This window comes from Paramisgurnus dabryanus, chromosome 9, assembly GCF_030506205.2.
Source record: "Paramisgurnus dabryanus chromosome 9, PD_genome_1.1, whole genome shotgun sequence".
NCBI classification, from domain to species: Eukaryota; Metazoa; Chordata; class Actinopteri; order Cypriniformes; family Cobitidae; genus Paramisgurnus; species Paramisgurnus dabryanus.
Genome location: NC_133345.1, coordinates 9,313,857 through 9,458,035, shown reverse-complemented (window position 1 = coordinate 9,458,035; position 144,179 = coordinate 9,313,857). Strand labels below are relative to the sequence as shown.

General features: G+C 38.0%; 5 protein-coding genes across 6 annotated transcripts in view; 2 read left to right on the top strand and 3 right to left on the bottom strand.

Annotated features, from left to right (window-relative positions):
* Positions 1 to 34,388, top strand: part of LOC135773382 (latent-transforming growth factor beta-binding protein 4-like) — a 52,924-nt gene extending 18,536 nt beyond the window's left edge. The window contains exons 3-36 of one of the 2 annotated variants that reach the window (XM_065282930.2): positions 4,220 to 4,494; positions 5,235 to 5,337; positions 8,401 to 8,469; positions 12,107 to 12,229; positions 16,870 to 17,034; positions 17,483 to 17,761; positions 17,844 to 17,951; positions 18,511 to 18,639; positions 18,905 to 19,030; positions 19,426 to 19,545; positions 20,463 to 20,582; positions 21,676 to 21,795; positions 22,026 to 22,145; positions 22,244 to 22,363; positions 22,459 to 22,578; positions 22,942 to 23,061; positions 23,208 to 23,327; positions 24,858 to 24,977; positions 25,070 to 25,189; positions 26,503 to 26,628; positions 26,886 to 27,011; positions 28,171 to 28,293; positions 29,241 to 29,372; positions 29,443 to 29,568; positions 29,799 to 29,942; positions 30,672 to 30,926; positions 31,012 to 31,083; positions 31,178 to 31,306; positions 31,521 to 31,664; positions 31,765 to 31,917; positions 31,998 to 32,277; positions 32,431 to 32,684; positions 32,771 to 32,920; positions 33,590 to 34,388. In XM_065282930.2, coding sequence (XP_065139002.1) covers positions 4,220 to 4,494; positions 5,235 to 5,337; positions 8,401 to 8,469; positions 12,107 to 12,229; positions 16,870 to 17,034; positions 17,483 to 17,761; positions 17,844 to 17,951; positions 18,511 to 18,639; positions 18,905 to 19,030; positions 19,426 to 19,545; positions 20,463 to 20,582; positions 21,676 to 21,795; positions 22,026 to 22,145; positions 22,244 to 22,363; positions 22,459 to 22,578; positions 22,942 to 23,061; positions 23,208 to 23,327; positions 24,858 to 24,977; positions 25,070 to 25,189; positions 26,503 to 26,628; positions 26,886 to 27,011; positions 28,171 to 28,293; positions 29,241 to 29,372; positions 29,443 to 29,568; positions 29,799 to 29,942; positions 30,672 to 30,926; positions 31,012 to 31,083; positions 31,178 to 31,306; positions 31,521 to 31,664; positions 31,765 to 31,917; positions 31,998 to 32,277; positions 32,431 to 32,684; positions 32,771 to 32,920; positions 33,590 to 33,726 — 4,928 coding nt within the window. In that variant the 3' untranslated portion in view covers positions 33,727 to 34,388. The remainder of the gene's footprint in view (positions 1 to 4,219; positions 4,495 to 5,234; positions 5,338 to 8,400; positions 8,470 to 12,106; positions 12,230 to 16,869; positions 17,035 to 17,482; positions 17,762 to 17,843; positions 17,952 to 18,510; positions 18,640 to 18,904; positions 19,031 to 19,425; positions 19,546 to 20,462; positions 20,583 to 21,675; positions 21,796 to 22,025; positions 22,146 to 22,243; positions 22,364 to 22,458; positions 22,579 to 22,941; positions 23,062 to 23,207; positions 23,328 to 24,857; positions 24,978 to 25,069; positions 25,190 to 26,502; positions 26,629 to 26,885; positions 27,012 to 28,170; positions 28,294 to 29,240; positions 29,373 to 29,442; positions 29,569 to 29,798; positions 29,943 to 30,671; positions 30,927 to 31,011; positions 31,084 to 31,177; positions 31,307 to 31,520; positions 31,665 to 31,764; positions 31,918 to 31,997; positions 32,278 to 32,430; positions 32,685 to 32,770; positions 32,921 to 33,589) is intronic. The other variant, XM_065282931.2, reaches the window with a different exon arrangement.
* A 4,463-nt stretch (positions 34,389 to 38,851) lies between these two features.
* esrrd (estrogen-related receptor delta) lies at positions 38,852 to 54,100 on the top strand. The gene is made up of 7 exons (XM_065282929.2): positions 38,852 to 39,031; positions 40,415 to 40,773; positions 42,351 to 42,467; positions 48,961 to 49,071; positions 49,287 to 49,448; positions 49,555 to 49,824; positions 52,640 to 54,100. The coding sequence occupies exons 1-7, from the start codon at positions 38,976 to 38,978 to the stop codon at positions 52,882 to 52,884; spliced, it is 1,320 nt and encodes a 439-aa protein (XP_065139001.1). The 5' UTR covers positions 38,852 to 38,975; the 3' UTR covers positions 52,885 to 54,100.
* Positions 54,101 to 54,572: 472 nt separating this feature from the next.
* shkbp1 (SH3KBP1 binding protein 1) lies at positions 54,573 to 66,950 on the bottom strand. The gene is made up of 18 exons (XM_065282928.2): positions 66,767 to 66,950; positions 66,397 to 66,450; positions 66,212 to 66,257; positions 66,038 to 66,111; positions 65,882 to 65,940; positions 65,689 to 65,769; positions 64,831 to 64,998; positions 64,340 to 64,430; positions 64,061 to 64,251; positions 63,599 to 63,714; positions 63,353 to 63,440; positions 58,992 to 59,108; positions 58,672 to 58,842; positions 58,041 to 58,196; positions 57,363 to 57,459; positions 57,101 to 57,285; positions 56,788 to 56,914; positions 54,573 to 56,677 (listed from the first exon to the last, which is right to left on the bottom strand). Exons 1-18 carry the CDS (start codon positions 66,811 to 66,813, stop codon positions 56,056 to 56,058), a joined length of 2,490 nt encoding a protein of 829 aa, XP_065139000.1. The 5' UTR covers positions 66,814 to 66,950; the 3' UTR covers positions 54,573 to 56,055.
* Positions 66,951 to 67,389: 439 nt separating this feature from the next.
* On the bottom strand, positions 67,390 to 74,037 carry LOC135773973 (uncharacterized). The gene is made up of 4 exons (XM_065283905.2): positions 73,864 to 74,037; positions 72,596 to 73,201; positions 68,360 to 68,593; positions 67,390 to 68,263 (listed from the first exon to the last, which is right to left on the bottom strand). Exons 1-4 carry the CDS (start codon positions 73,907 to 73,909, stop codon positions 67,473 to 67,475), a joined length of 1,677 nt encoding a protein of 558 aa, XP_065139977.1. The 5' UTR covers positions 73,910 to 74,037; the 3' UTR covers positions 67,390 to 67,472.
* A 3,037-nt stretch (positions 74,038 to 77,074) lies between these two features.
* Positions 77,075 to 131,691, bottom strand: ppp1r37 (protein phosphatase 1, regulatory subunit 37). Its single transcript, XM_065282927.2, has 13 exons — positions 129,978 to 131,691; positions 106,997 to 107,094; positions 99,801 to 99,846; positions 96,876 to 96,976; positions 92,130 to 92,249; positions 91,877 to 92,027; positions 87,372 to 87,527; positions 87,126 to 87,238; positions 84,089 to 84,230; positions 83,794 to 83,960; positions 82,235 to 83,642; positions 79,805 to 79,906; positions 77,075 to 78,868 (listed from the first exon to the last, which is right to left on the bottom strand). The coding sequence occupies exons 1-12, from the start codon at positions 130,702 to 130,704 to the stop codon at positions 79,818 to 79,820; spliced, it is 3,318 nt and encodes a 1,105-aa protein (XP_065138999.1). The 5' UTR covers positions 130,705 to 131,691; the 3' UTR covers positions 77,075 to 78,868; positions 79,805 to 79,817.
* Positions 131,692 to 144,179: the final 12,488 nt, after the last annotated feature.

The window sequence follows — 144,179 nt, the reverse complement described above, 5'->3', positions numbered from 1 at the left end:
GATTTCAGTTTCTCTAGCCACAATTAGGCCTGATTACTGCCACACCTGTTCGCAATCAAAAAAATTACTTAAATAAGACCTGCCTGACAAAATGAAGCAGACCAAAACATCCTCAAAAGCTACACATCATGCTAAGTCGTGAACACACCCAGAGCAGTGGGCAGCTATCCCAGCTAGGGTAAGGTGCCTCGCAACCCGCCGGCTGTGAGACTCGAAACCGGCAACTCTCGTGTTACAAGCCTGATTCTCTAACCACTATGCTACAACTGCCCCAACAAATGAGAAAACAAATAAGATTTGTCAATCTGGAAAAGGTTATTAAGCCATTTCTAAAGCTTTGGGACTCCAGCAAACCAGAGTAAGAGCCATTATACACAAATGGCGAAAACATGGACCAGTGGAGAACCTTCCAAGTTGCCTGCCGACCAAAATTACCCCAAGAGCGTAGCGATGACTCATGCAAGAGGTCACTAAAAACCCACAACAAATCTAAAGAACGGCAGGCCTCACTTGCCTTAGTTAGGTCAATGTTCAGGACTTCACCATAAGAAAGAGACTGGGCAAAAATGGTCTTCATTGCAGAGTTCCAAGACAAAAACGATGGTGAGCAAAAAGAACATAAAGGCTTGTCTCAAGTTTTGCCAGAAAACATCTTGATGATCCCCAAGACTTTTAGAGAAATACTCTGTGAACTGACAAGACAAAAGTTGAACGTTTTGAAGGTCCCATTACGTCTGGTGTAAAAGTAACACATCATTTCAGAAAAAGAACAACTCACCAACAGTCAAATATGGTGGTGGTAGTGATGATCTGGGGCTGTTTTGCTGCTTCAGGACCTGGAAGACTTGCTTTGATCAATGAAACCATGAATTCTGCTGTCTACCAGACAATGTCTGGCAATCTGTTTGTGACCTTAGGCTGAAACAAACTTGGGTTCTGCAGCAGGACAATGATCAAAAACACACCAGCAAGTCCACCTCTGAATGGCTGAAGAAAAACAAAGTGACGACTTTGGATTAGCTATGTCAAAGGCCATGTGGACTTTCGGTCTCGTGGCCTTAAATTGTGCATTCTCGCTTAGTCTACGAGTCTGTAGGGTGTCACATCTGTCATTTTTACGCTTTGAAGTGTGCTCATCAGCGCCTCCTTTGCCCCCTTGACCAACCCAGAAGTCCTTGCGAAAGGGCAATCAGACCAATCAGACGACGGAAGGGAGGAGTTCACACCGAAGGGCAACTTCTCTTCCTATTTCCGGTGTGATGCTCGAGTCTGTCCCAAAATACGACTCCGGTGCTCCCATGTGGACTCGCATCAAGGGTCCCTAAAGTCTGGACTACGTGATGTCATCAAAGTGTTGGCTCTGAGGACCACCACAAGTCCGGAGCGTTAGTTTTCTCTTCATGATAAAAACCTTCATTTAAAAACTGAATGTTGTGTTCACTTGTGTTATCTTTCACTAATATCTAAATTTGTTTCGTAATCTGAAACATTAAAGTGTAACAAATATGCAAAAAACAGAAGAAATCTGGAGGGTTTTAAACTTTTTCACACCAGTGTAAGAAAATATTGAACAGTACGAACCCTTGTTGTTTTTTTTTTTTTTTTTTTAATAAACCTATTCCGGGTTGTTTCAACCAGAGATGGGGACTCGAGTTTGAGACTCGGACTCGAGTGCGACTTAAGTCGCACACACAGTGACTTCAGACTCGACTTGAGACTCATCCTCAAAGACTCGACTCGGACTCGAGTCGCGCGACTTGTGAACAATGTTTATTTTTAGGAAACGTCTGATGAGCTCGCTGTCATACCCCTCCCTCCGTTACATACAACCTGCACACGGCGTAACACGTGACGTATCTTGCAATTGTTTAAATGGTTAAACAATTTAACCGCAAAAAGGCGCTCAAGTGAGCAGATTTCTGTACGCACATGCGGTTAAGTGTGTCCGGTCCAGCTCCAGTCAGGTCCAGAGTGGAAAAACAACGTTACTAACGTTTTTATGTAAAGCGACTACTGCATCTTCTTCCTGATGCGCTGTTTGGAATTCGCCTCTAAAAATAATAATAATAATATTTAATTTGTACAATAAAGACAGTGTTATTATCCATTTAATTTAATTTCTGTACCTGATGCTAATTTTAGACCTTACTTAATGTGCAACTTTGTTCTTTTTTATAAATGTTTATAATTGTTTTATTTGTTATTAGAGTTTTATTTGTTACAACGAGACTTGAGACTTGACTTGGACTCGAGCCCAGAGACTTCAGACTTGACTTGGATTCGAGCTCAAAGACTTCAGACTTGACTTGGACTCGAGCTCAGAGACTTGTGAGCATCTCTGGTTGCAACACATGTTTGGGTACATTAACAACAACAAAGCATGGGTTTATGTAAAACCCAACGGTTGTTCAATATTTACCCAACCATTGGTTAAACCACCACCCCTCCAAAAAAAACATCAACCATATAGTATCATCATCATCCATTGGTGTGGTTGCTATTTTAATAGTTCCTGTTTTTTAGTGTGAACAAGCCTCCTGTGATGAAAACAATGATCTGAAGTGTTTCAGCTTTCTAGCTTTAACCTTGTTAGACAAAATACTACTTTGGCATTTTGTTTCACTATTATTTTTTGACTAGATCTTGGTTCTCATGCTCTTAGAGGTCAGTGCCATTCAGGACCACTTATTCTGCAAGCATTAACTTGGATCAGGGATTTAAGACTGTCTACACTGTTGTGTAACAATCCGATTCTCAAACTGAACCTGATGTTTCTGGAGAGATGTTCTGCTCAAGATAAGCCCCATACTGTCTGTATTTCATATCTATCCCTGCATTATAAGAAAGTACTATATGTCTTTAGTGCACAAATATTCATATAGTCTTTCAAATCATCTGCAGTTCTTCTTAAATAACATGCAAGAGGGGAAGGCGACATCATTGTGTTTTACTGTCTGTTTGGCAAGGAGAGGGTTATCCTGGAGGAAAATTGAAAAAGCTTTTTGCCAAGTTTAATCTGTGAGAGGCGGGAGGTGGCAGTGACTCACGGCTCGAACATGTTTTAGGAGAATAAGTGCTCTGTTTTCCGAGATCGTACTGCGTCTCTCCCTGTGCTCTTCTCTTTCATTGTTATTTCTGGAGCATCAGTTTATGTGAAAGACAGTAAATGCATTAAAAGAATTAGGACTTTCTTTTGCTCTTTCTCAAGGGGCGTGATTGGCAAATAGGGTGGGCTGTAAATTCCTGAACTTGGGTGCATTGTGTGTTTCACAGATAGTGTTATGATATGACCCGTGACAGCTGGCCTAGAAACAATGACGGAGGGGTCCGAATATTTCTGTGAGTAATGGTTATACAGGCCTTATTCAATGTTTACAGGCTTGTTCATGGGAAGCCGAGGGTTAGGATGTGTTGTTGTTTTTTTCCCGGGGCTTGATTTTTATTGCAACTAACAGATTCAGTTTTTTTTCCTTTTGGTATATGTGGGTCACAGTTAATGGACTTGGAAACTTCCCATGTCTTCATCATTTATTTTTGCTCGTTTCTAAGCACCACTGATATATTGATTTTATTGTTTTACTTCTGTTGTCAGATTTTCAACCTTAAGTTACTGCTTATGTTAACTCTTTCACCGCCAGCGTTTAAAAAACATTGCAAGTCAATGGCAGCATATTTTATGATTTTATTATTTAGTTTAATGCCTTCCACAATATATCCTTCGTTAAATAAAACATACAATATATCAAATGAAAGAACAGACCCTTTGCTTTAAAAAAAAATCCTACCTTTATTTGTTAATAGAGATCAGATTCAGAGCGATCCTCAAAACATACACAGAGTTCTTACTGTTTGCCCTAAGGGTTTGCTTCCGGGTTTTATAAGTTGGGTAAGAGTGCCACCTGGTGGATAATAACAGAAATAAGGATTGCCGGAAAAACTTGTCATTGGCAGGGAAAGAGTTAATACAGTTCTATAGTATACATACTGCATGAAGTTTATGAAAAGTGTATACAGGCTGTTCAAAAACTATCCTAAATATATTTTATTATTATGTGTGATTTCACAAACTGATCCTAATTTTCACCTACGACAAAAGACCTAAGGTTGATCATATTTAGATGCCAATCGAACAATATTGTTCAAAGTATGTGTTTGCATTAGCAATAATCTGAGAATATGCTGACAGTCAAAAGTTTGTTTTAATCTCTCTGTCCTTCAGGTTCTCCCATGGTGAAGGTAAGAGTTCAGCACCCTCCAGAGGCCAGTGTAAAAATCCACCAGGTACTAAAGGTGGGTTACGGCCCCACCGTGCACGAACAATCCGAAACGGTCACTTGGTCTTCAGGGCTGTCAGGCGCTCGCACGCGACACCTACCAGGAGAGAGAGCGGAGGCCCCGCCCCCACGGATACAAGCCCAGACCATACGCGGAGATTCAGTCTACACCGAGTCATCTGGTTTCAAATACTGCTTCAGAGAAGTTCGCAATGGACAGGTTAGATGAAAACTCTCCGGTTCAAAACTATGTTCTCTGTGTTCATTATTTACATATCTTTCATTTTAGCAATGGAAGATTGCCAAGATTGAAACAAAGCCAAGCACTCTCAAGCACTCTCTAAGCTTGGACTATAATAAATTGAGGTCGACTTGTCTGTGACTCTATGTGATATAATATTTTCAAATTACTCTCTTAAAACTTATTAAATCATGTGGCACGGTGGCTCAGTGGTAGCACTGTTGCTTCACAACAAAAAGGTCCCTGGTTCGAGCTCCAGCTAGGTCAGATGGACTTTCTTTGTGGAGTTTGCATGTTTACTCCGGAGTTTACGTAGGTTTACTTTAGGTAATCCGGTTTCGAATTTGATCTCCCACAGGCCATGCAGGTTAGGTAAATTGGAAATGCCAGATTGCCCCTTCTCCATCCGGTGTATGGATTAACTTGTTAATGGATTAACCAGTTCTTGCCATTAATATAGCCATAGATCCTGGAATGGCGTGAATAATAAAGAAACAAAACATAACTTATTATATCACTTTTTAATAGGTGCTGTGCATTTTTATCACAAAAATACATTCATATATGCATTTGATATACTAACCCCATGCATATTGATGAATAGTTGATATGTGAGTGGCCATATGTGAAAATGCTCATGGGTGTGATGTCATAAAATAGTTTAAAAGCAGAAAAAATTAATAATTACAAGTTATTTGTTAATAATTTCCTTCCCACAGTGCAGTTCTCCTTTGCCTGGTCTGCGGAGTCAAGACACATGCTGCAGGGGAGCCGGGAAAGCCTGGGGTATCAACGAGTGTACGCTCTGTCCAACAGGCTTTGGTGAGTCTTGTTTCAGCTGGGTCGAAACCCATGTCCCTGCTGTTGGACTGAAACCCAAATTTCCAACATTAAACACAAGTGTCCCTGTAGCTTTTTTGTGTTAGCAGTGCAAAGGTCATGGGTTAGATTTCTAGGGAACACACATAGTAATGTATACTAGCTTGAATGGACTGTAACGGCGCATTCACACGGGGCGTAAGCGTTGACGCTTCCTATTCACTTTAAATGGGTGAAGTCAAGTGTTGGCGAACTGAATTGTGGATCCGTCGGCGCCGCGTCAGTGCCGTTGCTCGCGGCAGAAGTTGAACATTTCTCAACTTTTCAAGCGGCAACGCATGCGTCAGCCAATCATATCGCCTTATGCAAATAACCTAGGCAGAGCCAGCCAATTACGTTTATGGAAGACCGGAGCTTGTGTTGCGGCCACAGTGGTTGGTTGTTGGCCACTCTTCAGACAAGCCTTCTGTTAAGCGTTAACGCTTACGCCCCGTGTGAATGTACATTAAGGGTGCTTTCACACCTGCCTTATTTAGTTCGGTTGAAGAGGTGGTCTCGGTACGCTTTCAAATGAACTCTAGAGCAGTTCGTTTGTGGTGAGAATGCGATCTGGGATCGAACAGACCTAACTGCAAAAGTACTGCGCATTTTGGACCAGCTGCCGTAGTCAGCTGCGCAGTGCATTTTCGGATTAGGAAGTGTTTGTTGACAGTTTCTATAAGCAATATTAGCACAATGACAGGTCGTGGACATACCTGGAGTTGCGCGGAAGTGCGAGCAAGGCCTCAGAAATTTGGTGTTTTTGCCGTTTGTAGTGCATTAAAATGTTTTCAAGCCGCATCTGCGATTCATTCTGGAAATGAATAGTTTTTATTGTATGCAAATTATGTATAACAACCACAGAGACATAATTACAGCGCACAGACGTCTGTCCATGGTGTCTGCTGTATTTTCCTCCTTTTTGTTTACTTCCGGGGTTCCGTTGGAATTCTGCGCACGTTGATTCTGACCAATCGAGAAGCAGTTTAGGAAATACGTTTAAATACATGTGGCCAATGAGTGATGTGGATCTTATCACATGACAGAATTTTGGTTCGTTTTAACTGGTGCGGACCAGAGCAATCAGTGTGGTGTAAAAAGGAACCAAAACTGGGAAAAAAGTTACAATGTATCATTTTTTGCTTTCGGTCGGGACCAAATGAACCAAACTACAGATGTGAAAACACCCTAAGTCACTTTGGATAAAAGTCTCTGCCAAAGCGTAAATGTAGTGGGATAGTTTACTTCCTTCCGCTGTCAGAAAAAAATGATCAATAAATGGTCCCTAGCTGTCACTGGGCTGGTACCCTTTCACAAAGTACACCTTTGCACCTATTTATACATCATAGGTACATAAATGTATACATATCTGTACCCAAATGGTACTTATTAGGACTTTTATAAAGGATACTGCCCCGTTGACACATTGGAACCATGTTTTGACTATTTTTATGACAGTGTTTCTAGCAGCACAGTTTGTACTTTAAGAACAAAGTGTCAACAAAGCAGTAAATAAAAACAGGTTTGTTCCTTCTGAACTCACAAGCACATGGATATCAGGTCAGCTGACTACACAAACACATGTCTGCCTTCCTTTAAACAAAATAATAAAAGCAGCAGACTCTCTGACTTCATATGATAAAATTAGCTTTGGGGTTCATTGAAAGGCTTTAAGTGTTGTTACTACAGTATGTTATTTAAACAGTCACTGTGTCACCATACACAACTGAACAGTACAGTATATTTAATGCACCTGATTAAGTTTATAAATACTACAACATTTCCTTTCATAGATTTAATATCAAGTGACATCATGTTTTAATTAAACATGGTGATAAAAGATTACATAATCAACAGTTATTTGATAAAACATTACTACAGAAACATGCAGTCTTGGACACAATGGTGCCAACATTTTATGGGGAATGTTGTCACACTGTATCAGGTTTTGCATAAGGGTTTTTAAATTATAGGCTATCTAAAGGCTTTTCATGTTTCCAAAAACACAAAACATTTAATGGATCAACAAAAATGTAAATGTTTATAAATAATGTAACCATTGATTTTAGAAACATAAGCCCATATAAAACACAGGTGGCAGCTTGCCACGACCTGACATTTATGACAAATACTCTTATCTTGACAACATATTTGGTTAAAATGTACTTATTTTTTGTGCTTGAGTGGTTGGCTGTGTTGTATTCATTTGTTTTAATTTAAACAACCAACATGAAAAATGCACTGTTAAAGAAAGCAAACATTTTGGCAACTGGACTTTGGACTCAGAACCCAGGACTGAGACGTTTCTGTTGAAATGTCTTTTGGCCATTTTTGTTGCTTCTTTGTCTTGTTTGCCAAAGGAATATTTTCATAACTGATTGGCGACCCTTTAGGGTTGATAACATTGAGCACATGGTTATATAATAACCCAGTGCCGTAGCATGGCTAATACAACACAATGGTTTGTGTGTGCACCCCGGCCCAGAGCCACAAATATTTAACCTCACAGGGACAAACAGTTATTTTTCCTCTTCGTGAGGCATTGTGGAAACTATGCCCAAGTCGCTGGAAGGCTTTGTTGTGAAAAACAGATTAGTGAACATGTCCTATCTCATAAAGAGAGAAGTCACTCTGGATTAGATGATGAGGTGCAAAGCTTTGTACAGTTAAGTTCAACTGAAGGTTTTGCCCAACAACCAAAAGAATGAGAGAAAGAAATTATAATACATTTTCCTATTTGTAAATCAAAAACAGGTCATTCTGCTGAAGAAACCAGCTTAGTCCAGTCTAGACTAGTACAGGTGGGCTACATGCGGTATAGGTTGAACATAAACATGTTCCTGTAGCTCATTTGGTGTAGCATTGCGTTAGCACATGAAGGTCATGGGTTTGATTTCCAGGGAACATACATACTGATAAAATTGACGGTATATTGATGATAAATCACATGCTTTGGCTTTTCCTCTTCAGAGGAAGGCAGTACACTAATCCAGGTCACTGGAGCTCAATGTGCTAATATCTTTACAGGAAACAGTGTGAATGGACAGGGGAGTTGCCCTAAAGGCTTTGAGAGGGTCAATGGGACGCAATGTGTGGGTAAGGATCTTCTGCACTTTTTCCTGTACTGGATTGATAATAGTACTTATGTTCTTTTTACAGGGGACAATACTACATTCATCTTACATTCATCCAGACAAATGCAAATCTTCAAATTCACTCTACTATAGTTGGTCTTAATTCGTGACTTTCATGAATCTTACATTTGTAATTAAATGTAAGAAATTTTAGTTCATGTTGGCTAACTATTATAATTGATGAAACAGTCAAAACAATGGTCAAAATATGTACCCAGCTGTCCCGGGGACTGTACCATTTTAAAATTGGCACCTACAGAGAGTACATCTTATCAGTTCTTACCTCAGATACCTAAAATACATATTAGTATCTCAAAGACACATGTTAGTATCTTAAAGACCCTGTTCCATTGTTCCTATCCATTGATTCCAAAATGCTGGCTTACTTCTCCTTATATCCAAAAACATACTTCTTCTTTTGTGCCATTGAGTTGAGTTTTGATATAAAACAAAGCTGTTGCGTGAAGTGATGCCTGTGACTTCTAGCATCCTCAGTTCTCGCTCTCCCGCTGATTGACGTGTGGACTTGCTTTTCTGGGAGAAAACCGCTTTTTTGACACTTTGCCTATGTTTAGCATGAGGAAAGTCTTAAACTGTGTTAATAAGTCAGAAATCATGAAATACCGTTGACCCCCCCCAAAGGTGCATGCCAGTATCGGAGATGTACACATTAGTATCTCAAAGATACATATTAGTATCTCAAAGGTATCTCAAAGAGACATATAAGTATCTCAAAGGTACACATTAGTATCTCAAATACATATTGATATATCAAAATTAGTATATCAATGATACATATTAGGTAAACATTTCCTTAATATGTATTATATGTCTCAAAGGTAAACATTGGTGTCTCAAAGATACATATTAGTATCTCAATCTCAAAGATACATATTAGGATCTCAAATATACATATTGATATCTCAAATATGCATATTGATATATCAAAGGTACACGTTATTATCTTAAAGGGGTGGTGAATTTGTCGATTTTATTGTTTTATACTGTTGTCTGATGTCTACTTATGATGTTTGTGTGGTTTTTACATTCAAAAACATCAAAAGCAATAAGTAATACGCTATTTTGTAACATGGATTAGTGGCTCTCTGGAGAAATGGTTCGTTTGAAGGGGCGGGTCGCATTGAAGACCTGGACGTAAACACCCACTGCTATGATTGGACAGCTTCATTCCCCGTCATTACATGTGGGGGAAAGTTTTAAAAACATTAATGTGTAAAAATAGCAGCCGAACACAAATATGTTTGAGCAACAAAAAGATTGTAGCTGCTAAAGATGATACACATAAATGACAATACGTATAGTAAAGTAGAAAGAAAACTTTAAACTCGACGTGACTAAATTACCGTATACAACACAGTAAGCGCGCATCAAAATCTAAACTGCGGCTGATAAATCCTTATCAATAACTTTGTATATTTCTATTGTGCTTGTGAGGTTGCTCTTACATACACGTTACGTTACATACCACAGTTATATGATAAAAAAGCTTTGTTGAGTGTTTGACCTTTCAAACACTAAATTACCATATACAACACAGTATGCGCGAATCAGAATATAAATTGCGGCTGGTAAGTCCTTCTTTATCACTAACTTTGTATATTTCTATCGTTATATTACAGTCGTATTGTTAAGTGTTGTACCTTTATTAATTGTTTAATGTTTTTAGTAAATTAAAACAGTCAAACATACGTGTTTAGACACGGATGTTACAACAGGACATATCAAGCGATCTCTTCTTACAAAGCAATAGTGAAACGCAGTAACTTAAATAAAGTAAAATGTCTTACTTACTGCTGTGTCATTTTTGTCAGATCCAATATTAGTGGTGCTTTTAATCACAGTCGCTCTGCAAATCCAGCATCGACTTGCTTCTTTACAAATGAATCCGCAGTACACAAAGTAAACAAACACTCCCCACGCGAGCTGGAACTTCTTCAAAAACAACCTTTATCCACGCATTCCTAATGTTATTTTCCGAGCCTCCGAATTAAAGTATTCAGCTTCTGTGTTGTTCCCACGCGGTTCTTCCACAACCCAAGACTCAGTTTCCATGGTAACTCTATCACAGGAGTGGGGAACCCTCTGTCCTGCAGATTTTTGTTCCAACCCTAATCAAACACACTTGAATTTCATTTCCAAGTATTCCTGAAGACTTGAATTAGATTTTTCAGGTGTTTAATTAGGGTTGGAACAAAACTCTGCCGGACAATGGCCCTCCAGGACCAGGGTTCCCCACCCCTGCTCTATCATAACAGAATCTACAAACAGAAAATAAAAGTGTATTTAAAAGTCATTTTGGTTACATTTGGCAATCTTTAAAGACATTTTTACTGATTATTGAGACACACGTGTGTCACGCGAAGCTGTGGGCGGGGCTACAAAAGTGGTCGTTGTATTTGGATTCGGGGAGGTCCTTCAATTCTACTTTGACGTCATATTTCTCTGAATTCCACACTCGGCTGTAATACTGGCTTGGTGCCAAAAACTGTTATATTTCAGTAGCATGGACGTTTTTAGTTCTGAAACATGCAGGATGTTCATTTAAATATGATGACCTCTTATATAACAAATTATCAAGTTAAAATGTATTGTTTGATTCACCGCTCCTTTAAAGATACATATTAGTATCATAAAAACACATGTTGGTATGTTAGTACCATGCTAGCTACATATTGGTATACTGTTCTGTACATAGCAGTGCCTAATGGTACATTTTAGGGCTTTTATAAAAGGTACTGCCCCAGTGACAGCTGGGGAACATATTTTTGACCATTTGCCACACATGAAATACTAATAAAGCAGAGTAAATGCATTCTTTTGTTTCTCAGCTAACAAACAAATGCTACCAAAAAGTACCACAGTTGCTATGTGTTATACAGATTTTTGTGTTGGACATGTTATCACTGTACTCTTAAAAACACATGCTTCATGTTATGTACTATGTATATATATTAAAGTGCCATTTTATCACCATCTGAAAGCATCACCACACCATGGTACCACCACAGAATTTTTATTTGGTAAGGACCACTGGAAACCATAAGAGATCAGGAACACTGCTCAGCTATGCTTTAGTTTTGACTAAAGTACCATGAAACATGATATTTTGCAACTCAAGAACAAAAAATATTTAAGTGCATAAAATGAACTCTTTTTATGATCTTTTATGTGAATATCTTTGAAAGGCAATTGTAATACAGAAAGAACTTCCCTGCGAGGAGAATCTTCAGCATTGTTTCTTAATCTACTTCTCAATCTTAGCACCTGACCAGGAGGTTTGATAAACAGACTGTAAAATCAGTTCATCAGCTTATACCTGAAGATGATCCTGTGGATCTCCACATCTATCTCTCCCTTACTTTCTCTCACTCCCACTATTTTTTTGGAAACCATTGTGAAAAACATACTTTCAGTAATTTCTTTATCCTCATTTTCTGTGCCACATACTGTCCAATAAGGAATAGCCTGTTCAAGATGGTCCGACATACACTAGCATACAAACACGCATCAAAATGGACACATGAACACATTGACTGTGTTGTGGGTTTGTGACAGCCGTGTTTCCTCCTCTGGTGTAGATATTAACGAGTGTTTGCAGCCTGGTTTCTGTGAAAATGGGAATTGTGTTAACACCCGAGGGAGCTACAGTTGTGTCTGCAATAATGGCTACTTATTGGACGCCTCTCACGGGATCTGCGTCTGTGAGTATGGAGCTGTCGGATGCCAAGTTGTCGCCGAGAGGACGCTGGTAACCGGAATACGGCAGGGCAGCCATGCCGCACAGCTAATACCTTCAGTTATGCATTGACTTAATATAAATCTGAAACTTTTTTATAGTTGCATGCCAATACACCTGCTGAAAAGACCAGTGTGACATAAGGTTTATGCTTGCTTAGCTGATGTTGACCAGCTAATTTTAGTAAAAAAAAATTTTTAAATCCACAGTAAAAGTCAAGCAAATGATATGAAGGTTTTGGCTGTGTGGTGCTGTAGTTCTGTCTATTCCAGCAGGCATTTCTTGGCACCTGATTCTGCTTCAGAGATGACTGTAAGGTGGAGCTGTCACTTGACCTCTGACCTGAGTCTGTGCATATGCATCTTTGCATCAGGGCCTGGTTTTCCATTTGATTTGGTGCTGCCTTTCTTTGTCTGGTTTTTTTTTTGCATTTGGGAGACTCTGTGATTCTATTTTAATAACATTTTCTTCTTCGTCTGAATGTTGTCAAGCCTCCTTTAGACTCTGAGCGCATGTATATGTGTGTCAGTCAGACTTCAGGTAAGTTTTCTTAATGTGTGTGTAAGATATGTGTAAGTCTTTGCACATTAATGCCGTGATTGCTCAAGCCGATCCGTTTGTCATTTTCAGTGGCTCTGTGGCTGATTATTGTATGCCTGGCTCTACTTTAAACCATGTTTGTGCTTCTAATCCAATTAAAAGTGAAAAAACTGTGGAGAATGATGTATGTGTGATATTAATAACAAAGATATTTAATTCCACAGGACTGTTTTGTTAATTGAATTGAATTAGAATGAATTAAATTCATTAGAGTAGATATAACATACGTAACTTGCCAAACCAGTTAGGGTGTCTCTATTAGTCTGAGCTTAATATCATGAAAAAGTTCAGCAAATAAATATATAAATAAATAAAAATCTGTCATTATTTAATCACTATCAAGACTATCTTAACAAATAGGATTTTTGGCAGAATGTCCGGTGATGTTAATGTGCAAGGGTTGTTTAATTCAAACCATACTCATACTTGTGAGTCGTGAGATAAAAAGTACTGGTTTGTCTTTGACAGCCCTCGTTTACTTAATATATACAATAGCATTTTATGAAGAACAGACCGTTTATCTTCACAGAAAATTTGGACAATTTTAATTTGTGCTTGCGCAATTGGCTTGTGAAGATGCGTCTTACTACATTTGACCTCAGTGATTCTGAACATCATTGATACTTTTTGGAGTAAATAATATGATATGTTTTTAAACGCACTTAAGCTGAGGCCTACTAAAAGAATAAAAAAAAAAATTACGAAATAATTGATGACATTGAATTATTCGAAAATATTTTCAAATCATTCAAAGGACCGGAGTCAATCATTCTGCATATAACACGTTTTGCTAAAACATTGCTCCGGTTGTTATTTAAAGACATTTGACAGGTTAGGTGTGCGTTTATCGAATTTAATGCATACCTGTGAAACATTTCTCAACCAATCAGAATAAAGCATTTAACAATCCCGTTTTAAGTTATAATCTCATGGCCATAAATGTCAGAATCTTTGGATACTACACTGTCAAATTTTTTTTAAAGGGGTCACAGTTGTCCAATAAAGTATATATATATACAGTGGCAAGAAAAAGTATGTGAACCCCTAGGAATAAACTGGTTTTCTGCTTGCCATAACATGTGATCTAATCCTCATCTACTGTAGGTCACAACAATAGACAAACACAATGTGCATAAGGTGACAACACACAAATAATTCTAGTTTCTTGTGTCTTTTTTGAGAACCCCCATTAAACATTCACAGTGCTGGAGGAAAATGTAAGTGAACCCTTGGATTTAACAGCTTGTTGAGCCTCATTTGGCCGTAAATACTTCAAGCAAGCGCTTTCAGTAGTTCTGAATCAGACCTGCGCATCGTTCAGAAGAAATTTTTGCTCATTCCCCTTTACAAAACCTTTAACTCAGACACATTTGTAGGATGTCTGGTGTGAACTGCTCTCTTGAGGTCATTCCACAGGTTCCACATGCTTAAGGTCATTGTCCTGTTGCATCAACTAACTTCTACTGAGCTTCAACTGGCGGACAGCCACCCTGACATTATCCTGGAGGATTTTTTTTAACTTAGTAATTAATTTTACCCTCGATGATGGCAAGTGGTCCAGGCCATGATGCGCCATAACATTTTTCCCAAAAAATTCAACTTTTGTTTCATCAATCCATAAAATATTTTCCCAGTAGCACTGGGGTTTGCCAAGGTGCTCTTTTGCAAACTTCAGGCTCACAGCAATGTTTTTCGGGAGAGCAGCGGCTTCCTCCGTGGTGTACTGTCATAGACTCCGTGCCTGTCCAAAGACTTGCGTATGGTAGACTCAGGAACAGAGCTGTGTGCCCGTTCCAATGATGTCTTCAAGCCTTTAGCTGTTACTCGTGGGTTCTTCTTTACTTCATTGAGTATTCTGCATGGTGTCTTAGGAGTCATCTTGACTGTGCACCCACTTCTAGGAAGGGTAGCTACAGTATTAAACTGTTTCCATTTATAGACAATTTGTCTAAGTGTAGACTGATGGAGGTCTAAACATTTTGAGATTGTTTTGTATCCCTTTTCAGCCTTATGGAGTGCAACATCTCTTGATCAGATATCTTTATTAGAGCATGGTCTTAAGGACAGCAATCTTGAAATGTGTGAGTGTCTCAATATCAATCAAAGTTGCACTAAACCACACATTTAAACTCATTTTATTAATTGGACTCCAGTTTGCCAGCTTCTGACAAAAAAAAGCTTTCAATAAAGTAATTAGTCCATGGGCTCACTTACATTTTCCTCCAGCACTGTGAATGTTTAATGGGTGTTTTCAAAAAAGACACAAGAAACTGGAATTATTTATGTCTTGTGAGCTTATGCACATCGTGTTTGTTTATTGTTGTGACCTAGATGAGGATCAGATAAAATTTTATGGCAAATCACTGTAGAAAACCAGTTCATTCCTAGGGGTTCACATACTTTTTCTTGGCACATACATACTTATATATATATATATATAAGGAATATATATGTGTGTGTGTGTGTGTGTGTGTGTGTGTGTGTGTGTATTTATTTGGTACCTTTGAGGTACTAATATGCACTCTTTCATACAAAGATGCACCTCTGAGATACTAAATGACATCTTTATGTGCAAATGTGTACTTTTTGAAAGGGTACTGCCCCAGTGAAAGATAGGGACCATTTTTCTGACAGTGTATCATGAATGTATGACTCTTGATTATTATTATAAAAAAAGAATGACCCAGCTGTACTCGCAGCACAATTAGAACATAGATATGGGCGTAAGTAATGATGTAATGATGTAAAACACCTGACAATGAGATCATTGGTTTGCAACTGTATAAAGAAGGGCAGTTTTATATAAAATGGTCGGATGATCTCCAGACATCTCAGTTTTTTAGTTGTGAACAATAAAGTTTGATTGGTATATGGAACACTTTTCCCTTAGAGACTTCCAAAAACTTAGACAATAATCACAGAATTCTACTTTAAAACATTTCCTGCCAGCCTTTATTTTTTAAGAAGTTGGCCTTGAGGGTTTTGGTGATTTTTACAAAAGTTTCACAAAATGCCTTCCAGGAAAATGTTCTTCTATAAATATATAAACATACAAATATATCAAACAAAAGAACAGACTCTGCTTTCAAACAAACATAGAAAAAAAACACATTTCAAGCTATCATCCGTTGTTCTCTTTTTATAACTTCTTAAAGGTGCAGTGTGTAATTTTTAAAAGGATCTCTTGACAGAAATGCAAAATAATAATCAAAACTATATTATCAGGGGTGTATAAAGACCTTTCATAATGAATCGTTGTGTGTTTATTACCTTAGAATAAGACGTTTTTATCTACATACACCGAGGGTCCCCTTACATGGAGTCACCATTTTGGGCCACCATGTTTTTACAGAAGCCCTAAACGGACAACACATTTTTTAACTAAGTTGTCCCCGACGTGTTTGTCCGGTGGCGGCTACCGTAGCTTCTCTATGTGTTTCAAAAGCGAGGGATGAGCATTGGACAGAGCTGTTGGTTGCAATTCGCAACCTCACCTCTAGATGCTACTAAAATTTACACACTGCACCTTTAAATATGGGAAGGTTTCTTTAAAAATACCACATTTTGAGCAAAAAGCTGAAATAATTGCATTTTTGTAAAGGAATTTTGTTAGAGATCAGATTGAGAACAAGTATCAAAACATACACGGAGTTTAAAATTTGTAAAATTCGTTTTAGCTTCAGTTTTTTATACAACTGAGTAAGAGCGCCATCTAGTGCATAATAGCAGAATTATAGATTACCGTAAAAACTCGTCAGCAAAGCTTCATTGGCAGGGTAATGTTTTCTATTAATTGACGAGATAATACATTCAAATTATACAAAGGAGCAGATTTAATACTAATCTCTATTAAAACAGCTTTAAAGGAATGTATCTGGAGCTGCATGTATGTTCCCGCATGTTTAGATCTGTGTTGCTTTAAAAAGTACAGTACATATGGTCTGCAATTCAATTTTGTAATCTGTCAGTCATAAGTATTATTCCACACTTATTTTCTCCTCACAGCACAGGTGGTGATATCTGAAGTGAAGGACCAATGTTTCCGAATCGTAAATCAGGCCTCCTGTTCTCTACCCATCTTGAGGAACATCACCAAGCAAATCTGCTGCTGTAGTCGAGTTGGTAAAGCCTGGGGGAAGAAGTGCGAGCTGTGTCCTTACTTCGGCTCAGGTAAGAAACGTTTCGGATTCACAAATCACACAGTATGGACGTTTGTGGAATGCATTTGTCCTTCCTATAAATTCCACTGGAATGAACATCTTTGGTGCAGAGGAAGAGTGGATAAAGATGAATAATAGGACTGAGGACATTATTTAGTACAGAAGAATTTCAAACAGCATGAATTGGTTAAGCACAAATGTTTTAACTGTTCCTCAAGGATGTCTTCCCACCCGCACATCAGCATTATTTCTTTGAAAATATCTGGCGAGATACCAGAAGAGTCAATATTTACCGTGCAATTTGTCTGTCTTCTTTCACATAACACTTGGGTTTCAAAACCAGTTAAGTTTGTTGTGTTGTCCCTGTTGACCGTTCCAGATAACTCAAGGTTTCTGGCACAACAAATGCTGTTTATAGACTTAATTCTCTGATTTTCACTTGAGCATTGTGTCCAAAGATGCTTTTAAAGAGATCTGTCCTGCTGGACCGGGGTACCATTATTCTGCGTCAGCCATCAAGTTTAATCAGAGGCTAGCTGAGATGCTCGATACTGGTGGGCCCCCTCTGGTCTCTGAGAATGGACGCTCATCCGCGCATGAGGTGGGACTCCGACCTGCTGGGCCGGAAAGCACGCAAACCATTAGAGTCAATCAACCTCAACCAAGACCGTTCCAACCTGTAATCCGCCCTGGGAGCGGCGCCACGGCAACCAGCCAGCCAACCAGAGTGATCTCCAGTGAGTGACAGCATTTCTAATCGAAATTCTACAGATGCGCATTTATTTGCGTTAGTTGTGAGTTAAATCTGATTGTTTTCAGCTTTTGTCCGGACCTACACCAGCCGGCCTTCTGTTAACAGACAGCCGATATCTCCAGCAAGACCACTCCCTGTGCCAGTGACGGCCCGCCCACCTCCACCTAGGCAAGGTATGGTGACCATTCTGATGACCTGTCATACTTGAAAGTTATTGCAGAAAAGAAATCTTCGTTCATGTGCCCTTCATACAAACATTTTTGCGACGCGGTGTGACGTAAATGATTTTCACAATTAATCTTTTCTTTTAGTAATGCAGATGTTGAGTATAATGAAGTAAATGTGATTCATACGTTGTTTAAAGGACGTTCTTAATATTTGGCTTTAAGCTGAAAGGTAAAATTACTGGCTATTCAGCTCTAGCAGAAACTCAAACAGAAAAATTTATCCGAACGTTACGGCGACTGGACAAACACAAAGACTCCGTTGTTTAAGAAATTGCCAGCACGCCAGGAAAATTCACCGGTCGGCAGAATGATGCCAATTTTATATCAGCATTTAAAAATGTAAAGCTGGAGAAAGCTTTGTAAATGTTCTCATTTTTACGTGCCTACAAATATACGCTTCAATAAAAACAGTTTGGAGAAGGATGAATAAGCGTCAAGAGCTCAGCATCTGAGATGTTGAACGGATGTTATTTGAAACCGGTTATTGTTGTGTGCTTCCCACCAGACGTACGAGTTTGTGAATCAAGACCTCAGGTGTGTGGACCGGGTACCTGCCATGACCTGCCAGGTGGCAGACATACCTGTTTTTGCAAGCCTGGGTATATATTCAATCCGCAGCAAGCTCGCTGCCAAGGTATGAATCTGTGTTATTGCGTGAGATTAATAGAAATACACAACGGTGTTATTTATATGATTTTAAAAGCAATTTTTATAGCAACCCTTGCAGATTGAAATAACTAGTTAAACTTTCTGAACATGCCTTCCAAATGCAGATCTTAGATGTTTCATCCAAACTAAATTTCCCACTATGTTTACTCTCTTCATGACTCTGCGATATTTGGCATTATTCAAGGATTCCTCTTTGTCTTTCTCCTCTTTCTCTCCACAAACACACACAGATATAAACGAGTGCGTGTTGACAACCAGGCCATGCTCTGCAGGACAGTGTGAGAACACAGAGGGAAGTTTCATCTGTACGTGTCCATCAGGATACCAGACCAACTCACAGAAGACCCAATGCATCGGTCAGACATGCTTGATTTTTCATTTTATTAAGATTATGGTAAATTTGTCTGTATTGAATTTGCTTAGGAAATGTTCTTAAACGATTATGGACTTGTGGTAATGTTACAATGCGAATAATGCTTGTGACCCAGTCTGTTATTCTTAAGTCTTAAGTTATTTTTTCATCAAAATCATCCTACATAATAAAGAATGTTCTGTAAAAAATATAACCTTGATATTTGTAATATTGACTGAGTAAGATCATGTAAAAGATTGAAATCAAACTTTGATGCTAGTGATCTCCCCATTAGATTATGAGACTTTAACCTATATTTTACAGACAGGGTCACAATTATATATTAATTGAGATCAATTGTTATAATTAATAAATTAATAAATATATAAAATGTCACAGATGTTGATGAGTGCCGTCAGGTGCCTAACCCTTGTATTAATGGCCGCTGTGAGAACACACTTGGCAGCTTCAGATGTGTGTGCAGACTTGGATACAAGCTAGAGGGAAATAGCTGTTTAGGTAAGTAATTAATTCCTATAATGGTTACATTTAGATCAGAGTTAGAAAAAAAATATTTTCTAATAAAAACAATTTTTTTTCATTTCAAAAATGTTCTTTATTACAGAGCCCCTAAGGGGACATGGAGCAAAAATTAAATAAAGTTTAGTTTCATGTGCTCACTTGAAACTTTCATGTGCTCACACGAAACATTCATGTGCAGAATTTTTTTTTAAAGTTTAGTTTCGCGTGCTTACATAAACCTATTGAGTGCTCACGTGAACCTATCGCGTGCTCACGTGAACCTACAGTATCACGCGCGCACGTGAAAGTAAAAGTTTCACTTGCAAGCGCAATAATTTCACGTCAGCGCGCAATAGTTTCACGTGACCACGCAAAACAAAACTTTAAAAAAATTCTGCACATGAAGGTTTTGCGTGAGCACATGAAAGTTTCACGTGAGCACATGAAACTAAACTTTAGATTTTTTTACTCCAATGTCACCTTAGGGGCTCGGTACTTTATATAGTGAGACAGGGTTTTTTTTAACTTTTTGTCAACCAAACCCTCTTGACCAAAATTATTTACTTGAAATACACCCTGAGATTTTAAGTAAACATTTTTTTTAATGTAATAGGCTAGCACATTTGTATGTTTAAGTTAAATATATATTGCAAGTAATAAAAAAATCCATTATAATAAAATAATAAATTATATATATATATATATATATATATATATATATAATTTATTATTTTATTATAATGGATTTTTTTTATTACTTGCAAACCCCCTGGAATCCCCATTGGTTTGCGAATCCGAAACCCTGTCTTTAGATGTATTATCAGGACATGACAGTGCACTGCATAACAAGACAGTATATTCAGTTATGTCACCTAAAAGCATACAATTATATGTCGTGTTTTGTTTATTCTTAGACATAGATGAGTGTGTTGATCCTCTTCGCTGTCCTGGTCAGGAATGTTTAAACTCTCAGGGCTCATTCAGATGTGTTTCCTGTAAGCCTGGCTTTGACTTACTCAACGGACAGTGTTCAGGTATGGCACGTCACAGTTGAACAATAATTAAAGAGCATCAATGGTCAGATTGACGATTTTACATTTCCTTTGGTGTATTAGTACATGTTAAAAGTAAACAACACTGTTTTTCAATATTTTACTTTGTTCTTACCTCAACTTAGACAAATTAATACATCCCTATCTTTTTTCTATGCTTTTCAACTTTAAATCTTTGTACAGCGCTTCGCAAATGTGTTAGCATGTAGCACAGACCCATTCATTCCTATGGCTCCAAACAGGCATGAATTTAGAAGCCACCAAACACTTCCATGTTTTCCCTATTTAAAGACTGTTACATGAGTAGTTACATGAGTAAGTATAAAGAAACAAAATAAAACTTTTGTTTGGAGCCATAGGAATGAATGGGGCTAGGCTTAATGCTAACACATTCAAGAAGCGCTGTACAAAAATCAAAAGTGCACGCATTGAAAAAAGACAGGTATGTATGAATTCATCTAAGTTGAGGTAAAAACATAGTAAAATATTGAAAAAAGGTGGTATTTTCCTTTAACAATATGCAGAAGGTACAAACCCCAAAGTAAACGATGACGTGAGTTATCGTCTCCAACGTAAATCTCTTTTCTTGGACTACAACGAACACATGGATTGTAGGCAACAGTTTACTTCCTGGGATTGGTGATGTAGATAAGACCGACATTATCATAATTCCTCCCGCCTGGACTCACAGACTATAAATGAACTCCTGTTAGCATTGCATTGTGAGCAAATCTTTCAAACATGGTAAGGAGCGTCACATTTCCAGCTGACGTCACAGGTATTCAGGACAATCACAACGTACACATTAACTGGCCAATCAGGGAAAGTTTTGTACAAAATCTGTGCGTTTCAGAAAGACAGGGACATCTGGAGCTACAAATATGTGCAGTATATGGAAAAAAATTTTTTTACCATAAGCCACGCAAACACATTGTATTATCAAAAATACATAAAATAACTTGTTTTTTTTTTTTGCAATGACATATGTGCTCTTTAATGAACATTTAATTTATAGTATTGTAGACGTATTTGTTGTGAAGACAGGGTGAAGTAGTAGAGTTTATTTCTGTTTCAGATATTGATGAATGTCGTCGCACCCCGTCCCCCTGCGCAGAAGGCCGTTGTGAGAATACACCAGGCAGCTATAGGTGCTCGTGTCGAATAGGATACAGATTCCAGGGCAACACTTGTGTGGGTAAGAAAACATCAATCATAAAGAGTTTGATTTGGTTAGGACTTAAGCCTATAGTCCCAGACTAAATGCATGTTTGAGCTGTCTTAACTGAAAACAGCTTTCCCTGTCTTATGTTCTCCCTTGGTCTAGGGGTTAGGGAGGATAACAAGGTTTTGGTGAAGAGAGAGACATCTGGCTCTTCGTAAATGTACTAAACCACAATTGTGTGTGTGTGTGGTTTATGTGTACAGATGTAGATGAGTGTCAGGACCCATTGCAGTGTCCCGGTCAGGAGTGTGTGAACTCTCAGGGTTCGTACAAGTGTGTGTCGTGCAGACCTGGATTCGGCCTCATCAACCGAAGGTGCTCAGGTAACAACACCCATATACAAGCTCTCAAACCACCAGAGGATGAAGTTGTGTCCCTATAATACAGAACACTGATAACAGTTCATTATTTATCTGTTTAGATATTGATGAATGTCGTCAGACACCGTCTCCTTGCTCTAACGGTCTGTGTGAGAATACACTTGGCAGTTTCAGGTGTACGTGCAGAACAGGATACAGACAGCAGGGCGGCACCTGCTTAGGTACAGTTAAACTAATAATAAAAATGCAGTGACAAGTTTTGTGATTTGTGTCTCATGAATGTATTTGTTTGTTTGAACATGTACGCCCGTTTCAGATGTGAATGAGTGTGAAGATCCAGCTCAATGTCCTGGTCAGGAGTGTGTGAACTCTCAAGGTTCCTATAGGTGTGTTTCCTGCAGGCCTGGATTTAGTCTTAGAAATGGAGCGTGTGCAGGTATCTAATATTACTCTCAAATTTTAAAGACTGAAAAAATTCACCATTAAGGTGGTATTATGGTATAATAATGTTTATTATTTTAATAATAATTACAATATTTATAATATAATGTAATGTAATGTAATATAATAATATAATAAAAAATATATATAATAATTATTATTTAATTATGAGATTTTGAGCATCAAAGTTTGATTTTAATCATTGATTTCACTTTAATTCCAATCTGAAATTAAGAATTTAATTTTCAATACTGACCTAATACCATACAGATTTTGGCGGTAACTATTTATTTTTTTATTTGTTTATTGCATTTCGGAACCAAACTCTTTAAATGTAGTGTTTAAAAATATATCTCAGATATCGATGAGTGCCGCCAGACTCCTACACTGTGTGTTGACGGACGCTGTGAGAATACTGCAGGAAGCTACAGATGTCTGTGTCAACCTGGCTTCAGACTGGATGGAAACAAATGCAAAGGTATAGCAACCAGTGCATGGCATAACCATCAGTGCTTTTATATTAAGTAACACCTTCTTAAACTCAACATTTTATAAGTTTTGCACTTATAGGTTATATAAAGTAGCCCAGGTCATAAAATAATGAAGTGTCTTTCTCCGCTCCAGATGTGAACGAGTGTGAAAATGTACTACAGTGCCCAGGGAAAGAGTGTGTGAACTCCATCGGCTCCTTCAGTTGCGTGTCCTGCCAGCCGGGCTTCGAGGTTCTTAATGGCCAATGTCAAGGTAGCACTTCGGTTTTTAATAAATATGTGACCCTGGGTGTGAAAACCCAGCTAGAGTCATTTTTTAAGACGTGGGGCCCTATCTTGCACCCAGCGCAATTGACTTTGTCAGTGACGCATGTATCATTTGTATTTTGCACCGGCGCACAGCGGGTTTTTCCCTCCACAGACGCACGTCGGCAAACTAGGGAATGAACTTGCTCTCCCTGGGCGGTTCAGCGCAAAAAAAGAGGCGTGTTCCGGCGCAAACCATCCCTGATGCTATTTTGCAGTTTCAAAAAACAATTGCGCCACTGACCAGAAAAAAAACGTTTAAAGTCAGTGGCGCGTTGCGCGTGGTTTATTATGCTATTTTAAGGGCGCATGCTTGACCATAATGTATAGCGTGCACAACGCGCACACACTTTGCTTATCTAATCTACACAGATGCAACAGTTATTTTTGCAAATCATAAATTGTTACAATAAAAAATATTAATACACGAGATAAGGGAAATCATTGTGGTGAACATTGTGGTGATAGTTTTTATTTATTGTGTGGCTGCGTTAAAAAATTCTCATGCAAATAACGATTAAAATATTTTCATAAGTTTGTTGTGTGGCTGTATTATTTTATGTAATTAATAATTTAAATGTTTTCATAAGAAACCTTAATGTATATGAACTTGATTTGTTAGTGTACTTTGGGGTTGGATCTTGCTTGCGTTTCTTGGGTCCGATTTCAAAGCCCAAAACCCTTTCAGCAGTGAGGGTGGACGCAGCGATGATGCTGGCGTCAGGTCCTGAGGCAGATTCACCTCCCGTTACACGGCGTGCCCAATTTATGCTGGCAAGCTTGGGATTCCCCCGTCTCCTGACATCATTGTAGCGCTTGGCGCAACGTCCTGGGGATGCCAGCTGATGAGACTGAGGCTATTTCCTCTCACGCCTGTTTCACCTACGCTGATTTGGGCGGGTTTCTCTCATCCCCATACAAAACAACTTCTCTGTCTTTGACTGCTCTTACAAGAACGTCGGTCTCCTCGGCTGTGAACCGCTCCTGGCGTGCGCCTGGTAAATCCGTCATAATAATAGCAACCCGCCACGGAACTTGCGCCCTTGCGTTTAAAGGGAATGTTGGATAGCGTTCTGATTGGTTTATTTGACGTTACGCCCAAACCACACCTATGAATAATGAACCTACTTCAGACCAACCCCTTATTGATTTGCGCCCGGCGCAAGAGTTATTTCTCACGCCAGGAAAATAGCAACAGCGCCCAAGATCCGCCCACAAACTCACTTGCGCGTTGCGCTTCGCACTTGCGTTTCAGATCGTTAAAATAGGGCCCATTATGTAAGAACATATAACCTTGATATCTTTAATATTGACTAATGTCACGTCTAAGATTGTAATCAATGTTGAATTATACTTCTCTAATCTCATATTTAGATTATTAGATTATAGCCTGGATTTCACAGACAGGGTTACGTATTTTGCAGTCACTTCACTTTGGCTAACATATGCCTGCTTTATCTCACTTGTCTTTTTTCAGACATAGACGAATGTGTTCGAAATCCCTCACGCTGCACAAACGGCGAGTGTAAAAATACTCCAGGCAGCTACAGATGTATTTGTTCTCTAGGCTTTCAACTAAAGGACGGTACCTGCACTGGTAAGAGAGCATGCTGGGTCATTAGATCATCATGCCATTTCTTCCATCTCATTTATCGGTGTTGACACAAGCTCTACGTGTCTCTTTATTAGACATAGACGAATGTTTGGATCCACTCCAGTGTCCCGGTCAGCAGTGCTTGAATTCTCTGGGCTCGTACCGTTGCGTTCGTTGCAGAGATGGGCATAGCATGCAAAACGGACGCTGTACAGGTTAGTCGAACCCTAAAACCGAAAACACAGACCACAGGCGTTTCCGACATCTGGGTCTATAAAACCACAATGACACTTTAAATCTTTGTAAATAGTTTTTGCGAATGCTTCTTGGAGCAACTCTATATATTGTGGATCTTTCAAATCCTCTTCAAGGTTATTTGAGTATAAACAGCTGCTGCTTTAGAATAAATGATGTACTGGAGAAAGTTGGCTTTGGCAGACCAAAGACATCTAATGTGTCAGTACAGAGCTTCATTCCTCCAGGGAATATCTTTCTTACCTCAATTCGCTCTTCCTTCCGCTGTCTCTGAGATGAGGACAGGGGTGTTTAAGGCAGCATGTGGTCCGCAGATGGCAGAACTCAAATCTCAGCCACATGTTTGAGCACAATTATCTATTTCCACGTAATGTTACTGTTTGAATCACGAGGGCGGTGAGATAAAGCGAAAGAGCAAAGTAAAGGTGGTGGGGTCGGGGGAGTGTGGAAAGGATAGACTCGAAACATCTGTCTGAAAGATCTGTCATCTGTCTCCTTTAAAGATAGCTATACTTATAAACAACCCACTATGGAATCTTCTTAGTGTTGCGATGTCTATTTTGACATTTTAACTCTTTCCGCGCCAGCGTTTAAAAAAAAGTTGCCAGCCAGTGCCAACATTTGTTAATTTTCACAAACGTTTAATGCATTCCAGAAAATGTCCAAAATCTTCTTATTAAAATATTTAAGGGGGGCAGACTTACAAAAAGAAAAGTATTTTATAAATATAGTTCACCCATGGGTTGTTACAAACGTTTAATGCATTCCAGAAAATGTTCTTCTTTAAATATATAAACATACAGTATATCAATTTATACCATGGTTACCACAAACATTGCTCTGGTGCCTATTTTTAAGACATTTGACAAGTTAGGTGTGCGGTTATCTGAAATTAATGCATTCCCACGGAGATTTGCGACAGACCCAGAGATCAGCTGAATGGATTTCAAAACTCTATGGGAGCTGGAAAATTAGCATATTTTCAAAAAAGGTGGAACGTCCCTTTTAAGATAGTAAGACTAAGCCTATATCACTATGGTCAGTCAGATATTTCTGTCTATTTCTGCCTTGTACAGACAACTTTGTACATTATAAGTGCTTCAAAGGCACATTTGTATCAAATATGCATATACATACATGCACTTAAATGGTACATATTAGAACCTTTTAAAAGGGTACCATCCCGGTGACAGCTTTTGTACATAAGGGTCTTCACATTAATACATGCTTAACATTAAAGACTTTAACGTAGCTTGTTTGTTATTCTTTTCAGACATTGATGAATGTGCGAGCGCTCAGATTTGTGGATCACAGAGCTTGTGTGTGAATACAGACGGGTCCTATCGCTGTGACTGTCTGCCAGGATACAGAGCAGCTGGTGCCAGACGCCAATGCAGAGGTCAGCGAGCAGTTAACTTTACATCAGCCCTCATTCAATTTATTATACACAGTTTCAGGAATTTTTCACACTTAAATTTGTTAACCCAGGGTCAAGCCTAACCCAGAGCAAATGATTATAAACATAATAATCTAGTCTTTATGGTCATTAATATTTTTTATGAATATTTTATGAGGTAGGAAGAGAGGACATTTATGAGTGGCTGTTTCATATCAGAAGTCAGTGCGTGATTTAATTCTCCTGTTATTCTCTTTCAGACATTAATGAGTGTCTCGAAGGAGATTTCTGCTTTCCAAGAGGAGAGTGTGTGAACACGGATGGCTCTTATAAGTGCGTTTGCGCGCAAGGCTACAAGACCGGCGTCAACTCGACATCCTGCCAAGGTACACGAGACGTACTGCATATATAATGCAACACAAGGTTATACTGCCATCTATCAGAAAATGTGCAGCATGTGTGTTGCGATTGTCCTCAGATATCTCAGACTATGGATTTGTGGATTTTTCAGTCACAAAGGAGTTGTTTTTATCCTAGAATGCATGAACGAAAAACCTACATGAATGCATAAAGCTGGTCAAAATGACCCATATTGGATTTATAAATAGGTGTCTTATTAATTAAACAATTACTGTAAAAGAACTTATATTAATGCTTATTTTATTCTTCTTCCTCGAATATGCACATTACAAAATATTAAATTTTTTTGTTATTTTTTTAAGTCACAACATAATTCCTTTAGCTTAATTTGTGTTGTTCCATTGTTTTCATAAGTTTTTATTTATTATTTTAAAATGTGGAAAGCAAAATATGAGTTAGTGACCCTACATTTTGAAAAAGTACTTAAAATGTAAGGTTAAAGCAAACCAGGTTAAATTCGACATTAAACTAAATGTGTGATTAATTTCTTAATTTTTCCTATTGTAACATAAATGAATGAAACACACAGATAAATCTTTAAAAACAACACTACACTATTGCATAAAAAATAAGAAAGGTCAATTTTGTCTTCATGGTTACTTTAAAGTGTGAGTTAAAGGTGGGGTGTATGATTTTTGAAAAAAAAACACTTTGGAAAAGGGAGTTGGGCCGTCACACACTTGTAGCCAATCAGCATTAAGGGACATGTCTGCTAAGTTGCCTGGGTTGCATATGTGTGAGGCGGGTCTATCAAAAGAAGGTCCAGATTCTATTGGGGTAGGGGCGTGTTTGTTTAGGTGATTTCAAATGTCCACATTGGCTTTCAGAGATCATGCACCCCGCCTTTAATGATGATAAGTTTCAATTTTTAGTACTAGAAAGGTACAAAAGTTGACACTGGGATGGTACATTTTAAAAATACCAGTATGTACCTCTAAGGTACCCACCTTGTACCTTTTTCTGAGAGTGTAACTTCTTTAAAAAGGTGCTGTTTTCTTACACCTTTGCCAACTATGCAGCAGTTTTAACAGACTAAAATTCTAATAGTAGATTTATGCATGGCTGAATCGTGCAGAATTACTTTTGTTTAGAAAGATGTCATACTTTGCATGCGTGTGTTATTAGATGACGATGAGTGTGCACGAGAGGGAGTTTGCCAGGACGGCCGCTGTATCAATACTGAGGGATCATTCCAGTGCCACTGCCGAACCGGATTCACCACCAACCCCGAGAAAACAGCCTGCCTGGGTACAAACATACATACACATGCAAAATTCAGAAAGGGTTTAGAGTTCAACTGCAATAATTTAACACTTTTCCCGCCATTGACAAATGATCTAGTCAATTAAGAGAAAACGCTTCCCTGCCAATGACGAGTTTTTACGACAATCCATATTTACACTATTATCTGCTAGGTGGCGCTCTTACCCAGTGCTGAAGCATACACTGATTTAAAAACAGTAAAAACTCTGTGTATGTTTTGATCATCGCTCTGAATCTGATCTCTATATAAAGTACTTTACAAAAATGCAATTATATCTAAAATTTGGTATTTTGAAGAAACCTATCTATATTTAAGAGTGATAAAAATAAAACAAATGAACAAAATATTTTTTGAAAGCAGATGGTCTTTTCTTTCATTTGATATATTGTATGTTTATATATTTAAAGAAGAAATCTTTCTGGAAGGCATTCAACTTTTTTTAGAATCATAAAAAGCTGGCGCTGGCTGGCAACTTTTTATAAAAATGTGATTTGTTTTGGGGGGGGGGTTAGCCCAGGGTATTACAAATTGTATTGGAATGACATAAAGAGGAATTTGCAATTTAAGAAACTAAAAAAATTATTCATAGAATAGTCAATGGATGAATTGTATCAGTGCAACACAAATTATGCTCCAAAATATAAATAATTAACTAATTCAATATCATTTGATGGCACCCGACTTCCATATTAGTAAAAGTCAATGGGTGCCGTCGACTGTGTGTTCAACATTATTTACAGTTTCAAAATATCATCTTTTTTCATGTTAAAAATCCATTTCTAACATTAATGATCATCTAACATTTTTTTAAATTTCCTTTATACTGTGTGAAGTCTATAATAACATGTCTGAATCTGATCTGAATTGTTCTTGCAACAATTTAAAAGTCTCACAAAGATAAGTTTGCTTACTCAAGCTGTTTCCCCCACAGATGTGAATGAGTGTTTGGACTCGGTGGGGGCCGTGTGTGGATCCCAGCGCTGTGAGAACACCATTGGCTCTTTCCGCTGTATAACATCCTGTGAGCCTGGATACCACATCACAGCAACAGGAGAGTGTGTGGGTAAGATATAGAGCGCCTAAACAAATGGCACAAAATAAACAAATAAAAAAACGAATTGTTTCTCACGCAGACATCAACGAGTGTGCCAATGAGACGGTGTGTGGAGACCATGCCTTCTGTCGGAATCTGATTGGCACATATCAGTGCCTCTGCGACCAGGGTTATGAGTCTACAGGTGAATCGCAGGCGTGTATTGGTAAGTTATGTGCATAGAGACTCAGTGCTGCCCAACAATTCAATTCACATTTATTTGTACACAATTTTAAATCCATATCAGTCACAAATCAGATTGAAGATAGTTTAGTGTGGTCCAGAGTAGGCATCACCTGTCATCTTTCCACGTACGTGGTCATCTGATGAAGGCAGGACAGGTCCAGGTGGGACTTAGTGCACAGTATTCGTCTAAATGAATGTTTTTTTCTCCAGACATTAATGAGTGTGAGACGATGCAGGGCGTGTGTGGCTCCGCCCGCTGCTGGAATGTGGGAGGATCTTTCACATGCGAATGTGAGAACGAACTGGAGGAGTTTGACCTGCATGCAAGGCAGTGTGTAAACAGAGCGAAGCCAGGTAAATACACATTGTCACACGAACACAAGACTTATCTTAAAGGGAACATTTCACAAGACTTTTTTAAGATGCCAAATAAATCTTTGGTGTCCCCAGAGTGCATATTTGAAGTTTTAGCTCAAAATATCCTATAGATAATTTATTATAACATGTTAACATTGCCACTTTGTGAGCGTGAGTAAAAATGTGCCGTTTTTGGGTGTGTCCTTTAAAATGAGTTGATCTCTGCACTAAATGGCAGTGTTGTGGTTGGATAGTACAGATTAAAGGGCGGTATTAACCCCTTCTGACATCACAAGGGGAGCCACATTTCAATAAACTATTTTTTCACATGCTTGCAGAGAATGGTTTATCAAAACTAAGTTACTGGGTTGATCTTTTTCACATTTTCTAGGTTGATAGAAGCACTGGGGACCCAATTATAGCACTTAAACCTGAAAAAAGGCAAATTTTTATGAATTGTCCCCTTTAAGCAGGAAGATGATCACTGTTCCAGTGCTACCCTCTTGTGTTTAAGAGAAGAAGTTGCTTTGGGTTGTTTTTTTTTATTTTTCCCTTTGTGGTCCGTGTATAACGTTTGTTTTTATTACTAATTTTTATTACCAGAAAAAAAATGTTAAACTTTAGTGCATATATCTAACCGTCACCATCAACTTCAGCCATTTTACCATAACCAATATGTTAAAATGTAAGCAGGTGTTATTGGAGTTTCTGTGTGTGAATTTACAGCAAGTCGTCCAGGACAGCCAGGCGGTGGTTCTTCTACCTCAGCTGGTCATGGATCGGCGGGTTCTTCTGGGTCAGGATCTGCTTCTCTTCCCAAAGCTCGTCCCGGAGAACTGAGAGAGTGTTACTACGGTATCTCAGACTCATACTCGTGTAAGATATTGTCTCAAAACAGCACACAACAGGAGTGCTGCTGTACCGCTGGCCAGGGTTGGGGTCTCCGCTGCCAGTACGACATCTGCCCTGAAGCTGGAACAGGTGAAAAAATATTCAAGCTTTTTAGAGATTTGTCACACCTTATGCCTCTCATAACCTCTAACCATTAATAACTCTTGCCATTTAGCTGAATTCCAGTCTCTGTGTCCCAATGGAAGGGGGTATGTTACTACAGAAACAGGAGCGTTCAACTACAAGGGTAAAACATAATGTTCACACATACTCCGTATGCTCTCATAAATCTGCACAAAATTCTAATTCATTCAAATCTCTGTGTGTTGACCCCTGAACAGATGTGGATGAGTGTAAGCTGTTTGATACAGAGGTGTGTAAAGGTGGCGTGTGTGTCAACAACATTCCTGGCTATGCTTGTTACTGCACCAGTGGATACTACTATGACACAGAGGCGCTGGAATGTATCGGTCAGCATTCAAAACATTCCCAAAACTCATTACTTGACCCTACAATCTGTTAATATGCCAGTCTGCATTATGTGAAATTTGGTAGATGTGATTAAAAAATTGTTACTGTAGTTAAACCATATAAACCATATTATGTCTATATACAGTTATAGTTATTTGTGTGAATGGAGTCTAATATGTGTTTTTCTATTTATTTCTGTGTCTCTTTCTTTAGATAATGATGAATGTCATAGTGAAGATTCGTGTACTGGTGGATTATGTGTAAATACATTGGGATCATTTTACTGTACATGTGAGCCCCCCCTAGTGCTGGATGACACACAGCGCAGCTGCATCAATGCAACTGGTTTAACTGCAGGTATATGAATACACCAAATTAATTTTAGACCCCTACCCTAAAAATTCGTTTTTTATTGCCGATGCACTAATAATTTTTTTTTTAAATGTTACTTGTATAGATGACAGCTTGAATTTCTGTTGGCGCCATGTCACGGCAAGTCTTGTGTGTCAGAGCCCTCTGTTGGGAGTTCAGCTGAGCTTCACCGAGTGTTGTTGTTTGTATGGTGAGGCCTGGGGTATGCAGTGCGCCCTCTGTCCCCGCAGAGATGAAGGTACACACATGATCGGTTCTTTTCTTCTCATGATTCTTTACACTATCGTAATGCTGTTAATGTCTTTTACTCCTGATCAGTGGCCCATGAGGCTTTATGTACTGAGTTTGGTCCACCTCCGTATTCTCCTCGTTATTATGAGCGGTACGGCCCAGAGACTCTTCCCGGGAGAGAAGGATACAGTCCGCCTTACGGCCCCCCTGAGTTTCCCGAAACCTTTCCTGGACGCTCGGATTACAACCCTACTGATTATGGTGACTACGGCACTTATAGGGGAGGGGACAGGAGGTCTGGGCTGAGAAGTAGACCGCCGACTTCATACGGACCCCCAGACCCCCCGTATAGACGCCCAGGTTTAGGGTAAGCATTCATTCTCTTTTGATTAATTCTCTTAGTTACTGTACTCACACCATAAGCCAATCAAATTATTTTTTACTTATATCGATCATAAATGACTTATAACCATAAACTGTAAAAAAAACGTATTGATCACAGAGTGCTATTTATTTCCAGCGGAAGTCACTATTATGGGGAGGACGATTACGAAACCGCCCCTGGCCCTCCCTTCGGAATCCCGGATCCTCGCAGCGAGCGAGGGTTCGAGTCACGACCCCTCCCATCCCGGGCAGACGGGATGCCACTGAGTCTGGCCCCCCTCCCGGAGAATTCCCCGTACGCTGAGAGTGAGGGAGAGGAGACCTGGAGAGCCCCGCCCCCATTCCCAATCCAACCTGACAGACGGGAGGGACCCCGGAGAGCCTATGACCGTGAGTAAAAACACAGAGCACAGTTTTAATGTTTAAGGATGGGATTTTCGTTTCATTGTGATTACTGATATGTAATCGTGTTTTAGGGAGATATGAACCATACGGAAGTCTGAGTTCAGAGGAGTGTGGAATTCTTCAGGGTTGTGAGAATGGCCGCTGTATCCGAGTGGATGAAGGTTACACCTGTGACTGTTACGACGGCTACCATCTCGACATCACCACCATGACATGCATAGGTATGGCTTTAATGTGTTTCTCTCTCCCATCCAGGTATTGTAATAGACTCAAAACAGAGCTGTGAGGGCTTTTTGGCTTTGTTTGCTAGAGATAGGAGCCCTTATCGGTAGCCCGACTGGTAGAGCATAATGCTTACAACGCCATGCGTTCAAATCCCAAGTGACAAAATGAATACAGTAGTTTGGATCAATTTTCATTGTTTTAGATAGAAGCATCTGTGAAGTGAATGCAGTGCAGTACATGGCTTGTCCACTAGGGGGTGCTTTAACAATATTATGACTTAAAGGTGCAGTGTGTAAATTTCAGCAGCATCTAGCACTGAGATTGTAAATTGCCGCCAACGGCTCAGTTCACAGAAACGCATAGAGAAGCTACGGTAGCCCCCACAGGACAAACATGTCATTGTTGGAGACAACTTAGTAAAAAAAGGTTGTCCATTAAGGGTTTCTGTAGATACATGGCGGCACAAAATGGCGACTTCCATGTAAGGGGACCCTCTGTGTATGTGGATAAAAACGTCTCATTCTAGGGTAATAAAAACATAACGGTTCATTATGAAAGGTTCACTGATAATATAGTTTTGTATATTATATTGCATTTCTGTCAAGAATTCCTTCCAAAAGTTACACACTGCACCTTTAAACCATATGCTTATGTGATTTTTGTAGATGTGGATGAGTGTGAGGAAGAAGAAACAACAGACTGTATTAACGGTCGGTGTGTAAACACAGAAGGCTCGTACAGGTGCGTGTGTCTCAGGGGATTCATCATGTCACGAAGACCCAACTACTGCATTCCTGCTTGAACACAAACCCAACAAAACACATTTATCTAAAACTGGACTGTCAATAATCTGTCAGACTAGAGTTTATTATACGGATCGGTAGTAATTGTTTTTTCCAAAGTGAGGTAAAGTGTTTATTACTTTACAATATTTGTGTGTATCAAAAAGCCCAATACTGCAGCTTTATACATTACACACACACATGAAAGACTCAGATACTGTTGTATTCAACATAAAAATGATGTTTTAGAATACCAGTACTATATAAACTAGAAGCGCTTTGAACTAGTTAAATCTATATTGTTTACTTAAATGTCATATTTATGTACACATTTCAATGAAGGCAATTTCACATATACTATGTCAAATGTAAATGTATTTACATGATTTTTACTTTTTTTTTTGTTTTACAACTTTGGTCTTATAAAAGTCTGAGAAAAGAAAATCTCACCATGTTATTATTTGATACTGTAAACATTCTTATTTTCTGCCATTTGTTTCCTTTCGTCTGTTTCAACTAGTCTCGTTGCAAATCTTTTTTTTATGTAACATAAATGCACTGTATTTGTGGAGGAAATGCAGTTGTGTGAGTTTTCATGCAACTACTATTGTACATTTTTTTTAAAGACGTCTTCGATGTTTGTTACAGTGCATATTTGTATGTATGTTTTTGATATCTTCTACTTTGATATCTTCTAAAAAACAACGGAAAAATATATTTGCACACATTCTATTGTATTGCATGTTTGTTCTGTCTTTATTCATTGCAGAGGCGTCATGCACATTTTTGAGCCAAATGGATTTGGATGCATGCAACCTCTAAATCAAAGAAGCGTCCGTTAATCTGTACTTGTGTTTATATCTGTTTAATATGCACTTATTATCAGTTCTGTGCTGCATCCTTTTCACTTTTCAGATTTTTTTAGATAGGGTTTTGATCGTTTTACTATATTCGCAACAGTGCAGTCGCATACGTCAACAGCATCTGAGCGCAGTCGCAGGCTCCTTGCTGCTGCATTTTGCTATCTGCTGAATTAAAAAGCCGTCAGAAACACACACAACATTTTCAGACCCCAGTACGGTAATGTGAGGTTAACCTACGCCGTATAGAAAATGTATGGTTCAAAATGTCTCAAAATTTTAGATTTCTAGATACATCTTGGTACAACGGCAGAGTTTGTGGGGCACGGAGTCACATACATGTAAGGTCAAATGCGTTCCTCTAATCATTTTATATGAACATATTTTTAACGTTTTTAAAGGCGGGGTGTACAATTTTTGACGTCAAGCTTTCTAAAAAATATTCCTCTACTTCCAGGATAATTTTAATTTACAGTTGGATCCAGCAGTGAGGCTTTAAATAGGCAGCCATAATTAAAATCCTGTTTGTTGTCATTCTTAGGCCCTCACTTGCTTTGTGTGAGAAGGTTTGTAACCAGCTTATCTCTGTGCATGGCCCTAATGTTCCTAGTGTTTATATGAATCCAGCTCATATGTCCTTTTATAGGCCAATCCACCTACAGTACAGGCAAGCTGATTTAAAGAGATCACTTCACTCCTAATGTACTTCAGTGGATTGCAGCGGCCAGCGGAATATCAGCTTTCTCTTCATATGTTAACACCCAACAAAATGTAATAGAGAATTCCAGTTTTCTCTATAAACTTTCTCTGATCCTTGTTTGTTGATAGTATATTGATGTGTTTAGTTTAAACACTGCCTGTACTGGGCTGAAGTCAGTGCATTACTCACATGTACACATCTAAAAAGATTTTAATTGGCTGTTAAATAGAGTTTACGAGTGGTTTTGTTGCCAAGTGGTTTATTAGCTATTAGTAAATACATCAATTTACAAACTTTCGTAATTGCTACCTGCAGAAGCATACGGTAACTGATTGCCATTTCGGCTTGTGCTTCTCCATGGGGGAATCTTATAAAGGTTTGGGACTGTTTTATCCCAAAATAATAATTTGCACAAATGCCCCACCCCCCAAATTGAAAACATTTCTGCATTGTAACAATTATTATTCAGTTACTAGATCTTTTTTTAAGTTTGTGTGTCGAGATAGTGAGAGTCAGCAGTTTAACAGATTAACTCTCTCACCGTGACACTGCAGGAAAGCAACACACTGGCACAGTCCACCGCAGTGCCAGTGTGCCTGACCCACTGGCCCTGTTTTAGTAACGTTGGCACACCCTGCATATGCGTGTGTGTGTGTGTGCAAGAGAAACTTAATGTAAATAGAAACAAAGGAAGTGCACGAGTGCAATGCAACTAATACATTTGAAGTGATGTGCCATCATGCGCTCGTTATTCATAGTAACCAATTACGATGTGCGCTTATCCGTACGAAATGTTTGCCAAAACTAATTGTCTCAATTTGTTGCTGAGGATGCTTTACACGGATTAAGGCCTGTGCAGAACGAGACAGGTGTTACTTGGCGGCCTAGACATTAATCCTCTCACCTGCCTGAGACGGATACCAGGCTTGTGCTGGGTCAAAAATGGGTCAATGTTCCATAATACTCCAGAACAGGGTCATCACCTCACTCCCAAAATAGGGTCAACATATCACGGCTGAGTGGAACGCCCCAATTTCGATGAACTGCTCTAATCCTGAATTTTACTTGCTGAAAAGCTGAAAGAGATTATTATAGGAACAATTTATATAATATAAATTTAAGTTTTACAATCAGAATTTAGATTCACAAATTTTCACATATTTTATGTTTGTTTATAACCTGGCTCTTTGGAAAGCTTGATTCTGATTGGCCAGTCGTAACATTCACATTTTTGTTTATAAATTAATAACACACAGTAAACCAGATGCTGCTAATCATTTTGACAGGTACAATTTAAAGAGATAGTTAATTCTCTCATAATTTACTCACAAAAAAATCTATATATACACAACATGAGAGTTTTTGGGTGAACTATGCCTTTAATTTTACACAATTAAATATAAATATGTCTGACGTTATATTTAAAAATGATTAGACCAAATAGTGTGTTTGTGACGTTTGAATGTCTTGTCTTATCTAAAAACCAAAAGTAAACATGTTTTCCTAGTGGAAGGTCTGCATTTGTTTACAATCAATATTTAATGTTCCTACCTTACTTATGGGATAAATAGAAGTGTAATAAGCAGGATAATATAGGCAGCCAGTTGTTATCGCTAAAAAAGCCCCTTCAGTGTAATACATTTTTGCGATAACAACCGGCTACATGTACATTATCCCTTACATATTGTGCCAAAACACAATAAAGACATTAAATATAATTCAGCTGGATAGGAGTTAAATATTCGGTAACACTTTACTTGAAGGGGTGTTCATAAGACTGACATCACACATTTAAAATTGTGACCTGTCATGTGCCATGAACATATAGGAACTTTTATGCACGTTTATGACAACTGTCTTTAGGTGTCATTCTTTCAATTTTTAATGCAAAGATGACTTTGTTTGAGATGTCTTGGTTAGGACAACTTGACATTAACCAATACATCATAACTTGTCATAAAAACTTGACATTACCAAGACAACATAACTGACCAGTGATTCAAATTGAATTTGTCATTTAAATATCATTAAGTTTTAATACTCTGTCATATATAGTTTTATAACAGCATCATGAATATTCTTGACCTCAACTACAGTGGTACAATATAATTTGTCATTAAGTGTTAATACTCAAATTTTTTTAAGAAGTTTTTAAGAAATAAAATCAATCATCCAATAATAATAATAATAATAATAATAATAATTTAAATTGATAAAATTATATTTTATTGCATTTGGAGATTAACCTAAAATTAAATGAAAACAGTAAAGCAGTGGGTTAAGCCATGCACTGTTGGGTCAATATTGCTCCAAAGTTAATTACATTAAATTAAATTAATTAAATGCTTTGTTAGTTTTTTCTTCTATGTCAGAAAATTTCAGAACCCTCTGTGTGAGGAAGAACAAGTTATTTCAGTTGTTATTTTTTTTTATGCACATACATATAGTTAAGTATAATATTTTGACGTGTCTGTTGCATTTTGTTCAGGTATTTAAAATTATTTGACATAGTATTAATGACATTTATGTTAACCCATAAAGCTAGGTAGTTTTGATCATTTTGATAAAGCTTGCTTAGTTTGATAATTATTTTGCTATTTCATGTTTTTGACAAATTTATGACAAGTTATGATAGATTGGTTTATTTAAAGTTGTCATAACTAAGACATTTCAAACAACAATTAAGTGTCATTTGTTCAATTATGTAATTTTTAATGCAAAAATGACATAATTGAACACATTACACTTAATGAATATTGTCATAATCCTTTATGTTCATGACGTGTCATGTCAGTCTTATGAACACCCCGTCAAGTAAAGTGTTACCAAATATTCTCAACTACTTAGCATATGTCTAAACATTTTAACTAAATAGCAAAACAATTGAACTAAATAGTTTTGTAGTAGTCACATTATATACAATTGTACTTAATGAAATTAGCATTTAAATAAAAAAGATATAAAATTACAAATGTGTTCATTGATAATGAATAAAGACATTTCACCTGATTTTTCCACGTTTACTATATGTTTACTATATGTTTGAGTGATGCAGAATTCCTGTTATTCTAGTACTCCAAGTGAACTCCATGAACTCAAGGGTGGACACTATCAACAAGGAAGGCAGCAACAAGGAAATGACAATGATTTTGGTAGTGGTGTGTTGGTGTTCTTAGCCAACTGCAGATACAGAATGTCTTGTATTTATTTACACACAACAAAACACGTAGGGTGGGGCTTTGATCACTGAAGTACAGGCAATGTGTACGGATGAAATGTAGAAGTTTATCATAAATAGATCAATAAAGCATCAACAATGATGCATTCCCAAAGTAATATTTTCATGATTTTTATCTGAATTATAAATGATGCGTATTGTATTATTTTATGAAACCTCACTTTGTTCTTGAATATCACTTGGCCATGATCGAGTGATTTGCAGTCGGCCTGCATGTATTGTTGTTTTTGAGGATTTGACCTGTCAGTTATGAGAACTCATCAATAGGGTTTTAATCAGCATGCATCTGGATTAGACAGCTCGGCCCCGCCCAACCCACTGCATCAGTTAAATAAACCTCAATCTGTGAAGGTCCTGGTTAGTGGGTCAGTACTCTTCCTTCTCTCTCATCTCTGCTGCTCTCTCTCCAACCTATCTTTCATCTTTTGGTCATAAACATTACAAAGTCAAAATCCCAGGGGAAAATACGTTATGGACCTAAAGGAGTTTTGCCTGAGTGAGAACTTCCATTTTCTAAACCAGCATGAGTAAGTTGGCCTTTTACTTTTTTTGTAGCACTTTACAAATGGTTGTATTTTTTAACATTAGTTCATTAGCTAACATGGAAAATATACATTAACAGCATTTATTCATCTTAGTTCATTATAATTGCTGAAATTGAATGATGAACTAATACATTTTAAAATAACAATAAGTTGTAACTCAACATTAGTTAATGCAATATAACTAACATAAACAAGGATTAATATATTGATGATAGTTCATATTAACTTATTAATTCAATGTCACCAAAAGTGTTAACAATGTTTAATATCAATGTACAATTTATTTTTTGTCACACGTTTAAATACTGCACGTCATTTTAAAATATTAATGACACATTAATGACTGATTTTAATTACAGTATTTTTTTTCAGTATTGGTTGGTTTAACCCATGGTGAGGTAAAATATGCACAATCCCAGCTGTTTGTTTAAATTAGCTTTAAAAGTCCATATTTGGCTCAACTATCCATATATTACACAATCATGGGTTAAAACAACCAAGCATTTGCTTTGAGCGTAAAAATCTATGTTAGCTCTTTTTGACAGCTTCTAATCCTAACATCCTGACTATTTGCCATTTTTGCAATGACCAGAGAATGAATGCGTTTTATGTTGCATAACAACATATAATAAAATTGTTCAATAATATGTGAATAATAAAGCCAGATATAATGTGCATGCATCTGCTTAACTTGGGGTCCATTTCAGGGTTGTGCTGTATCATGGATAACTTAGGCCTAAGTGAATGACTTATTCACGATACAGCACTAGCCCCGATTACCTTTTTGCTTTTATAAAACAGTTACCACACAATATAAATATTAAAACACAAAACGCGTATCAATGCAACTTTAATGAAGTAAAATGATCACTTAAAGTTTTCCTTCCGCTGGAAAAAATAGTCCTGCAGACTGTACAGCAACAGAAGGCAGCGTTTTTGCTTACTTGAAAGGCACTTAGGACCCCATATTTAAAAGTTGATCCAGATAAGCAGAAAATTACATTAAATTAACTTACATTGTTTTTATTGCTCCATTCGCCAAGTTTATTCGTTTATTGCTAGAACTAATCGTTTCATAATTTGAGATAACAAACGTCTGTACATTATCCTGGTTATTACACTGGTAGCCTACTTGCTACATGAGACAATAAATAGATATAAAGTATTGATTCAAAATATTTTATTAGCTCATTTGCAACAAACCTGGCATTAGAAAAGAAATAGCGGAGTGATCAGTTTTTGTCACAACTTACCAATCAGAATTAAGATTAAGGAGCTATTAAACGTATACGTCACGTCAGGCTAACCTTTCTGTTAAGCATCATGTATTAACTTTCTCAATGTATAAATGTACCCTCTTCACAGACTTTTGGATCCGTCATCAACCGATGATCCACCGTCCCCCACTGATCCGCCGGTAAAAGCCGATCCGCGAAGCCCGTTGTTCGGTCTGGACAGCAGCAGCCCGACCCCGTTCAGCCCCGGCAGCAGTTCGGACAGCAGCGGTTACAGTCTATTCTCACAGAATCATGTGAACCCGGACTCTCCGGTCAGCTCCAGCTCTGTCGTCTTTAATCCTCTGTCTCTCAGCTGCGACTACATCCCATCACTGAACCCCGGGCCCAAACGTCTCTGTCTGGTGTGCGGAGACTTCGCGTCAGGTTATCACTACGGCGTCGCGTCCTGTGAGGCGTGCAAGGCCTTCTTCAAAAGAACTATTCAAGGTACTAAGCAGCTTCTCAAAGCTAGTATTATGAGTGATATATGTCTGTGATATCTATATTATTGATAATATATGTTATCACTATATGTTTTAGCATATAATATATTAATATATTTATTTAAAAAAACGTATTTTTAAATTCTATATTTATAATTTATATCATAGGTTATATACTTTTATAATATATTTAATTTATATAGGTTATTAAAATTACAATTTTTAATATTTTTAAATGTCTAAAAAATATCATAAAACGTTTCATATAACTTATAGGCAGTCCAGCGTTACACTTGACTCTTTTAAGCATCTTTAAAGTAACTTCCTTCGCCCTGTTAAACTGTAGGCCTACTCTTGATATTTTTATCAAGCTTTTTGAGATCACACCATGAGGTACATTTTAAACAATTATCGAAGTTATCTTATTGTCTGTTTTTCTTAAACTCTAATAATTTACTCCAAGTCATACATTTTAAAAACCTGTTTTTAACGAGAATGCTTCCACGGTTCATCCTACATTGCCTTCAGATAAAAAGTTTTTTAAGATCAATAGTGAATATTGTGCTTAATTACTGATCTCTTAAGTGTTGTTTAATGTTAGTTGAGGATTATAGTGAAAATGTGTTAGGTGTTTGAATATACAAATATGTGTGTGTTTGACAGAGACTTCTCTGCATTTTAAATCAGCACTGCTGTTAATGAATGCAGTGATCAATATTGCATCAGTTGAGTAACTGCCTCAGATTGATTTGTGTGTGAATACTCAGTGTGCTGTTTGAATCAAAACACATCAGTTGCACAGACTGATGCCTTTGTCAATACATTTATCTTCTCAATGTTTTAGTTATTCACAGTAGGAAAGTATTTTCACCATTGAAAGTATTTTACATAATGGTAGACATTGTTCAATTTACAACTTAATCAATCAAGCTCAGATATATCACTGTAACAGGTATGTATGTGTGTGTATGTATATATATATATATATAGTGTCATTTTGTCTGATAAATTTGGCTCTTTGTGCAAAGTGGTCTGGGTTCCTGACCGAGGGAACATTTTTATTGGCTTTGGCTTTGGGCAGACAAGGTCTAGGAGTAGGCATGTGTTAACATATCAATATATTGAAGTGTTCAATCACTTAATGCATGTCTAATCCCACAGAGACTTGTCTAGTGTTGTGTTTGAGAGAAATCCATTGATCAAATTGAATTCCAGGATCTGCTTCTCTCTGCATTAAGGGCTGTTGAACAGTGGTCAATATTCTGGCCCCTGGGAAAACACAATATTCGTAATTATTATTATTAAACATGAGGCTGTATAAATCAATACATGAGCTCTGTCTGGCCTCCTATGGATTGATGTGTGAAATCTCAGCTTGTGTGAAGCATGGAACTTGAAGTCTGATTAAATAAAAAATGGCAGATGTATTCAATAGTTTTTTAGTCCTGCATCACTGTCTTCATTATTTCCTGTCTCTCACAGTACCTGTAGGAATTATGAAAAGGGTTTATATTGACTGCTACTACTACGTTTTAATGTGCTGTGTACATTGTCAATAGGTTTTGATTGTTGATGTTTCAGGAAACATTGAGTACAGCTGTCCTGTGGTAAATGATTGTGAGATCACTAAGAGAAGAAGGAAGTCGTGCCAGGCATGTCGATTTCAGAAGTGTTTGCGTGCAGGCATGATGAGAGAGGGTAAGTTTATGATTTACACTGACTGCTTACTTGGGCACCTACACTGTAAAAAGTCTTTGTTGCACTTTTATTTTTTAATTTTTCCAATTCATTTAAACTTTTTTTACAAACAAGGTGTTGGTATAAATTCTAAAAATACAGTTAAAATAACTTAAGCTAATTCAACTTAATTTGTACAATTTATAGCAACTCTTCACTAGTCAAGAAAGTTAAATACAGAAACGTGTTGCAAATACTCACAACACAAACAAATAAAGAAACGCTTTGCAAATATTCACACCACAAACAAATACAGAAAAGCTTTGCAGATACTCACAACACAAACAAATACAGAAACGCGTTGCAAATACTCAAAAACACAAACAAATACAGAAAAGCTTTGCAGATACTCACAACACAAACAAATACAGAAACGCGTTGCAAATACTCAAAAACACAAACAAATACAGAAACGCGTTGCAGATACTCACAACATAAACAAATACAGAAATGCGTTGCAAATACTCACAACACAAACAAATACAGAAACGCGTTGCAAATACTCAAAAACACAAACAAATACAGAAACGCGTTGCAGATACTCACAACACATACAAATACAGAAATGCGTCGCAAATACTCACAACACAAACAAATACAGAAACGCGTTGCAGATACTCACAACACAAACAAATACAGAAACGCATTGCAGATACTCACAACACAAACAAATACAGAAACGCGTTGCAAATACTCACAACACAAACAAATACAGAAACGCGTTGCAGATACTCACAACACAAACAAATACAGAAACGCGTTGCAGATACTCACAACACAAACAAATACAGAAACGCGTTGCAGATACTCACAACACAAACAAATACAGAAACGCGTTGCAGATACTCACAACACAAATAAATACAGAAACGCGTTGTAGATACTCACAACACATACAAATACAGAAACGTGTTGCAAATACTCACAAACAAATACAGAAATGCGTTGCAGATACTCACAACACAAACAAATACAGAAATGTTTTGCAAATACTCACAACACAAACAAATACAGAAACGCGTTGCAGATACTCACAACACATACAAATACAGAAACGTGCTGCAAATTCTCACAACACAAACAGATACAGAAACGTGTTGCAGATACTCACAACACATACAAATACAGAAACACGTTGCAAATACTCACAAACAAATACAGAAAAGCTTGCAGATACTCACAACACATACAAATACAGAAACGAGTTGCAGATACTCACAACACATACAAATACAGAAACGCATTGCAAATACTCACAAACAAATACAGAAACACGGTGCAAATACTCACAACACAAACAAATACAGAAACGTGCTGCAAATACTCACAACACAAACAAATACAGAAACGTGTTGCAGATACTCACAACACATACATTTACATTTAGTCATTTAGCAGACGCTTTTGTCCAAAGCGACTTACAAGTGAGGTAAACAATAGAAGCAATTATGGCAACATAAGACAGCAATACATAAGTGCACTGGAAATAGTCTCATCAAGTCCAACACAATATACATAGCCAAGGGTATGTTAGTAGTTTTTTTTTTTTTTTTTTTTTTTAGATAAAGAGGAAGGTAGATAGAGAAAGAGATAAAGAGAAGGGTAACTAAATAAAGATAGTAAATCTGTAATTAGGAAGTTAGGTAATGGTGGAAGAGATGGGTTTTTAGCCGAGTCTTAAAGACAGCTACAGTGTCAGCTGATCGTGTCACGACCGGCAGATCATTCCACAGTTGTGGGACAGTTCCTGAGAAGGTACGCGTTAGTGTTTTCTTCCCTTTTTGAGATGGTACCACAAGTCGTCGCTCGGTGGCAGAGCGCAGTGATCGAGAGGGTACATAAGGCTCTATAAGCAAGCGAAGGTAAAGGGGTGCTGACCCAGTGGTGGTTTTAAAGGCCAGGAGCAGAGCCTTAAATTTGATGCGGGCTGCTATAGGAAGCCAGTGTAACTTGACAAAGAGAGGAGTGACGTGCGCCCTCTTTGGCTCATTGAAGACCACTCTTGCCGCTGCGTTCTGAATCATCTGTAAGGGTTTGGTCGTGCAGGCTGGAAGTCCTGCCAGTAGCGCATTGCAGTAGTCCAGCCTGGACAGGACAAGAGCTTGGACCAGGACCTGCGTAGCATGCTCATCTAGGAAAGGTCTAATTTTCCTAATATTGTAGAGGATGAATCTACAAGAGCGAGCGGTGCTGGCAACATGCTCCGTGAAGCTAAGCCGATCATCAATGACCACTCCCAGGTTTTTGGCCGTCTTGGAAGGCGTGATGGTCGAGGAACCTAGCTGAATGGAAAAGTTGTGCTGAATCTTTGGTTCGGATGATATGACAAGCAGTTCTGTCTTTGCAAGGTTAAGCTGGAGATGGTGATCCTTCATCCAGAGTGAGATGTCCCTCAGGCATGCCGAGATGCGGGCAGAAACCGTAGGATCATCAGGGTGGAACGACAAGTGGAGTTGAGTGTCGTCTGCATAGCAGTGGTAGGAAAGGCCATGTTTCCGAATGACAGAGCCCAGGGATGTCATGTATATCGAAAAGAGCAGCGGTCCAAGCACAGAGCCTTGAGGGACCCCGGTATCTAGACGTTGGGGTTCGGAGACGTCACCTCTCCAGGATACCCGAAATGACCTATCTGAGAGGTACGACTTGAACCATAAAAGCGCTGTGTCAGTGACACCCATAGACATGAGAGTCGACAGGAGGATGCGGTGATTGACGGTGTCAAAAGCTGCAGATAGATCCAGTAAGATCAGCACAGATGATTTGGAGGCTGCCCTTGCCTGCCTTAGGGCCTCAATGACTGATAGCAGCGCAGTCTCAGTGGAGTGACCACTTTTGAATCCAGACTGATTGCTATCCAGGAGGTTATTTTGTGTGAAGAAAGTGGAGAGCTGGTTGAACACAATGCGTTCAAGAGTCTTGGAAATGAAGGGAAGAAGAGAAACGGGTCTGTAGTTCTCTAGCATAGCAGGATTGAGAGTGGGTTTCTTCAGCAACGGGGTTATCCGGGCCTCTTTAAATGCTACAGGGAAGGTGCCAGTGGAAAGGGATGAATTGATAATGTGAGTGAGAGCAGGGATAACAGACGGAGAGATGGCCTGGAGGAGATGGGTGGGTATGGGATCTAGCGGGCAGGTAGTCGGATGATTAGAAGCCAAGACCTTGGAAACATCTGCTTCGGATAGGAGAGAGAAGGAGGGAAGGGAGCATGTCTCAGGGATTTGAGAATGCGCAAGAAGCGGCGGCTCGGAGAACTGACTGCTAATAGTTTTCGTTTTCTTCACAAAGAAGGAAGCAAAATCATCAGCCGTTAGGTCGGATGAAGGTGGAGGGGCAGGGGGACAAAGAAGGGTAGAGAAGGTCTTGAAGAGAGTGTGAGAGTCAGGTGAGTTGTTAATCTTTGAATGGTAGTATAGGGTCTTTGCAGAGGAGACATCCTTGGAGAAGGAGGCAAGAAGAGACTGATAGAGGCAGAGATCAGAAGGATCATTTGATCTGCGCCACTTCCTCTCTGTAGCCCTGAGTGTGGAGCGATGCTCACGGAGAACCTCAGTTAGCCAAGGAGCAGAAGGTGTGACCCGGGCCGGTCCAGATGTCAGAGGGCATAATGTGTCTAAGCAGGATGTAAGAGTGGAACAAAGTGTGTCAGTGGCATTGTCAGTATCTAACAGAGAGAGTTGGCTGGGAGCGGGCAGCGTGGAAACAATCGCAGAGGATAAGCGGGAGGGAGAGAGCGTTTCTGTGGACTCCTGTTGATAACTGCTTCACCAGAACTGCAATACAGAAACGCGTTGCAAATACTCACAAACAAATACAGAAAAGCATTGCAGATACTCACAACACATACAAATACAGAAACGAGTTGCAAATACTCACAAACAAATACAGAAAAACGTTGCAGATACTCACAAACAAATACAGAAAAGCATTGCAGATACTCACAACTAGGGTTGGGAATCGTTAGAAATTTTCCGGTTCCGATTCCGGTTCCAGTTCTGCCTAACGATTCCGGTTCTGATTCCGGTTCCATATAATAAAAAAGAATGCACAATACTTAAACAATTCAATTTGTGTTTATTAATTACTGATAAAATATTTTAAATGTAAAATGATTAATATTTTCACTTTTTCAGTCACAAGGCCTATTTCATTTATTCCTGTTGTAGTCCTCGTAAGATCCTACCTGTTAAAGGTAGGGTAACAGATTTGATCCTGAAACATTTTTAGTTATGCTGGTTAAAAGTCTCCTCGCATCCTGATAGCAATCACTGTGTTAAGTTGTTTAAATGTATTTGTAAAAATTTATGTCATCTGTGAAAGGCGTAGGACCAAAAAATGTTCAACAAATCATAGATTTCGGTCCGAACGGACGTTTCCTTTTATGTCCCTCATCCGTAAGCGTAATTTGAATTCCCACCGCGCATCGAGTCCACGCAGATACCATACGTCATCGGCGCGTTCACGTCCGCTCTGTCTGTAAACAGCAAGAACACCAAACTTTTCTGCTGAATTGACAACCTACACAGGAGCAAGAAAACTAAATGCATCTTTTATAACAACAACAGCAAAAACTTCCTGGATCAGCAAGAGCAAAAATCCAAATTAACATCTGTAACTTTACTGCTTTACCACGAGATGAAAACAGCTGCAGGAGGCAAAGGGTCTGAATGGCTCGTTGCACTGTTTATTTTGGTAAGGTAGGTACGCGATATGTTTGTATTGAGATGGATTCAGATATTATACTTTGATGAAACGTTGTGTTGCTTATGAAATTTGTGTTCGTTTACGGATTAGCATAACGATATAGTTACTACGTCTACACAACCGGACGTGTGCTTAAACTAATTCTGATGTAAACCAGTTGTTTTTGTTGGTTATTTTGGAAGTGTTATTCACTTTGTTTTCTCACTGGTGAATGAGACATGAGACGTGATCGTCTGATCTGTGCGTGTTCATGTGTTTGGAAAGAGGCGTGACTTTGGAGAGCGATTTGACTTGAGGGTGGGATCGGGATTTCATTGCTAGGCGGCTACCGTTAGCATTTTTCAAAATGTGTTACCCTACCTTTAAAGTGAACATGTTAGCAGCAGTAGTTCTCAAACATATGATTTGAGATTTATATGCTGGAGCTAGTATTTTGTCATATATCCTGAAAAGGCTGCTGTACAAGTAATAATTTTTGTATGTGCATGCGTATAGGCTTATATATAATGCATACATATATTTTGAAATATAAAAATGTAAATGAGGATCAGATATACGTTTCTTAACAAACATGCGTGTTCATATGCGCTGACTTCTTTTCGCCGGAGGCTGCTCGTCACAACATCAAGCAATGCTTAGGTTACTTAGCAACGACAGACGCTTTGGAGCGTCCACGCGCTTTGGAGAAAAGTAGCGCGATCACGTTTTCCGCGTGGTTTTAGATGCGAAATGTGAAGCAATTAAGCATAATGTGCATGGCCATTTCGGTGGGTTGTTCAGCCGTGCAAGGCACCATCCAGCTTGTTGGGAGCATCTGGGGTTACACATGGTAAGGTGGAGCCGGGGATTGAACCACCACTTAACCACTGCTGCCCCTAGTGGTTCAGCTTAGCTATAACCGTCGGTCTCACGGTTATATAATAACCATCACACCCTTATTCACAACATACAAATACAAAAATGCGTTGCAAATACTTTGCAAATATTAAAATTTAAATTAAAAATTTAAGTGCAACACTTTTTTACAGTGTGTCCTTATACACTTTTAATATATTTTTTACCAATTTAATCTTTTTATCCGTTACAAAAAGTTTACTATAGTGGAATATACATATAGGAATTATCATAATATAATTGTTTAAAGGGGACATTTCCGAAGAGTTTTTTAAGATGTAAAAAAAAGTGGGTGTCCCCAGAGTATATACAGTATGTGAAGTTCTAACTCAAAATACCATATAGATCATTTATTATAGCATGTTGAAATTACCAGTTTGTAGGCATGAGAAAAATTGTGCTGATTTTTTTATGTGTCCTTTTAAATTCAAATGAGCTGAATTTAAATGGGAGTGCCGTGGTTGGATAGTGCAGATTAAGGGGTGGTATTATCCCCTTCTGACATCACAAGGGTAGCCAGATTTCAATGACCTATTTTTTTCACATTCTTGAAGAGAATTGTTTACCAAAACTGAGTTACTGAGTTGTTCTTTTACACATTTTCTTGTTTGATAGAAGCACTGGGGACCCAATAGCACTTAAACGTGGAAAAAGTCTTTGGAAAAACCCTTTAAATGACAACATAGTACTGAGCTGATATTAAATCCCAGTTTTTTAACATGGTTTAGTCTTTTGGAACCCAACAGTAAACTTATCTTTATATCTTCTAAAAGTCTTAAAGTCTGATGATCATGAACATACAGTAAGTACATGTTTGTTCTCTAAAGTAAACACTACATTTTATTAACCTGGTGTTTAGGTGTACGAATGGACCGTGTGAGGGGCGGCAGACAGAAGTATAAGTGCCGGCTGGATTCAGACAACTCTGTCTTCACCAGAACACATTACACACATCCAGGAAAATCAGTCAGTAAGTCTGAAAAAACTATTACAGAGTTACATTCATTTTGATTAATTAGTAACATATGTTCAGCACCAAAGAAAAAACCCAAAAATGAAAAACTGTCATTGAAGGATTATGTTGGGTTTGGGATTTAACCTGCTTAAGGATTTAACATCATAATCAATAAAAGTCTCCATAAGCTGTGCATTGTTTCCAACATCTAAACAGCTTTTGTTTTCCAGGAAACAAAGTCATCGCACAGCTCCTAGTTTCTGAACCAGCTCCACTGCGAGCTACCCCGGACCCCTCGGCCCCTGACAGTGACCTTAAAACACTGCTGACCTTATGTGACCTATTAAACAGGGAACTACTGGTAATGATAGGCTGGGCAAAACACATACCAGGTAAACACAATACAAGTTTTGGAATAAACTAGAAAGGAAACAATCAGTTCATTAAAATAGTCATTTCAAGTTTTGAAATATACTTATCCTGTATTATGTTATCTAGGATTCACGGCTCTGTCATTGGTGGATCAGATGGCCCTGCTTCAGAGTGGCTGGATGGAGACTCTAATGCTGGGTGTCGTGTGGAGATCTCAGGGCCTGACAGATGAACTGCAGTTTGCAGAGAACATGCGACTCAACGAGAGCCAGAGCAGCACCATGGGACTGCATGATCTCTACACGGCACTGCGACATCTCACCTCCAAATATCAACAGATGGGCTTAAACCAAGAGGAGATGGTCACTCTCAAAGCCATGTCTCTTGCCAACTCAGGTGTGTTTATACTATATATAGACCAATTTCGAGTAGACGTCACAGTTACATCACTGCAAGCTGCGCGCAGTGGAAATGAATTAGACATGAATGAAACGAGCAAGATAACTCAGTAGAAAATGTCCTGTTGTGCTGTTAAGTGTCAGAATAGGAATGCCAAAAAAGATGGCTTTCATTTTTATAGAATACTATCATCGAAGACACCATTTGAAGATAAGTGTAGGTGTTTATGTTTGCAATAAGCCCTTAAACGGACAGACTGGAGCGATTAAATCATCTGGAAATCTATTAATAATTGGAATAGAAAATAAGTAGAGAAGATTTCCGGTGTTCTGTTGAAGTCTGTTCCCTCTATGTGTTTCTTATAGCATTTTTATCATGTTATGTTTATAATTTATTTAGAATAACTGTTTTTTTTATACTGAAAAAGAAATAATATCACAAATTTTTATATTTCATATTTTTTTCGTTTTCTATTATTTCTTTTTATTTCTTTATATCTTAGCTTATGTCTTCTTCATGTTTGTTCTAAAATTATTATGTTTACTAACTTAATAAATATATAAATATAGCCCACACACACACACACAAAGTAAAGTTTTATTTACATATAAACGGGCCTTTTTAATTATAGTGTAAACATAATACTTTTATAATAGTTTTAGAACAAACACATAGGCTATAAATCAGGTTCGTCATTTCAAAATATGTGTTCTGCGCTTTGATAGATTGTGTGTGCATCTCGTGTCATGCCAAAATAAGTGCCTGCTGCCTTGAACTTGAAAAGAGACGTTCATGTTTGCCAGATACTCGCATAATCTCATGCATAATCAGAGTTTACTGTTAAGGGAGTGTCTTGCGTGTATTTAGGGAACATGAGCGTCTTTTTTATAAACGGTTTTGACGCGTCTGCAGCAGGAACTTATTTTGACAAAACACAGGATCTCTCCACACGCAGGACACATATTTTGGAAAAGGGAATCACACACGTGACAATCCGAACACTTATTTTGAATTAGCGCATCCTCGGAAGAGCAGTCACGAGCCGCCACTGCTATAAATATAAGGAAGAATTAGTAGAAGACACAAAAATTATGAAATATTTAATAAACGTTATTATATAGAATACATAATAGTATTGCTTTATATGTACTTTAGGGATTCAGACTGTAAAAATAATTGATTTAGCAAAAAAGAGCAATACATATACATTACATACATGCATATCAGTAGCCAAGCCATTTAAACTTTTTATCTATCTAAAAAATAAACGTAACGTGATTAAAACGCTATAAGAAACATTGCACTAAAGGAAAACATTGCTTTGGGCTTTGACAGAACACCAGATTCATAACAATCACGATTTAATGCTGAAACACTTCTCACCGCTACTGCGGAGATATCACTTTCGCAACCAGTTTGGCTCCGCCCACAAAAAACGTCATCTCTGTTTGCAAATACGAAAGTGGTCTATATATTATACAACATAAGGCCGATATACAGTACTAATATTGGTTGTTAGTATAAAGTATTTATTAGGGCTGGGCAAAAAAATCTATTTTTCGATTAATCTTTTTTTTATAAATTATAAATAAATAATTTTTTCCTGCTATTTTCAAATGGTTATATTTTTATTTATTATTTGGTACTCTGGGTTTCCATTCAAAAGTGATTTTTTTCAAAATTCACAAAAAAAGAAAAAACAAACAAATGCGAATTTGGTGCGTTTTTTCATCAAGTTGTTCCATATATGGTAACGGCAACGTCAGCGGAAACAGCTAGACGTTCAGTCCTGTAGGTTTGATGTTTGTTGCATTACATATAACATTCGTATGTCAGAATATTTTTGACCGATGTGCTTCCATCTCCCATTATTTGCTCTTTTACTCAGTCAAAAATCACCTCAAGCAAGGGTAAAAAGTTTTTCTTTCTTTTTTTATTCGAAATGTGGTGTTTCCATCACTCGTTTTTGTTGTGATATTTCAAAATGCACATAAAATCATGGTAAAATGGCTACTGTTTCAGTTGTAGTTCATGCAAATGTTTTCTTATCGGATAAGAAATGTATCGGACTCAATTATTTTTTTATTTTTTTGTCCGACTCAATTATGCGCATACGTTTTATTTTTTTGCATTTTTAGAATTTATGCACATCTTGACATTCTCATCCAGCTTTTTTTTCTATGCGCATCTCGAAAATGTACATAAAAATAGTTGGGTGTATACATAGCTATGGATCAAGATTTTACAGGCGATTACAATACATTATTTTCTGTAAAAGTCTTATATAGCCGTAAATCAGGATTTCCTGTTGTCCAAATTATTCAGCGTCAGTTCAACACCTCATTTATTCTTTATTATTTTTTTATTATCAATATTTTCAGTGAAACTGTGCTGTGTTTAAAATGTCTCTCTGAGACTCAAATTCATTTTTAGTACTCATTTAAGTTGCAGTCTCATTGACCAAGAAAAAAACAATCAATATGGATAAAGCAGTGCTGAGCTCAGATCAATAAATCTATCGAGTGCTGGCTCCCTAAAAAATAAAACCATTAGTGTCGTCTCTCGGCTTGCATCTGACCACAGGGCATTTTGGAGAACAATGTGGAGAACAAGAACACTGCAAAATGATATATAAAAATCATCAGGGGTCCTTCCTGTTAACTGAGCATAACCAAATACAAAAGATGTCCTTGGCTAGTCCATCACGCATCAAAGGTTGGACAATGTGGTTTAAAGTTAACACAAAAAAGGAGATTTAACACTCAATCGGACACAAGAGCCCAGTTTGACCTTGACTCTCATTTTCTTTCAGATGCAGAGAACGTAGAGAGCGCAGATGCCTTACAGAGTTTTCAGGATGCTCTTCACGAAGCCCTCCAGGACTACGAGAGCAGCCAGAGACCCTCCGAGCCTCATCGTGCCGGGAGATTGCTCATGACCCTGCCCCTGTTACGGCAGACCGCTCACAGAGCCGTGCGCTGCTTCTGTCGGCTGCACACTGAAGGCCATGTTCCAATGCACAAACTCTTTCTGGAGATGCTGGATGCCAAGATCTAAGCTAGATCGGTTTAGAAGGAAGGCACTGCTTGATAAAAGCCAAGGATTAAAAGCCCAGAGATTTTATTATAGAGAGGCTAAACCTTCACAGTCAAGAGTTTGTCCTCGAACATGTCGCATACATGGAGACTACATGGAGTGATTTTTCAAACATGCATCAGTATGTGTTAGAGCGACTGTATGGAGAGCTTAGGCAGCTAAACTTGCACTTGAAGACGAGAGGGTCCTGTTAGTTCATCAAAAATGAAACCTCTGTCAATTATTAGTTACCAAACATCATGTTTTTAAACCCCTTTTAGAAACCCTTGTACAAGGAACACAAATGTTGAGCGTTAGTGGCTGACACAGTCACCATTCACTTATTATTTAAATAAAAGTCGTATAATTCTTCTAATCACATTTTTTTTCTAAAAGCACAATATGAAAATGAAAATAGATGACAACAGACAACTCTTGGCCGGATTATAAAAAATGTTTTGCGGACCAGGGGCCTCATTTATAAAATGCTACATTTAATCTTACGATCATTTATCAAAAATGCAAACGTGTGATTCATAAACTGAACGTATGAGCAGAAAACACGGGTACCCCTTTCTTTCAGATGTGAAATCTATAAATTGCAAATGATCTTGAACTTGTGCGCAGCTGAGTTTCAGATCTCCGCCTTTAAATGATTCCTAATTAATGTCATAGACATATAAGCGAGTGCTTGTCAATGTTTAAACCCTTTTTGAGCAGCAAGGCTTATATTTCAAAAACCTGCGGCAATCAGACAAGCAAAAGCGCCAAGCACATTTCCACGTCAAAGACAGTTTTTATAAATATGGACTTTGTTGTGGATTTTTGAGTACGCACACTTTATGATCCAATCTGTGTGTATGCACGCTTTAGAAATGAGGCCCACAGTCGTGTGCTGCCTATTTTTTGTGAACTGTACCTTTAATTTCATTCTCAGTCTTTTACTATTTATTTGATTTGTATGAACTTCAAGGAGATTATCATTTGATATGGTGTTGGCAATAAAGTAGATGCATTGTTTTTTATGATTTTGAAATATCAACAATTTTTGTATTCATTATAATTTGTCTAATTTGTAATCTAGATCAGTGGTTCTCAAACTTTTTGGTGTGCCCCCCCCTTGTGTGAGATGCATCCATTTCCCAAAGGAAAGTCATTACATAAAACGTCTCAAACTTAAGATGAGGTTTAAAGCAACACCAAAGAGTTTTTTTTTACCTTAAAATAACATTTCCAAAAAAGTTTCAGTGGTTCATCCACTCAAAACAGGATGAATGGCACTTTCACATTCGCTTTGCAGCCCTCTATCGTCCAAAACCGCACTAAATAAGTTTCCAACCGTCGGGTCGCGGTCCTGTAGTTTGAGTGAAAACTACAAAATCTTGCTTTACGGCAGACCTACAATCCAATCAGAGCCAGCTTTGCTGCAGTATTTACGACAGTGCTAATGAACAATTACGCGTCTAACCTGTAGGGGGAGCAAAGAGCAATAACTCTTTAGTGTTGCTTTAATTGCATAGATTAGAATTTATGAGACATTCAAGTATTTATAAAATGTCATAAAACTGGGGCCACCCTGGCACTCACCCCAGTTCAAGAATCACTGATCTAGAGTAAGGAATTTGTAAAAAAAAAGCATTTTTTATGTGATGGCAAAGCTTTATTTTTGCAAAAATGCAGCGGAAGTCAAAAGTTCAGTACACAATAATACTGTAAACACAATGCCTGTAGTGTGTTTTCATGCTAAAGTATGAAGTAACATGCCTTTCTATTTATTGTCTAATTTATTAAAAAATACTATCCATCTACAGCTGTTTATACGAAAATAAATTATTTTTGGAATTTTGAAGAGTTCATTTTTTTAAAGAGTTATGAGCAAACAAACTTATAATACAAAGATGTTTTATTGTGTTGTGGAAGAACTCAACTTCAGTTCAATCAAATGAAGATTCATGATTCTTTAGCAACACCTAACAATTCCTCTTTGGGGTGAAAATCAATATATACCATGCCAATAGCTGGCATCTATACCACATCTGTAATCATAAATGACAATGTATTCAATGGAAAGCACAAATTTAAACATCAAAAGCAGCTGTACATTAACAGCAACGTTTCAAGCTCATAATATAAAAATAGTCGTGTGAACCGATACACTGAATGGTAGACATCCCAATACAAGATCATGTGGTTTAAGATTTTATATACAAATGCTTATAGGGGCTGTTCCCCGGACAGGGTTTATCCTAGTTCCAGACTAAAATGCATGTTTGAGCTGCCTTAATTTTCAAACATCTTGCAATGACATATCTGAAAATATATCAGTGCCATTGTTTTGTCTAAAAAAAATCAGTATTGTTTTTTGTAAAAAACTGCTTAAAGATCAGTGGTCTCCAACATGGTGCCCATGGGCACCAGGTTGCCCGCATGGCGTCTGTGAGTTGCCTGCCAAAGCACATACTATTAGTAGCCTCAATTTGAATATTTTTTATTAATATCAATTTTTTTTATTAAATATTATTTATATTAGATTGGCTACTTTTATTTTAAACAATGATAAAACATATCAACAAGTAAAATAAAATAAAATCAGCAAGTAAAACAAAAAAGTATATAAAAAGTAGCCCTCCAGATTGTTTTATCCATTGTGGTAGCCCTTGCTCACAAAAAGGTTGGAGACCCCTGCTATAAACCCTGTCCGGAAATCCACCTCATAATGTAATTCATGTTTTTAGTATACATTAGTGGCCCCTGTTTACGGTTTCAATGGCACACCAGCAGCACTGTCTGCATTACCCACAACAACCCACTCCAGTCAGGTTTAATGTAAACTGCTGATAGTCTTTCATGTCTTGCAGACATTGTGTGGAATTTTTGTTGACTCTCTATACACATTTTCCAGTGATGTCTGTAACAGAGCTTCTCATTGAGGTCAATGAGTCCACTGTAAGCGTCTCATGTTCAGCACCCTTTGTTTAACAGCAGTTTTGGATACAAATTATAATTTATCCTATTTAATTATTACAGTTTGTTAGTCTTTTCCTCTTTTTTTAAGTCTTATGGAATGTAGATATATCATTTACATGCAATGTCTCTTAATAAGGCACTCAGACAAGAGGAAGACAAAGTTTTTACAATTTAGTCTTTTTTTTATCAGAAGCTAGTTTCATTCATATGAGGTTTAGGGCTGGTGGAAGGTGGAGAGGCGGGGCTTTCACGTCCATGGCCGGTCCCGTTCTCATTCGCCGTGGCCTCAATGGTTGGAGATGTGGCGGGTCGTCTCGGAGACACGGGGGTTTGTGATCTCGATGGACTGAGTGGGGAAGGGGTGGGGCTTGGTGTGCCAGGAGCAGGTCTTCTCATGGACGATGCTGATGATGACGTTGGAGTTGACGAGCAGGCCGCTGGCAGGGCGGGGAATGAAGACTGCATCCTAAGGCCCAGTCGTGCTTCAAGTTCACTGCATACCGCTAAACTCCGCCTCCCAGGATCAAGGCCGCCCATATCGGAGCACTTGGCTCTTTCTTGACAGCGCTCCACAAAGCTTCCTCTTCGGATAGCTCCGAGGTCTTTTTCCCGCTCCAACGGGGCCCGGTTTGAATGGGGGCTGTTGTTACTGGCGAGAGAGGACTGGCTGAGGCCGAGGTGGGACGGTAGGTCACGTGGTTTGCTGAGGGGTACTAAAGGGGTGTGGCGAGGCAGACTGCCATTAAGAGGAATAGGACCCCGGAAACAAGCGCCAGCTCGGCCATTCTCACTCGACTGGGACTGTAGACTGAGGACATGAAAAAGAATGGAAATAAGCATTCAGTGCCATCTACTGGTGATAAAGCCAAACTATTTATTTAAAAGAAGAAGCATTAATTATTATCTCCCTTGCTGTACCTGCAGGTAGAGTTGCGAGAGGAATGTGTGAGAGAGACCGCCGGACTCATGTCTGGGGTTCGAGTCAGTGCAAGATCACATTGGTCCAACAATTCCAAAAGCTCTTCTTCAGTCGGACCACCGAGAGCTATAATACAAGCACAAATAAAAATGATCAATCTGATCCAACAAACTGGATACTGTACTATGCAAGACACTGGATTTCCTTTGGCTCAACTAGCACTGGCTATTTTGATTTTCAGCAAATGCATGTACTGGTATTGTGTAAAACCTTGAACTTAAGGGTCTACCAAGCGTCTTTCTCTTCATTTACCTTTAATATCAACTTTTCCTGCGATCTCCATTGCCGTTGTGAGGTCCCACATCTGAATGCTGCCGTTACCATGACCACTGAAGAGGTACCGGCGGGGTCTGGAACCAATGCGGCTGGATCCTTCACATTCATGAACCACGAATGCCGTGATGGAGGTCCCATCCACCGAGCGCACCTCACAAACCCTGCAGAAAAATTGGACGGTTAAAACACAGAGCTGCAATGTAGTACATCAATACTCGGATGTTTATATTAAACTGACCTTTTCCCATTGGAGGAGAGCCTCACATAGAGTTTATCGGTGTCAGGAACCACACGTTGGATAAATACTTGCTGCTCGTCTCTTTCCCCATACGGACCTGAGCACGCAAACAACACTCATTTGACCACAGGATTGGGAAAGTCCAGTTAAATGGGATTTCATCCCATATGTGACCCTTGGACCACAAAACCAGTCCCAAGTCACACGGGTTTATGTGTGAAAACTTTGTATAAGCATCTCTTGCATTATTGCCTCCTCAATATATGACAAATCACTTTATTGTTTCCTTATCTTTGTATAAAAGCGTCTGCCAAATGCCTAAATGTAAATGTTGCAATAGCCAACAATACATTGTATGGATTGAAATTATAATTTTTTTAAGGCAAAAATCATTTGGATATTAAGCAAATGTTCCATGAACATATTTTGTAAATTTCCTACCATAAAAATATAAAAAAAAATTATTTATTATGAGCAATATGTGCAAATAATTTGATTTTTGCATGCTCAGATTCCAAATTTTTAAATAGTTGTACCTCGGCCAAATATTGTCCTATCCTAACCATCAATAAAATGTATAAATAATGATAAAAAAATATGACACATATGTCACATATGAAAAGCTGTATACTTCAATCTGCAGCAAACTGTAAACCGTTTGCTCTCTTTGGTTCTCACCTATTTCTGTTCCTGCAGCACAGCCTCCATGGCCATCAATATCGTCCAATGACAGGATCTTAAAGGAAGTAAGGGGGGTGGAGCCAGGCTGGGTGGAAATCATGCCTCGGAAACGCGTCACCGTCCATGTGCGGACATGATTGTTGTCAGCACAAACTGCACAAAAGAAGATGTAGTTTGAGTTTTCAGGTAGACTTCATTACAAAACAATTTTATAAATGAAATGTTTTAAGGAGCGTTCTATTACTTAAAAATGTTAAAATATAACAATGAGTAAGCAGGGGTGGGCGATAAATTGCCTGCGATTCTCATGCGTATTTCATTAGTTAAGCCAGTTTCGTGATAAGTAGTAAATCGGCATCACCTGCTTTCAGATGGAGCGCCATTTACTACACAGAGCCGTATTTTACAGAGATGCTCGGCAAAATCACATACATTATCGGTGACGATTTGTCCACTGTCTTCTTCTCAGTGAAATACGGCTCTGTGTAGTATATGCCACTTCATTTAAAAACAGGTGATAGTGATTTACTACTAATCACAAAACCGGCATTACTGATGAGATGCGCATGAGAATCGTCCAATCCTATGAGTAAGTGACTTTTGAACGGTAGTTATCTCTCTCACTTACCAGAGATGAGATGCTTCTCAGACAGCATGATCTTAGTAACCGGGCTCCGGTGTACAGAGAACGTCTGGAAGAGTTGTGGACCAGATCCCACGGTCTCTGGATGCTGAACTATAACACGTACAGTGCCTGAACTGGTACCATACGCTATCTCAATCCAGTTCCCACTATCACCTAACAAACACATAAGCACATGAGTATGTTAGGTCAAAAAACTGCTAGTGATCAAGTCCTAATATAGGGGCTGTACCTGCAATATTACACTAGTCTGACTGTTTGTGTGTGTGATAAAGAATGTGTTATATGGTAGGCTGTGGACGTACTTGTTTTGGGTGTCAAGTAGACGCTTAAAGCGGTAATAGCATCTTCACTGGGATCTCGATACAGTTCAGTCACCAACAAATCATTATCCTTCATCCGCAAAGGAAACTTCTGGACATCTGGACAGATACAAGAAAAAACTTTACATAAAGAAAATTTTGTGAAAAAATTACCTTGATATTTTTAATATTGACGGAGATATGCTGCATATACACCAAATGTGAAGCATCACGTTCCTCGCTTTAGATTACTTGTGAGATTTAAAGGTGCATTTAGAAGGATCTTTGACAGAAATGCAATATAATATACATAACTATATTATCAGTGGTGTATGAAGACCTTACATAATGAACTGTATTGTTTTTATTACCTTAAAATAAGCTGTTTTTATCTACATACACCGTGGGTCCCCCCTTACATGGAAGTCACCGTCATCTTTCTAAGCTAAACAGACAACGTTTTTTATAGAGCGCACTTCGTCCCTACGTTGGCCCTGTCTCAAATATCACACTCCGGACTTGTGGACTTCCTCAGGGTCCACACTTTGATGACATCATGTAGTGCAGACCTTTTTTTTTATTTATTTTTTTAGATTTTTTGGTCAACAAAAAAATTTCCATTTGCATCATTTTGCACATGAAAACATAAAAACGTATAAGTACATACATACAATTATGCATATACACATTCAAAAGCATTCAAAAAGAAAGAAAAAAAAAGAATATTAATACAAAAAATAAAAATAAAAAATTCCATTACACTTTTATTGACCAAAAGGTGTAGGCTGAAGCAAAAGCTTATTAAGCCCACCCTTAACTCCATACAAGCAGCAGTAATTTTTATTATTTAATATGGCGAAATAAAATATTTTCAGTATATATTTAGAAGTACATGCATTATCATTATTATTGTTATTATTTTCACTATTAATTTTATCATCGCTATTCAATATATCTTTTCAATACCAATCCTTTATAAAGTATTTTAAATTGTATTAATGACCTGGCCTTTTTTAACTCATCCGGGAAGCTATTCCAAAGCAGAACACCTTTATTTGATGGACAGTTTCTTCTTAAATTTGTTCTACAATATGGTATATTAAACATATAAGCCCCTCTTAGATCATAAATACTGTCTCTCAAGCTAAACATAGCTTGCAAGGACTGAGGGAGAGTATGTTGTCTTGCCTTATATACAAGTTTAGCTGTATACAAATCTACCAAATCATAGAATTTTAATGTTTTTAACTGAATAAACAAAGGATTCGTTGGAGAATTATATGAAGAATGTGTAATTATTCTGATAACCTTTTTTTGTAGTAGAAAAACTGGAGTAGTTCTAACTTTATAAGTATTCCCCCAGATTTCTATTCCATATGTTAAATATGGAGTGATGAGAGAACTGGGGCCGTATTCACAAAGCATTTTATCTTATCACTAAGAGTACTCCTAAATCGCACTAAAAGATTTTAGCTAGGAGTTTTCTCTTAAAAGTTATTCACAACGCCTTTCAGACCTACTTTTAGTAAGGAAAAATGATAACTCCTAAACTAAGAGTGAGTCTTCGTTGCTACGGATGACGTCAATTCTCATGCACGAGCTGCCTCGCAATGACCACGGTGATTGGTTGTTAGATGACAGGGCTGTCATGCGGAACATAACACAGACGCACCAAATCATGGAATTACAATATCGAAATATGTCTGTGTCCTATACAAAATAATAATAATAGTAATGCCATCGAAATGCATATATAAAAGAAAAGTCGTGAATTAAATTAAATTAAATTAAATCAAGGTAGCCTAATACAAATGAAAACCGCCAATTGCCTAATAATAAAACGACATTGCATTAACACTTGCTTGATTAATGTACATCCTAGCCTAAATAGACTACTTAAAGCAAGGAAATGTTGCCCATATTAAAGAAGCCTGCCTAATGTAATAAATAAATGATGGTGGAACTCGCCAAAAATGAAAAAGAAAGCCCAAATGGATGCAGGATCAGTTACTGCTGCTGTCCAAGTTTGTGCTGGAAAAAAGAAACGTAATAAAAGGGAAATTCGGCACTGAGATATCAAGCAAAACTAAGCGTGAGACATGCGAGAAAGTGATGCGCGGGTCAATGTACAAAACAACTGGCACCCGACCATCGATTTCAACTAACCCGCCCGCAACTCGGACCGCAAAAAATAAAAAATAAATAGTGTACCCGACCCGCTCCCTGGCCAGCATTTTTTTAAGTAGTAATTGTTTAATAGTTAATTGCCATCTTTATTTCAAACGACCCGACCGAACGCGACCCGAATATCATAAAAAATATTTTTGGATGACTCGTGACCGCGGGTGCCGCATGCATCCGCTCATTTCGGATCAACCCGCGCATTACTGATGGGAGAGGATTTGTTGCAGATCAATGCAACATTCCCACTTATGTCGCGGACCCCGGACGAATGTGAGAGGCGGTGGTATATGCATTACAATCGCAGTAGAGGGTTGAGATTGCAGCCTTTAAACAGACTAGCATGGCAACAGGTATGCCTATAATATTAAATTTTTAATTTCATTATTGTTTCATGTAATTCTAAAAAACTTCCTGCTTGTCATGAATGTAATGAACTATGAAACAAATGTCATAAACAATATGCTTACATTAAAGTGTGCTTTTAAGTGTTATGTGCAATGCGTTTGAGTTGGTGAAACTGTCCATGTTAAGGAGGATCAGCACCTAAGGCATTTTAAGATCCTTTGTGAATAGGTCTTAGTGAGTTAGGAGTCCTCTCGACTTCTTTTAAGCTGTCCCAGACTTAGGTGCTACTTTTAGAGCTAAAATGCTTCGTGAATTACTTTTAGTAAAAAAAATTAGGAGTCCTAAAGTTAGGAGTGACACGCCCATTATTTTTAGGAGTTGCTCCTAAATTCGCCAGTTAGGAGCTACTTTTAGCCTTAAAATTCTTTGTGAATACGGCCCCTGTACAATATATATAATGCACTTTTATTCAAAATGTATTGCAATTTATATAAAATTGCAATTATTTTTGATATTTTCTGTTGAACATTTTGTATATGGTATGTCCATGCCATTTTATGATCAATAATCACTCCTAAAAACTTAATGTAATTAACTCTTTCTAACAAATGATTGTCAATTTTAATATTAATATCATTTTCTATCAATTTATTATGAAATACCATAAATTTTGTTTTAGATAAATTCAAAGATAATTTATTTAAGTCAAACCAACTCTTTAATTCTTTATTTTAGGACTCGAGCGTTAGGACGAAAATAGGAAGAGAAGTTTCCCATCCATCATCTGATTGCTCTTTCGCGAAAAATTTTGGGTTGGAAAAGTGTGTGGAGCCTGCAGCAAGCCAGGCTTCGCCGAAGACTGAATCAAGAGTGTAAAGAGGCCGCTGATGAGCACACTTCGGAACATAAAAATGACAGATGGGACTCGTAGACTAAGCAAGCATGCACAATTTAAGGCCACGAGACAAAGTCCACATGAAGTGCGCCATTTGGGACAGGGTTGTTGACTCAGAAGACGACATGTTTGTCCTGTGGCGGCTAACCAAATGCATTTTGAAATTGAGGTGGTGAGCTGTTGGTTGCAATTCGCAATTTCACCACTACGCAACCTTTTAAGGGGACATTTCACAAAACTTTCTTAAGAATCATAGTCAAATATATCTTTGGTGTCCCAAATATAGCACTTAAACATTGAAAAAGTCAGACTTTGTATGATATGTCCCCCTTTAACTACGTGTTATGCGAATTTTCCACTTGAGTTGAATATTTTTAACTTGCGCGGAAGACGCGCTTAAAGCACGTACAATCTACACTAGGGATGCACCGATACCACTTTTTTGGAATACGAGTACAAGTACAAGTACTTGCATTTCAGTACTTGTCGATACCGATACCGAGTACTTAATAAAAAAAACTTGATTTAAAATTACAAGTAACAGCTTTAGTCATATAATTTAACAAAAAAACAAAGGACTAGTTTTCCAGTTTGTTGTAAACTCTGCCTCTTTGGACAACACAAAAGGGCATTAACCCCTTACACGCCACTCAAACATAGACATTTCTCAGACCGTGGTATCGATTGCAGGTATCGGGGGACTTTTAACGAGTACGAGTACTTTAGAAAATGATGTATCGAGGCCGATACCCGATACCAGTATCGGTATCGGTGCATCCCTAATCTACACTCAATGAAAAAACTATGAAATGGTGTTTGGTATGTACGCAGCATAAAGACATTAATTAATAAAAAACTAACTTTGATGCTCCAAATCTCATAATTTGATTATGAGACTTTTATCTTGATTTATACAGAAAGGGTCACATATGACATTTACCTATGTAGTAAATAGATCCATTGTTACAGCCCAAAATGAGGAATGAGCCAGCTGTGTCATAACTGTTGATGGGAACCACGTCCTGGTTCTGCATGAAGACAGATTAGGAGGACACATTAGGAAATAAAAACTGCTCACTTCATTACAACATCAATTGCATTTAGATGTGACATTAAATGCGCTTCATCCGGACATTAACAAATACAGGAAATGTTGAGATCACACAGCAATTGAGCTTGACATTACCTGCCAGTGTTTAGTAACAGCGTTCCACACTCCCACTTTACCCGTGTGACTGGTGGCAATGAGCTGATTTCCTACGAAGAATAAAGCCTCCACCGGCACGTTCAGACTGAACACACCTGCACAAACAGATTCTTATCAATGAAGAACAAACCTTTATTAAAGCTGATTTTCCTATCTGGTGTGAACTACATTTGTAATAAGGCTGCATACCGATTAATCGCAACTAATCGTTTGAAGAATAAAAGTTTTTGTTTACATCATATGTGTGTGCACTGTGTATAATCATTGTGTATGTGTGTATTTATATATACATAATTATTATACACAGTACACACACACATGATGTAAACAAAAACTTTTATTCTGCAAACGATTAGTTGTGATTAATTGTTATGCAGCACTAGTTTGTAAACTGTAAAAAATGTAAACAGATTTTAAAAGATGTAAACCAAGAATTCCTACCGATTTCATTGCCATTTCCATCAGAACAGATAGCCCATAATATTATCTCTGTGCCGGATGCCACAGCCACCATCTTATCATTGTCCCCAAGTGAACCGCCCATGACTTTAGCGTTAAGTGCAACCCTGTCGATCACCCAGTCCAACCGTGGGCTCGTAAAGACCTGCTGCCATCCAGTAGACTCCTTAACCCTGAAAACAGAACAATGGTCTTACAATGTAAATAAAAAAACACCCCGTATGTACATCAAAAACATTGCTATCAGTACAGGATACCTACCTGTAACAGACGACAAATTGAGTGTAGGCCACAGCTATCCAGTTATGATGACCGCATATGATTCGGACCATGCCTGGATCAGAGACTGGACCTGAGAACAGAAATCACGCCATTCAAGAAATAATTCAGAACAGCTAAATAACTATATAACATTCAAATAATCAGCACTTTACAGTTCATAAAATCATCATACATAATGCAAAGAACATTCAGAAAAAATATAACCTTGATATCTGAGTAAGATCATGTCAAAAATTTTATTAAATGTGAAATCAATGACTCAAATCAAACTAAGATGCCCCTAATCTCACAATTAGATTATGAGACTTTAGCCTGGATTTCATAGATAGGGTAACCACAAGGTAGTACAGAAACCAAACAGCAAATACGAAGTAAACGGTGTAAAAAATAAACAAATAATAATACTCATAAATTAAGAAAAACAAAACACAGAGCAACTAAACGTTTTAAAAATGATGCAGAATCTTGACCTGGCACTCGCTCCTCCACAACAGCTCTGCCCAATATGCCAGCATTGCCCAGGTTAGGTGGCATCGTGTTACTTCTCCTCACAGGTGCTCTCTCTACAGGCCCTGCACGCCCACCAGGAAACTGTGAACCTGCAACACTATGCCTGTTTCTGCGCTTCACTGGATAAACTGTAGCACACATACACAAACATATATAAAGCATTATGACTATATTCTATGTAGCTTATTTTAGGGATGCACCGAATGGTCTGCAAACTCATTTTTGGTTTTTGGATGAACAAGCCAAGAGACTGAAATCTGGAAAATGCAGGAAAAATGTTGGTTAAAGCATTTCGAAGTGTCCGAGAAAGACGCGAAAACATATGGCACTACAAGTTTCATTTATCATTTAAATAAAGACATCCTGAACACCATGCAACGTTTGAGAAGGACACAGCGGCGGCGATCCAGCGTATATTTGTCTGCTGAATGCACAAGCACGGAGAATGAAAGACTTTAGCTCTTCATCTCATGTCATAGTTGAGAAGAGAAATGAAGAAGAACATCAGCAGTATGTAATAAAAACTTCCTAGAACCAGTCTAGAACTCCTACAATGACAAACATGCATATATTAAACAAAAAATAAAACCTTTATAAACTTTTCTTAAACTGCTTTTTTCTCTGTCATGCTCCTGTTGCCATCTTTCTCTCCCATTGGTCGTGCAAAAAAATATTTGGATGTTTAGTATTTTGCTGAGTGAGTGTTTAGTTTTATTTGGCTACGGCCAAAAATGTCCTTTCTGTGCATCCCAACTTCTTTTAGGAAACCGCTATTTCTTTTCTTTGATTAAATGCTGTAAAACCCCTGTGGTGTTTACCTGGTGGTGGCAGGTAGCCATTGAAGAGGACGTTCCCACAAGAGGAGCGATCCAACTCATCACACAATTGCAGCTTTCTCACTGGAAATAAAGAAATGTAATAAAATACCAAACACGACATGTGATACATTATTTAATTATAATTATCAGGCAATATAAATGTGGCCTAAATCCAGATCACTTTTGGCTTTACCTAGTGGAGTGATCCCATAAAACTCTGCCTCGTGCATTAACAGATTAACATCTATGGACCTGGAATAAAAACAATGTCATGCCATTTAAAACTAACATTGAATAGGAATTAAACTCGTTTTGTTTAAAAAAAATAAAAAGCAATGTTGGGCTTTACCTTGGGTGAAGCTCTTTAGTGCGGAGAAAATTCAGGATCGTAGCAAAAAGAGATGGATCCCTGTCTATGAAAATCTGAAAGAAAGAAATATTGCAATAGGATTACTTTTAAAAAAAATATTAGAGTATTTTTATCAAGGGTGGATATCCGGTCAGAGTAAAAATGAAACCTTACCGCCCCAGTCTCATCCTTTAATGTCGATATACGCCCACTTAACAAACTAGACAAAAGATAAATACACCTTTAGTTAGCTATTCATACAGACATTTCAGTCAAAACATGATGTAAAGTTACAGTAAAAGCTAAACTGGGTCTGATTCTTGGATACTGAAACATACATATATAGTAACGTTACAAACCTTGAGAAAAATGAGTCAGGAACCCATGTCAGGGTCTGTCTGGAGGTACTGAACCTGTTTAAAAATAGATCAGCATTGCGTCACAGATACCGACCTTACACAAAACATTTACAATAATCAATCTTAACTTTTGTACTTTTGTAGTTTCTATCATTTCAGATTAGGGCCTTACTGCTTGTATAGGTATGCAGATGTTTATAATGCCTGCTGGTGGTACTTACAATAGACTAAATAAAAAGATTAACCGTTAGTTTAGTCAATTGGACTATATAAAAACTACCGTCAAGTTTCTAATGTTAAGTATAATGAAATGTTTATCTTTATAAAGTTTGTCATTTAACAGGATATGAAGCTGATTTAATAAACAAACCTTTTTCCCCCGACGTTCAGATGAATGATGTCCCCAATCCTCGCCATGATACAACATTCATGTAATTTCGGAAAATTAAGAACGTGTTACTATAAACTGCATATTAAAAAAAAGAGTTTATAGTTCTGGACGTTCTCACTAAACAGGAGAACAGCGGAAGCTGTGGAGAAATGTGAATGACGGAAGTGCGACATTTAGTTTTTCAAAATAAAAGTCTCGAACAAAATCAAACAACATTCGTAAATCGTCATCTAAATTTTTCCCTTTTTTGGTCAAAATATATTTGTGACATAATTAACTATTAAATAACTGATTGATTATGTTTTAATAGTAAAAGTATTTCGTTTATAAAAACTTTACTTTTTGTTTTACTGTGAATGTCAAAATAAAAGCTTTTAAAGCATCATATGCTTAAAGCCAACTTGATGGTGATTAAAGATCATAAATATATGATTTAAGATATGGTGATGAAGTCAGATAAATGTACCAAATGTACCTAAATGGTATATTAGAACTTTTTTAAGACACAGATTTTGTACCGTTTTTCCTTCTTCCTTTTAAACCTCTTAGTCACAAAATGTATTTGTTGTTGATATCACTGCACCCTGTACAATATTTATAGATATAATTATCTGTTAGTTCACAAATTAACTAGGCTTAAACAAACGTTATCATTTTAATTATTTTTATTTAGTTCAATGTTCATTCACAGGTATGTGTTCTCAATAATCACATCATCTCCAGTATTGCTAACACTAGAGGGAGCTGGAGAGCAGAAACTCTCTTCCTGTGGACAGACAACCCTCAGGTCCTTCTTGAAGGAGGTGACACTGTCGTGTTGGCATGATTTCTCTACCCGAGATGAGCAGCAAAGCTTCTCTGCACACTCCTGCCCACAGCGCAAACTGCAGCCTGAGTCAACTATTGGTCCAGCCTCATCACTATTCACTACATCATCATCACTCATGTCTGAAAGTAGAAATTCAGGCTGCACGGTGCAATGGTTTATACCGAAAGTGCTCAGCACCCTTGTGATCTTGAGCATAAGATCTGAACACCCTGCTTCATTCAGCCATTTGGGGCAGTGGACATGCACAGATGCCACCACAAACGTGTCCGAAAGCTGCCACACATGCAACTCGTGTACCGACAGTACACCTGGCACACCAGCAAGGGAATCTCTCACTTCATTAATGCAAACGTGCAGCGGGGTTGCCTGTAGCACCAGCAGCCCATAGCGATGGAGCTTGGGAAGGGCAGTAGCTAACAAAACAAGCACAACCAGTATGGAAAAGCTTGTGTCAAAATAGACCAGAGGATGACAGTCTGAATGAGGACGATGGCAGTGTGGTTTGATGAGCAGGAGAACTAGACCATTAACCAAAATGAGGGCTGGACCCAGAAGGTTCTGGATCACATTGATGAGGTGTCTTCTGAACCTGGATCCTGCAGGAGTATGCTGGGATGTATGGTGAGCTCCCTGTTCATGTGGAGGCACTTTTGGTAAAAAAAAAAAGAAAATGCATCATTATTTATTTAAGAGGATGGCGAATATATATTGTACATAATATAATATGTGAAGAAGCTTCTTACTGCAGGAATGCTCCTCTGAAAGTTGTTCGGTTGGCTGAAGAACTTCCTGGGAACTTTCACACATATTGGATTTGGAGATCTGAGCATGACCGAGCTCAGGAAGGGGTTTGGTAATGTTGTGGTTTTGTAATTCAGAGCATGTAGAAGAGCAGTCATGAGAGCTTTGATCTGGATCTAGAACGCTGGGTGCTTCAGGATTGCAGAACATCAGTGCATCATTCTGGAGAGCGGTCTCTAAAACACAATAATCTTTAGAAAGGATTTCAAATACATAATATAACATAGATACATTAAAGAGAAGACATTTTAATTAAAGTCAAATTAAAAACGTATTTTTTGGAATATTGTGGTTTTTCATAATCTTTAAAGGCGGGGTGCATGATCTCTGAAAGGCAATGTTGACATTTGAAATCACCTAAACAAACATGCCCCTACCAAATAGAATCTGGACCTTCATTTGATAGACCCGCCCCACAAATACGCAACCCAGGCAATAGACCTTTCTCACAACTTCAGTATTTATGACCGGAAATACGCAATCGTCGCGGAAATCTACTTCCTCCGCAGTCAAGGCAATGTAAAAAGCCGTATCTGTTCCATCAATTCCCTGTTGATGGTGAAGTTATACAGAAGTGGATTCAGGCTATCTGGCGAGACTTATAATGTGTCGTTTTAGTTAACAGTTCAGTAACAGACTCGCTCTCTAATTACCTAGAAATTTATGGACAAATTCTTCATGGAAAAAGTTTTCCTCCATTAGTCGTGTCACATCAGCAAATGTAATATTTGGCAAATCCGTTAACGAAGTTTTGTAGACTATTTGATCCATTTTAAACTTGCCCGGGTTTATGTTTTTCTAGTGTGTTGACGCTTGACAGGAACTCCGCTTACACGACGATTACGTATTTCCGGTTACTGTGAGAAAGGTCTATGATGTTGGTAAGTAGACATGCCCTTACTGCTAATTGGCTACAAGTTTTATTTTTGGGTAGTCAGCCCAACTCCCTTTTCCAAAGGTTTTTTTTTTTTTTCAAAAAATCACGCATCTTGCCTTTAATCAGAAACGCAAATCTCCTCCTCAAAATGACCTCTCTTTACTTATGGTCACGAGGAATGGCAGGAGGGCGGTTCCTAGTGACAAATTGCAGCAAATAGCAACATGCTCAACAGTTTCACTCAAATATACGTAACGACAGAGAAAATAAGACACTCGCTACTTCTGTTTCATAGTGACTTTAAATAAAATTGCCTGTTGCCTGCACTTTTTGCTCACCAGTCACTGTGGCTAGTGGTTTTCTGAAGTTACTGGCCACTCAATATTTTTGCTGGCCACAATTTTGCTGTTGCAAAATTCTGTTTTATGATTACATTTGTGCCAAAATGTATACTTGAGCCAAAATGTTATTCTTAGCTCTGATAAAGTAATCTGATAAAGAAAATCATCTTATTGCATGTAATAAAAGTGGTGAACATAAAACATTTTAAGCTATTGTTTAATAGTTATTTAATAATCATGTAATACTAGATATCAAAACCAAAGTGCAGAAGGTGAAAAAGGCTGGTGTTTGGAGTACAACATTAGGCCTTTCTCTCATCTTTTAAAGGTGCTATGTGTAGATTTTTAGCGGCATCTAGTGGTGAGATTCTGAATTGCAACCAACAGCTCAAGTCGAAAGTATACTAGGGACGGCCGCGTAACGTCATTTTCGTCATCAGGAGGGTCTGCGGTCGGCCACACGGACCGTCCGCGTGCAGCCCAAAATTTGAGGCCGTGCGGACAGTGCGCGTACAGTCCCCGTACAACAGCGCATACGCGTGAAAATATTTAGACAGGACCCTCCACTACAAACATTTATACAAAGGAAATAGACAGCATTTGCACACACACTATAGATTTTTCTATTTTAACTTTTAATTCTTCCAAGCACAGAAAGCTGTGGAGCATGTTTGTTACCATAATGTTTGATTCCTGTTCTTTGTTGTCTTGTTGTTTGTTCTAAACTGTGTTTGCAATGGTGGATCGGTTACTTTTCTTCACCTATCCTTATGTTTTAATGTACAAATCAGTGCTGCCCTGACGGCCTGGTAGAGTAATAATTTGAATAAGAAATCATTTGTATTGCATATAGTGTCGAACGCGGGCATCCGCGTGTAGCCGCGGGGAGTATACTTGGAAAGCTGCGCGGACGAGTGCGCCTGTGAGCCGGACGCGGAAAAAAGGTATACCCCTGCCTTAAGTCCACAGCTCAAACCTCTCTTGCAAAATGGATAGTGAAGCTACGGTAGCTGCCACAGGACAAACACGGCATCGTCTGAGCAGGGGTGCTGTAAAGGGGGGGGGGGTAAACAATGACAATTCTCAGGGCCCACGGGTAAGAGGGGGCCCAGAGAAGCCCCCAAAATTTTGGTGCTAAAAAATATTTAATAGTAAAAATTATTAACTTTAAATTATTCTATTTGCTGTTTCCTGGTATCAAAAAAATGTATTTGTTTAGGAAACACAAACGTCCGTGGGCCCCTTGCCCCCCTCTCAATTATCATAAAATGGTTCAGTCCGCCCAAATTGTATAATCCAGGGAACACAGCTTGACTTCACTTATAGCGTCGGCAGAATATCAACTTGACTGACAAGGAAGTGAAAATGCCTCAAAAATCTGGAAGTCAAAAATGGAAAGAGAAAAAATAAGAAGTGAAAGAGGCAAAGGGTCGACATTATGTTACCCAATTTGCCTGCAAAAAAATCTTGAACATTTTTCTTAAACACTAAATTCAAGAAAAATTTGCTTACCCCATTGGCAGATTTTTTTTGCTTGTTTTATGCACAAAATCTTTTAAATGTAATATTTTTGGTCTAAAAACTAGACCTATTTTTTTGGGTCGTTTTGCCCAAGAAATACCATAAAAGCGCATGGTTTTATGTAAATTAATATGAAAAAAGTCTCAGCTGTGTTGGGGGCCCTGTCAAGATTCTTTTCATGGGGCCCAAAATCCTTAGCAGCACCCCTGCGTTTGAGACAACATAGTGGCACATGCGCCCTGTAGTAGGCCTACATTTTGTCCATTTATGCCGAGTTCAGACTGCACGATTTTAGCCCTGATTTTGACTCACCGACAGGTTTTGAGAAATGCCCGAAATCACAAGCAAATCGGTGCTTGTTTACGTGAGTGATAATCAAACAGTGTAAACTATTAACTCATTCCCTGTCAGCCATTTTCACAAACGTTTCACAAAATGCCTTCCAGGAAAATGTTCTTCTAAAAATATATAAACATTCAAATATATCAAATGAAAGAACAGACCCTCTGCTTGTAAACAAACAATAAACAAACAAACAAAACAGGAAAAAATGTTTCATCGTATCTATATTAAATATTTTTCTTTTGAAATACAATTTTTTTTAGCAAAAAGCTAAAATAATTGCATTTTTGTAAAGGAATTTTGTTAGAGATCAGATTCCAAACGATTATCAAAACATACACAGAGTTTAAAATTAGTAAATAACATTTTGGCTTCAGTTTTTTCATAAATGGGTAAGTGCAGTATTGCAGATTAACATAAAAATTCATCAGGAACACGTTTTTTTATGCAAATGTTTTCTCATAATTAATGAAATATCTTGTCAATGGCGGGGAAAGAGTTAAAGATGCAATCTGAGAGAATCGCAAACGAGTCGCAGACACCCGTAAGATATTTGCTAGATATGTGGACCTGTCGGTGATTCAAAATCATGGCGTGTGAAAGTGTTCTGACTGAAAATAACATCGGAGATGACCTGAGAGGGCAGCTGGAAGTTCGTAGAGGAGTCTCCCCAACCATTTCCTCCATCATAATCTTCTTTTTTTTTTGCAAATTCTTCATGCAATTTGTATGGCAAGCTTCTTTCGAGCTTTTATTATTTTTGCGGACCGGGACGAAGTTTTCGGCGATTCTTCTTATGGTAAAGTCATGCAGTGTGAAACCCCCTGTCGCAGATCCATCGTGCAGTGCCAACACAGCAGCGACTGAACGCTACCCCAGATAGTCATGCACGAAAAGGCTACTGTGCAAAAAGGCGTCTTCCATTTAAGGGGACCCGTGATGTATGTAAATAAAAACAGCTAATATTAAGGTATTAAAAATAATACAGTTCATTTTGTAAGGTATTCATACACCACTGATAATATAGTTATGTATGTTATATTGCTTTTCTGTCAAGAGATCCTTCTAATAGCTACACAATGCACCTTTAAACATACCTGTGCTTTCTGATGTTGAATGAAGGTCTGGTTGTATCCTCTCATCATCAGCTTCATTCATCTCTCTCCTTCTCCATCTCCAGGTCAACATTAGTGTATTAAATAACAGACTAGTTGCCCCAACCACAATGGACAAGAGTGGATGCTGAATGGATTCTGGCTGCACAAGGCGGGTGAGAATCTCCAAACTAACAGAGATGCACTGCGATGCCAACAGCAGAGCTGAGACCAGAATACCAAAAGGTTTAAGACGCATCCGGCTGTATGGTTCCCCATGAGGGAGAGTCCTGGGTTTTCCAAGTGGCCCTGATGCTGGCTCAGATGAGCCAAGGGTTGTAGTGGAGATGGGCAAATGGGATTTATGTGGTTCTGACAAACAGGTGGAGGAAAGGTGGGGGTTAGCGATTAAGTTTGTAGGATGATGCTTTGACGCACATAGAACCATATTTATAAAAACATAGAGCGTGTGGAAGCTGTCCACCGCAATGAGGAGGGACCCGCAGATTTGGCCGACCACAATCTCACAAACCATGAAGGAAAAAGTCAAGACCAGCGTGCATTTGTGAGCAGAGCCCCTCAGAAAAGCAGATATTTTCGTCATCGCACCTGTAAATCACAAATGCAATAAATAAAGTTTAAGATTGTTGAATTTAAAGCAAATCTCATTATGTAATGGTTGTGTAAAAACTCATTGTAGATGGGTTGGCTGCAAGCGAAACCGAAAACAAAAGGAGTCGAGCTGAATACTAAGATTTAAAGATGTTGCTCCGTTGCCATGACCTCTATAAGGACTTCAGTGCATTCAGACTGTAAAAAAAGACTCTTATTTGGACACGCACCAAGGGGGAAACTAAAGCACAAAGTGAAAGTATGAAATTGCTGCAATATAGCTTTAAATATGCGCTTATAGCTTGGCTATGAGACAGCAATGCTTTTTAATGTGGCTCGGGCATCTCCATATATTAAAAGGGATTTATTTATACAATGCGCCTTTGACATGACATGCATGCTAGAAAAATTCCCTGCGATAAACATAACTGTATTTAAATTATAGTTGAGAAGTATTTGCTTATATATGAGCATATGAATAAAAGAATGACATTTCTATATTAATATTATTGATCTGTTTGCATATTAATTATATTACGTTTTTTTTCACTTATATTTTAATGGTTAAATAAATGTGATGTATAATACAATAAAACTAGGCATTACATTACTCAAACTCATGAATAAATCAAGCAAATCTGTGTTTGTAAAATATTTACCTGTTTCAATCGGAATGTCCCAAGTGGTACAGAATTCCTGTTGCATGGGATGCTGCTCTGAAGTTCACAAAATGAGTGCAGCAGGTTTAAAGAAACCCAAGACCACCGGAGACAGCTTCTCTTTAATCACTATCATGTGAGATAACTCTCTCCTGTCCCATTCACATAGACGGAGCAGAGTTTACGAGCTGGAATGAGTCTCATAGAAAAAAATAAAAGCCTACGAAAAGAATTCACATGGAGGGCTGTGGGCTCTTTAACTCTCTCCTTGCCAAAGGTTATATCTTCAGACAGATCTGGCAGAGAACAGTGGGTCAAAAACTAACAAGTCAGATTGAATCTGACAAGTGAATGGGCACTAAATCAACAAACAGGCCACAATCAGCAAACCACGAGCGCAGTGCAAAATGATGCATACAGCATGGACCCAACTGTTAAAGGGATAGTTCACTTAAAAATGAAAATTGTGTCATGATTTACTCACCTTCAAGTTGTTAGAGACCTGAATACAATTCTTTGTTCTGCTGAACACAGACGATATTTTGTAACCAAACCGTATCAGGTGCTCCAGTTTTCTGCTCAATTACAAATATCTTCCTTTCTTTTCAGCAGAGCAAAAATGTTTACAGGCCTTTAATAACTTGAGAGTGAGTAAATGATAACAGAATGTTCATTTTTGGGTAAACTATCCTTTAAACTGTGGGGTGCAGATTTGGGTAGATCATCTTGGGTAGGAATTTGTTCTGAAACAGTTTAGTGTTTGTTTTGCTGATTTACTGTATCTCAAATAATCCAGATGTAATGTTGCTAGTCTAAAGGTCTAACCAGTTTGATCATGAGGTAGTTGTCGGGTCAGGTTGATCAGTAATTGTGAAGAAAAAGTCTAGAAGTTGTTAATGTACAATTTGTAGTAAAGATCCAGTATGTTGTTTAGTTTCTATAGGACTATTAAATATTCTTTACACCTCTTGATTTAGTCCTGATAAACCCTTCAAAACCTTTTCATGTGTAATGTTTGCAGTAAGTGGATATCAGGATACTGAATATCCCTGCAATAAGAGCTGTGGAGTGCACTGCACAGGTTTGCTTCATATATTTGGTCCTGTGGTCATGTGAAAAAATGTTGACTGGGGATTACATGGAAATTCCTTTAACGTAGGTTTCAAGCATTATTGGTCAAATACCTCTAAAATCCTTTTATTAAAGTAACTTTCCACAAATACAGCATACGACTGCATTATACGTTTAAATAGAGTCAATAAAATCAAATAAAAAGGATATTAAAAAACATGGGGCGGTTTCCCAGACAGGGATTAGACTAAAATGTAAAAGCTGTCCAAACTTAAAACAACTGGCACTGACATTTCTTCAAATACATCAGTGCCCTTTGTTTTGCCTCAAAATGCATGCCAGTAGTTTTTAGAAAGGCATGTTTGTTAAAGGGGACATCTCACAAGACTTTTTTAAGATGTCAAATAAATCTTTGGTGTCCCCAGAATACGTATGAAAAGTTTTAGCTCAAAATACCATATAGATAATTTATTATAGCATGTTAAAATTGACACTTTGTAGATGTGAGCAAAAAAAAGGTTTCCTTTTAAATGCAAATTAGCTAATCTCTGCACTAAATGGCAGTGTCATGGTTGGATAGTGCAGATTAAGGGGTGGTATTAGCCCCTTCTGACATCACAAGTGGAGCCCAATTTCAATTACCTATTTTTGCAAATGCTTGTAGAGAATGGTTTACCATAACTAAGTTACTGGGTTTATCTTTTTCACATTTTCTAGGTTGATAGAAGCATGATATGTCCCCTTTAAAAGTATTTATATCCTTCTGCCACGATGTTTGGTTTCCGCCATTGGGCCAACGGATGAATATATATTTTATTTTTCCCCTTACAGCTTAAGCTAACCCCTGTCCGGGAAACAGGTAACATTTTTTACCTTGAAACAAACCAACAGACAATAACATACATTCACCACAATTGAATATATATCATGGTTTAAGTCTCTCCTGTGTTTACGCATGTCCTCTGCATCCACCAGAACCTTGCTAATCTCAAACATATTACAGTCCTGGGGAAGGGCTGTTTAAAGCATGTCAGGGTGTGTAAGCATACCAGACCACCTGAAGTGACTTTCTTTTATAAACTATAAACCCAAAATCACAGAAAACCAAAGTACAGATGATAATCTTTTCAGCAGGTAGCTGATCTCTTAAATATTGGAAAGTTCATTGCATCTTACTGTTGCTTTCATTTATTTTTGAATGTTTGAATTCATACTTAAACAGCATGATTGACCATTATTAATGTATTTATTTTCAATGTACACATTTTTGCCATGATTATATGAGGAGTTCAGATAAAAAAACCCTCTTAACGCATCAGACGCTTTCTTGTAAATAAGAATTGTTTTATCAGGCTCTCGTGTTTAGGTTTTAGAAATGTCACTTTAATGGCAATGAAAAGGTAATTGAAATGCCTTATTTTCACAAATGTTACTTTAGTCATTTGATTGTTATTTAACAAGTTTGAGTGTCTTTCCCTGCAAAACCCTCTAAGTGCATACAAGCTTTTTTGGCAAAAAAAATCAACTCCTTTGAACAAGACACAGTAAACAGTTGCAAAATCACGAAAGATGCAACTAGAAAATATTAGCAATTGATGAAAGTCAATGAAAAAATAAACAAACGGAAGCACACATTAGGGGGCGCCGTGACCACATTTAGGTTGTTTTCAGGTGCAAGTACTCAAAAGGGACACAAGTTTGAATGTGATCCACGATCGTTTAGAACGCCGTCATTCATCCAATTTACATTTCGTGCACTTAAAGAGGACTTAAAGCTTAAAAATTTAGTTTCTACAAAAAAACTGTATTTCTGAATGGCCTGAGGCCAAAACTAAGCGGATTTGAAACAAAGGTCTTTGATGAATGCATAATACATGCTGAGAGCATTCGGTGAATATCATCATCTATTTTTGACAGAGGTGGCTTTAGCGGCATTTGCCTCTCAGCTCTTCATGTGTACACTTCCATTTACAAAAATATAAATGTAAAAAACCTGCACATGTTAAGAGAAATACACATCAAAAGATGTTTTAAAGCTAACTTTGAAGATTACTTCTTTACATTTTTTGAAACTTCATCCTAAAATTATGGGTAAATTCTATAATATATATTTTTTAGAAACACTTGCCACACATTTTTTGTCATTACATGCATTTATTTGAGAGGGAAAAAGCCATACACATCTCTTTGTGTTTACCAGTACATTTTGATTAATTTAACAGGTAATTTTAAAAATGACTAAAAATAAAGCATTACAAACATTGGGTTGGGGGCAGCGCAGAAGTGTTGATTTTTAGGTTAAAGACAATCTGAATCTAGAGGCAAAGCTTCTCTGGAGTTCGATGAAGCCTGGCAGACAGTACATCTCTCCTCAAAGTCAAGAGTCAACATCAACCAGACGTTAAAGAGAGATAGAAACCAAAAACAGCACCAGTCACAGACCTGGAAATGGTGTTTACTGTTTTATTCATCCCAGGCCAGTCCTTCCTTGATTTCACAACCCATTTGTTCGTCCTAGAATCACTTATTAATCTTTTGCTGGTGGCTCAGTCCTTCTCTCGAGGTAAAGTTTAGTCTGTAGTGTCCCCAGCGGCAGTAGCTTCAAACAACATTAGTGTTTTCTTCATCAAGTGTCGTGGTCCAGCACACTCCTACTGCCATATTGTACAGAGCAGCCACAGGCCTCCGAGCTTTGACCCCCAAACACACTCTTGATTTACATTATATACTCTCCCCAAAGCTCCAGACCCATTTATATAAATCAACAGAGCCCCGATCCTTCCCCAAAACTCCCAGCAATCAAAATAAGAAAAATTAAACTTAATAATTGCTCTTTATAGAATCTGAAAATATACACCAACGGGACAAAACCCACAAAACAGCTTTAAAAAAAGACGCAAAACACAAAAAGGGGAAAAGAAATAAATCACTAATAGATGTGATGCTTTAAAATAAATACAAACGGATTGAGCAAAGCAGCCAGAAGAAAGAGCATTAAAGGCCAAAGTGTCATGTGTTGTGTTTTGAAATGAGTATGTAAAGTGACAGAAGGGTTACCAATGGAAGACAGAATGAGTCTTTGTATTTGAATATATGTGCATGTGCGAGACAGAGTTCTGTGTAGACCTATCGTGCTTATTTCTTCACCAGATGATTTTTTTTATCACAAAGTCAATCGCCCGGATCATTCAGAGGATTCACTAGAGATCAACAAATATCCAGCAAAGCAGATGTCAGTCGTTTCGACTTTCAGATATTCACGCAGGGTTCAAATGTTTTACAGGCTTTAGAAGTGCTGGCTCATGGAGGGAACCTGAAGAGATCAGAGAGTGGGTGCCTGTTTTTTTGACAGATCAAAGTTTCACCCACTGCTCAAATACGAAGATTCCTGAGCAGGACAACAGCAGCAGGAACAAAAGAAAAGAGGATGTGAAGTCTACACGAGTAATCTTTACCACACTTCTTGCCTACCCAAGATCTGAAAACCAAAACCAAATCCAATGGTCCAGCATTATGAACAAGTCAGTCTTTCTACCGTATTACAACCTCCGGTCCACTTGGGGGCAGCAGTGAGTGATGTGGTCAACAGGGTAACAGGGCGGAAGAGAAGAAAATGAACGGTTGGCGTGCTTTGCTCTGCTTGTGTCTTTGGTAACAGTATGTTTTAATAGAACACATCACCTCTGACTGAACATAGTGATGGAGAAAAGACGACTTATTGACGTCGTTACATAAATGCTTTTTTGACACAGATGACATTTTATCATTTTAATCTGAAGGAGGATGAGTTCAGTGTGTTGTAATGAGCAGACAAAGTCTTGGAAAATGACAATGACGAGATAGAAAGACAAAGAAAACGCGACCCGAGGAATTTGAGCAAACGCCAGGTTGCAACAACAAACAAATCCGTCGGTTTTCGCTGCATGTCTGGACCCTGAAAAGAGACAAAGAGGGTTATTAAAATGAAATTCGTTAAAAAAAAATCTCAAAAAGTACTTAAAGGTGCATTGTGTAACTTTTAGAAGGATCTCTTGACAGAAATGCTATATAATATACATAACTTTATTATTAATGGTGTAAAAGTTGGTGTAATTTTTTTTATTAACTCTTTCCCCGCTATTGACGAGTTAATCTTGTAAATTAAGAGCAACAATTGAATAAAAAAAAAAACATGTGCCTGATGAGTTTTTATGGTAATCTGTAATACGATTATCCACTAGATTGCGCTCTTACCCAATTTATAAAATACTGAAGCAAAAAATTATTTATAAATTTTACACTGATGTTTACAACATATGTTTTGAAGAAATTTTGTTTGAGTCAGATTCAGAAAGATTTTCACAAAAATGCAATTATTTCAGCTTTTTGCTAAAAAAAAAAACCCATATTTAAGAGTTTATAAACAAAGAAAAAATAAAGATAGGATGAAACTTTTTTGTTTGTTTGTTTGAAAGCAGAGGGTCTGTTCTTTCATTTGATATATTTGTATGTTTATATATTTTTAGAAAAAAAAATTCCTGGAAGGTATTTTGTGAAACTTGTGAAAAATCACAAAAAAAAAATGCTGGCGGGGAATGAGTTAACTCAGAATGTTACGTTTTTATCTACATACACCACGCCGCTTGTTTCTACAGTAGCCCTGAAATTAAAAATGGACAAACTGCTTTATAGAGCTTGTTTCATCACTATGTTGTCTCAAACAACAACATGTTTGTCCTGTGGCGGCTACCGTAGCTTCTCTATGTGTTTCGAAAGGGAGGGTGAGCTGTTGACTGAGCTGTAGGTTGCAATTCACAATCTCACCACTAGATGCTTCTAAAAATCTACACAGTGGACCTTTAATTTGCTTAAAAAAACATCAAGCTGTTACCTTTGATACAGTATTAAGGTGCATCTCTGCTGGTTTCTAGACTGGCATCTAGAAGCAGCTCCTCCAAATCTTGCCCACAGCTCAGCTCCGCTGTCACACTCACTAACAAAAAAAAAAACATGACACAATTATTTAACACAAAGCATACCATACTCTACATGTTTTTGCTGCTTTTCCACTACCCTTCAATTGCGCAAATGGAAAAAGCAAATTGAAAATGCGCTTAATGGAAACATGGCAATTTCGCAATAACTTTTTACGCTCGGGTGAGGTGGTTTATCAGGAAATTCAAACCAGGAGTATATTGCAAAACTGCGATGGAATTTTTTTGCATTAAAAGGTCACCTGATGGCATTAAAGTCACATGATCATTCTTTAACTCTTTCCCCGCCATTGACGAGATATCTCGCCAATTAAGAGAAAACGCTTCCCCGCCAACAACGAGATTTTCCGTCTTTCCGCAATACCTCCATTATCCACCAGGTGGCGCCCTTCTGCAACTTTTTAAACCCGGAAGTATTGCCCTATGGCAAGCGGCTAAATGTCCGTGTCTGTTTTAAAGATCGCTCTGAATGGGATCTCTATGAAAAGTCCGTCACAAAAATGGAATTATCTCTGCTTTTTGCTCAAAATGTGGTGTTTTTGCAGAAACCTACCCATATTCAAAAGCTGATTACAAAAGAACCACTGAAGGTAGGATGAAACGTTTTTTTTTTTTTTTTGAAAGCAGAGGGTCTGTTCTTTCATTTGGTATATTGTATGTTTATATATTTAAAGAAGAACATTTTCTGGAAGGCATTAAACTTTGGTGAAAATCATGAAAAACGCTGGCGCTGGCTGGCAACTTTTTTAAAAAACGCTGGCGGTGAAAGAGTTAAATATGGCCCGGTATGTTTGGTTGGAGGACAAGACAAAAGTGATGTGTTTGACTTCATGCGGCATCACAAGAACCGACAAGCGCATGACATCAATGCAGCGAAAGTGATGCGGGAGTCGACTGCTAAGTTTCAAGTCGCTCTCGCTGTATTTTGATGTTGGACACACGTCACTGTAGTTTTTGGAATGACGTGTCGCGAGAGAACAAAATGACGTTTTAGTCGCATAACATCAGTTAATGGAAACATTGTCATGTCGCAATTCTTTTTTGACAATATTTAGAAAACAATACTAAAGTTCGGTGCAAATCTTTAAAGTGACACTTTGTAGTTTTTCAACCTTCATAATATATTTTCAAGACCCTTGTGATGGTAGATCAACTTAAAATAGGTTGAATGACATGTCCACCATAGCCTGACGGGGTCTGTATCGCTTTTACGTATTTTTAAACTTGGGGTTTCGGGGTAGTAACCAGAGCACAAAAAAACCTACAAAAATCTGCTTTACGACATACGTTACTTCCTCCACTTCCTCAAATTCGGACGTGAGACCGCAACTATTTATTTTCCTGATGTGTTTGTAATGGCCAAAGCAGCAACTAAGAAAAAGAAACTAGGGATGCACGATATATCGGGCAACATATCGTTATCGGCCGATAACTGCTTAATTTTAATATTATCGGTTATCGGTCTGATAGCAAAATTTGGCCGATAAATGAAAGCCGATAAATGATGGATCATTTCGGTTTGTTGAACCACTTCACTTGCTCATTGCTGGCCATGTGGAGTTTTGATTGGTGCTTTCTGTGACATAGCACGAAAATGACCCGTGTTGTGGGCTTAAGAAGAGTATGCTAGTCTAGCGCAAAGACAAGATGTCCGCGGTCTGGGAGTTTTTCATTGTGAAATTAATATGAATATTTATTGGCCTATATATGTATATATCGATTATCGCCCCCAAACATAAAGAGTTATCGGTTATCGGTATCGGCCAAAATTTCCATATCGGTGTATCCCTAAAACAAACCCAAGGTTTTGTCAGAGGAGACCAGAAAGAGAGTGAGAGTGACAGATGAAAAGAAGGACGAGGATCAATATTGGGCCAGAGTATGCACGCTGGTGTGAACTAAAGGAGGAGGAGGGGTTCCTGACCGATGCTGACTTGGCCGTCAAACTTTTGGAATAGTAAATAATGTTATATTGCTTGGATATGTAAGTCCTGTCTGGCGCCCGAACACTATTTTTTATTTTTGTGAACGTAAATTTTAGTGGAGGCTACCTGGAGAGTGTAAAGAGAGTCTTATATCACGAGACACTGTGGCGCCGTGGTAACCTCATGGACTTGCGACACAGGCGATCCGAGTGTGATTCCCCTTTAAGGCAATTTTTTAAATATAAACTGTAACCAAGGGACTACAGTTACAACTGGCTTGTAAACGTGAGCTATGCGATGTAAACAAGCCACGTGAACCATAAAAATATATTTTCAACGAAACATGTGCATTACACCGTTAGACCAAATATCACACCGCTGTTAATGCAAACAATAACTCACCGTGCTCCATAATGCAGCTGGCTGGTTTGGGTCCCTCTGGTTCGAGCAGGTGAAAGGCAAATTCTGGTTTGAGCCCATTGGGCAGTGTTGCCCATGCGTTCACAGTGGGAAGTTCCTCTGCCGTGGAGCTCTCGTCAGGAGGCCCCTTTGACTCCACTTGTGTAACACAACCCCCCTGGGGTTGTCCCGAAACGAATGGCTCTATTTGAGAAGGACCTGATTCCTGAATGTGACAGTCGCTGCTTGTTTCCTGTTCCTCCTGCTCAGCACGAGAACATGCGTTTTGGTCCTGCTCATTGGTATTTTGTGTCTCTTGCGATTTTTGCGTCTCTGTGCTTATTGTTAATTGATCTACATGAGACTGATCGACAAAGACTGAGTCTGTTTGACCTTCTAATGGAGGTTGCTCTAATCTGTTAGTTTGAGGTTCCTGTGAGCATCCTAAAACTGAAGCTTCCACCTTGTCAGAACAAATCAGTTCTTTTACATTTTCCTGCTCGTCCACCGCAGGTGAAGGCGTTGACATCTTGTCGTTGCAAGCGAGAGGCTCTGCAATTGTCGTGTTAAGCTCAGACTCGGTCAGTTGTGTCTGTGCCGACTCGGAGTTGACTTCATCTGGCTGAATCTGTGAAGGCAGATTTTCAGAGCCATGTACTTTCTCTGGTGTCAAATTAAGGCCAGCTGGAGAATCTGTTGATTTCTGTTCAGGCGGCTTTAAAGGTGCTGTTGTATCGGTCTGTTTGGGTTTTGCAAATAATTGGTTCATCTCCTGGTTACCTTTAGGCGAAGCAGTGATCTGTTGCTGTTCTGGAGGACTCTCAACTCGTGTTACCATAAATATCTTGTGTCCTCGGCCTGGGCTGGACACGGAGAAGACCCTCCCGGGAGATGATGGGGTACCGGGGGCCACAGTGGCTTCGGTCACGGCAATCCCCGATTTGACAGCTGGAGACGCAGGGGCTGGGGGTGTAGGGGGTGTAGGGGGTATTATCGTACAGGAATATGAAACCATGGGTGAGGCTGGGATCGGTATCGGAGATGTGGTCTGTGCAGAAACTACAGTCTCTTCGGCGACGTCCTCATCCTCGGTGTCCGAGTCGGAGTCGTCCTGCGCTATTGGTTTTTGATCTTCAACCTCCTGCTTCTCAGGTGTCGTCTCATCACTTTCTTTCTCTGATGCCTCTCCCTGACCATCAACGACTGCATTCTCGTCCGGTTCGGCAAAAGTAGGTATTTCCTCATCTTCAACTTCTTGAGCCTGATCCTCTGTGGCGATTTCTGCCATAGAGACGGACAGCCTCATCTTCTGCTCGGTCTCCTCTTTCTCTTTGGCCAAGATGAAGTTTCTCTTGCAGCCATTCTGAATGTCTGCCAGCAGGGCGCGCTGTGTCTCTAGAAAGCTCTTCACCTGTGAGAAAAGTGAGAGAAAAGCACAGAAATTATGTAAAAAGAAATGCTAATGGCTCATAACAAGCTTTGTGCTGTGTCAACACCCATTCAAAGTGTATTAAAAATTATATTAATGCAAAAATTATTTTACTCCCATTTAATCAACTTACCGTTTCTTTCTTGGGTTCCCGGTCCAGGTCGAGTCGGAGCAGAGATGTGTTCACTTTAAAGGCAAGGGAGAGAGCCATGAGGCCTCCAGTCTTGATTTCATTCTCCCTCAGGTCAAGCCGAAGGAGCCGTGGACTCTCGGCGATGAACTCCGCTATAGCGACCGCTCCTGTTTTACATACACACCACATCACTACATGCTAAAACACAATGAAACAAGCCAAACTCTACATATACAACCATGTTAGACTTATAGATGTTTTAATCACATTAACTTTACTCTTATGTTGACCTCACCTTCACAGGACAGTTTGGTGGAGGCCAGGCCAAGTCTCAGGATGGAGCGGTTTCCGATCAGACCGTCTTTGAGTTTGTGCACTCCCTCCGTTCCCACCGCGTTATGTCCCAAGTTCAATGTCTCCAGACTCTGAGTGTACGGCTACAGCAATAAATGAAAACAGATGGATCAGTAAAAATGAAGGGTTAGATAAACAGGAATGTGCTAAACTACGCACAAAAACTTAATGAAATCAATGGTAAATATAAAAAACCTCAATTTCACTTTGCACAAAAAAAGGCCCAACTAAGGATCAAAATGGTGTTTAAAACACAATTTTAAATGAAACAAATGTATAGCTGTAACTTCAAATCTCTTGACGAAATATCATATGACAGCTAGTCATGAGATGATGGCCTATGATGCATGTATCTGCTTTTTGGAGCTTTAACGTGTTGTGTCCTATATATGCAAATAGAATGATGGATATAAAAATCATGATCTGCATTTACATTTAGGATAGCATGATAGTAAATGAGCTTTATGTATGATGGTGCATGATGTATTTCCAGGTGAAATCTCAGGATGCTTGACTGCTTCTGCCAATCGTTTAGTGCTATGATGTTCAGAGACGTTACTTACAAAAACACCCTAACCCTAATTTTGTTAATGCTTGTTTACTGTATATTAATATTAGGGATGGGCATGAGTACGCGATTGCTCGAGTACTCACTATCGGTATCTGCATTCATAATGGCCGATAAATGAATATAAAAAAAAAACAAAAAAATGGACAAAACAGCCTTCAACCAGAACAGAATTTGTCTCCAGTCCTATTCAAAGTTATATTTAGGAACCAAGACTTTTAAAACTGGTAACTTTGATTTGGTTGTTGTTTTTGTGTTTTTGTTCAAAGGCCTTTACGTTTCATATCTTAAGTTTGTATTTTTATACATTTTATCTATCAGAACTTTAATATATTTTTGATGTTCCTCTGTTCTGTTTAAAATGCATTATCATATTATTTTAGTTAAAACTCATAAATAACTACAAATAACTAATGTTAGGGATATCTGTTAATGTTTTGTTGCGCGTGTCTGAAAAAAATCGGCCGATATATCGGAATATCAGATTTTAAAACCAACAAACATTTGTATCGGTCTTCAAAAGGTCGGGCTCTAATCGGTCATTGACAGAACTGCATTTTTTATTCTTTTGAATTTTGTATAATAATCACCCATACAAGCCAAGATAACATTTGTGGTTATACAAGCTGAACAGTGGTAATGTTAGAACAGTAAAGCATATATCAAAAAGAAAAATAAGTTTGGAAAAAACATAAAACTATATACACAGGGGTATTAAAATAAATGAACAACACAAGGAATAACCCAATAAAGAAAAAGAAAATAAATAAATATAGATTCCTAAAATGGATAGAATTTAGGGCCTTGCAATAGTCCATAGTCCTTTTAGCTTGGGTGTTTTTACCCCCTCAAGATAGTGACAGAACTCAAATTTAAAATGTGCAAGGTTTCGACATTGGTGAATATGCAATTTACTGTAAAAACCCAGAACTTTGATTGTCACATTTAGACTAGTCTTCCTACTGAAGGTCTGGGAACCATGGTCACTTTGAATTAGTTTTTTGGTTAACTATTCCTTTAAAACCACAATATATATACACAATATTCAGTAACGAAAGATCCAAAAACCCCTGCACAATATAATATACTTCATGCAGTAACATTATCCTAAAAGTTCTCAAGAACTCCTGAGAAATTCCTATTTTCATTCGTCCATTGTCATTGACCTTATATTCGCAATATCCTTGGTTTCCGTTGTAGAAACAATGGCAACAGAAGTGGACAAATATGGCACGCAGCTAGCTAATTCATTACGATGGCACAAAATAAAGTGATCAAATGTACAAGTAACCATCTCATCTGTGAACGTGACAAGCAAATTCCATAAATCTCTGGATGGTGAAAACAACATCTCCACTCGTTACACTCTCCTTCATAACGTCATCAAGCTTCGTCTAAACGCAAAAAGCAAAATGTTCGGCGCGCACAACGCTCGCTGCCCATAGAAAATCTTTAAAAAAGGCACCTGCAACACATTTGGTGTGATCTGCCCCTTAGGGTTGTGTCTGCCAGACAACAATCCAATACATTTCTTAGCGTTATACAGACACTTTGCGGAATCCTTCCAACAGGGCAAATCATTATTATTCATCAATACAATAAGCTAAACATGCTCTTACAAACTAACAGAGATCCAAAATAAACAAATGCCAAGCAACCTCGCTAAATAACCACATGACCTTCCTGACAGCCCATTATAAACTGTTTTGCATGTTTATTTGGATATGGTTTAACATTTTGAGTACAATAGTCCTGCTGTAAGTGTGTGGAATGGATGTGCACACAGATAGTTTGCTATGATACTCCATAGCGGTTTCAAAGACCTGCATGGCATTGCACCTCACCATCACACACCATCCTCAGTTGATGTAACTGAAGGAAACATGCTAACACGTAGGAGTCCAGTCAGCAGCTGGCACACACAAACAGTAGTGCAGTGGTCTCTCTGACTGTATCTCGATCTTAATAATGCCTGTTTCAATCTTATTGTCACAAGCGACATTTATCCTCTACATCGATTTTGTTTTCTTGTCTATCAAAACCTCACCGACCAATAGAGAATAATCTTTAATACCATGTATCCAGAACCATAATTTAGACAAACCTGGAACAGCTGATTGTTAAATCCAGGTTATTGTCCCATAATCTTAGAAGATTTGGAGCATCAACGTTTGATTTCCATCTTTGACATGATCTTACTTAGTCAATATGAAAGATATCAAGGTTATATTTTCACAGAATGTTCTTTACCTAAAGCAGGATGATTTCGGTAAACCAAAAACAAATGACTTTAGCTGGGTTTTCACAGGCATATTCACATGTCAGTGTTTTAGTAGATGTATGAATATATGAAAGCTCATTACGTGAACAGTCTTGGACTAAAACGTGTGAATCAAGTGTGTGCATTTACCAAAGCGGCGGCCAAGTAGCCCATGCCATTGTGTGTTAGCTGGTTGTTCCAGAGCACCAGAGTGACCAGACCCTTTCTCTGCTCTTTGAGACCTTCACACACATACGCCAACCCTACATAGCATACACACACAAATCAGCAAAATTTGACAGGAAAGAGAAATAATGTGAAAAAATGTCTAAAGGACAGAAAAACACAACACTGAATTCTATCAAAGGGATTCTGAGCAAGATAAAAAGATCGAACCTGAGTCTAATATGTGATTGTTTCTCAGGTCCAGAATCTGGATGTTGTAGTTGAACTTCAGCAGGTTCCCCAATTGGGCTGAATCTTGGAGGCCATTGAGCTTATTATCAGCCAGATACAACTCTTTGAGGTTCATGTTCATCTTCAGCGCTGTGGCTGTACACACAAAATAAAGTTATCCTTTAAATGTTCACACTGCATTATGGGAAAATTATAAAAATCCATGAAGATTTTTTTAGTTCATCTCAAATGATTACACATTGCAAACCAATCTGATGATCAGATCAAACTGATTTCAGATGCTTTTAGCTAGTGTCAACTACATTAACAATCACTGTTACACAAATCACGGTCCTCTTGTGAAGAGCAAAATATTAACTCTTTCGCTGCCAGCATTTTTCATGATTTTCACAAAAGTTTAATGCCTTCCAGAAAATGCTTCTTTTTAAATATATAAACATACAATATATGAAATAAAAGAACAGACCCTCTGCTTTCAAACAAAAAAATCTGTTTCATCCTACCTTCATATGTTCTGTTTTTATCACTTCTCAAATATGTGTAGGTTTCATCAAAAACACCAAATTTTGAGCAAAAAGCTGAGATAATTCAATTTTTGTGAAGGACTTTTGATAGATATCAGATGCAGAGCGATCTTTAAAACATACACGGACATACATCTGTTTGCCCTAGGGCAATACTTCCGGTTTTTCTAAGTTGCGGAAGTATGGTGGATAATAGCGGTATTGCAGATTGACGAGATAACTCGCCAATGGCGGGGAAAGAGTTAAATTAAAACCATCATTTCATTTACTTTTAACTCGTAATCTGATTCTGTATTCATAGGATATTTTTCATTAGATTTTAAAGTCCCAGCGGAAAAAATCAGGTTTTTATTGTTGTTTATGTTGATGTGGTGTTTTTTAACATGCTTTAACTCCTTCCCCACCAGCGTTTTTCAAAAAGCCAGCCAGCGCCAGCATTTTTCATGATTTTCACAAAAGATTAATGCCTTCCAGAAAATGTTCTTCTTGAAACATATAAACATACAATAAATCAAATGAAAGCACAGACCTTCTGCTTAAAAAAACAACAACAACAAAAAAACGTTTCCTACCTTCATTAGTTCTCTTTTTATTACCTTTCAAATATGGTTAGGTTTCTTCAAAAACACACATTTTTGAGCAAATAATTGCATTTTTGTAGTGATGCACCGATGTATCGGCTGCCGATATTTATCGGATGATTTTTGATGAATTTGAAACCTTCGGCATATCGGCAATAGCACGAGAAAGGCCGATACCAATTGTTTATTAATTAACCGCATAAAGGCAATGAGTTGCATGACTGTTGTTCAATTAAAATGATTTAATGTTCTGGTGTGCACTATACTTAAGCACCGACAGAAAACCTTTGTTGAGCTGTCTCAAATGTCTTGGACAATAAAAGAAACAGACTGGGGGAAAAGAAGTCCAACTTTTTTTGAAGTAGCAATATTTATACTCTGTTTAAAGCAATAGCACTGGCATTATTTATGTTTATAAAAAAAATCCATTATATGTAAAAAAAAAAAATTGAGTTAATGTTGTTAATAAAAGAAATGCTGAATAGCAAAAAACACCTTTGAAGGTTGTCATGCTGTCTTATTATATTTGTTTTAGCTTAATTTGTGCCTCTCTTATTATGTTGGTCAGTTGAATGTTAATTAGATCCAATCCATGTTCAGTAAAATAATTTGATGCAGAAATAAACTAGCTAATAGACCAAATGTATAGTATTGTATAAAAGTGTTTAATATCTGTATTGGCCAGAAGTTGTCCGTTTAAATCGGTATCGCCCCAAAAATTATATCAGTGCATCCCTACATTTTTGTGAAGGACTTTTGATAGAGATCAGATTCAGAGCAATCTGTTTGCCATAGGACAATACTTCCGGGTTTTATAAGTTGCAGAAGAGCGGCTGGTGGATAGTAGCGAGATTGCGGAAAACCGTAAATACTCGTCACTGTCAGGGAAACGTTTTCTATTAATTAACGAGTTAACACGTCAATGGCTGGGAAAGAGTTAAGACAAGCCATGTGCAAATTCATCATTCAACACCATGGCAGAGTAATTTCTCCATAAAACTGAAGACCCATGATTTTAAATAGCCTGTGTTTCTAACTTCACAAACATGTAACCAATCACATCAACAGAGCTGAATGCGTGGATCTGTAGTTCAAGTTATAGATATCATGGACACCACTCTGCTTTTGTGATAATCACACATACTCCCTACACATGCTGGGTGAGTGTTTTAACCTGTTAACTTTGGAACTAAAAGATTAGCGCTGCAAATGCGCAGTTCACGTATGCATTGTGTGAAACCAAACTTAGCAGTTGTGTTATGGGGCGAGGATTATTTCGCATATTCATATGTATGGTCCCAGTTGTGCAATTGGTTAGAGGCAAAACTAATTCGCATATTTATAGATCTGTATATACTAAATGAGCCAAGGTTTTAGAGTTACATTCAAGCTGTCTTAAAGCATGGGGAAATTACTGTCACAGGTCAAACTTTTTTACATGCTATTATGGTGCTCAAAGATGCATTTCAATTTATAAAACTCTTGACTACAGTGATACTTTAATCTCATATTAGTATTTAATGAAATATAAATTATTTTATAAATTACTTATAAAGCAACATACAGTAGTTCTGATGTTAGGGGCATATCTACACAGCAAATTTAGCAGAGTTAAAATTACGGTGTTAATGGAAATATAAAGAGTTCGGAGTTAATTTAACACTGGATTGAGTTAAAACTATTTTATTTAACTCTATAAAAATAAAGAGTTGGTGTCAAAACAGAGTGTTACCACTTTTTTTAAAAAATCAACTCCTACAGTGTTTTGTTAGTGGAGTTTGTTAACTCCTAGGGTGTTAAATAGAGAAGACCTCCCCCTTTTTACAGCACACACTGATCCGTGTTTTTGGATGATTCAGTTCAAGCAGAAGATCATCTCTTTCACTTTAAATGGTAAGTAAATGTTCAATAAATAAAATTTTGATCAATTACATTTGAGAGTTGTGAGGTGTTATGTTTTATATTGCTGTTAGTATCAAGTTTAACATTAAGAGTCATGTGTTATTGTCATTATATGAATGCGGCAGTTAAGTTTAGGTCTTAGCCTCAGATGGAGCAATTCATACTCGTATAATGTTTTTGGGAGTTTTTTTGTTGGTTTTTTTTGCTTTATATGCTGTTTAAGTTTAAAATATATATTTTTAAATCCATTAATGTGTGCAGGAGATTTGCTTTGGGGACTTTGGAGGAGCACAGAAATATATTTAGGCCTACATGAACATTTCTTCAGACGAAGAGCAATTTTATAACAAAGTGAGTATTTTGTGCAAAACATAAATGTATATGTATTGTTTTTTGCATTTTGTATTGTTTTTAATAATTAAAAAAAATATTTTTCCTTTTATTTTTCTTTTATTAACAGAAAAGATCAATATCCAGTCTGAAGGTCTGACCGTCGAGGATCATATCACCTCCTTACAGCTACTGGTTCATCATATTTTGCTGTTATTATGTGAAGACCAACATGGCTTTAGGATTGAAATGAAGTCAAACTTGTTTGTATGAACTGAAGTATCCCATAAACGGTGTAAATAAATATCTGTACTGTTGTTATACATTGGGAATGTGCTTTGTAGTTGTCTTGAATGTTAATATATGTTAATTTAATGAACACTTAAATGCATGATACATTGAGGACAATTTTTCTGTCATAAATAAATGTTGATCAGATGACATTTAAAAAAAATCCTTAACAGTTTTATAATGATAATGATTGATTATACTGCTGTATTGTTACATTCAAAACTGTTTAAAAATACAGTTTTTTGTCCCAAAAGTACGGTAATATGTTTTTGTCTTATACATTTACCATATTAACACCATAGTATTAAAAAATATAACACTACATTGGAGTTAACAAATTACACAGAGGGAGTTAATTTTTAACAAATAAAAAATATTTAACAATGATTGGTGTAAATTTATAGTTACATTTTTAACTCTGTGTAGTGTCAATTGCTAACACTTTAAAAGAGTCAACGTGCCAACACTTTCAAAAGTGTTAAAATAACTCTATTGGGAGTGGACCCCATGAGACACTTTTAAAGTGTTGAAATTAACTCTTATAGAGTTATTCTAAGGTTCCAGATTTTGCTGTGTATGATGTCTGAAAATGTTTCCCCAAACAGCAAGCTCACTAGGTTTGGGAACAGAGTTATTTTGTAAGGAATCATTTACGACGGGCCACTCTGCATTACCACCATGGGTGTGCATTATTTTCAAATTTCAAACTTTGCTCTGGTTGTTTTTTTAAGACATTTGGCAAGTTAGGTGTGCGGTTTACAGAACAATAATCAACACCCATGGAACATTTCTCAACCAATCTGAAAAAAGCATTTAACTGGTCCGTGGTATAAAATAATAATATGCCATCTCTTACCCAGTAGCATAAGTGGTCGCCCTGAGAGGCCGGTGTTTTCAAGGTGCAAAACAGTCAGACTGCCGCTAATCCGCAAAGCTCTGGCTACGAAAGGAGATGAATGGTCCAGCAGTGGGGTGTTACGGGCATCCAGGTACTGGAGAGAACTCGTCTGAATGCAAAGATACATATCAGTTATGGCAATCTTACTAAATGAAACATGGGAAACAATTGTTAATGGTGATCGATGTGTAAACAAATGCTAAAGCCCCACCTTCCTCATCATGTGGGCAGCAGCCTGCCAACCGCGAGTGCCGATGTGCTTGTTGAAGGAGATGTTGAGATGAGTGGCAGATTCATAGTATTCAATCATATCGAACAAAGCTGATGCTCCCTGAAATATGAGGAGAAAACAAGAGAAATCATATAAAAGTTTATAGTCCTTCACAATAAAGCATGATTTAGTTGTGAGTTTCTTGTTTATAACAGATAAAATGGACTGTGAAATGGAAGTCAGAACACATGGCGGCAATCTGAGTTTTCATTCCATTAATGATACGTTCTGAATTCTTACTCTTCCCTGGTTGAAACCCCATACTGTGTCCCATCTGACATGGCTGAGAATTACAGTACGTGTTTGTGCATGTGCATTTGCCCGTGTGCATCTCAGGAGAAAGCATGGATCGGTTTCCAGTAGCTTTACACCAGAGATTTACACCATCAGCATGAGTCACAACCTGTTCACACAGTGACCCGAGACAAGCCGAAACAAAACACTCTAAATATTGTTTTTATGACAAGGGGGGGGGGGAGACTTAACATAACAAAACTAGGAAGAAATACAGTAGAAATCCGCAAACAACAATTGACAATGTTTGCGCTTTGGCATAAATAATGATAATAATAATAATAATAATAAAATAGTTTTCACAAATGTAGCAAAATTTACTTACTGAAGTACTTTTACGTTTCTTAATATTTGTACACAGAAGTTTATACACAGTTTAATCGAACGCAAATGCGGTTATGTGCCTAATTCGAAGTGAACTTCCACTTTGGTTTCAAAATGCGATAAACACCATTTAAAAATTTTTTTTACCACCAAAATCAGTATTGTATCTGGTCAGTATTAAATAGTAAATTCATAATTTTGCACAAAATCTGATTTCCACCGTGTTATTCTGTCATCTTTTATTTCTTTGTTTCTAAACCGCAATAAACGCCAGTCCTCCTTTTTCTGAATAATGCAATAAATCCGCTCAACAAATCACAGCGCACCATTCCACATATTGTAAACAACAACGGTGGTGCTTTGAATACACATGGAATCCTAGTTTTCCTCATCTTGTACTTCGTGATCAACAAACAAACAAAAACAAAATAATACTTTTGATGGCATTGATAAACCTGTGGTGTTTTTTTGTGACAGGGAAGAAATGTAAGCAATCAAAATCAAATAATTTACGTAAGAGGCACTCGGGGCTGTTGCTTGTTCTCACACGACAGCATGAACCTTCTGTCATGCTAACACATTGACCCCAGAGGATCTTATGAAAAACTTTACATTATTTTATGCGAAGTCAAACGAAAATCGAGCAGGACCAAAACATTTTAGAGCTGATCGCTGTCAAAAAAGTTCAGCGATGACGTCCCAACGATGACAGCAGCAATGACAGTGTTCTTAATATGACAAAGTATTTTGATTAATGCCATTATTTTTTTTATCAGTTTGTACCACTAGTCAACTAAATAAATATAACATGGCAAAGATGAATGTACATTTATATACTGATTCAATAGATTTATAAAATTTGCATTTATTGCATTTTGTGGAAAAAATTATCAGTTTTTATAATAAATCTTTGAAAATCAAATTATGGATTTGAATTTTATATGTTATTATAACCTAAAGATGTAACATTAGCTAAGTGTAACAGATGACCTGCGTTAGACATATAGACGAAGGTCATTTACTTGCCGTTTGTTTATGTTCTGAAACTATCTATACACTTTCGATGAGGAATTTACTATTACTACTTAAGATTAATACAATGAACAGTTTAACCATTTAGGTGGTTACACTTTCAATGTATTCAAAGTGCATCTGTTGACAAATGCTTTCTTAAAATTAAAAGTAACTAAAAGTGATCAAGGTAAACTAAAGCAAACACACCTTCAAGCTCTTTAATTTCTTATGTACCATTTTTTGGACGTGACTCAAATGACCTATAAGCACAGTGACATTAAATTGGTCTGAGCTCATCTAAACTATGGCGTTGTACTCCACCCTGAACACATTCACACACACCCTGCAAACACAATGACTACACACAACGTTTCTTATTCACAGCAGAGGCGAGAGCCTTATGTGTTTAGAGGACACTGATGGGTTTATACGGAGGGTTTAAAGAAATGGAAGATGAAAAACACCAAATGTCTACAGAGACAGCAAAAGCATTAGAACACGGAGTACATATGGAGTGCACCTAAGAAACATTGATCAAAAAATTGCTCGAGTCAGACACATAAGGGCAGTTTCCTGGACAGGGTTTAGATTAATCCAGGCTTAGGCCTTAGTTATATTTTGACATAAATTTGACAAGTCTTTACAAACAAACCTTACAAAAACAATACAGGTGAGACAAAACAGTGTCACTGATATAAGATAAGATATACAAGGTGTTTTTAAATTAAGACAGCTCAAACATGAATTTTAGTCTGGGACTAGGATAAACCCTGTCTGGGACACCACCCATAGTGTCATAGTTTAGTTTTATGACCATTTCCCTTAATGAAAAACTGTATAGTATAGTAAACTGTAGTAAAACCTGTATACTATAATATTTTTAAACCTTGCCTTGGATTAGATTAAAACTTCACTCTCATTCTGCAACGTACAAGTACAGAGTCACTGAGTTTACCATAGTAGATATTGAAGTATATTACACTATTTACCAAACCATATCAATTTACTATATTAACTATATAATTATACTATAAAAATACTACAAAATACATTTACTATGCATAAAAAATGTATATAACATACAACAATATACTATAGTTTACTAATGTTAATACTAAAGTATACACAATTTTTTCATGTGGGTTTCCAACCTCCATCTAAAAATGAAAGGACTCCATCATCAAGACTTTTACCGGTAGATGACTTCTGTTACAAGTGGTCAAGCAATTTACTTAAAAAGAAATGCTGTCATCATTTACTCACCCTCAATAATGGTAACCACCTAGTTGACCCATTGACTTTTATAGTAGGAAAATAAATACTATGGATGCCAACAACTGTGTGGTTGCATTTTTCAAAATGTTGTCTTTTCAACAGAAAAAAGAAACTCATAAAGGTTTAAAACAACATGAGGGCTAGGAAATTACACATTTTTCATTTTTGGGTGAACCATCCCTTTATGAAGTGACTAACACCTATGCAGAGTTGCTGAATAAGCAAAAACATACAATAGGTCTTACGCTGCATTATTTAGCGGTGTAAAGTGACTGGATTTTATTTCAACTTCCAGTCTCTCAGTGCAGACAGCTTTTGTTTTTACATACATTATGACAGCATTAAAACCGGTTTTTGCCCACACTGTGCACAAGTAAACTGTGCCCGGGCCCACCTCTTCAAGCAAGCCAGGGCGCAATTACCAAACTGCAACCTGACATGGTAAGAAGAGCTCACACTATTCAAACGGACCATGCTTTGGGGGGGTCAAACAAGCTTGGGTCGGGTTTGGATAGTGTGAGTGCGCCCTAAGACAGCGTTCCTAGACCAACAGTTATAGACTGTTATAGTTTAAATCCCAAAGCAGCACCAAAAAAGCAGCAGGCAAGCGAGATTTTACCACATATCCTGCGGCATTTTAATTAAACTAAGCATACATACGCACACATCAAAGAGCATTAAAAAACGTTTACACCGAACACTGAATCCTTTAATTCACAAGAGTAAGAAAAATGCTGTTGAAATTGTGGCGTTGAGGAGTGTGTGTACACTGTAGGACTTATGGTGAAATTAATGTGTTAATTAAAGCAAAGTCAACAAAGTATAGGAACGGCTGAATTTATGTTTCCAATGCCGTGTTTACATTGGACAAACAAACTGTATCAAAACAGTAAGAGCGTAATGCCTTTCAGTAATAAAGTGCACACACTTACACACACACACACACAAGGATACCACAACCATAACTCAAAATGATAGACTTTTACCCACTAATTACAAACTAATTACAGCACTGCCAAACATTTAGATTGTGTAACGGTACTGTTAAATGAAAACAAAACACTGCATCATCCCTAACAGAAGACCAGACAATGCCACAAAAACAATAAGAGGTCTTTAAATGAGTTTAGTGAGGAACTCAAAGGCTGCATTTACACTGAATGTTTGAAGTGACTCAATTCCTTTATTTCCTCATGTGGCACAAATCGGATATGTAAGAACATGTAAGCAGGAAAAAGTCCCCACTATCCCAGTTCTGTGTTTAGGCCTCATTCATATGCAGAAATTAATTGAATATCAATCGGATAGATGCATTCACGTTTGCAATGTAAGCAAAGAGATCAGGATATTCCCTCATCAAAACGTGTCGTACGAAAAAGTCATGTTGGCAAATGACGTCAACTCGGGTTGACACCACCCACGTTTGCATGACTCCTCTTAGGAACGCAATGGAGGATGACGGCTTCTCAAAATTGTATGTTTTGCTACAAAAATAAAGGTGTATAATCTTGTATTTAAACATTAATCATTTAATCTATAACCATTGCATATCGCGACCTTTTACCTTCTCTGTGGTTAAATCTGTTCTGCATATCTACCTTAAATATGTTTGCCAAGTGTTAAGTATAAATGCAGATATTGGATACGAGTCGCTTTGATGTAAGATGATGTAAGCGGGTCGTCCAAAATAGAAAACTGATATAGTTAACAAATCGGAATTGGGAATCAAGATCTGCAGTGTAAATCGAGACAAATTTGGAATAAAAGAGCATAACGTACGTCCTCGTCCAGGTTGGTATGTTCCAGGTCTACCACTTTAAACTGGACCCTCTTAAAGATCTCCTCCAGAGATTCACAAGATTTGTAGTCAAGCTTCTCTCCTATACAGAGATAAACAAAAAGAGAGATTGTATAACACACCAAACACCAACACGCTTTGATTATACATACATTCTTTATTTACACTGTAAAACACATCTGTGTGTAAAAAAAATGTGTCTAAAAAGAAAAACTAGATTTTTTGTGTTTTATTTTCATTCAGATTGCATGAAAGACAAATTGCTAATTGCTAAAAAGCAATTGATAATGTTACATTTCATTTGCAGTAAGTTAAGGTAAATGTTCCAAAAAGGCGTTCCAGTTTTTTTTTAAGTCTTTGGAGATTTCCTAACATTGAAAATTATTTTCTCAAGGGTGCAATATGAAAGAAGTTAATTTATCCATTGTTGTTTAGATGAGAAAAGTTCCTGTCTTAACCCTTACTGTCCGTTTATATCGGCGCCGGCAAGAGCAGCAAACTGTCCAGAAGTCATTCATTTCCAATGTGAGTCTCCATGTTAATCCATTTTTGTCCTAACCACTTGCGACATGATGCCGCGACATTTCTATTTGAAAAATCTTTTCTATTTCCACAGGTGTTTGTACAGAAACTGTCATGTTAGACAGAGGTAGTGATAAACGCGATTTTGCAAACATCTATTTGTTGTGGTAAATTTTAATTTCGTGGCACACTGACGAATAAATGAATGTATAGGAAACACTGCATTCCAAAGATGCTCGCTCCCACTTTTTGTATGATGTCACAACTGTAGGCAGTGCAAATATAACAACACCCCTATAATCCCTCCCACTCTGAAGTGGTCCTTAACGCAATTGAAAAGCTAAGCAAATCAAAGTAAAGACGACCTGACCCGTGGTGTACTATGCAATAGAAAAGCGCCATAAGTGAACCGCGCCCGAGCCCACTTCTGCAACCGTTAACTAAACACTATTCAAACAAAACAGGCTTTGGGGGTCAAACGTGTGTCAAAAATTAAAGGAATAGTCTACCCTTTTGCCATATTAAACTATGTGATTACCTCAACCTAGACAAATTATTACATCCCTATCTTTTTTCAATGCGTGCACTGTACAGCGTGTTGTGAATGTGTTAGCATTTAGCCTAGCCCCATTCATTCCTATGGTACCAAACAGGGAAGCCACCAAACATTTCCGTGTTTTCCCTATTTAAAGACTGTTACATGAGGAGTTATACCAGTAAATATGGTGCCACAAAATAAAACTTTTTTTTGGTACCATAGGAATTAGGGCTGTCACTTTTTATTCGATGTTCGAATATGCATTCGAACATGACGTGAAATATCCGTATTCGAACTATAAATAAACCATCCGGTTTTTAAAATGCCATGTGTAGCGCATTTTTTACAGTAACACCTCGTAATAGGAAGGAGGCTGAGAGTGAGACCGACGACTGCAACTGTGCGCAAGAGAGGGAATCAAATTGGACCAACATGAACCTAATGTGCATGTCAAGATAGAATTATAGTTTGTATATAAAATGACATATTTAACACTGCTATAAGTGTTAAACATTATAGCAGAATAAAAAACTTGCGTTAATACGTTCGCATTATGAAAATAGCATGTATGAAGATAATTTCATCATTTTTACAACGCAATGTAAACTTTATATTAAACAACAACAGCATTTGGCTTGTAAACGGATTTTAAATGATCATGTGCTGACTGTCGCGCGTCACATAGACGACAGAGTCAAGTGAGATCTGCTTAACTTACTGGTAAGTTTAATTTCATCTCAAGTATCAAAGGGTTTGTGCTCTCTATCATTGAAAACGGGCAAGCAAACAGCACGCGCAGGGTTAATGTACTTGTCACTGACGGCTCACAAACGCGCAGGATAGGCTATGTATGTATGTGTGCTTGTTGTCAATGAGATTACTTCTCACAAACACGCTCAAGCGCGGGATATGTGTGCTTGTCAATGACGGGCATTAAATCCGCGGAGTTTTCTGCCGAAATCTGCGGGCGCGAATTCCGTTTGGGCTCCTACTCCTGCTGCTGTCCAGGTTGTCACGTTATTGTCTGTAACTGTTCTGAATCATTTTTTTTGTAAACTTCTGAATCAAGTTTTGTATTCATAAGTTAATAACCTGCTGTTTCAAACATTAAGTAAAAAGGTAATCCAGACAGCCCAGTTTCAGTTTATGACTGTCACTGTTAATAATTTTGTGATTGAATCTCCATTACGGTGGGTTTTGATGCAAAAATTTGATTTTTCTCAAAAGTGACAGCCCTAATAGGAATGAATGGGGCTAGGCTAAATGCTAACACATTCACAACACGCTGTACAGTGCACGCATTGAAAAAAGATAGGTAAGTATTAATTCTTCTAGGTTGAGGTAATAACATAGTTTAATATGGCAAAAGGGTAGACTATTCCTTTAACCTACTATAGGTAAAAGTGTTTGTGTATAAACTGTACATGATGCATCATCATAAACCAGACAAGCAATGCATGAATCAAACTCAGACAGTTTCCCAGACAATATTTTGTATGATAGCCCTGCATGTGGGCAGAAATAAATCACAGTGAACTGTAAAAAATGTCGCTTTGTCTTTAAAATGCTCCTTTGATTTTGCTACTGTACATACAGTAAATCTGACCCATTTGGATGACAACGGACATCACAACAAACAGTTTGAAGACGAATCTCTGCCCGTCTAAAGACACACACCCATAAACTACACAAACTAGACAGGGAAACAATCTGTCCTCTACAAGTCGAACTCACCAGTTAATGCGTTGTGTTTGTGTGTGTGTGTGTGTGTGTGTGTGTGTGTGTGTGTGTGTGTGTGTGTGTGTGTGTTGCGTGTGTGAGAGCATGAGTAGAGTTTTCTGCTCACCTTTGAGGTCTAGGCACTCGTTTCGCTGGGTCAGGTCTTTTAAGTCCTGTTGAAAAAGAGCGGAAGAGATAGAAAGTAAGAGACAAGATCAGAAAATAAACACATCATTCTGATAGGATCACTGGTAACTGGCCCAGATCTTTAAAATCGCTGTACTTTAAGAAGTATGTGCCAATTTGTACTTGGTACCACCTAATACAGTGGCAAGAAAAAGAATGTAAACCTTTTGGCATTTAATAGTTTTCTGATTAAATTTGTCATAAAATGTGATCTGATCTTTATCTAAGTCTAGAGTATTGACAAACATAATGTGTTTAAAAATAATAACACAAAAGAAATCTATAGAGAACAACCAAAAAACACTCCACAGCGGTATTGGGAAAATGTTTTGTGGGCTGCGCTACATCTGGGATAGAATGGGCACGGCATATAACCATGAAAACATCATCCCAACTGTAAAGTATTCTGGAGGAAACATCATGATTTGGGCCTGCTTTGCTGTATCAGGGACTGGGGCAAGCTTGCAATTATTGAGGGGAAGATTAAATGTGCTCTAAGTGAATCTGTGTGACATCCCTTCCTGTTGATGTTCGAAGTGTTGTCAAACAAAACAGAGCGTAGTTAACTCCTCCCTCTCCCTTCCGTGCTTTCATGAACGCGCCCAACCCCCACTCCCAAATCCTTGTTGTTTATTGGCTGGAACACTTTGTTATGTTTCGTGGTGGTAGGTTTGACCATAGGGATGCTCCGATCGATCGGCCGCCGATCGGTATCGGCCGATAATGGCATTAAATGACTCGATCGGTGCTCGCTAAATCTGCCGATCTCATAAACCGATCTTTCTGTTTACTTTTGTCATCAAAAGGATCCTGAATGTGGCTGCAATTAAAGACATTTTTTACGTAGCCCGAGCATTTTTACAACCTGTTGCTCACGTGCAGTCTCTCTTTGCCTTTACAGAGATATGCGTATTTTCTATGAGGACACGATCCGGTAAACAGCGCGAGGTGTCTTCACATCTCCATCAAACAGCATATACAACACATATCTATCACGGACAATTGCATCCTCATGCCAAAAGTTTCTTATTTGCAAGCGTCTTAAAGTTTTGAACGTTTAAACTTTTATTTTCCTCACAGCTGCTTGTCTGCGTTCAGCCGCCGCCCACAAACATCAGCCTGTCATCAGTGCACGTGAACAGAGCGATCTCTCGCTCACGTCTTAAAGCTGCAGTAACATAATTCATCTCTCAATAAAATCACTCTCTGCTCTTGACTAAAGAATTTTTATACTTCATACGAATGCGTGTATATTTAATTAATACAGTAAAGTCTGTGAAGTGTTTTATTTTCAGAACTTTTAGGAGACATAAGCCTTTTTAAAGCCATATTACATTTCTCTTTGCAGAATAAATATTTGTTGTGCTTATTTATTTGAGTCTCTATTAAAACAATAATATACCTAATTACTGCAAGTAATATAACAAAGGCAACATCCGTGGTATTATTTTATTTAGAAAGATTGTAACAGTTACAGTCATCAAAGAGCTTGCATATCAGCTTTAAAAAATCGGTATCGGCCGATCACGAAGATTACAAATCGGTGATCGGTATCGGCTGCAAAAATCCTGATCGGAGCATCCCTATTTGACCACTCTGTTTTTGTTGCAGTTTGCGAACCCTGGGCTGTCTGCAGAGACTGCGTTTTTTACAGTGTGTTCAGCGGACAGGCAGCTAGCAGATAGTAAGGAGATGTTTACTGTATGAAACAAAAAAATTTTTATTGCCTAAAACGCGTGGATTTCGCTTAGAGCACCTTTAATTCAAGTATATCAGACAATTCTTCAGGATAATGTGAGAATGTTTGTACGTCAGCTGAAACTGCGTAGAAGGTGGGAGATGCAATCGGACAACGACCCAAAACACCGGAGCAAGTCCACAACAGAATGGCTTCAGAAAAACAAAATCTGCCTTTGGGAATGGCCAAGTCAGAACCCAGACCTCAACCCATTAAAGATGCTATGGATTGACTTGAAGAGGGCCATACATATGAGACGTCAAAAAAAATATGACACAGCTTAAGCAGCTCTGCCAGGAAGAATGGGCTAAAATAACCCCAACGCCTGGTTGAGGTTATTGCTGCCAAAGAGGAGAGGGGTGAACTAGTTATTAATTCTAAGGGTTCACTTACTTTTTCCACTGCCATTTTGAATTTGGAATGAGGGTGTTCAATAAAGACATAAAAGATCATAATTTTTGTGTTATTATTTTTAAATACATTATGTTTATCAATACCCTTGACGACCAGATACAAATTTATTCAGAAAAACACAAAATTCCAAAAGGTTCACATGTTTATTTTTGCCACTGTATATACACTGCATAATCCATACAGTGATTTATTACAATTATTAAATTGTGTATAACTGTGTTAATAACTTTTGTCAGTTTGGTCAAAAAGAAACGTTCCAAATCACAGCTTTACTACTTGAAAGGTGGAAAGACAAATCAAGCACAATGCATTATGTGACAGTACATATAGAAGGTACACATACTATATACTGTAGAAAAAGGGAGTAATATACTAAATGTGAGTTTTTGATGCCACAGGATTATAGGGTACTCGAGATGTGCGCGTGCAACCAGGGATCAGTACATGGTTATGTGTATGTTTATGTTTGTACGTCCTTGATCATGTTCCTTCCTGAGAAAGGATTAAAACGTCAGGGAAAGTAACACATCTCAAGATTACATTACATCCTGCTGAACACCAGGAATTAAGATCAGAAATTATGTTGGGCTGGCGTAAACATTTACCGCTTTGGTAAACACTGATGCCTGTGCTCCTCTGCAGCAGAGGGACTGCTGCTCTAAACCTGATCTACGATCAGCATGGATGATAAGTTGGAATGACTCCCAAGCATTCAGTGTCACATTGTGACATTTAACACTGGCCTGCAAACAGCGTCTAACCATGAGCTTTATAATACCGTATGACGTCACTGAACCGTGTGTTACCATCTTTATAACCAGGAATCCAATCTAAGTATTGCACCTCTAAACTTGTAGCCATGCTATTGTCTCAATAGATAAAAAGTCTCTATCAAACTTTTTTTGCTTACTACATATACTGAAGAAATATTGGCTGCAAAAAATGTTGACCTTTTGAAACAATGGTTCAGTTTTATTGCGGATAAATAGAAAAAAAAAAAACATATTAAATGTTATTCCAAATAGTGGAGGGAGGAAGAGGAAATGAGAGGGAATCAGGAAATGACCCACCGGGCCATGCCACATAAACCAAAAATTTACAGAAGCATAAAATAAAATACTTATTATTGATATAAAGACTGATGTATTCTTCTGTAGCCAATTAAGGAAGAGAAACTAAAATCTGAAGGTTTCGATGGAGCGATAATTATACATTGCAGCTACTACAGTGTCTCTATGACATACAAGACCTACTATGTTGTTAAAACAGGAAGTTATGTATACATGTGACACTATTATGGGATACATATCACACACGGCAAGTATGAACTCCTAAGGAGTTGGTCTGTATGTTATGAAAACTATGTTACACACAGCTGCGAGCATGCAAAAGATGTTTGTATTTCTGTTACTGACGGCATAAGATTCAACACAAAACTGTCAAAAGACACCCACTAGACATTTGACAAAAACCCAACACAGCTGAGTAATGCTGCTATGTCATGGTTAAAGATCTAGGCTAATTACCAAGTGGAAAGTGGTTCTGAACCCACGACAAACTATGCAATATTACCATGATGACCAAGAGCTAGGCAAAGCTGTCTGATTAAAAAAAAAAACTGTAAATAACATGAACTTAAACTACCCAACTCGACAACTCTCCATACTGTTTACAGACTGTCTGATGCGTTCTGCACTCAAATTTAGCAAGTACTTGTCAAAATTACAAGCTTTGATCTCATTGCCTGGCTTTATGCAACTTCCAGATGTCCGTGTGCAGAGGTCTACCTAAAGCTAAAAGTATAGTCATGTTTTTTATGCATACGCGAGGATCCTCGTACAGTGTGCGTTATGCAAATTTTGTCATCAGAATAGTAAATATTCGCGCGCAATGGCACATTTTTGTAAACATGCACAAAAAGGTTACACATGGGGACTGTAGTGTGTAGTAGCGATGCACTAGCTGATCGGCCATAAATCGGAAACGATCATGCATTATAAGCAAAAACCACCCAGTCGATATTTCCAGAAGTGCAAACATATCTTTTGTCTGGAAGTAAGTATTTTGTTCGTTTTAAAAATCTGTGTGCACGCCTTGAAGATTGCAATCTGCATTCTGCATAGGACAGGTTAATTATGGAGTAACAACAGTATTATTCGCAGAGCTCTCCAGTCTCACGCATTCACTGTAAGAAACACGCATTTCAGTCAGTACACTCGCTCACACGCCACACCTTGTATTTCTCATGCTGAGAAGAGACTGATAACTTTTCCTGCTATATACAATTAACGGATGAGGTGCAGGAAGGTTCTCTGCCGAGTTCATAGCTGTCTCGAGTTTTTTAGGTATGTTCAACTTTAAGCAGTTACATGCAGATGACATCAAATAACCGTGAGAATGATTCAAGAAATCATATGAGAAATCAAAAGTCTGCAGATAATGCAAAACAGGCAAGACCTTCATCCATCACTCAACCATCTATGTCATGGTCTCATTTAACCACCTATATTTATATTGAATGTAGCCTATTTACTGCATTTACTGCTGTTAATTTCAGATGGTTACAATTATTGTTTTCAATAGCAAAAACTACCCAGTTTAGCCTCTTAAATAACAAATAAACATTCTTGCATTCTTTTGTTGTTTGTTGCTTGATAACAATAATAATAAAAAACAGAAATCTGTATTGAAATCGGTCATGAAAAATCATGATCCTGCATCTCTAGTGTGCAGCCCCTACGTATGCGTCAAATAAATTATGCTTTGCACGGAAGTGCGTTCAACAAACTATACTCCGGGCTTTTTGAGGACCTTAAAACGCAGCCGGCGTGTAAACAAACAAACAAACAATCGATCAGCAAAAGACCTTTCCCATTTATGATAAACCACCCGTATAGTAAATGTAATAAAAAAAGAATAATAATTCAGGATGAAAAATGCATTTAAAATGCATTCTCAATGAAACTATGAATGGTGTCTGCAATCACCTTGTTGCTCTTATTAAAGGACCATACGATGAACAGACTAAACACTTACAATTAACTTATTTTGTCTATGTTGTGTACTTTTATGAACAGCACTGGGACTATACACACCATCAATATGTATATGTTTATACGTACTAATATTTATATGGCACCCATGCTAAGTAAAGAAAACATAAAGGTGCATTAATCTTCTCTGTTGCTTTCTCTCTCTCTCTCTCTAGCGCATTTCTTTTGCAGGCCTGTTTGTGAAGTCATTTTTCCAAGGGTGACTAAGCAATTATGACAGAGGAACAGAACAGCAGACAGAGGCGGTGGAAAAATACGTCCATTTACACACAAGCCGGAATGGCCGGCTATTTTCTGCTCTGGGGACTCCCAGTGGAAATTTACCACGATGTACTAAATTTAACAGACGGATGCCTTACTGCGTAACTAGTATGTCATAACAGAATCTAATGCTTAAGCGATGTTAACAAATTCCCTGCAGTAATAGGTACATGGCACACAGAAATAACAGCTGCAGACTAAGGTGAAGGATCGGAAAAGTTGGAAATGAGACTGGAAAGGGCAAAAAAAAAGGGGTGGAGAAGAGGAGCATGTGCTGGTTGGTGATCGACTGTGGGTGTTAGTTGGCATATATCTGCAAACATCAGATCAGGATAACACAATCTCTCTTTCTGTTTGTCCTTCTGTTTGCTGTGACTCAGCTAGCAGCAGATGGGAGAATCTATCCTCTCTTCGATCAATCAGTTTAGCATTTTAAAGAATATATACACTTTTAAATCTATTGCTGTTCCCCTGCATTTTCCAAATTCATAATTTCGCAGTGTTTCCCATTGGTGCAAATCCAATTTAGCAGCGTGTGCCGTTGTGCATGCAGCCAGAGTGTCATCACAAAGTGTCGGTTGTAGCGTTATGGTCGTTTCACATGGTAAGCGGCAAGGGGCGAAATCGCCACACGGGTACATCTTTTCTCGTGTTGTGGAAGCGTTTTGTGCAGGATTTAGTCCCAATCTGTTTATCTTCAATGGCACCTGCCATGAAGAGCCGTGTCCGCAAAAGAATTAGGATTTTGGGTGCATGAGCAAGGCGTGTGGACCAACTACGCTTCACTTCTGTAACTGCCCGCGTTTTGCCGCTTTCCGCACATTTCCTATTGAAAAAGAACTAAACTTGTGGTTGCCGCATACCGTGTGAAACACCCATTTAGTTGAAGACAAAATTTTGGGAAATTGCGAACCTGACAGCAATTAGTTATCCATTATTCACCCATATCCGCCACAAATAAACTGGATTTAGTCTTCATAAATTGCTTTCTATGCCCTCTCTGACCCTCCTAAGTTAAACAGGGCTTTTAAATATGCTGTAACTGTAATAGGAACCCTCAGTTAACTATTAACTGACAGGAAACATTCATGGGAAGCTAAGCTCACACTAATGCTATATGTAAATAACTGTCTGGGAACCCATGATCTGTCATCATGGTGTGCATGTCTATATGATCACAGACACACACGCCTATTTATGTCTACTGCAATGTTAACACAAGACCAAATTTAAACAAATTGTTTTCAACTTCAATATGGTATTGGCTTTCAGGCATGTGGCTTGTTTGGATAGAGGTTGTTGAGGTTAAAAGTTGTTTGACTGACAGTATACTGGGGTTGCTTTGTGATCACAGTTCAAATGTAATACAGCGCATGTGAATGTAAGAGGCCAAACAAGGATAAAGTAGAGATTACAAGTGCACACTATCAAGCAACTCTTTGTTTATGCAGATCACGCGAGTGATGTATAAATGGACTCAAAAACGCTCAATCATTATACATTAACAACATATAATGCATTCCATGTCAGCAAAAATTTACAATAATTATACATTTGCTATTAAATAATGATAATAACAACAACATCACACAGACGATAGCAAAACCGTACTGAATTACTATAGCTAAACTCATCGATATGCTCTCTGAATGAATCTGTGTGTTTTGTTACCTGTATCTGTTTGAGCACTTTGGGGACAGGTTTGCAGTTCAGTTTCTGGCATGCTTGTCTGTAGGCATTCAGAATCTCCTCCACAGTCACATTCTGGGCTGTAGGGACAAAACGACACAAGGTAAAAAGTCATGCAGAGGAATATAGTGTAAATCTAAATTAATATATCATCGTTTTAATTATCAGACAGTCATGAAAGTTTGGGACTGATAATTCATCTAGACTGAAGATGTAGTGTGTCTATTTGTAGTGTTTTGGCAAGAGTTTGAATGATGAAAGAGAACAGACAGAGAAAGTGGTCTGTTCTCATGGGGTCTGTTTGTAGATCAGTGCCCTGAGAGAAGTGTTTGCAATCCTCTTGCACTCTCAGTAAAGCCTTTGTATAACAGATGAACACTCAGAGAACCAACTGGTCTTGAGCTGAGCTCAGTCAGATGACTCCAACCCATTCAGACTTGTGCAGTGGTGTGGTAGGGAGATCAAGACCCTCCACACACACACGCACGCACGCACGCACGATGCACACTTTAGGAGAGTCAATTCAGGTGATCCAATCACATGTACAGCTCTGAATACAGGTCAACAGGATCCAAATCTAATGACTGAAATAGCACATTCAGAGGGAGTCAGTCATGTGACCACAGTTTGGAAAAACAAATGGACATATTTTTTTAATATGGTACAATATTACATTTGAAGTTACTCACTGAACTACTAAAGCACAATTTTTGTTTCAATTTAACAATGTGTCTTCCATGGTCCTCCCCTAGGGTTGTAACGGTACACTGATATGATGCAATATTAACATGCATAATTATCATACCGTGAATATTTGCTTATACATGGTTTTGGGGGTTGGGTGAAAGCAGACCTCACCTGCGGTATGAAATATGAAAATATGTCAGAACCAGAGGCTACACATTTTTATCTCTATCCTCCACCAAAACGTTAAAATCTTCAGTATGGGAATGCAAAGAATTAATAACAACAGAGTCCTTTTAGAGTAATTTATTTCTGATAACAAGAAAAAATTGTTGAAACGCATCGAAAACTATACTGAGCCAACATTATTTAACTACAGATCGGCTGCCAAACCTCCGGTCACATTATCGCCGTCTCCCATAGTCTCAATAACATTTGTTATTTTCGATGAGGTATTTGTTCCAGAGTTCAGTTTAGCCACTAGCCAGACCATTAGATAAACAAGAGACGTGTAACAGCGAGAACGCACGTGCGTCCGATGAACCCGTCTATAGACTGTTTCAGCAGTAACAACATAAACAAGCAGCTTTTGTGAAAAACACGTAACTTCTGGTAAACTTCTCTAAAAATTAATTAACAACAAAATCCGTTTAAAGTAGTTTATTTATATAACAAGCAAAATAAACAACATGTAGATTACTTTGACAAAGTATTTGTTTACAGCGTAACTAAACCCCTGGTCAGAGCCTGACTCCACCCACTGGCAATATTTGAAAAATGAAAAAAGAAAAGTGGGCAGATCCCAACCGAGATAGAGGGGACGAACTAAGTGTGTGGTGAGATCGTAACAAGGGCGTGGTGAGCTTGAACCTGCTTACGTCACAAGTTATTTTTTGGACCCAACATCCAATAGGAAAATTCAACTGCAGTAGCCACCGTTTAACCTGAAGAGGGCAGCACTCAGACGTTTTTACACCATATATTATAGTATTGAAACACTTTATATCCAAATGTCAAAAAACTTACCAAAATCAATGAACAGCACTAATAAAGCATCATTCTTACAGATCATTAACAAAAAAAGTTGGTTCAGGGTTTAGTTACTCTTTAAGAGTTCAGTTTCAGCAACTAGTCAGACCAATAAACAAACAAAAACCGTAAGGAAAGTTCGGACCAGACGCGTAATCGTGTCAACGAACGTGCGTACGATGAATACGTCTATACTGTGAAACCATGATATTTTATTTTCAAAGATCATCATTATCATACTGTGAAAATCTCATACTGTTACAACCCTAGTCTCCCCCAGGAAAGTATTTTTAAAACGTATAGTCAACATAAAACAGAACTAGCGGCTGTTTTTTTCCGTATCGTGACATATTCCAGTCAAACAGCTTCTGCAATTAGGAAAACATTTAGAGTGGGACTTGATTTTGTCCATTTGTTTCACTGGAAGTTGGGCCATGTTAATGCGGCAATCGCTTCCTTCCCAAGCAAAAACAAGTCTCTGATAGCCCCGCCCACGAGGGCACACATACTAAAAATAGTCTTTCATAAAAAACCTACAATATTTCATAAAAAAATAAAGTTTTTAATTTCATTAGACTTATACCATAAACATGGGATGAAGTTAACGATGACAGTTTTTTATTTTGGGTATTAACTATTTCTTTAAGCCGGCATCTGCAGGAACCGACATTTAAACAAAACAAATCCAACAGAATATACTGTCTAAATTAGAATAAAATCCAAAAAAAGCAAACTGGCATGTTAAATGTTTTTTTTTTACATCGCTAATAAAAACATCTTCTGGCAGAAATAAGTTGTATGTAACAGCAAAATGGTACAAAAATTTAGAATAAAACACATCTGCTTAACTCTTTCCCCGCCATTGACGTGATATCTCGTCAATTAAGAGAAAACGCTTCCCCGCCAATGACGAGATTTTCCGTCTTTCCGCAATACCGCTATTATCCACCAGGTGGCGCCCTTCCGCAACTTTTTAAAACCGGAAGTATTGCCTATGGCAAGCTGCTGCATGTCCGTGTATGTTTTAAAGATCGATCTGGATGGGATCTCTATGAAAAGTCCGTCACAAAAATTGAATTATTTTTGCTTTTTGCTCAAAATATGGTGTTTTTGCAAAAACCTACCCATATTCAAAAGCTGATTGCAAAAGAACCACTAAAGGTAGGATGAAACGTGTTTTTTTTTTTGTTTGAAAGCAGAGGGTCTGTTCTTTCATTTGGTATATATGTATGTTTATTTATTTAAAGAAGAACATTTTCTGGAAGGCATTAAACTTTGGTGAAAATCATGAAAAACGCTGGCGCTGGCTGGCAACTTTTTTTAAAAACGCTGGCGGTGAAAGAGTTAAGACAAAAATAATAGGTATAGTTATCTAGATTGAAGTTGATGTTTAATGAAAATGATTATATGAATATAATGTCTGTGTCTGTGAGATAAGGCCTAAATGTATCACACATAGTATTGTGTCACTGTAAATTTATATTCCATTAGTTTATGACACAGAACTTATGCATATTACAATCAGACACTTTAGCTACTAGTTTTGACTGATATTTTTTTATCCATAATACATTGCTTTCAGTTTTAGAGGAGACAAAAGAGCATACACTCCAGGCGTCTAATGCTGCATCTACAGAGCCCATGATTCACCCATATCAGATCTGTGAGGAAAGCCCAGGCCTGGCTCTGTTAACCACAGCAGCTGGGCAGCACAGATAAAACACACTCTCAACATGATCAATACATACAGCTGGGTTTGAAGAACGGGACCTTATGGGACCTTTTGAACCCAGCGAACTCTCAAAATGTTATTATAAACCGATTTTGAGATCAAAATATATCTAGTTTACATTCATAATAGGATATGCAAGGGCCTGCCTACAAATGTTGTCCCTGAGGCTGTTTGTCTCTCAAGTATGCGCTAGTAAGTTAGCTTTGGGATGGCTTGTCATTTACTATGGAGTTTTGGGTCTAGAAAACATCTTTCTATAATAAAAAATAAATATGCAATAACAAGGTCAGCCTATTATGAAAAGTGTCAAGTCATGAAACATTCAAAAAGATTTAAAAGATGATAACACAACATTTCCACATCTGTGTATGTTTTGTGGACACGGGAGCTGAACAGGGGACAGAATGTACCATGTGTACAGCATGTCCTTGGAAAAGCCTTAGCTTAAGTGTTCCCACTGAGAGTGAGAGACTTCCCAAAACAGGACATCACATCATCATCATTCCTTAGTTATTTTTCCAAATACTCACACATAAAAGCCTTAATTAGAAAACAATCAATAAATTAGCCAAAACATAATAGTTTATACACTAAGGGCATTTTGGGAATTATATATTGGATGTATGTGTCCATAAAGTTTCCTCAAACAACAATTTTAAAATTACAACTTCATCACACTACCATATTTGTATGTCTGTGACTGTGATAGGGGCTATGACACCTTAAAGCTTACATTACACTGGTCCATATTGCAGGAAAATATGGATCATAACATGCAGTACAGTCTTATTTATTTTTTGTATGTATGCACATGGACGCATGCACAGCCTTGTAAAAGTATAGATGGAAATCAGTCATGTGACCTTTTACGTCATGCCGCCATCTTGAGGACCACCGACAAGCATTGGCTAGCTTGCTACGATTAACGGATTTCTGATCTTTTCCCGTCTATGATTCTTACGGATACTGTAAAGGGCTACGAAAGACAACATGTCGCATCTCAACTGTCATAAAAAGAAAGGCTACTATAAAAAAATATATCTTGGTTAGGGTGTGATGCCTACTCGATCCCTGATGCGTCTTCCAGCCGCTGTCTGCTGCTACCGAACTACCACTATTTTACAACATAAGAAGGCGCGACACAACATGAAACTTTGCTCGAAGTATCACCTGGATCTCCACACATGAACTCAGGCATTGAGAACATTGTTTGTGTACACGGAGTTTAATAAAAATAAAGGTTTTGTACAACTGACTTTGGCTGTTATGGTGTCCGCTCGTCATCTCTGCCAGACGTAAATAATTGATTTCCGAATGAATGAATATCATATGAGGCTCCCTTTTCACCTAGAAGGTCATTATTGTTTTTCACTTGCACAACAACGAATTATCCGTGCATTTATATTGAACTATGCTTTAGGAGCTATCAATTAGGGATGCACCGATACCACTTTTTTGGAGTACGAGTACGAGTATGAGTACTTGCATTTCAGTACTTGCCGATACAGAGTACTTAATAAAACAACATGATTTAAATTTACAGGTAACAGCTTTAGTCATATAATTTAACAAAAATACAAAGGACTAGTTTTCCAGTTTGTTGTAAACTCTGCCTCTTTGGACAACACAGGAGGCATTAACCCCTTACACGCCGCTCAAACATAGACATTTCTCAGACCGTGGTATCGATTCCAGGTATCGGGGGACTTTTAACGAGTACGAGTACTTTAGAAAATGTGGTATCGAGGCCGATACCCGATACCAGTATCGGTATCGGTGCATCCCTACTATCAATCTTTACTCTCCTCCCTCCTTACGTCGCAATTGAAGATCGATACATCTTGACTGGGAAGATGGCGGCGAGCGGACGCCAAATCATCCAAAGTCAGTTGTTCAAAACCTTCTTTTTAGTTAACTCTGTGTTCACAAACAATGTTCTCAATGCTCGAGTTCACGTGTAGAGACACAGGCGATACTTCGATCAAAATATCATGTGTTCTTTTGCGACCACTTCAGGTAGTCAAAATGGCGGAAGAAGAGTGAGTGACGTCAGCTGATATTCATGTATAGTTTATTTGAATCGTACATATATATACACAGATGTTGGATGCATACACATTGTGACAAAATGCAATGTATCTCCTAGGCTACATACTGCATTCTCCTGAATGAAAATTGCGTGAGGCACACTCACGGATATGTAAAAAGTGGACCATACTTCGGGCTTAATTACAGTAACTCTTTCATGAGTGTTACTAATCCAAACTACAGCTTTGTGAGAGTGATGTCAATGAAGAACAGTCGATCAGTCTTAGGAGAAACCAGTAGTCTGCATTCCTGTAACTGGCAGCTTTCCAAGAGGAGCACAAGAGAACATTTACTAAAATGTCTACTGCTGACCTGCTCAGATTTCTAAATTAAAGTCTTCTGCTGTAACACTCATTAGATTTAGATTAATGAATCCTGCGGCACTGCTAAATCTGAGAGAAAATGCAAAATAAAAAGAAAATGACACGGCAGTTAAAATCCAAAAAGTGTTTGGATCTAAAAAAATATTGTTTAAATAAATTATATATGTAAATTACAAAAAATAAAACAAAAAATATATGTATATAAAAGATAAAGGCAGAGGCCTTATATAGACCTGGTATCAAGAGCGGTCTTGTGTGATACTTGGGTAAGTACATCTGATTGTAAATAACATGTAGGTCCTGTGGACACTTTGAAGGGAGTGTTACCACATGCATACTAGATCTGTGCTCTACTGTTGATAAAAGCACAACAAAAGGAAGTTTATAGTTTCTACTTTCACATTTTTATCTCACCACAAATGTTTGCGATAGACTGCTCATTGTTTACTGGTTATCCCTCTACTATGCAAACCATATTCAAATAAGCTAATACAACATTTAACTTAAATATATTACATGAATTGTAACAGGAAAGTTAACTTATGAATCATAAAAATCAACACCTAGACACAATAAAGACAATAGACATTGTACCATGACACTTTTGTGGTTAAAAATTCCTCTGTTACTACCTAAAATTGGTAGGGTTTCAGTACAAAGAGGAACAGTAGTTTACAGTGTGCTTTAAATTTCAATCCACATAGATGGCAGCAGGTCATTTTCAGACTTTGACGTTTTTCTGCATTGTTTGGAAAAATGTATTGTAATAAAACAGCAGATAATTGAAAGAAATAAAACACAATAACCAGTTTAACTACTAACTTTACATATATCTAAAATAATAATAATAATAATAATAATAATAATAATAATAATAATAATAATATCTAAAAGGGATAGTTCACCCAAAAATAAATGCTGTCATCATTTTCTCATCCTCATCTTTTTCTAAACCTGTACGAATTTCATTTTCTGATGAACACAAAAGAAAATATTGATGTTAAGCACACAGCTGATTGTAACCATTGACTTCCATAGTAGGAAAACAAATATAATGGAAGTATTGAGATAATGATGAAGAAGATATTTTGATAAATGATGGTAAGCACATAGTTGACGGTACCCATTTAATTCGATCGCATTTCTTTTTCCTACAATGGAAGTCAATGGTTACAATCAGATGTCTGCTTACCATCATTTATCAAATTATTTTATTTTGTGTTCATCAGAAAAAAGAAATTCATACAGGTGTAGTACAACATGAAGATAAGAAACGTAACACTTATGCATGCGCCTACCTCATTCAATTGTAAACTTCAAATACTTTGACTTAGGGATGTCCCAATCCCACTTTTTCATTTTCAATCAGATTCCGAAACCAGAATTCCGAATATCAGCCGATACAGATATCTGCCCAATACTATTGTAATTAAATGCTATATCTAGTATCATTTTAAATGTTAAAATCAATAATTTAAAATGATTTACAAGTTACAGGAAACATTAATAATCATGACAGTGTTTAGGAGAACATATAATAGGTACGTTTGATCAATTAAATATGTTTTTCTTTATTGTGTAAAACTGTCATAGTGAAAAAGCTTTAGTGTACAGATGCTTATTTTGGGAATTATGCACTTGACCGGGGTTTTATGCAAATTCCGGGTGCAGAGTTGATGTGCCTAAATCAATGGAAAGTACATAAATGTTAAAACACAATGAGAATAGATGCATCGTGTGCTCAGCACAAAGTGAATTGCATCAGTGTTGTAATGTTACGAAGTAAAAATACTTCGCTACTGTACTTAAGTAGAAATTTCACGTATCTGTACTTTACTTCGCTATTTAAATTTATGTAAACTTTCACTTTTACTCCACTACATTTTCTAGATAAAATGTATACTTTTACTCCGATATATTTCCACTAAGCATATTCGTTACTCGTTACTACAAAATAAAATCAGAAGAAATGTGTGCGACCTCAATAAGGGAGTTTTTGGCGAATCAGTGCTTCCAGATTGCATTACGCACGCTCCGCACACTCTATTTCATGCACATCTCTATTTTAGCGTAGTGTGGCCAAAGGATGAGGAAGCACAACTGTAACTGCAATGAAAGCACCTACTGGAGGACCTCCCGTTATCGTAATCGACCACCCCAACGATGAACAGGGTGAGAAAGCTAACGTTATACACCCGTGGACGTATTTGTAAGAAATGTTTTTGTACATTGGAATTAAAGGACAAGTTCGGTATTTTAGACTTAAAGCCCTGTTTTCAGATTGTTTATGGTGAAATAGAACGGTTGACTGAAATTTCGACATTTGCGGCTGCCCTGAGAATTTTCGCGTGATTGTGTTTCACCTCACACACACCTCTACAATGGGTTTAATGGTGCACTGGAACAATCCTTCCTAAAATGCATTAAACTTTCGTTTACAAAGACGTGGTCAGGGGTGTTCACTGGTATGCTCACACAAAAATCACTGCAAAAGACGCATTCCAACAGGTTTTATCGTAGTTTTTACCAACTCCATTGACTTGTATTAGATGTCCTGTGAAGTAAGGTATTACTCCGCGCCGGGAACTTTGTTTCTATTCTTGCAATTGGCAATGGCGGATTAGCGCCACCACCTGGGCTGGAGTTTCTATTATTCAAGCTCTAAGCGGAAGAATATACGGGTGTGAGGCGTTTGGAAAAATAGGTCCTCAAGTTAACAACGAATGCTAAAACAGCTGCTGGAAAGCATCTTTTGCAGCGATTTTTGTGTGAGCATATCAGTGAACACCCCTGACCACTCGGTGAGTTTCACGTCTTTGTAAACGAAAGTTTAATGCATTTTAGGAAGGATTGTTCCAGTGCACCATTAAACCCATTGTAGAGGTGTGAGCGAAACACGCGAAAATTCTCAGGGCAGCCCGCAAATGTCGACATTTCAGTCAAAACCGTTCTATTTCACCATAAACAATCTGAAAACAGGGCTTTAAGTCTAAAATACCGAACTTGTCCTTTAAAGATTCCCGAATACCGAAAAAAGTGCCTCTTATGCCTACCGAAAATCACTTACATTTTGTTATTTAAAAACTCCCCGTCCAACCTGAAGAATCACATCAAGGTACGTTAAAATAATATATATTAAGTAAAGCCACAATGTCAATGTGATTCAACATTAGTTATCATAAGCCGTATTAGATAATTATCTGTCTAATGTGATGGCCAGGCGCACATGTTTAATAAACGTCAACGTTAACGATACACTGCTGATTTTCTCATGGATTTATTTAATTCACAGAGAACTCTCAACAGAAACGCTTAACTGTTTATGGTAACATTATAGCATAACTGCCGGCCTAATATTCCCTCCGGTAGGCTAATGATAGATTGAGAAATATTTTTTAAAAACTGCTATGTTAATCAGTGGCAGGTAAGAAAGAAAGTGTTAAGGACTGTATTCACGTCTTCAAAAGCATCATACGTTTTGTGAAACTTGAGATTTCCTTTTATGTTAATTAACTTAAAACTTAGTGGTTATAGGATAATGTTGTGCTAATGTTATACATTGGGAATGTACGTTTGTATTGTTGATCAAAGTCACAGTGCTTTCATTGCCACACAACGAGTTGGCATTTTTTTCTTAGTAGAGCAGCTAACTTAAAGGAGTACTCCACTTTTTTCAAAAATATGCTCATGTTTTCAAAGAAATAAGTTATTATTTATTTTTCATTTTTACCTGAAGTTCATACAGAAGTGAAATTTCTGCTTTTTTATTTGATGTCAGCTCTAAAAATATGCTGTTTGCCCTTTGAATTTAAGAGAATTGTGCCTGAGAAGTCCCGGAAAAAACAGATTTTTATTTGATGATTGAGATTAAGAAGATAATGGGAACACTGAATATGCTTTACTATAAGAAAGCCACAATAAAGTTCACAATCAAAGTTCTAACCGCTTGCTTTAAAAAAAAAAAAAACTTTTTACTTTTACTTCAAATACTTAAGTATATTAAATATCAGAAAATTACTTTTGATACTTAAGTACAGTATATATCCGATACTTTAAGACTTTTACTTGAGTAATATTTTAAAAGACAACTTTCACTTCTACCAAAGTCTTTTTCTAGTACAATACTTGTACTTTTACTCAAGTATTGCTTTCTAGTACTTTATACAACACTGAATTGCATCCACCCAACGGCTTACTGAGACTTTAAAATCAGATCTTTAAAATAGTTATCTTGTGTGTGCGTATGTGAATGACGCATTTCATCCGTCCGCTTCACCAGTGTATTAACTCAGTAAATTGCGAGTAAGTTACAGTGTTTCTGTGAACTTGAATATTTTTAAATGTGCGTTTGTTCCTTCACATGAAGCTATTGAGTGTATTAAAATACTTTGAATATAGTGCATAAAACGTTTACGGTGCTTTAATAATATGTTGTCCTTTTAATAGCTTGTAAGTATCAACCATGGCTAATGTAAATATCGGAATTGGATCAGTCATGTTGTCAGTCCTCAATCCGGTGCCGATCCAGCCAAAAAGCCCAGAAAAGCCCAGATACCGATCCAGCATATCAGATCGGGACATCCCTACTTTTACTATACGTTATTGCACATATCTGTACATTCATACATGCATACATAAACCACTTCATACAACTGTCTGTAACTGTAAAAACAAATTTTCTATATATATATATATATCTCACTGTACTATATTGCCTTATTAAAATTTCTTTATATTGTTACTGTGTTATAGTCTTTTAATTTTGCTGTGTAATTCCTATTTATGGCTGCAACATGTCCGCACTGTGTTTGTGTTTTTCTGAACTGGATACTCCTGTCACCAAAACAAATTCCTTGTGTGTGCGTTAACATACTTATATGTTATAAAGCTTTTCTGATTCTAATTAGATGCAAGTTAATGGAGAGAGCTTGCAAATTTTAAAGGCATTCTGAATAAAATACAGCCCTATTGTCTTACTGAGCAGGTGTGTTAATCACTAAAAACCTGAAAGCCCAGGTAACATTGTTTAACAAAATAAAGACATGTTCACACCCTCCCAAATGGTTGAACAGGTAATATAAGAGGTCTTGAGTATTTTACTTTAAATACAACTCGCAGACCTTCTAAAAGTATAATACAAACAATGACGCTTCACTGATAAGTCTTTATGGTAATAATCTATAATTTTGCTGTTATCCACCAAGAAGCACGCTTACCAAACTTATAAGACTGAAGCATAAACTATTTCAAGAACATAAAAAACTCTGTGTATCATCATCCTGAATCTGATGTTTAACAAAAGTCCTAACAAAAATATTTTTATTTCAGCTATTTGCTCAAAATTTGTTATTTATAAAGAAACCTTCCCGCGAGGTGAACAAATGAAGATAGAAGACTTTTTTTTAAAGTTTATTTTGTTTGTTTGTTTAAAAGCAGAGGTTCTGTTCTTTAATTTGATATGTATGTTTATATATTAAAAGAAAACTTTCTGGAAGGCATTCTGTGAAACTTTTGTGAAAATCACAAAAAAATATGCTGGTGGGGAAAGGGTGAAAAGAATCATCTTCACACATAATTTGGAGTAAACTGATAAAAACGGTTTTAATTAACAAACTTTGTGGTCCACAATATATATAAAATGTTTTGATGATGTAGTTTTGGACCTTCTGGTGGGTGTAAGTTTAAAGGCAGGGTCCAAGATCTCTGAAAGCAAATTTGAAATCACCTAAACAAACACGCCCCTACCCCAATAGAATCTGGACCTTCTGTTGATAAACCCACCCCACACATTCACAATCCAGGCAACGATGCAGTTTAGTAAACACGCACCTTACTGCTGATTGGCTACAAGTGTGTTTTGGTAATCGGCCCGACTGGTAGATGGTTTTACAAAGCGCTTTTCAGATATCGTGCACGCCGCCTTTAAGGGGTTAAAAGATCCTGTTTTAGTTAGTGCTACATCACAAAAAAATCTACAAAAAATAATTTGCTGCCATACCTTACCTGGCTGTATCATCCCCTTTAAATTTAAAATACAGCTTTAAAATTCTAAGAAATGAATATACTTGCTTCTGCAATATAATGATTATCTCTGCTGTGCAAGTATGTGTTTGTTTAAGCTTAGGTGAGGCAACAAAGCCAAAGGCCAGATCTAATCACATCAAAACAACCAGCAAATGAATTACATTATGTAAGCAGCACTGCAATTTGGTCTCAGTTTAAAGGACAAGTTCGGTATTTTACACTTAAAGCCCTGTTTCAGATTGTTTATGATGAAAGAGAACGGTTTTGAGTGAAATTTGGACATATGATGCTGGCCAGAGAATTTATGGTTTCTGTTGTATCAGCCCCCACCTCTACAATGGCTGTATAGGTGCACTGGAACAATCCTAAAATGCATTAAACTTTCGTTTACAAAGACGTGAAACTCATCGAGTGGTCAGGGGTGTTCACTGATATGCTCACACAAAAATCGCTGCAAAAGATGCTTTCCAACAGGTGTTTTACCATTGGTTGTAAACTTGTGGACCTATTTTTCCAAACGCCTCACACCCGTATATTCTTCCGTTGAGAGCTTAAATAATAGAAACTCCAGCCCAGTTGGTGGCGATAATCCGCCTTTGCCAATTGCAAGAATACAAACAACGTTCCCGCCGCGGAGTAATACCGTACCTCACAGCACATCTAATACAAGTCAATGGAGTTGGACAAAAACTACGATAAAACCTGTTGGAAAGCATCTTTTGCAGCGATTTTTGTGTGAGCATATCAGTGAACACCCCTGACCACTCGGTGAGTTTCACGTCTTTGTAAACCAAAGTTTAATGCATTTTAGGAAGGATTGTTCCTAGGGCTGGGAAAAAAATCGATTTGATTTTAAAATCGAGTTGGCAGGTCAAATCGATTCATATTTTAAAAAAATTGATTTTTTTAGATTTTTTTTCTCCCCCTCTGCAGTATAGAGCAGTACATACAGTGTTTCCCAAACATAGGCTCTACTGGGCATTCCGCCCAGGTAAAATGGACCCGCCCAGGAAAAAAAATCACTTTACGAATTTCCGTATTTTCTGAACTCGACTGGATGACCCGTGTTTTGTTGAGACAGCCCGTGAAGATGCACGCGTCATAAACTCATTATCCAGCGCATCATAAACTCATCATCCAGCGCGGCAAACTGGATCAACTGCAGCACATACTGAGGTAACTGAGCAGCCAGGGAACTACACTGCGACCAAAATGGTCGCATATGCTTATGTGCATATGTGTTTATAGCATCCAAGTTGGCTTCATTTTGCGTGCAAGCACGTTGTGTCTCTCCCGTTGTATCCTTTATGTTTCTGAACTTGAGCAGAGTTTTACCATTAGAGGTCTTTCTTCCCTGAGAGGACCCGTACGGTTCCGGGTTTATTAGAGGTCAGTCTGGTCCGGGTCGGTCCTAGTTTATTACTTTGAGTCCCAAGTATGATTAATATTGTGTGTAAAACCCGATTCGACCGGAGAACTGCCGTGAGCGCTACCTAAAGCTCGAGTGAAGTTTCAGCGTGCCTCCGGTTTCTATGGTGATGACAACTGGCTCTTGTTGCGCCCACGAGCTGCATTTTCTTTAATCCATTTTTTTATAATCTAATCTATACTATTAATAGACCATATCTTTTCTAAAATCTAAAAAGTTTGCACAGAGATTGTAGCAAAAAGCAGTGCTAATGTCAAGCCCATTGCACTGAACGAGCAAAGCTAAAGCTGACTCAGGATATAAAAAAACGCTAAGCTGTAATGTAAAGTCTGTCATCAGGACAGCAAGTAAACTTTTAAATCTGAAATAATGAGTGGATTAAGCTTTTTTAATCGGCAAAAGAGAAATAGAAAGCAGAAGCAGTAAAAGTGCCTATCTCTAGAAATTATTACCATTATAACATCAGTCACATTTATAATCTATAGACCTGCACTGTCTTTTAATATACTGTACATAGTATTTCAATATTGAGTTTGATAAAAGGGGTCGTCAAATTGCTTCATATACCAGTGCAAAAACAGAAAGTGTTTTCGTGGTGCTTTGACAAACAGTGTCAGCTTTGTTCATGACAAAGAAAGTTTGGGGTGGTTAGATTAATGAACTATAATGTGAAATTAATATTAATGTTCAATAATTCAAAGTATTGTGTTGTGTCACACATTATTAGTTCTGTGTCACATGTATAGTAGACCATTTTTTGTCATTGGATTATAATGATTGCCCTTTTCACCAGCTACCACCACAAGTAAATTTCAGATCTGTGGGAAACACTGACATACATTTTGCATTCGCCAATCTTCATTCCTTCCCAATTTTTTGTTGATGCATTTTAATTAAAGATAATAAATATATATTTTAAAAATATATACAGTTTGCAATTATTTTGTTTTAAATGGGGTCGGGGAAAAAAAATCGATTCGAATCGTAAATCAGGTTTTTTATAAAAAAAATCTCAGATTTTTTTATGGGGACGAATCGCCCAGCCCTAATTGTTCCAGTCCACCTATGCAGCCATTGTAGAGATGGGGGGGGGGGTAATACAACAAACACCCGAAATTTCTCGATACAAATTTCAGTAAAAACCGTTCAATTTCATCATAAACAATCTGAAAACAGTGCTTTAAGTGTAACATACTGAACTTGTCCTCTAAACAGACTACGAATGCTCAAAGTTTAAACTTGGTCTTTCTCAGAGTTAAGATAATGACAGCTCCTCTAAACTATGCACTGCATGCGATAAGGATGACATGTAAACAAAAGCTTAATGTTGGCAATTAAAGCGAGGTGCTGTCGGCAGACAAACTCAAGCCCCTCGGGGTACAGACAGATATTTGCACTCTTAGGCAAGACTGTGCTGTGTCCCTCGGCTGCATCAAACAAGCCTAGACAGCAAGATCACTTCCTCTACCAAACGCACCACAAGAAGCAACCTCAATATGCAAGCAACTTCATACTCGTAAGCAAATTTTTGAGTGTTTTTGCACATTATTTAAGCCCAATTCCAATTTTTCTTAGTCTCACAAACCTAAAGTACCACTACCCAAATGTGGTCTTGAATCAAAATCTCATCTGCAAAGCCTTAAAAATAAAAATCGATGAACTGTAAATAAAGAGAAAGTTATTTATTCCTCCTGTCTGTGTTAAATCATAGCTTTTGCTGTAAGGGCAGCAGTGACACAACTGAATTTACAGCATGGAAGGTCGTGTGCTTGGGTTGACACAGGGCTGAGATACAATTAGGGCTGATCTCTTTGTTTGAACAGAGCAAACCAACCTGTCTGATTAGGGCTGGGATAAACGATTATTTTTTTAACGATTAATCTAGCGATTCTTTTTTCGATGCATCGATTAATCTAACGATTCATTTTGTCAGTCCGATTCGACTTCGATTCGATTCGATTCTCGATTATCTCCCCATTAATTAACTAATAGCAAGTTATACATGTTGATTTACATATCTGAATGTAAACATTTCAATATATCTTTATTGCTCTTAAAATTTCAAAATAAAAAAAGACTATACAAGTGCAAAATAATGCATTCTTAGACAGAGGTAGCATTCAGTAAAGCATTTGCAGTGCATACTGTGCAGTTAAGTAACCGTATAAAAATCTCAAGTTCAAATTACTTTATTTTACATGCATTTATGAGCAAAACCTCTTCAGTGTGCCTTTTGATGGTCTGTGTAATTTTTATAACTAGATTTGTTTAATCCACATTGTTTTCGTGCTGTTCTAGTCCATTTAATGACAGATATAAACTTAAGATAGACTTATTATAGACTTAAGAAGCACATATATTATTAATTCTCTTTCTCTTAAGTTTGTTCAAATAGATTAGGACTCATTTACTGCTGGACAGAGAGTGAATGAAAGCGCAGTCTTCTGGCAACAGTGACATATTTCATTGCTTTCTGTTAAATTGCTCAAATGACTGTTTAAAACACACTTGGCATCACATTCATGATTTTATGGTAAAATGACACTTTTTCGCGTAAATCCACGAGCACTAAAACCATAAAAAAATCACTTTCACTTTAATTGAGCGTGAGCAGCACAGCAGAACCACGCAGAAACGATTGCAGCACTGTTGCTACAGAGCCGCCCAAGTATTTGCGGCTGGCTCCGACCTCCGTTTATATCCGTTTCGAGCCGCGAGCTCGCGCTGCTTATGCAGCGGGGTGCATGCTTGTTAACATGGGCGCTGAGAAAACCACGCGCCGCGCGGCCGCAGCCACTGCTCACCCTTGCTGTGTGAAACCGGCGTGGACTGAAGCAACTCGCGTTGCTACTACTGCGCCGCTTTTTTGGGTCTGACGAATCGACGCGCATATTTTGCGTCGACGTATTTTTTGCGTCGACGTCGTCGATTACGTCGACGCGTTGTCCCAGCCCTATGTCTGATAACTCTGCTCAACAACATCAGACCATCCATTTGCCATTTTTAAACCTATTATTCCTATTACCAACAAAAGCCCCAAACAGGTTAGGTACAACATTTTAAACACATGTCAGAGCCTTTATAAAGATGAGCAGAGCCCCTACAGAAGTTTGTGTTTGGGGTCTTGGGGGGGGTCAAAGGCAAACACAAGAGGAGAACTTTGCTAAACCCCGGGGACCCCATTGGCCAGTAACATCTAAGCGATGCCTTCCAAAATAGATCTTCACACCACTTTATGCCAGCTGACCTCAAAGTCATTCACACAGCAGTGCCACAGTCATGGGGGAACAAAAACACACCCACACTGCATCCATGCCCTTTCTGTAGAGCTAAATCACCTCAAAGATGACCTGAATGAAACCATCAGCCCTGTTGAAAGCCATCATGAACCAAGATTACATACGGAGACATGGGCCAGCCTGTTAACCTGTTCCTTACTTTTATATGGTTAGAGATTAACCACTCTGTATACCAGCTGAATAAAAAAATGTCCACTATTTGTCACACCAAATATTGAATGAAATAAAGTAATAATTATAGTTTAAGTTTCTTTTTTCTCGTGCAATGCTTTACTCGCAGTTTAAAAACGCATCTCTGTGGGTGCAGTGGCTGGCACATGTGCAAGAAGAAGGTTTGCATCACATATCACGTTTTCTGCTTTTGAAAGGAATCGTGGTTAATGATCAAATACACTGCCAGACACGAATCACGAGTGAAATCCACCCGACAGAAGCTCAGGCAACATCTACAGTCATCCAAAACAAGGGCAACTGACTGATAACAGCAGCAGATGTCTGATTTATTTCAATAATATTGTCTGATTCAGGTGCTTTACTTAGATTTACTTCAAGTGGTTTACTATAAATGCATTAACTGGGCACCTTTTCTGCAAATGAATATAAATCTGCAGTTTCTTACTAAGGCATAAGTGATTTGTTTGACATGGGGACAGACATTTATGTTTAGGGGAACATGAACTGAGATTTCAGAGACAAACAAGTGTCTTTTAACAGCAAAGAAATAGCCTTATAAATCCAATATTTCATATACATCATGCAGGACTCAACGCCAAGTGTTTTTTATACTTGCCCAGCCGGGCCAGTGGTTCAGGTTTTCACATGCGCCCTGACATAATTATCACTGGCTACACCAAAAAAAGAATAATTCAAAAGTCAAATATAATTGTATACATATACTTATCTTATTTATCATTTGTTAATACAATTGGCAACTTTAAATGTATACACTATTTGTGAAATTTCACAATACTCTCATCAAGCTCAATAATAGTTTCAGGTATATCAGGATTAACTGTGCAAAGTAATTAACTCATATAAAAGGAATCTTGTTTAAAAGGAAGATAACGAACAATTATGACTAAAACAGTGCTATTAATATATTATGTTGATATGTCTCTTGATGCGCTTAAAATTCTCTTCATTCATACGTCTCGCCATTAAATTCAGTGGACCTGACCAAGTGTTATCGGCAACCCTTTTGGACATCATGCACGCTATGTGCTGTCGGCTTTTCTCATGAGCTTTGAGGTTTTGTTTACGGTACTTGCTTTTTCTCTAATAACACTTTGGAAAAGGGAGTTGGGCCGATAAGCAGTAAGGGACATGTCTACTAACTGACAACGTTGCCTGGGTTGCGTATGTGAGGGGCGGGTCTATCAAAAGAAGGTCCAGATTCTATTGGGGTGGGGGGCTAGAGGATGGATAGCCGAACCGAACCGACGGGACCCGACGGGCCGGGCCGGGTTCGGACAGATATTTAGAAATTATATCCTGCAAGAAGGGATCCTCTCTCTACAAGCTCTCTTGCGTAAAGTAAAGCCCACAAACCCCCATGCGAGGAAAAGCATGCAATGTGCATGTTTAAACTATAATAATAATGGCATATAATTTTTTGTCTTTCAAAAACAGGTGTAAAAATCGAGAATTGAGTTGAATTGTGGCCTTAGAATCGAAAATGTCATCGAATCGAGGATTTGGAGAATCATGACACCCCTAGTATTAGAGGTAAAAAATTCTATAAATAATGTTCGGTTTCTCACACAACCGGTCGTTTCGTGTCTTAGGACATCGATGTGTCGTCACGAGCCGCCGGGTTTAATTTGGATTTGTCTGTGCATGTTTTTTTTTTCTCTATCGGATTTTTGTTTACATCCACTTGCATTATACAACTGACAGACTGAAACGGCTGGAGTTAAAAATCTACATATGTGTTCTACTGAGGAAACAAAGTCACCTACCTCTTGGATGGCCTAAGGGTAAGCTGATAAACATAAAAGTTTCATTTTAAGATGAACTATCGCCATCCACCTTCATGTGTGCGGAAATGTGTTTATGTTGCGGTGACAATGCGATTTTTAACTGTTTCGGGCTCGGGTCGGGCTCGGATATAAATATCTCAATGCCTGTCAGGTTACGGTCGGGTTCGGTTACTGCCCTTTCGGACGCGGACCTGGCTCGGACTGAAAAATGTGGCCCAATCCGGACTCTAGTGGGGGCATGTTTGTTAAGGTGATTTCAAAATGTCAACATTGGCTTTTAGAGATCATGGACCCTGCCTTTAATCAGACCCGGGACCGGGACCAGAAGTAATTAAACTAGGAGTGGCCCAGACTAATTTAAAATAGGGATGTTAACCGATGACCGTTTGACCGATGGTTGACCGTATCAACGTTAACCGGTCAAAGTTGTCGGTTGTCGGTTAAAAAAAGGGATCTGTAAATTAGGCTATTATAGACAGTGGACTAAACCCTACTACAGTTAGTCATCTCTTTCTTTCCAAGATCTTTTTGTGTGAAGTGAACAAATCCCTCACACTCAGTTTTTCATAACTGGTCTGTTTGTACTTTATAAACCAATAAAAAAACATTTGGTGCGAGGTCACTGCGTTTGGTTTCGCATGCTCACAAGGTTTGCGAAAAGTAAATGCTACAGGCTATTTTTTGATAAATTCCTTTATTCGAATAGTAAATAAAATACAGCAATAAAATAATTAAAATTAAAGTCTCTCCTGGTTGTGTTCCAAATTATTAACATTTATGTCTTTTAGGCTAACAGTAAAGTGCAGAGTAAGTTTTGTTTCTGTAAATCCTCAGCCATGATTTTTACCACTTTATTAAGTTTTGCTTTGTAGAAAGCATTTCTTTAAAGTGAATTTCGTTTTGTATAAATTGTATCTTAATTTTAATAAATGTTTCATCAACCAAATGCATGTATTCAATAAATAAAAAGCAAATATAGCAGAGTATGTAATTACCGGTCCGTGCATGAAGGCGCCGGCACGGCGCGTTCACTTGCATTGCATTGTTAATTAGAACGCACCTCATTATAAATAAATAAAACTCAGCGTAGGCCTATATGCCTCATACAAGCATTAAATATCTTTGCTGGATTTGTTCTAGAACAAAAACAGTGCGAGACCTGCTTTGGCCGGTGCTTTTACACATTCTGAAGGTGCCCGTTTAATCCATTGGTTTTATCGTGTTGCAGTCTATTAGGCAACATTCCGCATAAGATGGGTTTAGATTTGGAAATACATTACATCTATATTTCAGTGGTAACAGAAAAGGTGATGATGATCATCCTATGTCTTTATTATTACTACCCCAAACTAAAGCGCAGTCTCTTCTGAGCTGTCATTTTCTTAAATGAGCCGCGGCAATTTTCAAATGAGCTTCACAAACGCCTTTATTTTCAAGTTCAACGCGATCACCTAGTACCTAAACTATTTCGAAACTAAGCACGGCGCTGCGTTTGCGGGACTTATGTTTCGCGCTGTAGGGGATTTAAAAAGTGTTGTGAGGTCTGTGTGTGTGTGTGAGCCAGAGGCAGAGCGCAGAGAGATGCGAGTTGCGAAATTGCAGGCGCGGCTCGAAATGGCTGTTATTTAAATAGCATAGCATATTTTAAACTATTAGGCCTATCGGTTAACCGGTTTCAACCGGCTAATGAGGCTCGGTGGCCGGTCAAGAAATGTTTTCGTTTTCGCCATCCCTAATTTAAAACAGGTCCTGTATGGGTCCTGGGTCCTCCGTGAAGACCTTTACTTCCTGAATTTTACAGATAAGACAACGGGATGTAAAAAAAAAAAAAAAAAAAAAAAAACTGCCATAAATCTTGTATGATGTAAAAAAAAAACGTACTGCATTTTTTAGAATCTATACAGAATTGGCAAACAAAATATCCCGATACAAAAGTGTATCGATATTAACTTACATCCCTGTAGCAATTTGCAATCTGAAAAAATAAAAAGATCCCGCTATGTGTATGTAGTAGAGATGCATAACGATCAATCTATAGCAGAATAACAGTTTTTGTTTAAATCATATATGTGTGTAAACGGTGTATAATAATAATGTATATATAAATATGCACACATGCATGTATAATTTTAAGAAAAAATATATATATATTAAGTATTTTTATTTATATATAATATAAATTATACATAAAATATACAAATGCATATACACATGTAAACATTTCTTAAATATATACACATGCATGTGTGTGCATTTATCTACAAAGTTATAATACACATTTCACACGCATATGATGTAAACAAAAACTTTTATATAGATTATTCGCAATTAATCGTTATGCATCCCTAGTTTGTAGACAATATTAATACAGATTTCCAAACATTCTTTGCCATTGTTGTCATACAACAGACAGTAGAGACAAATTGAGTCAGTCTGGGCTTAGGCCTAAATGAAAATAGTAAAAGGTTGAACTGTGGCAAAATACTTATAGCCTACAAAACTTCAGACAATGTAAAATGTGAATCATTATAATAATAGTAGTAATGTATCCCGTTGGCTCTTTAAATATTAATATTTTAATAATGAGTCATTACTGCAAATACAACTAAACAAGAGACTCAGAACTAAGTTGCTAGGTTTCTAAACATGGCCGCTGGGTCTCTCATGATGAAATCACATGAGTAGAAGTGCAGTGGATAAACACATACAAGTGTTTTCCTGACACAAAAGCTCAGGGTGGGAGGAAACGGTGTAGGAAACCGAGCTACAAAAGTGGGAAGTTCAGCTTTGGAATATAAGGAAATTATAAACCATACAGTGCAGGCAGGTGATTTAAACTACTTCCTCATTCCTAAATAACAACAGAACAATGTGTGATGTTGAAATTAGATCCTTCAAAGCCTCTTAAATAAAAATAAAAAAACACTTCAACTAGGCTCTAAAAAGGTTTGCAGATGCATGATGATTTTGCCTCGGTACAAAGACGGTAAATAAAGGCTTTCTGGGGAAAAAGGCACGAGCAACTGGATAAAAAAACCCAGAGACAACTACTGCGAAAGTCTATAGAAAAATCAAATAAGGGACTACACCGCATACTCGCATCACATGAGTGAATCAACTAGCTAGTTACTCAGTTACTGCATTGCAATTCACCCCAAGCAGTATGTTTATTGCAAGGGCAGTCCTCCCAAGTCCTGTGGTGGTTCAGGATAACTGGAATTCTCCAGGGACAAAATTATCTGGAAATTAAACAGCAATCGTTGTGCTGGCTCATTAGCTCTTTAAACATTAGGTTATTACCACAAACAACCAGTAAGAGCTGGACCGAGAACTGATAAACTGCATAAACAATGCAATTCCAAGCTCTTTTTCTCAAGAAGAAAGGATTAAATAATGAACACAACGTAGAAAACTGATCCCAAAATAGGTAAACGTTATAACTTTCAATTACATTAATAATTTTAATGTAGCATGCAAACATTTGATCTAAACTCAAAAAAGAAAAGAATGTGTCCGAGACTGTGGACAATAAGCCTTCACAATATCAATAAAAAACATAATATTTTTAATTTTCTAAGCATCATAGATGTTTCTGTCCATGTGTTGAATTCCTAGGAAACACACAAACTGATAATGTACCTTAATGATAATGCACCGTAAGCCGCTTTGGTAAAGGCATAAAGGTAATGCAAATATCACAAAGGACACAAACACCAGCTGTCAAACACAACGTTGTTTAATGTCTTAGCAGCTTTGTTGTTTCACAGATTGTGCTTACTCAGACATAAGCAATGCACACTACACCTTGACCGGTGGACAACACAAAGGAGATTCCCTGCCGGGCATGGAGACACACCTCAAAACCTTTGCCCTAGACAAAAGCAAAGAACGTGCTGTTATGTTTTTGCTGGCTCAGAAACGTGCATGTGACATTATGTGGCCAAAAGCACAATGACGCGAGGTTCTAGGTTACCTTGCTTTACACGAGTTGCTGTAAAGCAACTGATATGTATGTTTGCTGGACCTCAGATGGATTTTATGGCTACAGTTGTTATGTAGCTGCCTAGTAGTGACCCTGGAGGACTCTGGGATCGAATGTCGTTTGGATCACGAGAGCCTTTCAGGTAACCACTGCTGTTTATGCTCACTCACTCTTTTCCGGGAGGGTAACAGGTAACAGAAGCCATGTTCAAAGCCGTGGCTTTAGTTCAAAATGGTCTGACCACAAAGTAAAATGACTCAAACCTTTGAGTGGAGCAACAATGCAGGCCACAGGAGATGAGCTTTGTGTTTGGGAAGCAGTTCAAAGACGCTGACAATGCAACCAAATAGCATTCACACACTACAACATTGAAAAACCGTAAATGTCCACTTACCGTGTCTCCAAGGGTCCTTCGGCTCAACCGCACCCGAGACGATGTCTGCGTCAGACGGAAAGGTCACCTTTTTGGAGCCGTGCTTGACCCCCGCTTGCTCCACCGGAGTGGAAGCAGGGGAGATGGCCTCCACGCATGGACTTATCAAAGGTACATCATCAGTACTTTCCTCTACAGGTGCCTGTGAATGCAGTTCGATGACAGTGTCTGAAATGATGACGTTATCGCAAATAGAGGCACTTCCATCGCTTAGATGTTTCTGGGCTGTTGGCTCCAACTCCAAAACTCCATTTTCATCCAGACTTAAATCCACACCCATATCCATCTCACCATCATCACCTCCTCCATCTCCGAGCGAGATTTCAGTCACTGGTGATTCCTCAAACTCCTCAATGCTTGTACCTTTTTGCAATTCACCACTGGAACCGTTAACAGGGTCAACTGTAATTGCAGCCGATGCAATGGATCCATTGTTTTTACTGTGCAATGTTTTGATGTCCGCGGAAAGGTCAATAACCTCATCCTTGGAATGGACGTCTTTTAATCTCGCTAAAACAGCCGAGTCAGCAGCCTCTATGGCAGCACCCCGCTCCCCCTGGTCTCCATCCGTCAGAATGTGACCATCACAGGGAATGACTTCGTCGGCGGGGTGTAAAGTAGTGTTGTCATCGACGTTTGGTTTTGTCATGGCATTGCACAAATCTACAGCTTGATCCTCGCAATTCATTTTCTCATGTCCAAAGAGTCTGAACACGGCACTGCCTGTCACGCGTTAAAGACGACACAAGTCACCTAAAACATAGTTTAAACCTCTCCAGCTGCAGCAGAAACAGGTCTAGATCTCCCCAACAAGTGCATTAGCTATTAAACCTTCACATGACAGCAAAAAAACACAACTATGAAAGGGATACCCGCATCTATTTCCTAAAAAACAAGTCAATACACTTTACTTAATTGTGCATTCACAACTTCATTGATACAATTGCTGTAGTGTTGTGGTACATCATTTTATTAACCTAGCCAAGTAAATACCTTTTTAAGTGCATATGCTAAATCCTGTGCTCAGATCAGGTTGTAGGAACGTACAATATCAGAGTTAAAGTCAAAATCTATCATTGTCAGCCACATTAAAAGAAAATATCTCACGTGGACATCACGGGTGATACGATCACAGACCGCCTATCAGTAAACATTGTGTCTTTAGGGCCTGTCCTGCATCTCAACAACTGTTTCTGTCTTCTTATCAAGATCAATAACAAGAATAAAGCGCATTCACATTAAAGACATCAGACTATAAATCAGGTTGGTCTGTGATATCAAGGTCTTTTAAAGCTGGCCTGCTCTCGTGCGCCAAGATATTTGCGTTTAATAAAACACACTCTTATAAGACAACGGCTTAAATTGCAATATACTGTTTATAGATCCAGTCGTGTCTTTAACGTGTCAGGTCGATGAATCCGTCTATTTCACTTTCTGTGTCGCGGCGCTTGGCTCAAATAAAAACAGGCGTCACACTCCGGAGACCGTCTTCATCTTCAAAACTCGAAACAAACGGCCTTGTAGGCATCATACAAACACAATTTTTCTTCCGCCTCGAATGACTGATGTTGAATGGACCATAAAAACGCAAAGACAGCAGATAATAAGGGGAAATATTGGCTCCGGTGCAGCTTCAGTCCGGAGCGACTGTGTTTGTCTGTTGACTGCTCTGAGATACGTCATCAACCGAGCTTGGAAATGCGCATGAGATTTAGCTGCAGCACATTCACCGCTTCAATTTACCTGGGGTTTTAATAAATAATGAGTTAATGTGTGCAAAATGGCAAAATCTTTTGGTGTGTTATTTTTGGTATTTTTTTCGAAGCATTAACTCTGTTATTGATCTCGATCGTTACCTATACTAAATTGCTAGTATTTTCACGAATCAGCGTGGCAATGACATTTGAACTTTGCCAAACAGCTGTCACGTTGGATGGTTTACGACACGGGTTACATATAGGAAAATAAATAGATACAATAAAATACCGAATTACAAACAGTCACATTAATTTAATGTTTAAAAATGAGTGAAATTATAGTGCGGCCTGCTTTATTTATAATTCGAAACAATTTTGGAAATACACATATTATTATAACTCTTGCATGAACATTCCCCAGATGTTCGTTATCCGGCCACATTTAATGATATTTGCTTGTCTCCCATTAATCTTCATTCATGTTTATTTTGCAGCGGTTATTTAGCCTGTAAATGACGATATAAGGGACGAGAGGCACAATAAGTTAAAAAGGGTGTAACAGTTACGCTACCTGGATCTAAATTACTCAGGCCAAGTGAATTTGGTGTCAACGCGACATCTTTATGCCAGTGACTGCAAACAGGCAAGTACTGATATTTTTATGTATCTTCCCTACAAAATGTGTAAAATAATGCATACTTTCCCTACTGAAAAATCCAGCAAAGACCAGCATAAGCTGGTAGCTGGTTTAAGGTGGCAGTAGCTGGTCTAAGTTGGTCCTCCAATACTGGTCAAGCTGGTGGGTCAGCTGGTCTTCCAGCCTGACCAGCTAGACCAGCTTAAAAGTGACCAAAACACAGCTAGACCAGCTTAAAAAGTGACCAAAACACAGCTAGACCAGCTTGCTACACCAACAATGCCAGCTAAAACCAAACTGGGAGACCAGCTAAAACCAGCTCACCAGCTTATGCTGGTCTTAGCTGGATTTTTCAGTAGAGTTCATAATGTTCATAATTTCCGTATTCCAGGAAATTCATTGCCCTAATAAAGGAAAAATGGTGATCAGAACAAAGACTTTTGCTAAAGTTTTGTTAAGAGTTTGAAACGACGTAAGGATTCCCTGCTGGAAAAACCAGCAAAACCAGCATATGGTGTGTTTTGGTGCTGCTGGTATGCTGGTGACCACCAGCTAAACCAGCATAGACCAACATAATTCCCATGCTGGTTTGATGCTGTTTTTTTCAGCAGGGTGCACATTTTTGTCTAATATGCGCTAAAGCAGAGGTGGCAAAACTGGGGCACACTGGCCAAATGTGGCCCGCAAAGCAGTTTATAATAAATAAAAAGTCTGTAGTACAGTAGTAATTAAGTGTTAATTTGGGATAAATAAAGCTACATTTGCCGTTTATAGTATGTGGCCCTTCGCCTTTATTTCAAAATCTAGAGTAAGAAAAGTTTGCCCACCTTGCACTAAAGGAATTGTGTAAGATATCTGTTTAAACTATTTATAAATTGTAGCACTACATTGTAAATCATAGAAGCTAGGGTCATACGTACATACTCCCAGATAAACAATTATTATATTTGTTTTAGTAAATAGAGGGGCTTGTTAAAGGTCCCGTTCATTCTGTGTTTTTGATGCTTTGATTGCAGGGCGCTAATTCAAAATAAGTGTTCGGAGTGTCGTGTGTGGTTCCTTGTTTCAAAATATGTGTTTTGCGCGTCTAGAGATCCCGTGTGCCTCACATGTTTTGTGTTTTGACATCATCCACCGGGAAGTAGAGGGCTGTAGTCCAAAGCAGCCGTGGGCTGTAGTCCAAAGCAGCCGTTCGCTGTAGGCTTTGAAAGGGGAATTCTGTTAAAGAAAATATATCGATCTTTGAGCTTTATCATTACACAGGTATAATTTATGCTTTAACAGCAACATTACACAATAACTAAAGTTTGAAAATGGGATCAGGAAGAGCATGACCTTTAAAACTGTAACATATTCAGCTCACCACTAGAGGTCATTATTACATCATTCCAAATCTAAATTATAATCTCCACACTTTACACTTTATTATATTTTATAATAAATTGTATTATCATGAATGCTTCATTTAATAAAAAAAAGGAAATGACAGTGTTTGCTACAAAAACTAGGCTTGTTGACCTAGGCTATTCCCAAATGCCTCAAACTGACTTGTTGCTTTCTTACTGCTTACATTACTTCACCAGTAGATGGCATTGTCTAGTAACATTCGTAAGGGTTGTAAACAGGGCTTTAGTTTTCTTTTTCAATAATTGCATTTTCGTTTAAGGTTTTCTTCTGGTCTGTTTCCAGTGCACACATAGACAGACCTCAGTGGTCAACTAAAAGATAGCCTGGACCACATTTTCGATGTTTTTAAAACCTCAGAGGCCTCATAGGAAACCTCTGAGTATCTGATAAATCATGTTTAGATCATTATGAACCATTAAAACAAGCCTCAACAACCTTAGCCCATCATATAATTCTAAAATCACAAACAATTTCACAGAATTTTTTTTTTTCATTATTTAAGAGTGCCTGATTTGGACCTTTCACCTGTGCAGTAGACAGAAACAATTACCAGAACACTTTTTGCATTCTTGAATTCTAACTGTAATGCAGTTAGCAGCGATTTAATTTAGTGTCGGACTCGCAAGAGCGAGCGCAGACAGGAACCAGAGACCTCCCACAGGTGGCTGAAAGTAAATATTTTAACATCAAATTGGAGGCACTCGCTTAGCTTGTTTTTCTAAGTCATTTCTAGGCTCTCTCTGTTTCCTGCGCAATTATTAATGGCTAGTTGTGCCGCCGCCAGTCTCTCCTCATTGGCCGGGTTCAAGAAAACCATCCACCTTTCCTTTACCCAACCGTGAAAAGAAACTGAGACCGAATGTAGGAAAATAAAAGACTGATTTAAAGCGGTATGTTCAGGCTGATGTGGCATGACCGCGTTTTGTTTTATCGGTAGACGGCCGAACTATGACTGAGTGCCGTTGTACTGTCAGGTGCGGATATGCCTTATTTGGCTCCACGGGAAACCGCAGATCTGTTTGAACTTCCTGTAAGGTTGCCATGGCTGCACTCCTTAAAACCTGCATTAGGTCTAGCTCAGCATTTGATTTATTTTGCACATTGCGCAAATTGAAAACGTATCCAACAATGATCCTTGTCATATGGGATGTTGCCTTTTTTGTCAGGACATTACTCATGTCATCTTCTCGAGAGATCTATTTAACTGACACATGTTTTTGGATTTATGGGATTTGTCTGCTGTGTAGCATAAGAAAGCGCTAGGTCTTGTGGAGGTCTTTGACTTAAAGATGCAAGGTTCAGATGTGCTGTGAAACATCCCCAGTTCAAATTTCGAAAGGATTAATATATGCCAGGAGTATTGGGAAAATGCTGAAGTGTGTTTATCCCATTCATCTTCATGTGAATGAAAACAGGACATCATGGGAGATAGGAATGTTTATGTTGGCCTTCTTGTGAAGAGCGCTGTAGGTTTCAGGGCGTGGTCTTCAATTATTGGCCCCTACCACCCACCTGTTACTGTAGTTCAACAATCAGGTGTGGATGTGCGCGGGAGGCAGGTGCATGGGAGCGGGAGCGGTTTTACTCCACACGTTGACTTCAGCACTTTACTGTCAGGGGGGCTCACATCTGCCCCAGGCAACTGTAAATCCACAAATGTGGTGAGTTGGAGGATTTTACTGTTACTCTATCTCAGGTCGTTTTTTTTTCTCCCCTATACTTTGCTTTATGGAGATGTCAGGCATAAGCTGGGGGAGAAATCCTCGGCTTCCAGGGAAAAAATCATCTTCTAAATAAATCAAATCCAGGAGTTTTATGTTTTTCACACATTTTAAGAGTGAAAATGGGCCTTCGGTCAATGTAGCACTGAGGATTGTCTCTGATCGCTTTCTAGATCTTGACCCACGTGTAATTCATGAACCTTTTTAAAAGCAATTTTTGCTTTTGGTTTAAGGTGTTGCACTTATGATCTACATTTAGGAAAAATAAGAGCTGTTTAAGATTTGGCTTAACCACATAGCTTCTAACAATTAATTACCTATTAACTGATGTTAACTACATTTATATTTATGTAGACGCTTTTATTTAAACCACAATATCTTTATATAAATCATATGTGATATACTTACTAATAAGGCAAAAGCATCTGCTCATCTGCTTTTACGAAAAATTATTTATGCGTAAGAAAATATACAAAAAACACAAAAAACAATTCACATGCGTAAAATACAATTATATTCACATAAAATACGTTTCACAGATGTACAACTATGCACAATAATTTTGAAAGTTTAAAAAGTATAAGTTTATCATGGGATGTAAATATGTAAATCTCGTGTGGATCGCCTCTAAAGTGTGTGTGTGTGTGTGTGTGTGTGTGTGTGTGTGTGTGTTTGTTTGTTTTGAGACTCCCCCTCCCACCTTGGTAGTCGTACTCTTTAGCCAATCAGATTAACGTTTACCATTCAGTCAATCATAAGCCCATGAGAGAGCACGACTTACGGAAGACTAAGTTTGGCTTAAAGGCGGTCTAAGCGAATCTGTGTGGCGTCACTTCTTGATGACGTTTGAAGTGTTGTCAAACAAAACAGAGCGTAGCTAACTCCTCCCCTCCCTTCTGTGCTTTCGGAAAGAGTCATGAACGCCCAGCCCCCACTCCCAAATCCTTCCTGTCGTTTATTGACTGGAACACTTTGTTATGTTCCCTGGTGGTAGGTTTGACCACTTTGTTTTTATTGCAGTTTGTGGAGCCTGCGCTGTCTACAAAGACCGCGGTTTTTCACTGTGTGTTCAGGGGACAGGCAGATACCAGATAGTGAGAAGATGTTTACTGTATGAAACAAAAATTGTTTTGTGGTCTAAAACGCGTGAATTCGCCTAGAGCACCTTTAAGTAGCAAGGTATACATCATTACGTGTGGTCGCTGGTAATTGAACCCACAACTTTTATGCAGCTAATGCATTGTTATTGTATTTGCAATACAAAAACTTGCTGTGTGCACAACACTAGCAACTTTGTCGCTTTCAGTAGAGTTGTCAGGAGGCGTTCCTACTTTTGGTTGTCCTAGTAACAATTATAAATAAATAAGTAACCGTCCTCTTAGTAAATGACGAAAGATGGATGACGTGAACTTCACTGCTTCACTCCTAGTAAACAAATTTTTTGCATAAAGTTGAACTTTTCTCAAGTTTGTCACGTCGCCAGAAGTCGTCAAGCTTTCTGAAATGAATGAAATTGTGTTGCTCTGCCATTAGGCTTGTTTGAGATTAGCAAAATCTCGCAGAACCGATCACCGGTGAGCAGCGCGAGATGCATGCCAGTTAGAATTGAGTCTGAGAGCGGTCTGCCTTGCTTTGATGTCATGCTGAGGTATGTCTCATTCATTTAAATGGAAACCCGGGCGACCTCCGGCCGCACAAGCAAAAGTGACCATTGGAGACCGTATGGACGTGTCCAGCAATACGAGAAAGTTAAGAAAAATGTAACTTTATGCAAATGTCTAGCGAATTTCAGGAGCGACTACCAATGAGAACGAAGCAGTGGAGTTCACGTCATCCTTCGCTCGTCAGTTACTGCCGTGGATGGTACTCATTTGTTTATGACAAGCAGATTTAGAAATGCCTCATTGAAAGAGAAGGGCGACACACAGCGATAACATCGCTGGCTGTTCTGAATGCGGCTTTAACCCTCCAGTCACATTAGCTACAGGAGACAGAGCGACAGGCTACCATTCATTTTCAATGGAAGTGGCCGTTTGTCAGCGACAAGCGGCGAGCAAGGTGGGGCCAAAATAGACAAGAAGGCTATTTTATGCAAATGCTGAGCGATGCGACAAAGCGACTGCCAATCGGAGTGAAGGGGCAGCGTGACGTAGGTCTGTGGCCAAGTCGAAGAAAATAATTCAAGATGGCGGAAAATGCGTATTTCTGTATCACATATTTTGTTACTTTTATTGAGAAATAAATACTTTTAAATCCACAAACATCGTTCTTGTAACTTAACAATACCTCTAAAGTAACTTTTCATATCGCTTTTAGATACTAGCCAAGGACCCCCCAAAAAGCGAGTGCGTGGTGCTCGGTGTCGCTCACTTTTTTAGCTAATGTGACTGTAGGGTAAGGATCAGGTATAGGCACCATGTGATCCGGGGCTCGAAATGACAGAGCACCAATGGAAAAATGCCAGATATGCTCACTTTATTTGAATGAAAATGCTTTTGAAATGCGGGAGCCTCTTTGATTGGTGGATCTCGTGATTTGTCTACAATGCATTGATGAATAAGCTGAATAAGGGGAGCTTCACATTTCCCATCTACAACAATGAGGAAAACGTGATTTCCTCCTTCTTTCCAAAGCACTTGGGTGCTCCTGTAGTGTATGCGTTTGCTGAGCATCAGCGTTGCCTAATGTTGTGCTGAGCACCCACCATCAGAAAAAGAAATTGGCACCAATGGGTTCAGGAATTTGTTCAGTTAAATAAGCAAGCAACACTGCAAAAAAAAAAAAAAATACTTTCTTACTTAGTATTTTTGTCTTGTTTTCAGTACAAATACTTAACATTTCTTAAATTAAGATGCATTTTTTTGATGACCAAAATGACCTAAGAAAATAAGTCTAGTTTTAAGACAAAAAATATAAAAACAAAAAAATTGTACTGTAAGAAAAAAAAGAATCTTGAACCTTTTCTTGAACACTTAATTTTTTTTTTTTTGCTTGTTTTAAGCAAAAATGTACTTATATTGTATTTGTTTTTGTCAAAAAATTTGACTTATTTTCTTATCAAGCTTATCAAAGAAAATACATCTTGATTTAACATTTTTTTGGAATTTGTACTGAAAACAAGATAAACATAAGAAAGTCGTTTTTTGAAGTGAACTGCACATAAATTAAATACATAAATAGACTTATCTTAAAAATATGTATCTTTAAAAATAAAGTGGCGTTTGTGTATTTGTTAAGTAGTTTAAATAGCTCAATTTGCGTTTATAAGTTTGAAAGCAATAATTTTTAGTATAACTAGCAAAAACATAATAACTAATAGAGTTGATGTAAAGCACATTGGTCAACTTGTTGTTGTAATAGTGCTATATAAATAAAATTGACATTGATATAATACGCAATACTATTATACTTAGCATGCAATATTTTAAAATTTACCTTTTTCAATTTTCAATTGATGTGAACTTCTAAAAATACCCTGATGATAGAGGATAAATTAGGAAAAATTGCTTCAGACTAGCTTTAAGTGGCTCTTGTCCTTTTTTGTGAAGATGAATGGCTGCTTTACGTACTTCTGTCACTGTATTTGTGCTATTCTGTAATTGAGTGCAGTGCACATTAAAACCCTCTCACCAGAGAAGGAGAGAGAGAGAGAGAGAGAGAGAGAGAGAGAGAGAGAGAGAGAGAGAGAGAGAGCCTCACTCAAAGACACTTCTTATAAACAAGCAAACATTTCAGATCTTGTGTGTAATGAATACCAAGACACGTGTATATATACAGCACAGATGGTACATATTTAGACAACCGTCTAAATATGTCAAAATATTCATAAACTTCGTAAAATTCATGTGGGTCATTTAAAATACCCACAATGCAGCTTCAAGACGTATACAGCACGGATACAGCATGCTCACGGATGCTGTATTAATCAAATCAGTCATCGGACACACACACACCCTGAAATACAAACACCAGTCCTACATGCTTCCTGTTACTTTCACCATCACTTGCACCTTCTGGATGAATGTCTGTTGACGTTTATTAATGAGGCAGAGGATTCAGATAGCATACAGGCGTTAAACTTTTACCCTCATCTTTCCTTCTCTCTGCGATTCTTTCTCCTCTCCTCTTAATTATTTGTTGGACCCAGAACCGAACGGGGGTGAATGCAGGAGGGACGGCCTCGTCCGCAGGCCCGTCTCTGATAACTTCCACATGTTTGTAAGGTTTTCGAATCAAAAATGCACCTCTCCTCCTCAAACCCTGAAGAAACCAGCAGAGGAGATATAAAAGCCATGCTCCTATTTGATCTGTGACCGAGCACCTGCGAGCAAGGACTGCAAACCAGTCAGACCCATTTCTCTTCCTCTGCCACGTCATTAGAGAATAAACGGCTTGATTTCCTTTCACGAGACCATCTGCGCGTCCAGTTGTTGAACTCTACCTGTGCTGTTCGACCTTATTTCCTTTCTGACATAAGATTAAATGGTATGTATCGCTTCCCCTGACCCAGTTCTTTGGCATGCTGCACACAATTACAGTATGGCAGTGCAAGCACTTATATATTAGCTATGCAAGTATAATTGTTATACGGTAATACTTATTTTTGCAGTAACTAAGGTTACAGGTCAACTGCTGTCATGGCAGTATGATAGTTTAAAGACGACTGAACTCAACTGTTGACATATTTATAGATAGATATCTGAATAACACCTGGTTTATTGGCACAGACATGTAAAGAAAACTAACATTAAAGTCAGCATGCAATGGGCCTGTTGGCTTTGTTTTTTTTTGCATTTTTTTGTTTCTGTGATGTGACGTATTTTTCTTGATTCATTCTAAAAATATACCTTTACCGAATGCTTAACAGGGTTATCCGAAGCATACCCATCTGCTTTCACATGCTTGCATGAAGTACATCTCCGGTCTCTTTCTAATTTTCTCTTTTATATAGACACCTGCGGTTCTCTATGTGTCAAAAGGTTTTGCCCTTGACTCTCGTCTCACCCCGACGCACCCCTAGTCTCCTTTCCACGCTTTTTTAAAATATTCATTTCCGTCCTGAGTACGTTTGGTAGAGTTTCCTGCAGCGGCCTCGCTGGCTTCCCTGGGAAAGATCTGTAGGAAGCAGAATGGATGGAGTTGCTGTGTGTCCCGGCATCCGAGCGCATCCAGAGGGTCGTTTAAAAACCCGAAACGGGGCGGGTGTCTGCAGCAGGCCATTAGTTTGCGCTCACCATCAGAACGTTCTCATTACCGACATCATTCTTTTTCTTGAGTCCAGTAGCTGTGCTTGTTCAGGACCTTGTCCATGGGATCTGCTCTTTGCTTTGACATCTGGGGTTACATGAGAGATCCTGAAGGGAGGTTCAGTTTGCTCTGTAAACCTCTTTCTTACACTGGTAGTATGTTAGATGTGTCATCCATTTGGTCATTTCGTCAGAAATGGACTGTACCAAAGTTTGCGCTGGGGTTGCTTTTATGTGACAGCATGGCGTAACCAAAAACCTACGCAAATGCGATCAGAGCGGTCAGACTAAAATGGATTTCCGGAAATGCGACTTCAAACCACCTCTGTACTTAACCTGAAACGTATTAGAAAAAAGGGTTTCATGCGGTTTTTGGCCATTCACACTTTCTACAAATAAATGGATTCCAATCGGATATGCACCAAAATCGTATTTGGACTGACAGTTTGAACAGGTCTAATAGACGTGCCAAAAGAGCCCAAACATCTAGGCTAGAACCATTTTAAATTTGAGCCTGTCAATGAAAATTTTGACTAGAAGTTAATTACTCATAACCGGAATATATTGGGTCTAAAGTTAACATAGACTGTACCCTTTCTGTCAATGGGGTGGTACCCTATGGTCCTGTTTTGTACCTTTACAGGTATACTAGAAATAATACAATGTTGTACCTTTTTGGGTACATTACATTAATGGCCTATTGCCTACCTTTAGAGTTTACAGTTACAAAAAAAGTTACAAAATTGTTCCTTAAGGTACAAAATGGGTCCTCAGGCTATTATTTGGAAATCTGCTTTACTTATTTTGATTATTGTTATAGAAATGTAACTTTTTGGATTTTGCTCTGAAAAGTAAGCAGGACAGATTCACCTGTTGACTTTATCACAGACACTATCAAATGTTTCTGCAGCCATGGCAACAACAACTAAAGCGATTCGAGATGATGACAGATATTTGACCGTATCTGAGGCTTGCACACATAGCTGCACTTTCCCATCTTGTTCCAGGTCTGCACATGTGCTGGTTAACAAAGGTCAGACTTACTAGACGTCTTGGTTGCAATTATAAAGCTACAGTTTATGAATCAGAGGGCACTCCTGTCCAAATAAAACGCGAAACGGACCCAACGATAAACGACTCTACCAATGAGAAGGTTCGAAAATAATTCAGTCCATAAGAGAGGACAGGACCCGGTCGTTCTGTTTGTTTGTAGTGGGGAAATAATGCGCACGGCAGCATAATTGCCATGGATCTTCTCAAAGGTGGTCCGGTGCGGTTCGAGAGATTTGTGAGTACGAAGAGATGTTTGCCAAACCTCTACGTTTATCACAGCCATTTCTGTGTAGTGGGTTTCAAAGTACAGACCTCACGTCCCTGCGTGTCAGTTTTACAATAACACTGAGAGCGACCCGAGTCTGATGATAGCGTGAGAACTGAGGGTGTGTGAGAGATAGAAAGGATACGTGTTGTTGTGAGTGTGTTTGTGTGTGGGATGGTGAATTGGGCTGGGCCAGAATAGGAAGTATAATAATGACTTAGCAGTATAATGACTTAGCACGACCTTTTCAAGTAAGGTAATAATAGACCATTTCATTATGGGGACAAATTCTAGGGTTTGTCCCCATTTACATGTTTGTGTTCCACAGAAGGTCATTAAAAGGAAATACATGAAGTTAAATAGATTTTACATTTTCAGAATTTACATTTAATATTTAGTCTTTCTGGTAGAGCGAGGTATGGAAATATATTCTTTCTCTTTTATATGTTTTGTTTTTACCCCGCTGTTAAATTTGATACATTGGCAAAATTTCCCCCTCATGTGATACAAAACACATCCACCTTGTAAAATTAAAACTCTGTAACAACCTTTTATGATAGACGCCGCTGACCTGCTCCAATGTCAGCACAGTTAAACCATCTGATACTTATTGCTTTTTATTTTGAACCAATGCCACATTGCAACCAAGGGAGGCTCTTTATAAAATTCATTTAGAGCATGGCTAATCCATTATAGTACTGAAATTTCACTTGATACTTTTTTAACAGCTTTGATTTGAGAAAGTATTTAAAGAACAGTCCCTCAGACCCTTTTAAATACAGTCTTAAAAGGTCATGAAGCCCCACAACAAATTTTTGAGATGTTAACAGTTATATACGTGTTGCACATCACTTAAAACCATAATAGCTGTCACAAAATGTTTGCGCTTTTTTGGGCCATTTCGTTCTTCCTGTTTGAAAAGTTAAAGCGACGCACTCTTTTTTCCAGCCACGTCAGCACCGAGTTGAAAATATACAAGCTTTCAGGATGGTGTGTCCGCAACGCAGGTCATGTGACAAGAACCAAACAATCAGCTTTACTCTTTACATATCATTATTTTGTCATTCCTTAGTAACTTAAGATATGGGAACAGTTGATCATAGCTGTACATGGATATTAGTTTGACACACATTGAAGAAACAATGCATGGAGACTAGGGCTGGGCAAAAAAATCGATTTTTCGATTAATCGATTTTTAAAACGTGGTCGATTAAAAATCGATTCTCAAAGAGCAGAATCGGTTTTTTTCATATTTATTTCCGCAAACATTGAACCAAACATTTCCGCAAACATTGAAGGAATGGAAGCATTTTAGACTTTGCAAGCAAGACGTGTTGTGGCTTTTAATTTCTTTTTATTAATTACCCACTTGTAAACTGCTGTTCACAGTTCTTTTTTATTAATATAGTATGTGTATTAAATCTATATTCACTAAGTTGAATCGAGAATCGAGTATAAAAACCTACCTGAGAACCAGAATTGAAAATTTAATCAAGAATCGGAATCGAATCGATTTGATAGCTTGTGAATCGAAATCGAATCGATCTGGAACATCTGAATCGATACCCAGCACTAATGGAGACACATTAACAAATCTATGGGGAGTGTGGCTCAATGTTGCTTAGCAACAGTAGATGTTACCAGAGCGCAACCGCCCTAGCGCGTTGGAAAGAAGGAGTAAAGTGGTGTAGACTTGAAATGTGAATTGCCCTTACAACTCCCTTTGTTCAACGGTCTTGAACAGCATCATCAAACTGTGGTCATTGTTTTTGTTGGACCCAACATATTTTTGTTCAAACTATGCTTATAAAAAATTTGTACTAAACGCCTAACCCTAGGTAGTAAACTTTGGTTCATAAGTTGGTCCATGCAGTGATATGGACAGAAATTGTTTCTTACCTTCGATGTCTCAGGTTGTTGAGGAGCAATGTGCTATTTTGTTCCTACATGGTCAGAGTTATAATTTTAGCCCAAAAACATCCCATTCATGGAGGACCTCAAACCATATTTAGTAACCTGAACTAGAGACCTGGTGTGGGCTCATTGACTTGGGGCAATAAGCAGCCCCCAAGAAACCACCTGAAACAGAAACCACGCAAATAGCACAGTGGTTCCCAAGGCAGCGGGCCCCCTTGAG

Excerpts from the sequence above, each read along its gene's own strand:
- ppp1r37 (XM_065282927.2), bottom strand. The coding sequence starts at position 130,704 with ATGAATTGCGAGGATCAAGCTGTAGATTTGTGCAATGCCATGACAAAA. Across the intron at positions 87,528-91,876 it reads GCGACCACTTATGCTACTGG|CCACAGCGCTGAAGATGAAC; the intron begins GTAAGAGATGGC and ends TTGTGTGTACAG. Across the intron at positions 83,961-84,088 it reads CACCAAACTGTCCTGTGAAG|GAGCGGTCGCTATAGCGGAG; the intron begins GTGAGGTCAACA and ends TATGTAAAACAG.
- esrrd (XM_065282929.2), top strand. The coding sequence starts at position 38,976 with ATGGACCTAAAGGAGTTTTGCCTGAGTGAGAACTTCCATTTTCTAAAC. Across the intron at positions 49,449-49,554 it reads CTGGGCAAAACACATACCAG|GATTCACGGCTCTGTCATTG; the intron begins GTAAACACAATA and ends TATGTTATCTAG. Across the intron at positions 49,825-52,639 it reads CATGTCTCTTGCCAACTCAG|ATGCAGAGAACGTAGAGAGC; the intron begins GTGTGTTTATAC and ends ATTTTCTTTCAG.
- LOC135773973 (XM_065283905.2), bottom strand. The coding sequence starts at position 73,909 with ATGCAACAGGAATTCTGTACCACTTGGGACATTCCGATTGAAACAG. Across the intron at positions 68,594-72,595 it reads TTCAACATCAGAAAGCACAG|AGACCGCTCTCCAGAATGAT; the intron begins GTATGTTTAAAG and ends ATTGTGTTTTAG. Across the intron at positions 68,264-68,359 it reads TTCAGAGGAGCATTCCTGCA|TGCCTCCACATGAACAGGGA; the intron begins GTAAGAAGCTTC and ends TTTTACCAAAAG.
- shkbp1 (XM_065282928.2), bottom strand. The coding sequence starts at position 66,813 with ATGGCGAGGATTGGGGACATCATTCATCTGAACGTCGGGGGAAAAAG. Across the intron at positions 66,258-66,396 it reads CCTGACTCATTTTTCTCAAG|TTTGTTAAGTGGGCGTATAT; the intron begins GTTTGTAACGTT and ends TCTTTTGTCTAG. Across the intron at positions 65,941-66,037 it reads ACTAAAGAGCTTCACCCAAG|GTCCATAGATGTTAATCTGT; the intron begins GTAAAGCCCAAC and ends TTTTTATTCCAG.